The sequence below is a fragment of the Myripristis murdjan genome, chromosome 24 (genome assembly GCF_902150065.1).
Source record: "Myripristis murdjan chromosome 24, fMyrMur1.1, whole genome shotgun sequence".
NCBI lineage: Eukaryota > Metazoa > Chordata > Actinopteri > Holocentriformes > Holocentridae > Myripristis > Myripristis murdjan.
The window spans coordinates 26,063,357-26,207,535 of record NC_044003.1 but is presented as its reverse complement, the minus strand read 5'-3'; the positions used below and the strand labels follow the sequence as shown (position 1 = coordinate 26,207,535).

The 144,179-nt window shown below is 41.2% G+C and overlaps 3 protein-coding genes across 8 annotated transcripts in view; all 3 read right to left on the bottom strand.

The window, feature by feature from the left end:
- The window catches only part of tpd52l1 (tpd52 like 1), a 24,536-nt gene extending 2,973 nt beyond the window's left edge, over positions 1-21,563 (bottom strand). The window contains exons 1-11 of one of the 5 annotated variants that reach the window (XM_030047555.1): positions 21,494-21,563; positions 16,964-17,062; positions 15,791-16,021; positions 13,053-13,073; positions 10,332-10,450; positions 9,516-9,664; positions 7,377-7,478; positions 3,618-3,632; positions 2,215-2,253; positions 1,318-1,378; positions 1-297 (exon numbers count right to left, since the gene is read on the bottom strand). The exon at positions 1-297 is cut by the window's left edge and continues 2,973 nt beyond it. In XM_030047555.1, the coding sequence (XP_029903415.1) occupies positions 175-297; positions 1,318-1,378; positions 2,215-2,253; positions 3,618-3,632; positions 7,377-7,478; positions 9,516-9,664; positions 10,332-10,450; positions 13,053-13,073; positions 15,791-16,021; positions 16,964-17,062; positions 21,494-21,512 (978 nt within the window). In that variant the 5' untranslated portion in view covers positions 21,513-21,563 and the 3' untranslated portion in view covers positions 1-174. The remainder of the gene's footprint in view (positions 298-1,317; positions 1,379-2,214; positions 2,254-3,617; positions 3,633-7,376; positions 7,479-9,515; positions 9,665-10,331; positions 10,451-13,052; positions 13,074-15,790; positions 16,022-16,963; positions 17,063-21,493) is intronic. The other 4 variants (XM_030047556.1, XM_030047558.1, XM_030047557.1 and 1 more) reach the window with 4 other exon arrangements.
- Positions 21,564-22,747: 1,184 nt separating this feature from the next.
- Positions 22,748-40,367, bottom strand: rnf217 (ring finger protein 217). Its single transcript, XM_030047553.1, has 7 exons — positions 39,317-40,367; positions 33,408-33,629; positions 32,880-33,044; positions 31,130-31,227; positions 30,908-31,011; positions 29,010-29,081; positions 22,748-28,393 (listed from the first exon to the last, which is right to left on the bottom strand). The coding sequence occupies exons 1-7, from the start codon at positions 40,334-40,336 to the stop codon at positions 28,314-28,316; spliced, it is 1,761 nt and encodes a 586-aa protein (XP_029903413.1). The 5' UTR covers positions 40,337-40,367; the 3' UTR covers positions 22,748-28,313.
- Positions 40,368-50,569: 10,202 nt separating this feature from the next.
- On the bottom strand, positions 50,570-137,997 carry nkain2 (sodium/potassium transporting ATPase interacting 2). 2 transcript variants are annotated; one of them, XM_030047303.1, is made up of 6 exons: positions 137,888-137,997; positions 87,557-87,694; positions 85,854-85,934; positions 68,177-68,377; positions 55,993-56,053; positions 50,570-50,655 (listed from the first exon to the last, which is right to left on the bottom strand). In XM_030047303.1, exons 1-6 carry the CDS (start codon positions 137,939-137,941, stop codon positions 50,570-50,572), a joined length of 621 nt encoding a protein of 206 aa, XP_029903163.1. In that variant the 5' UTR covers positions 137,942-137,997. The 2 variants fall into 2 exon arrangements, with proteins under 2 accessions (XP_029903163.1, XP_029903164.1); XM_030047304.1 differs by lacking the exon at positions 68,177-68,377.
- Between the last annotated feature and the right edge of the window lie 6,182 nt (positions 137,998-144,179).

Here is a 144,179-nt window from a genome sequence, read left to right as displayed (position 1 = left end):
CATACATAGCTTTGTCTTTGAAAGCATCTTAACACTTATCATCAAATCACAACGCCATCTATTATATTCAGCCTTAGCCTTGAGCCTGCGTGGATCCAGCCAGAGATGGGACAAAGTGCCGGGATCCTTTGGTGATTTCCTGGTGTGTTCCCGCCTCATGGAGCGAGCGCAGCTCTAACAGGGCCTCTCGGAGATGTCCGTCAAGTTGTTGGTGGGCGTTTCCTGAGAGGTGGCATTTGCCGCTGAGGAGAGGACTTCCTCAAAGCTTCCTCCAGTCCCTGGCCCCCCCACTTTGGTCTGATTTAGGAAACAAAAAAGACAGAACATCTAAATAATATGTGCGGTCATCAAAGAAACAATAATTTCTCTGTCTCCTCTTAGTTAATCATTTCCTTAGCTTTCAATGGCTTAATTCACTGGACATTGCCGCGACACAAAAATGTATACGAGTGATGATTTTAACATTATGTTTTAATCTCAGTGCTTCGAACGTATTTGACAAGTATGACACCTTGACAATTTCATAATTAACACAAATCAAAATATCTTTTCCTATTAAAGTCACCATGGGCAAAATCACTTCAAGTTGGGGTCGGGGGCCTAATGAGAGTCACCTCAGGGGTGCAAACACTTGAGCTAGATGACAGTGTCTCTTAAGCGATTAAGTTATTGTTTTGCTCAAAAACCTTCAGCAGATAGACAAAGCGCTTGAACTCGGATTATCTACTTTTGCATTAACGAGATATTCTTAAACAGTCTTTTACGATGCCTAAAAATGCGAGAGGTTCTTGTCACCACGGCAAAGACTGTATCAGTGTGACAGTCAGTGTAGTATCACTCCTGGCAGAAAAGGGTCAGCGTGGAAATGAATAACCAGCCTGACTAGAGTGTGAGCTACCAAACACACAGGGTTAACGTCCTCTGCTCCACTGACCTGTTGTGATGTCTACAAGCAGTTATTTTGTATAAACCACAGTGTGATCTGACCAGTTTCTCCATCTGTGGAGAAACTGGTCATTTGCTTTTTTTTTAAAGTTGCACTCAACATAATAATGTCAGTGCTGGTCTTCACAGAGAGCTGATGGTAGCTGGCATTTTCCCAACACTTCCTGCTACAGTTGACAATGTGTGTGCATGATTTTCATATTCGTGAGAGTTATAAAACTTTGTGACTGTCTGTATATCTCTCACCAGGGTTACTGCTTTTCATAGCATACAAGTCAGGCAATAATCTATATTGTCAGTTTACAGTGTAATGTGTATGATTTGACATATACTGCACATGTGCATACACACACTGACACACACACTTATTACCTTGATATTGGACACTGTATTTTCAACCCTCTCCTCAAATGACTTGAAGCTTGGAGAGTTTCTAGAGAGAGAATGAAAAAGAGGAAGGACAGAAGAAAGGGAAAGAAATTAGAAAGGAGGCAAAAGGGAAGTTTGCAAAGGGAAAAAGAAGAGGGTGAGGAAAAAAATTACACAAGTTGCTAAATGAATTAACATGGGGAGTGTAAAGAGACATTTTAACTGTTGAAAGTTGACTTTTTGGAGGCTGCTCAAAACAATAAATGTTGACTGCTACTGTGTTGTCTGCAGACAATGTTATAAGGGATTACAACGACACTGAACCAGTCTGCAGACTTTGCTAAGGTAAATAAAGAAAATATCTATAGTACTTTTATGAAGTAATTAATCATAAGTCCTTTAATATTTAATAATAATATGATTTGGCATAAACAAAAAAATTATCCATATAGCGTTATTATTTCTGTCACTCTGCATATGTCCTACAGGGGTAGACAATGCAGGTGATGCCTCAGTATGTCCACTACCAAGAGCATGTTCCAGGTTATTTTATTGTCCACCACACAGCCGTTAACTAAATAAACATCAACGGGAGGGACACACAGAAGACATGTGCTTGTGTGTGTCTGTATTTGAAATATAAAACCCCATATTAGATTCATGACACTGGTAAGTAATTCAATATGCATTCAATTGGCAGAAACATAGACTGCTGTGTTATTTATGACAAAAGGGACATTTTAAGAAGATTGAAAAAAAAAAAAGCACGGATATGGACACAACTCTGTTACTCACACACACACACACACACACACACACACACACACACACACACACACACACACACACACACACACACACACACACACACACACATGCATGCAAACACAGAGACATTACCTCATGGTGGGCATGCTCATGGAGTGTCGGATAGAGTAGCTGCCCCCAGAGAGCATGATGAGAGAGAAGTTAATCATTAGCATAGGTTACACACACACACACACACACACTCACACACTCACACACACTCACACACACACTCACACACACTCACACACACTCACACACACTCACACACACACACACACACACACACACACACACACACACACACACACACACACTCACACTCACACTCACACTCACACTCACACAAATGCCACACAGAGCCATTGCAACAATTTGGCACACAGTGAAATAGAGAGAGTACTGTTGTCATATTGGCTTCTGTGGTACACAGGGAGGGGCTTGAGTTACTCTGTGGCCCACTGATAGAGGCTGAAATGCAGAGAATGAGCTAAATGTGAAAATACACCAGGATGGGATGTGCTGTGCCTGTTTGGCGTTGCTGTTAAGGGGTTAATGGCTTAATTCTCAACACGACAAAGGGATATTATCTCTGTGGTGCCCTTGAACAACGGACAGCAGTGGCATCAATATGGATAATAACAAGATAATAATAACAATAATAACAGGAGCTGCACTGAGTTAGAGGTTACGATTTGCGGTGATCCTGCAATTTGACCTCTCTTTTGAAATGCAAATGCACTGAGGACAGTGTGTGCATCTTAATTTGCAGGTAGAATCCATAAAATGGCTCACATCAAATTTGTGGAAAAACTGCCTGTGATGGAATAATGATTTTTTCCCCACTCACAAGCAACCACAGGTACAAAAGATCATGCATTTTTCACACAAGTCTTTGACACACATCGTCTACTTTGGTCTTGAACAGAAAAGCAGTACAAAAATGAGACCTGACTTCGAGCCAGGCACAGCTGCAGTATTTATTCAACCAGAATCAGCTGACTGTTGCATTCTCTACTGTACCATTCAGTTAGTGCTATCAGATGATCTGACAGCAGCTCTATTGAGTTACGCTTCTTCTAACATGTTAGGAATGAGCAGATTTGAAGAAACCTCAGATGGAGGCACATTACAAAGGACAGTGTTTGCAGAAGTACGACAACAATGGCTGACAGACCAGAAATAATCTGCGACTTGTGCTGCTCATGTAACTTCTTATATCATAGATTTAGATCATATTTCTGCAGCAGCCAAGGTTTTGGAGTCTATCCTTACCTGATGTACTATAAGCTTTGTGGTATCTAATCCATGTATTTGAGCCAGAATTTCAATATTCAGTGCAATGTCTCAACAAGGTTTTTCATTCTAGCACAGTGACAGTGGGCAGGTGGTCTGATTTCTTGTTGCACTACGCATTTTCATTTAAGTCTGACTCCTGCTTAAGACTGCACATGTAGGACCAAGTGATATGACACAATCAGCAAGATGGTTCTTACCCTATGGAGTTGGACCTTGGGAGGCATGGGGGGAGATAGCAAACATTTTAAGACATGATCTTAGGCCTACACAGCTTTACACGCACACCCTAATGGCAATATTTCACTTCGGTAGAACATTTTTACATTTTCAACTTAACTTGCTCTGTAACGTGAGTCAAAGCAGTATCATACCTTTAAAGAGCAAGAACACAATAGGAGTAATTGCCTATGTTTTGAAAGTCTTGGTAGTATACAACATCACTATGGATACCTGGGGAACAAACACTGGTGGTTGACTGTTAACTTGTATGGGCACAGGCCAAAAATGAAAATGTTCTACTAAAGTTAAACATTGCAAAAGACCACAAACACAATCCTATCTACACATACACACGTAGATCTTGACTGAGGTTACCAGGATTTATGTAGACAAACCATCTGCCTGTCTGTTAGGCTTCAGAACTGACAATAAAGGACTAGTTATTAGTTGAATGAGGAAAAGCAAGATTTCAAAATGGTAGCTGAGATGCCTTTATACCCTCTGGGCACCTTACAAAGGCTGAATCAGTGAGTGCGATTACATGCCTACAGTGCTGTGGGTAACTCATATCCTCATTAAGGTACCGTTGAGAATAACATGTGCATACATATTTTGAGATGGGGTGGATAAATGTATCCCAGTTATTTATTTATTTATTTTTATCTTTTATATGGTCAGGAACACTGCTTGTTTCGATTAGTGTAAACAGGATATGACATTTGTGTGCACCACTACAAAAATACAATATTGAATTACTAACAGGATGTTTGTTTACGTGTAAATACATTCAATGATTTACTAGAAAATTATTCATTCATAAATAAACGTCCTCAGCTTTCTGTATTTTTTAATATAATGAGAATTGCTATTTGGGAATTAGGCTACACTTGAAAACAAAGATGAATTTGTAAATGGTGTTAAATATTTCAGTGGCTGGAGTTACTACACATAATGTCAGGCAAGAATGCACTTCAAGGCATGCTGTATCCACAGCAGAAAACAAAAACAAAAACATGCATGTAACAATAATGCAAACTGGTTCACACACACACACACACACACACACACACATACACACTAATGGGCCATAAACCACAGGAACATACCTCCGAGGAAACAGTAACTCTAGACCAATCATGCTGGAATACATGAAAAGTAATGCATTGTTTCTTTTCTGCTAATCATATTCCAACAACACAATATGATGTACCAAGAACCCATTCTCCTTATGGTACAAAAGCCATCAAACATTACACACACATACACACACATACATGGACACCCTATGTCATCGTACACATTAGGGTCTTCTCTCTTACCACGGGATGTGAGCAAACTTTCTTTTACGTTGCGGTCACATTCTGAGTGAGGGCTCATATTTGACCTTTTACAACCAAATGAATTTGATTAAATGTCAGCTCTAACATGAAGCATGAAAATATCCCGGCAAAATGACAATGATTACTGTAACTGACCATCCAATTGACTTTTGCTCTGACCTTATAAATTCAAGCAGAAATGGACTCTACGTCAGTGTAGCTCTTAACCTACTTACAAGCCATGTCATCACTTTGCCATCTCTCTGTTGCACATATACAATTTTTTTTGTTCAGTTTTTCCAGAGGTGCTTTATTGGCATGGCAATTAAAACACCTTCATTGCCAAACCAAGGTACATAAATATACATTTGGAAACGTAAGTAAATAAATATGTAAATAAATGAATATGAATGATTATACTACATTCACAAACTCATTCTCTCTTTCTCTGTCACGCAAAAATACAAACGGTGTCTCTCTCTTTGTCTCATACAGAACAGACAGACACTCTCTGTCTTACAGCAACACAAAAAACAAACACAGACAAACACTCCCTTCATCTTTTTTAGAACTAGACACACTCAGCCTCACTTTGTTTTTTTTCCACACACACACACACACAGACACCCAAACACTCCCTTTCTGTCTCAAACAGCAACACAGAGCAAGCGAGCGTGAAAGAGGGAGAGAGACAGACTTAGCCTAGAGCCTTCTAGCTCGCAGAGAAAGCAGCTTACTATGGGCTTACATAATCTAAGTTTCTTCTGAACTTACTAGAGCAACAGTGAAAACTCTACATGTGGGACAGGGATGAAGAGGGAGACAGAGAGAAAGCCCTTGTATTTCAGTGTAGGAGAGAGGGATGTAGTGTGTGTGCAACAAATAAAGAGACAGTGTGTTTGAGAGAGAGCGACAAGGCAGAAGCAGAAAGAGGAAGACGGAACAAAACAAAAATATGTGTGTTGTGTTTGTGAGAGTGTGAGGGAGGTTGTCGGGTATGGCAGGCCGCACCGAATTTGAGTGAATGTGGAAATGCATCAGCGGCGGCCTAATGATGCGAGTTATGTGATTGCAAATGAGTTTATGATTGGCATTAGCCGCGGGGTTGCCGAAGACACATTTACATTGCATTGGGAAGACACTGAGACTCAAGCAATGGAAACAGAGGAAGACAAATGGAGCATTTATTCAATGGTATGTGAGTGAAAATACAGTTGGGTTGAAGGTTAAAAGAGTTCAAAATGCTAATTCAATTTAGTTAAGCATTTTCACTTATTAGAACACATTCCCCTCAAGAAGTTCAGGAACATTAAGTCAGCTTTCTCAGGTCGTGAAACAATATTGACTTTATTATTATGCTTCCGCATTTGCCTTTTTATACGTGTTAATAGTTTGGTTTCCTGTTTAGCTTTTCAGAGGAGGCACTCCAGGTGATCGAGGCGGGCTACGCATCTGCAGAGTAACCAAATTATTGGGTGACTGTATCCATATTATTTGCATGATATCTGCCATTAGTAACAGACATACGTGTTGTTGCTTTTCCTCTGCAAAAGGAAGTTATTATGCAGAAAACGTGCTTAATATGTGACACACAGACTGTGTAGTGTAGCTTTATAGATTACAGAATCAATGGATGCTTGTAGTTTCAGATAAGACGATGACACACACGCATGATTTTTGCTCTGCAGATAGCTTCCTGACAATAGGCTACTTTCATCCTTTGTGATCCCATGAAATGTTTTTTTAAAACGCTGGTTTTATATCCACAAACACCAGCATCATTTCAGTCACTGTGGATCGCTTACCTAGCACTGGTCTTCCAAATAGCAAAACAGCATTTTAACAAGCACGTAATTCATGATAAGCTGTGACCAGCTTATTGCTAAATTGACTCACCCGGGATTAGAACTTGGGATCTCTGCCGGGACAAAGCATACGCTTTAGCAACAGATCTAAACTCAAAGAGATGATCACTGGCAGATATTTGCAGTACATTTTTGGGACCGATCTGAGTGACTTACAGTAGCTGCCAGACACAGCTAAAAAAAAATCATGGGATTACAAAGAGTGAAATTAAGTGAAATTAAGCCAGTCGTTTTTTTAAGTTTTTGTTTTTGTTTTTGTTTTTTTGTTTTTTCAAATTATGCACTAACTACTTAGAACTTGTTGATATTATTAGTCCCAGTTGCAGTGTATATAAAGTAATTACTGTGAATGCTGTCATGGATGGCAACACGCAGGCGCTTTTGTATTTCCAGATTTTGCAAACACTAAAGACGTTAGCTGCTACAGAGGTATGTGTGCTAACAAATGAAAATGTAACGTGACAACGTGATGTATTCTTTCAGGTCTGGAGTGATGTGAGTGGCACAGCTTTTGGGGAAGAGTGGGTTTATTCTATAATATGTGGCTTTGTACCTCATGTCTCCGAACTTCCTGGTGATGGCGGTGCCCAGGGTGCTGAACGCTGCTGAGGTTTTCTGTCCTGCTGAGGTCAGTGTCTCTGACGTCTTCCTATAGCTAGCACACACACATACACACATACACATACACACACACACAAACACACACACACACACACACACACACACACACACACACACACACACACACACACACACACACACACACACACACACACATACACAGACACACATGCACAGACACACAACAGGAGAAGGCACTGTCAAGATATGTAACAGCTCAATGTGTATACACATGCACTTAAACATTACATAATATACACAACACCCTGTGCACTTAGCTTTTTAGCTTTTATTTACATAGCTACACTGCTGAGTGCACTGCATCACATGAACATATTTACAGATTTAGACACATTAACAGCTACAAGTTGCCCAGTGTAACCACAGTCTCTACTGCTGGCCACCGTGGAGCCCTCAGCCAGCACGTAACACAACAGAGCTTTTGTGCAGCAGACATTTTGACATGGAATAGCGGGTAAACGCACATCTTACAAATGGTATTAATTAATTAAAATTGCATTCCATTGGCATGTAGCAGAGTCTTTACAGTGAAGCAGCATCCACAGCACCAGGACCCTGGCTCTGTTGGAGAACAGAACCTTCATTAATGTTATTAGCAACACCTGCAATTACCTGCTATTTCATGTCAAAATGGCTGCTGTGAAAAAGATCGATTAGTATTACTCGATCTCTCTAAGAACTCTTGGCCCTGTGGCCACACTAGTGCATTATAGATGGTGACGGTGACAATGTGTGTGTGTGTGTGTGTGTGTGTGGTGGTAATCAGATCTTCAGGTTAAAGTGTAACTGGATAACAAGGACACCTCTTGAGACTATTCTCTTGCTCCTCTCTGTCTCTATCTCTGCCTTTCCCCCCTCTTTCTCTCCTTCCCTCTTTTCTTTCCTTCTTTATTTCTCTCTCTCTCTCTCTGGGTAAGAGCTCAGAGTCATCTAATCTAGAAATTGGATTTTTTTTTGTAGGGCTTCTAGGCAACAACAAATTAACTACTCCACAAATAAGCTTCACAGAAACATTACAGCAGTAACTCACTATTGTGTGCAGACCCAGAGTTACAGCAGAGGTTCTTCCATGGACAAATCTTGAATGATTATGCATTTTTACAGATTATTCTCAAAGTATGTCTGCGTCATCAGTTTGCACCACACACAGAGTGAGGGAATGACAATTACCAATATTTATGGATAGGACGTGAACCCACAACACTACCCAGCCGATAAGCTACCGAGCCTGTATTTTGTATTTTGTATTTTTTTATTTACTTGGGTTCATGACTATCTGAGTCAAATAAAATAATTCTTTTCACTTTTTATTCAAAACCTTTCATTTATTAACATGTATCCGTACAAGATTACTTTTTGACGTTCTTAGTTTTCATGGAAATCTTATTTTGCAAATGAGCTAATGGCTGAATGTAGTACAAAACATTGAGAAAGACTGCTCTCCTCGGTGCTTTGATGGACGGCTCAGTAAAAGGCGCTTAAGATGATAACACATGAGTTCCTAAAATTTTATTATTTCCGAGGAAAAGAGTGAAAGGGACATGTACACCTAATTGTGCAGTGTGGGCAACAGCAGCCCTTGGCGCTGTGGAGCTGTTTTATGTGTTTTTAATCGGGTTAATGATGTCTGTTGCCATGTGCACAACAAAGATAACAAATCACACACACACTGTGCTGCTGGGTACAGAGGATTATGTCTTTTTAATAGGATGTCTGATGTCTGTGTGTACAACAGGCACTTGGTTTTGGAGTGTTTTTATGCCGTGTCGGCTATGAAGATCAAACTCCCCACTCTGTGTATGTGTTCTTTTCTTGGAGTAGGTGTGTGTGTGTGTGTGTGTGTTCAGGATAATGTAGATGTGTGTCTTCCTAAATGTCACTTCTACTGTGGTATTTTTATACGTGTTCTGCGTATATGTGTTCTAGTAAAGGCCATCTCTATTGACAGCAAACAACACACACGTACACACACACAAACACCTTCTCTCTCCCTCTCTCTCCCTCTCTCTGTCTCTTTCTCTCTCTCTCTCTGACAAACACATTGACTTACGCGGTGGAGCTCTGCATGTCATGCCAGCCTTTGGTGAAGTTGTTTCTGAACTCGCTCAGGGGAGTGATGCCCAGCTTCTGTTTGAGCTCTGCGTGCTGCTTCTCTTTAGAGGACAGCACCTGCTTCAAAGTATTGATCTCCTCTTCCAGCTAGAGAGACATGGAGGAAAAAATACCTGCTTACTTAAAAGTTAGCCATCCCTCAATCCCTTTATAGAGTCTCTGTACTATCAACAGTTCATATTTCTTTATGCAGCCATATTTTACATTATATGTATTGTGATTAACATGTTTATACTGGTTCTTCTACTACCAGTCTGGAGTACTAAACCAGTGGGTAAAGTGGACGCATTATTTACTGAACATGGCACATAAAGTAGGGAGAATATGTAAGACCCAGATTGCACATTGATCATGTTACATAATAAAGCATATAAGCACTTAAAGCCGTATTTGACACTTGACACTTGTGACCTTGCCATATACTGCAGCCAATGTAACTTAATTTGACGGTATAATAGATGGTCTGTTTAGAAACATTGCAAACGAATGAATGGTTTTCCTTTTGCATATCCTCTCTTTTTTATATCATATTTTAAAATGAGAAGACATGAAAAGTAAGGTTGTATTTGGTAGAAAGAGTCAAAGACAAGAGTCTTCCCACAACAACAACTCTGGGATCGAAAAAGGTCATTTCTTAAATCTGTTTCTTGACATGGAACTTCACTGAATGAGAACAACTTGTGTGAAAAGGACAACTCAGGAAATAATAACCCTGGCCCTGTGTGTGTGTGTGTGTGTGTGTGTTTGTACATACTTTAGCCAGTTCTTGCTGAATTTCCTCTCTTTCCTCCTCTGTCATGATGGAGTTGTTCAGGTTGACCTCTGACACAATGTCTTCATCAGCCTCTCTGAATGGCTCTGCATCCAGAAGACCTACATGAAACAAACACACACATGTACAATTTAAAATAAGTATGTGTTTATGTGTGACTTGAAAACCTGTTGTCAGATGTATACAGAGACAGAAAAAGCAAAAAAAGAGACATCTGTCCTAGACTATGTCCTTCTGCTACCATTCTGGTGAGTGTTAGATGCCAAAAAGACAAATCATACTGTATACCTTGTTTGCCACCTACAATACTATTAAGTTCATTCAGACTGAACTTGGCGCTCAGTCGTCCCATATGAAGCCAGCTACCAGAGACACAGGAACCATCTGTGATGCTAATCTCACCTTTGACATTCAGGTGAAAGTCTTGAGCTTTTCTATTTTATCATGGTAAGAGCTATCTCTAAAATTACACTAGCAACTCTAGATTTCTGCCTGAGTAAAAACGTACCCGACACAAAAAGAGAAAAAAAATCAAGTGCTGGAATTGACTGAATTAAATCTGAAACTGAACCCAAGTAACACCTACAGAGACACTCCACTAATATTGTCCACGTTCATTGTCTCCCACTACAAGAAAATGTCCCACCTCACTTTAACCTTTTCAGCTGTGGGGCACCTACAGAAGGCTTCAGCTTTACTGCCATATAATTACAAATGGGGAAGCATGGATAGCACTGATAGACACTGAAAATCATCAGTTACAGCCTATTTGTTTACTTTGTAAACACCACTCACACTGGAATGCCTGCTATGCCTGCCTGTTACGGTTGTCTGCCCTTGGCATGTTGTGTTTTCACTGTATGTATTGTGATTTATTGTGATGTGTTTTGGCCAACTTGTGAAGCCGAAGGCAAATTTTCATATCTGTGGACAACAAAGTTTATCTTCTGGCTTTTTTCTCAGAGCAAAAAAAGATTAAAAAAAAAAAAAAAAAAAAAAAAAAAAACAGTTCATTTTATAATTAATGGTGCATTAAATGCGTGGGAAAAAATACTAGGTCAAGAAACAGAAATTCACAAACATATAAACATCCAACTACACTGGGAGATAAACTGGAATTCCGAAATCATCAGATATTGTGAACTATAACTGTATAAATGTGACGTGGCTTCAGTGAAATGCTGTAACAAGCACATACACAATATGTAGATGACACTGTCCTACAATATGGATTGAAAAAAATCATAATAAAATAACTTTGACACTTTTAATGGCTGCTGTCCTGTCCTGTTTATTCCCCCTTTGATGGACAGTGTCCCTGTCTGCCTCCATGTTTCTGTCTGTCTCTGTGTCTTGTGTTTCTGGTTGTCTATCTGACTCTGTCTCTGTCTGACAGTTATGTAATCTGTGGCTGTAGCCTGTAGAGCTCTAATCTGGATTAAATGACCTGGATTATCTAGCCTTAACTCTGCCAACTGACACTAGGGACTGACACACACACACACACACACACACACACACACACACGTTTTAGTGAGTGAATCTGAAGTTACAGTATTGGATTTTAGTGGTTTAATGTACAAATAAATTGGGGGGAGGGGTGTATGAGCTTTTTAAGTCTCGCATCTAAATTAAAGTAAGTGAGTCTCATTTTGGAACCTATTCTCAGTAAATCCATAATTACCATGTGGGGTGTAAGCTTATGATTCATAGTTTAATAATCACTGGCATAAAGAATAATCTATCCAAACAGGGATAATTTATCACTTCAAAACAGAAGAGAATCACTAGAATATTTAGTGAGCTGCTTAAAATGCTGCAGGAAGGTTTTACTTGTAGAACAGACACTTTCTCTCCCTCCAACACCTAATTACACTTCACTCAAACACAATATTAGAGTTTTAGATGCAGCACTATGCCTCATACACACTATTACATAGCCACAACTACACACATACACACTTCAGATGCAGATCCTGCTGTAGTAGTTTCGGGGGAACTATTACTGCTGTGGTTTGTATTTCTATGACTTCATTTTTCAGGAGAAGCGGGTTTGTTCCTCTTTCATAGAAGTCTACAGAGAAGAAGCTATGTCAGGACTTTTAATTTTATCCAGTGCACCCGCCACACACACACACCAGACATTCAGATTTAGTCAAATGTAGAGATCCGCAGTCACAGATAGAATATGGGTGAAAGGTAACTGAGGAAAGTTGTCTTCTTCACTGTAACATTCTGCCTTCCTTCCTAAATGAATTACACCAAACAACATTGAGAAGAAATCCTTTGAAACTGACTCATTGAACGAGATGATTTATACATAATATAAGTTTTCCTGCTGCAGACAACCCCTACATATAAACAATCATGAGGATATAAATCTTATTTCTACAGAGGTGCAAAAGTGACTGCTGACGGAAGTGGTACCATCACCTGAGAGCAAAGTATCCAACACAACAGAAATGAATAGAACAAAGCAGAATGAAAACAATATGGAGGAAGAATCTCTGTTTCTGTATCATTGTTGCAACATTTCCAACAGGTTGTTTGTGGGGAATAACCAGGGCAAGTATGGCACAGTTATCATTCAACAGCAGAAAGACTGGTAATAGGTAATTAGGTTGCTGTATTTGTCTAGTTTCATATTTTAAGTTTACTGGAAACTTTCTTGACATAGAATAGAAAGGAAAATGATCCCCATACCTGTTCTGAGGTGTCCTCTCTCTTCATATGGCAGCATTACAGAACAAAGGAGACGAGGATAGATCGAGGTTATTAAATTCAGATAATAACTAGCACAAGGCCCCTTTTCATTTCTTATAACTGTTGATGAAAACCTCACAGGTTTTGGGACAGATGTTTCTGACTACAGTAATGACTATTGTCAAACTCTGTTATTAGAAACAAAACAATTTCAAGCTTGTAAAATCTAGACTAGAGCTTCACATCTAAGGCAACAGGGCTCAGCAGCAGCACATGCAGCAAAGACACACAAACAGCTCACACAAATGCAGCCTACGACAAGTCGACTCCAACACAGCATGCACAAGAACAAGGCAGCCCATTCTACTGCAGGGAGCTATTTGTGGCGATGTTACACAGGAGGAGAAAACCTAACGAAAAAATAACCCCCTGAGCTTTTAATGGTTGTCTAAACAGAGGGAGAAATCAGATTCAGTGTGGCTTCTTAACCATTCACACGGCATCTAATGAATGAGAAGATCTAATGAATGAGCTGAAATGTCAATCAACAGCAGTACACTCACAGCACTGACTGTTGCAGTAGTTCAAAAAACACTGGAGAGAGTATAAAAGATGGGTGCAGCATGCTAAATACTCACTCATACATGACAAAATAATCATCCTCACCCAAAACAGAGTAAACCATGGTTAAGCCATGTTCATGCTCTTAGTTTGTTGCTGTTGTTGTTGCTACTACATCTGGTTTCTGTTTAGGCAAAAGCTGAACGCTTTCTGAACTTGAAATGAGCAGAGATGCATTGAAATTTTGGTGGACAAAACAGTATTTTGCCAAGTATCAGCTTTACAAAATGCAATATTGATATCAATCAGACAATTTTTTCTGCTCATATTTGTGGAATTTGTGATCCTTTTTTGGGGTTGTGTTGCTTAATTCAAGTGTCAGATTATCAACAGTATAAAACTAAAACTTAACTAAAAAATATACTTTTAAGATAGGCAAGTCTGAGAATCAACCAGTTTTGTACCTGCATTTGCACTACAATGCTTAAAAGCAGTATGGGTTGTTACGAGTGGGAAGGTGTTGGATATCAGTGTTAGCCTTAAAAAACAATATCCCTAAAAATAAACTGAACTCTATCGAGGAGTGCACATGATGCAGGCTGCTTTTCTGGTGGGGCCAATCAACCAGAAGTAAAAAGAAACCATGTGTATGCTGTGTAGGCATCAGACAGTTTACAAGAACAACAACAAAGAAAGTAGACTAACAGTAGAAAAGCTGGTTGGTGGTTGTTGGGAGCTGTATTTCTGCACAGAAGCAGTGTTGTGATAGTTGTACCAAGGAACTATTGGCTAACAGTGTCATCTATTAAGCAATCCACTTTTCATGTTATCAGCAGAAATGTGTTTGAGTTGATGCCTTTAAAGGATAATCCAGTATTTTTCAACCTGGACTCTATTTTTCCACCTTTTGGGCTCCAAGTGACTGGCAGGAGCAACATTTTTGGAATTGCTCCAGTATTGAGCAAGAATAGTTCAGCTGGCAGCCTCGAAATAGGCTGCGATGATCACACAGGGCAAGTTTGCCCGTCAAATTACGTCCACTAAAAGTGCTTGTTTGCAACCGACAGGCTCAGATTGTTATTATAAGTGTCTGACAAGATTATGGAAGTGACAAGGCCCTGCAATATAATGTAGGCTGACTATTATAATGAAGACTCGCAAGTTCAAGCCAAAATCATAGCTCACTGTATGAATTTGGTTAGATGAGACTTCAAAGGAGAATACAACGTTGGCTTGAGAAAACCTGAGAAAATCTGTTTTGTCACTCACTGTGCCGCGACTAGACTACTGCTCTCAGCTCAAGGCAGGGCGGATCTAAATTCTGAGACCATGCAACACAGGGACCATTTTGAAGCAATGTTGGGATGCTACTTTGCCAAAAGAATATTATTTTTATGATGCTTTTGTTCCTTTTATCCATGTATGCTATTCCCTACTGATTTTTTCCCATTTGCAGGAGTCAGTGCTGGCTGCAGATAACATTTGTCATCTGTGTTGCCATGAAACTTGTTCATGTATTATCACCTTTGTAGTTTTCTATCCTATTATATCTGTCTCAAAACTGTAGACTAAGCCAAGAGCTGATGCCTAATTAAAATGAGGCCTCCAGCTTTAGAGTTTAAATTCTAAACTAATGAAAGGGCAACTTATCCTGGGAGTCTAGCTCATTGTCTAGGAGGAGTCTTATCTAGGTCCAGCATGGCCAAAAGCTACATTTTAAAGCTACAGTTTTCTTTGGCTAAACACTGACACTGTCAACACAAACCTCTTGATATGAATTAATGAAAAGACAAACTCCAAATTAGCTGTCTTGGGAATCTGTAGCCACTGCTGGCATTTACGTTTTTCTTGTTCAGCTCTAAATATCATCTTCATATTATTCAAACAAATAAAGTCTCTGGACTCTGGTATGACACAGCCATACCAGAGTCCAACATACATCGAATTCAGGTGGTAAAATCTATCACCTGGGTCTACTTTGTTGTGTTTGTTTATGCATTAGAATTAGAATTCCCAGACCACAATTTCCAGATTAAAGTAAATGATGAGTGGCAGCTACAGGTTCCCAGAGAAATCAATAATGAATGGTGCTACATGGGCTAAAATGTAAAAATGCGTAACTGAGGTAGGAAAGCTTTAAGGCTACTCTACTGGCTCTAGTCTATGTCCCTCGTCACCTGTAGTGTAAAGGTGCATGTCCCAAGTGGTGGCCATGACGCATTCATCACCGAGATGTGGGGATGTCCCATCCCCCTCTGCTGGAGAGGTTTTACCCTGCTCTTCCCTATGCGTGGCTGTTCTCTCTGTCATGTGTTCCCCATTTTGGAGCATTTGGTCCGAGTCTTCTCCGTACAAACTCCTGATAACTGATTCCTCACCCGAGCAGTAAGCTGTACCCTGAGTCCATCCTGAGCAAAGTAACAGTTGGATACCTTTTCATTTACTTGACACAACATGAGCAGCGCTTCATTTATCTTATCTTGCAGGTGATGTTAACAGACAATCTAATTTAGCCCTTTGAGACTGGTCTTGCAATTCCAGTGTACAGGGTGTTTTGTTGTGAAACAGAGAATGAGCTGGAGAAGTGAGCTTTGAAAGCTAGAAATTTCAGCATCTGGTCTAATCACTGAGGCTAAGAGACTACTTCATCTCCATCAGTCCCCTATGGTCATTCTGTTCTATGAGGCAGTTAAAATCTTACATACTGCACCATTAAATTTGAGTTATTATTATTTTTACGCACCATTCCTCTCCATCTCTTCAGAGAAATACAATAATAATGTCAGCTTGGCCACATTTATACCTATTTTTCAAGACGGCAACCTTAGCAAAACCTGATATTGATGTGTTCAGATCTGTTACTTAATGCATACTTCAGGCAAATCAAGACTGTGATGTCCCTGATGAGGTAAGTAACGAGCCACTTAAGAGGGATCAAAAATGTGAAGCCGCATACTGTAGCTGTTGTGGCTAAGATCAACTCTGATCTTCCTTTGGTGCAAGGAAGTCTTACACAGCCTCCTATTAGTAGCACTGTATTAAAGCCACTCCTGACTGGGTTCAATTCACTTTCAATTCAGTTCAATCAACTGAGGAAGTGGATTTCTTTTGCCCTAAATCAAATATTAAAAAAAAAAAAAAACAACAACAACAACCTGAGCATGCTAAGGAATGAATGTTCTGTGATTAACAGATGAAATACAGTTTCTATTAACATTTGAAAGTGATTTGAGCCCAGCTTTGCTCTGCCCCATGTGGACTGAGTGATAATCCACTCAGAGGTAAAGCTTACCACAGTCACCAACGCCCCTGACTATTAACTCACTCGTCCTTGGAGAGTTGAGTCTTACCCTGCTCTCCCCCGTGTGTGGGTGTGTTAACCCATTCCTCTCCAGGACCCATGTGGCCCCAGTCCACCACTGCGTCACTCAGAACACTAGAGTACAACTCTGATCCACAATGGCAAGGCAGCAGGGTGAGAAGAGACAAGAGAACTGGTTATAGATACACACATATGCAAACACACTTCTTGAGGGATTCTGCGCTGCTCCCTTGTCCTCTCCAGCCCTATGAGCCTCACTGGACGTGTTAGTGGCATAGCTTATCTGTGGCTGCAATTATACAGGAACAGGAAATCTGGCTTTTCACCCCTTGTGGCACAGATCTAATCTCAGACCTGTTTAAACAGGATAAACCTGATTCCATACCATTTTTAACTGTTTGAATAGCCATGTGAAGGATTTTCAGTGTTTTGAAGTTCCTTAATGTTTGTACAAGAGCAGCCTGCAGGTTACCAGTGAAATCTCGGAACTTACGGGAAGAAGCACACCTGCATAAGGCCAGTTTTGTTTCTATAACAGACCCGTCCTTTCAGTGTAGTAAACAGCACTTTTAGAAATAAAATAAATGCACCCATGAACGGTGAAGGGTCACATATTCAATAGCAACATCTTGCAAGTTCCTCATTTGCACTCAGTTCAAAGTTTGAAAATAGTGCATCATCTTCCAGAATCTGCCATTGTTGTCTTTGTTCCACTAAGATTTTGACAAACTGACAGTGTATTTTAATAGAACATATTTACCTGCAAGCATTTAGCCAAACATCAGATAGCTGAATCCCAATTATGAGCAGCCAAAAAGTACAATTTGGTGACCAAATATCAATCTCCAAATTCCATCACTGTAAAAGCTCCTGGAAAATACCTACATGATATCATCAAAGCAGATTTTTGACAAGTGAAGCCTGCAAGGCAAGCTGTGAAACCTGTCCTGCACCCTAAAAAACACCAGGAGTGATACATTATACAAAAAGGAGCATTCTCTGACAATTTGATCTGATGTTTCTTTATTAACGTGGCAAATCCCCATGAAAGACTGACTTTCTGAAGGCTTTTGCCTCATACAATCATGCCTTTGATACAGCAACCCACATTATCCATGTATTTTAGAGGTTCACTAGCTTTGGTATGTGGACCCTGAGCAAATATCTGGTGAACAACTTAACAAACAACATCAGAGAGCAAGTCCCTCTCTGTCTCCTCTCTCTTTCTTTTTTTCCTCACTCTTCTCCTTTCTTTGTTTGTCTGGAGTGGAATACCTTTGGTCACAAGATTACCATTACTCCAGTTGGCCCAGTGGTCATGTGGCTATGCTAAATCAGAGGCCAGGGGTTGGTCATATGGCTGCAAAATCAACTGGAGCTAAACTACAGTCCAAGTCGTCTACAGTACAGCCAACAGCCACTATACTGAAGCCAAGGTTCCTTAAACCTTTTTTAATCCTCAACTTCAATTCATTTAGGCTGTATTTTAACAGAAACAGCAAAAAAAAAGTGGCACTGCTTTCAGGCCTTCATTTTTAAAACTTCACAAAAATCAATTTGCATGTTGACAAAACTGAACTGCCCACATTTGGCTCATAAACCCTTTTTAAGTGCAAATAATTGCACAGGTACTGAGAAGCTTTTAACTTCATCAACCCCCATAAACTCCTGTGAATGTTTGCTAAAACGGCCCATAATGGCCCATTTCACAGTTCATTTCTTACTCGAGTAATTGTTTCTTAATATAAAATTGGTAGAACAAATAGCAATAAGCCTGAGCAAAAGCAAATTTGCCACCAGCAAAATTGATTATTGTATATGAGGTTAACTCTGACAGCCAGAAAATTAAGGTTAGGCTATTATGGCAGGATTAATATCAGCAATGCGATTACTATTGAATAAAAATATGTCAAATTCTCAACATATTGATCTCTTTAATATCCTTTCCTTCCTAATGTAGGCTGTGACATTGTTTTCCAACAGCACCAACACAGCGGGAACTCTAGTCAACCTAATAACAGCAGCCTCAACACTGCCACAAATGTCAGAGCTTTATTCATGGTGGCAAAATACCTTTGGATTAACTCCGTCTGCTTTAATTAACAAAGGTAGGCTTTCAAAGAATAATTTCAGCAAGCTCCACCGACGAGAGCGATATATATGCCTCATTGCCAAATAAGTCGGGCTGAACAGTTACTCAAAATATCAAAATCACCATTTGGCCATGTGTAACATGGAGGAGACACATTTTTTTTTTTTTTTTTTTAATACAAAGGTAAACTGTATGACAAAACAGATGCCCTACATACTTTGCCCTACATACAAATTGTAATCTCCAAATGAAATAAAACATGTTTGTTTGGTATAGACCCCAGCAAAAATCACATCATCATCATTTTTTTTCAGTTAAAATAAAAATTATGATGCAAAAATTATATGTCCCACTAAAATCGGGACTCATATCACAATTGCCATATCTGTCAAAATAACTGCAGTATAATTTTTTTAACCATATATTTCAGCCCAACAAATTAGGCTTGTCCCGATCCCAAATTGTACTCACATTGTGGATAATAGCTTAAATTTATTTATATTTTTTTAGACAAAACGACAGCAACAAAGTTTTTATATGGCTGCGCATCAAAGATACCTACAGTTATGTTTTGCAAACACTTGGACTCAAAAGCTCTTTTTCAGGTTCCGCAGTGTGTGGAGTATATCCCAAAACAGAGTAAATTTTAAGAAGCAGGTTCACAGAGAAATCACATAAACCACTAATTACAATGTACAAAAATGTGAGCGTGCAAAGTACATGCATAAAATCATATCTTATGAAATAAGCTAAAAAAAAAAAAAAAAAAAACAGTCACTGTGACTGGAAAATTGTTTGAAAAATTGTTTCACACTGTTTTCACACTGGAAAAACTTATTTAACAGACAGCACAATATAATGCATACAAGATGATTTCTGTTCATCACCCTAAGACACAGTCTCTCTAAACTATACTGCTATATGGAAGACCGGAAGAGCAAATTTATAGGGACTCAAAACAAGCAGATCAATGCACCATTTTAGGCCTGATGCAGTCAATCATATGGGCCTACAGTGTGCTCAACAGCAGGAACATTGCAGACCCTGAATTCTTAAACTATGGGCTGTAGCTGCCTGACCAGTAGTGTTTGTAAAGTGTGAAGGGCTTAACTTCTAAGTTTGGTATGAGGCCGGGCTCTCCTGAGCACGCACCACTGTTTGAAACATTCCAGTGTCCCTCTGTCCATTAAATCCCTCAACACCACCTAAGCAGAAATATGTGTATTCTGCAGCTTCTTGTCGTTGATCACTGTTTTATACATTGCTATGTCAGCACTTTGTGATGTAGATGGGCATGTGATGGCTTAATGTGCTTGCTGTTTTTCTGCTGTTGTTTTGCTGTTATTTTACACTACAGACGCTGTGATGTCCAAAGCCAATTTCCAATTGGGACAATAACATCTATCTTAAATTATCATATCTTATCTTAGTTTGGTCCAGAGCTGCAGTGATGCATAGCCCAGTGGCAAGCAGCATGACACCACCAATGTCAAGGTTACAGGTTCAATTCCTGCTATTACCACACCCAGACAGAAAATGTATGCACCTGTGGTACTATAACAAAATCAGGTAATAAAGCTCTACCAAACAGCTAAGAGGCTGAGCAGACTTGGCTAGAATGCACAGCTCCTTCCCTGTATTATCAAGGAATGTGATTGAATTAGGAAAAAGAAGAAGCTTGGAAAAGCAGGGAATGAGATTACTTTTTGTATTAGCGTTCAAAGGGACAATGAGCTTCCTTGAAGTTTTGCAAATGGATAAAAGCTCAAGCTGCCGATGCTTTGAAAACAAAGGGGATCAACAGACAAGCTCTGGACTAGGCAACAGTATCCAGTCTCATGACTAAACTTGATCTGACATTTCCATGTTGTCTTAAATAAACAATAACACCACCCTAAAATACTCAACCGGCTGCTCATACAGTAGGTTATATCTGTGCATGTCCCCTGAGGCTTGGCTTTTAAAAGGCAACATCCACTGCAGTTTAGAGTCTGTCAAGAGAGCCCTGGCCATGACAGCAGCATCACAGCAGGCATTATGAATAGCAAGCTTTCCACAGGACATCTTCAGCACAAACTCCAAACCCTACACCTCAGCTTACACACACTCAGCGGGCTCCATCATTTGAGAGCTCGAGCAGCAGTAATGCAGTCCTCTAAGCTAAGACTTCAGGAAAGAGTCTGTATTAGGTTGTAACCCGGGCTATCCCACCAAAAATGCACTATAACAAAGTTTACAGGCTAACAAGAAAGAAATGAATAAGAAACGGAATCGGTTTTTGACATTCTGGCTTGTAACAGGCTAATTTTTTCGTTTTTGCTACAGCAAAATAGTGGCGTGCGCAGTGTACATTCAAGTCCAGCTGATTATGAGACGAACAGAAAAGTGTCAGTGAGGCTGTGAAGACTATTACGGACAAGCACAGAGCGGACACACGCTCCTCGACGCTATTAGACACCGACTTACCTTGCTGTCTGGTTTCCATCCGTACCTGCCAGGTGAGCTTCAGGCGATACAAACTGCTCTCCACGGTGGCACGCGCGGCACTGGGCGCCAGATCAGAGCTATTACTACTGAGCTGTCACGCGCTGGAGCGGCTCAGGGGAGGAGCTTCCACCAGCAGCCAATCGGCTTGCGTCCTTGTCCTTCGCTCTATTTGCTGGCAGGACTATGGAAGGTGTGAAATACCCTCTCACCTGTGCAGCTGAGGCAAACTGCTCTCTGAGGGAATTATGGGCTACTTTGCAAAACACTAACTCCACAGATAGACAACGTTGTTTTCGTCAGGATGTGATAATAATGGTGATTAGCACAAACGCAATATGGAGTTGTATTTATAAGCTATGATTATGTGGTTCACAGATAGGCAATCCTAAGGGCCGGGTGAAATCATAGGTGCAACGATTAACTTTGACAGTACAGGCAAACAATGATTTAATAATAATATAGTTTTAATTTTATCTTTATATGGGAAATACGTCGCTTATAGAAAAGTAAATGGGCAAAATTACCAGCTAATATTTTCTTTTCAAAACAGAATATTAGTTATCTCAAAGTTCTATGTGATGTAAGGGAAAATAAAGGAAAAAAGAGCCACGAGAAGCCTTATTTCTTGCATTTTTGCTACATAATATATTCTGTGTATTTCTGTAGTTTATTATTTTTTTTTTCTAAGAAACCACAGGTGCTGTTGACTACCAGTCCACTGAGTTGTCTATTACATTGCACTTCAGTCTGTAATTTTCATGTTCATTTTATTGTTTGGTTTAAATTATTTGTTTTTAAAATGCGTGCATAATAAAAATTTGTAGGGGATCTTGAGTACTGCAGCTGGCAATTACTATGTTATGACTGTATGTTTGCATGTATTTGCAGGTGAGCCTTTAGTGGTCCTCTAGCGACCTCTGTTGACTTAATGATGTAATCACAGCTGAAGACTGAAGGCAGGGTTGTGGTGAACTGGGACAGGGACAGACAGACTGACAATTATACAGATAGACAGGTAAGAGAGACAGACATGTTGGGTAGGACACCTGAAAATCAGAGGGACATTTTGTTGGATAGACAGACAACAAACCACACAGTCAACCAATCATACAGATAAACAGGCATCCAGTCAACAACCAAGGAACCAATCAGTCACTCACTGAGTGGCAGTCTGCCATCCGGTTGAGAGTCACTGAGGCAGTAAATCAATAAAGCAAACCGGGACATTCTGGCATTTGACCCAGTATAGTTTATTCTCCATCAAAACTTAAGATGAAAACAGTGTTTGTCTCTAAGCATTAAACCACAACAGTGTCAGCAGCAGTGTAACAGTGGCAGTAGGTGGAAGACCATGGTCTTACTTTTACTTGTGTGAAGAAAGCCCATGGATTAGCACAGTCAAGTTATCAAGTTTAAGACATTTCATTGCATGGAGGTCCCCCTTGAAATCATTAGTGTATAGTCAAAAGTTGCCTTACTGAGCACAACTTTTGACTCTCCTTCTCAGGGGCGCCAACACATAAAATACAACATTCGGGATTCTCAAAATAAATCCTGGATCACAATTATTTCTCTTCCTCTGTCTCCATCCTCCCCTCTCCCTCCCTCTTGCTATTGTTTCTCCTTTTTCTCTGTTTGTGTAGGGGTGGTTTAAACGTACTGTGTGATATATGTGTCACTGACGTTGGAATAAGCCAGGATAAAGTGACCATTTAAGTTGTGCAAAGCTACAAGAGTATTTGGAATATAGCTGAGACTCTGGATTGTGTAACCTAAAAAATTTTAGAAGTTAGGCGGAATCTTTACATACAAAAAGAACATTTAGGCAAAACACAGACTGCTAATTGTAGACCTGATTGTACTGCATATTTTTTTTATCTATGAACTGGGCCCTGCAATGGCTCCATATTTGTATTTTTTTACTTTAACGTCAATGTTAATCTTCGCTCTACAGACTACGTGTTTAAAATGGCAAGGCGAGTCACAGTGTACCTCGTTTTGAGATCTTGGTCTCTTTCCGATTCGTTTGCCACAAACTCTTTGAAAGAGCCGGCACGTCCATTTTAGTTTATGGAATTGTTGATGGCCATGAGTCCTGGAGCACAGGCTGGAAACCACTGCGCTAGAGTGGCTGTGAAGGCACCGATACATTGTCATATAATTGTGATTGTATCAACATTAAAATGGCCTAAAGCAAGCTAGCTAATATACCACATAAATGGATTAATTTATAGACCCTTTTCACAGCAGCCATTTTGACATGAAATAGCAGGGTAAACACAGGTATTACTAATGACATCAAGTGAGGCTAAATTACATCTCAGTGTACCAGAGTGTTTCCACAGAGCCAGCATGTGCAGCACCTCCATTAGACCTGAATGGAACAGAACCATAGTTAATCAGCAACATCTGTGCTTACCCTGCTATTTCATGTCAAAATGGCTGCCATGAAAGGCCCTGCTCATAGCAACTTCTTGCTGCTAGCAGGAAACAGATAATATTACTTGTCTCAACTCAGTGTCCAGCAGCTTTACCCATACAGCTGTGTAGTTTGTGTCAGCTAGGAAGTCCAACAACAAAGTAAAACAGTAGTGGCATTTCTTCATGGCATAACATTAACATTGCATTACATGGACAGCACTCATAATTCATGACTAAGGATAGCACCACATCCTGTTACAGTAGATGTGCCTGTGTAATAGACATTTTTTTACATGGCAGCCCTTTTGAAACACTTAGGGTGTGGGAAACTCCACTGAGACAAATGACATATACATGACTTATGTGACATCAACACATAAATGGGTAGATTTATCAAATAATTATCAAATTAGTTGGCAATTTCAAGAACAATTGTTGAATGAAATGAATGAATGAATGAATGAATGAATGAATGAATGAATGAATGAATGAATGAAATGAATTTAATCAGCTTACAAACTGATCTGTAAGCTCACTGCTAGCTACCACACTAGACTCTGGATCAATAAAGGGCCACATACTGTATATTAAATTGATACATATATCCCTCTGGATTCTTGAGCTTCATTCTTCACTTTTTCTTTTTCTTGGAAAGTCATCTGTGAAATGATCAAAGTTTGTGTGTTGTATGTCTTGGTATACAGCAGTAGCACATGGTTTCCCACCCCCAGATTTCAAAATGGTCTTTGAGGGAATCAGGTCATCAGGCTAGGAAATTATTAACATTGGGGCTGACCAGGACAAAGATTACCCTGAAAGGAGCCTCATTTGTTTATTTACACATTTGTCCATCATCAAACTAGGCAAGTCAGCTAAGAAAAAAGCAATATTTAATAGCCTGTCAAGAAAATGCCAACTAAGTTGGACTATAGAAGCCTAGAAATTAAGGGGGGGGGGGGTTAGTGTAAAGAATAGGCTTTAAAGTACACAGTGTACACTGTAAGGTTGTGTATTTGGCAGAAATGCATTGGAAAAAAGCCGCCAAAAAGATGTAAGTAATTTCCTACCATGTTCTGGTCACATTTGATATATTTCTCTGCACTTCAGACAGCCATAAGTGCACCTGTCCATCATATGTTTTTGAAGATGTCAGTTACAATGTCATTCAAACAAAACACTTTTACTCACTTAATTTGACATCATATGTCAGTGTAGTAACATCCAAGCAACTACAAACATGTATACACATATGCTGAAACTGAGCAGTTACAAGGTAGTTTCAAAGCTTTTGTTTGGCATGGTTTATGCAGTTTAAACTCCAAAATGCTGACTGGCTAAATGTAATATTTCTTGATTTAGTTTCCCTGTTCAGTCCCCAACCCAAACCCCGTCACCCTCACTCAGCATCAGCTTCATTCACAACATAGCTGAGTTGGGCAGGGAAACAGCCAATGTGGCCAATCAGACAGGCATTGTAGAAACTTGATGCAAGAGAGTTGCGACACTGACGTGTTCAGATTTCTTGATTCTATAGCGATTAAAAATTTCACTTCCTTGAAAGAAACATTGTTGCTAAGCAGCGTTGAGCAGACACTCCAAAAGGAAGCATTGGGAACTATAGTGCTGTCTTGAAATTACAGTGGCACATTTCTTTTCAGACAAGGGACTCTGGGCATAGTGAACGGAATATAAACTCCCTGAGAGTGAATTTAACAGCCCAGAATCCACTCTACCTCTCATGAGTGTAACAGAAACCTTACACCTACAATGTCACTTTAATTAACAATTGGCGTTTTCTCTCATATGAAGAGAATGTTTCATGTCAATCAAGCCAAGCCACTGACAGTGCACTGTAAAATGCCCAAAATGCATTAACATCAAACCAGCTTTTCCTCGATGCCTTAAAACTCTCCTTCATGAAGATACAGTGATTTTGCAAGACACAGATGAAATGTGCAGTAACATTCACGATATATTCCATTGGTAATAATCATACAGTTTAAATATTCGTGTATACCAAGTCCTCACGATTAAAGACAAAAGAGGGACGAATGTTTTTCATGCCAAACTCTTACCATCATTACCAGCATCAAGATTTGTAACCATTTTCCCCCCAAACTTTTCCTCATTCCTCGTTTTTTCCTCATTGTGACATCCCACATATGCAGAGGTGTATTGTGCTCATCCTGACTTTTTGTTGGTGTATTTCTTATGTGTCTGCCCACCAAAATGTCTTTGTAACATCTCACGGCATAAATAACAGGATGTCCTATGGAGCTGTGGGACAAAAATAAAAAACAAAAGAGTAATAAAATACAATAAAACGTGACCTTGACCTGGAGGAGCCCGGGCATTCGTGGGTGCAAGGGATGGTGCAGTAATTTGACAGCTTTGGTAAGAGGAAACGGCTTGTATTTGACCACAGCAAGAAACACAGGTAGCTCTGTGTTATTCTCCAACAGCACAGGCTCAGAAGCTTCCAGTTTGCATATTTTTTATGGCCGGGCAGCAACCATAGCGCCAGTGGATCTGCACTTAGTTTTGCAATCAAGCATAATGGTCAGCCTCTCTTCCTCCTGGTGGTGACAGAGGTCAGCGTGATGAAAGTCCAGTGTTCAAGCACAGAGGGAGGAGGCAGGAAGAAAGGAGAGGAGTGAGAGGAAAGAAAGGAGGGCCGAAAGTGAGAGGAGAGGATGGAGGGATGAGCGAAGGACAGCAAGCTGGCTGTTGCCGGGTGACAACCTTTAAAGCTCTTGAAAATCTCCTGTTTCCTGGCAGCATTCCATGTGTGTGTGTGTGTGTGTATGCGTGTGTGTGGTCACATGCGTGAAGGAGTGAGTGTATTTGTGTGTGTGCAAGCTGGAAGGCACTAAAGGTCATTATCCAAACTGTCCAGCAGGAAACACTGGCTGTCACTTCCAATTTCCTTTCACTGCAAAAACAAAGATTCAAAACTTAATGTAATATTGCATTCTGTCTTATAATCTTGTAATCTATAAAATGCAGTAATTGCTGGGTAGTCTGCCTGCTTGGTAGCACTGCAAAACGCTCTGTGTCAACTGTCTGAGTCCAACAGGGTAACATCCAAAACATTCAATCATGTGTTCAATCCAATGCACAGCAACCGCAGGGAAACCTCTCTGCTCATGCCTACCATTTGCTATTTTTCTTAAAACAGCATCCTCACATCCTTTGGAAAACCATACAAACATTTTTATGGACCAATAGAGAAACCAAAGCAAATTTTGACCCATAAGATATCAGGCAAGATATACTTCATACTTTGCAGGAGAACCATGCACAGCAGTGTGTTCACTGGTATTGATTCCTTGCATCAGGACGTCTGAATAGGCTCCTAGGAGTCTATGCTTATTCCTGCAGCTGGTGCATCCAAGCCCATTTCCCTCATGCTAAACCAACACCACACTAAGATCAAAAAACTTCAGCAAAAGATAAGAAAAAGCCAAAAACAAAAAATTTGTGGGAGGGACAGGGCTTACTGACTGCCTACCCGGCTGCATTCAGGGTTTTGTTTTAGCACAATCACCACACAGCAGCTCTGAATGTTTTTTCGTTGATGATGCAAATACTGGCATATGTGGGCACAGCACTGAGGACTTGGCAGGGACTGTATGTGTGTATGAGTGTGTGTGTGTGTGTGTGTGTGTGTGTGTGTGTGAGAGAGAGAGAGAGAGTCAGCTTCATGAGTTATCATGCTCCCCGCCCCATGTAATCGTGGCTAACTGTGCATGAGCACAACTAGCGAGGATGGTGGAGGGAAGAGGGGAGAGGGAAAAAGACAAAAGAGATGGAGAGAGAGGAATGAGAGACAGAGACAGGTGGAAAAAGGGCTGAAATAAGAAAACAGCAAAAAAAAAAAAGGAGGATTTCTCACATTCCAACGCTGTTGATGTCATTTAGGTGACAGCAGGGTGCATGCACAGGTCTCGTAGGAGCTTGTTTTCCAGCGAAATAGGTTGTGGCCTTAAAAGCATGTCTCTTTTAGGTGGTCAGCAAATCAGACATCTTCCTTGTTGAGTCATGATACCAATAGGATCTTGAAATAGTTGAAGATTGCAGGATCTCTTTAAGGGATTCAAACACTTGTGGGCCATCACGGGCCCAGGACTCTTCAACACTGTGATGAATCAAGAAGCCAAGTTCAGTTCAAGCGTATGAATTTTTGTTTCCTTGATACTTGAATACCCAGCGTCCTGAAAAAAAAAAAAAAAAAGCTGTCGGGTCCGGTCCAACGGGCTCTGAATTCACCTCGCAGACCTTTTTGACGAGTAAAGCGGGCGTGTCCATCTCTGCGGCCGTGTGGACGTGGTCTTTCAAGTTGTGCAGGCGTGGACGAGGTGAAGTGTGTGATTGGCTCTCAGATCCATCGTCCAAAGCCCTGAGTGTGCTGCTTCTTCCTCCTCTTACACACATAGTAGACTGGAAAAACTACCAAACCTGCAGACAGGCAGCGGGAGAGAGTGATATTAATACAGGGAGACAGGAAGGAGCAAATCAACTGTTCCACGGTTCAAGCAGACACTATTCTTTCTGATCATAATTGTGTAATAACTGTATTGGATTATTCAACCCTGTAATGCACTGAAAACTGCTTGAAATGAACTGAAGTGACAGAAATGGACACAGACAAGAGGCACAGCTTTGATTTAAAGATAATAATAAATCTATTGTCATGACATGCTAGCCCTGCAATAGATCACTCAATACACAGACAAGGAGGAAAGATTAGGATCGACTTCAATTACAGCTGACCACAGCAGTTTAGCTGAGGCATCAATAGTTCACCACGCTGCATGACAGACTGTTCAAATAACCAAAAGTCCATACGGCATAAGGCATCACATACAGCGACAACTAGGAAGCCAAGTTTTGTCTGATGTTATCAGAAAATAAAATTCCAGGACATGAACACTAAGTTATTGTACGCTTTAGGTTCATAATTTGGAGCAAAAAAAAACCAGCTGATCTGTCATGAAAAATAAGGAAGACATGAGTGTTCATGCGCATAATCTCTCTGAAAGGTTCATGTGTGTTTGAGTGTGTAAGTTTTTACCTATCACCAGTGAGAGGGCTCCAAGCACCACAACCAGCAAAATGACCACTGGAGCTATCACTACTTTGCTGACTGGAGAGAGAGAGAGAGAGAGAGAGAGAGAGAGAGAGAGAGAGAGAGAGAGAGAGAGAGGAGAGAGAGAGAGAGAGAGAGAGAGAGAGAGAGAGAGAGAGAGAGAGAGAGAGAGAGAGAGAGAGAGAGAGAACAAGAAAAAGACAAATAAAGAAGCACAATCATTAATAATAAATATTTACTATACACAGATGGGGTGAAAATTTTACTTTTGCTAATTAACTGTATTGTTTTGTTCCATTTTACTGAAAATTTAATGCATCTCTCCAGTAAATTTAAGTGTTTTGGCCGCCAGTGCACAATTACAGACGCAGATATTAACAGTTTTTAAGGGAAATTAACATCCGCAGCTACAGCCTTGCTTATTAATTGCAAACAAATCTCCTGCTGATAATGGCTATTGGGCGAAAAAAGAAAGGGGAGATGAGACGCATAAATGCTCCTTATGAAGAGACAAATTATCTCCGAGTTCAACAGGACCCCCCCCCCCCACTGCTTGCAAACTAGCTCTAGCTGCCATTAACCAACATTATCGGAGCTGTGATCACACAAAGCTATCAGAGGATGGCGACGTCCTGTAATTCTGAGTGGATAATTTAGGATTTAATTTGATACTTACTTAATGCTTAAATATCCTTATCTACTCTGTGTGCTCGGAGGGTTTCTGCTTATCTGTGTCCGTATATCTACTCATCCCTTGTTGTCAAAGTCAGATATCTGCAGATGAAAAGTAGCAGGGGAGTCTAGAAGGCCGATAAGAGCTGTTTAACCAAAACAGATCTCAGCAGTCTCTACACTTGTGTCCCACAGGTGGACGCCAAAAAAAAAAAAAAAAAAAAAAAAAGCCTGTTCTCTGGACGCAGTCAAAAGTCATCCAAGTTAATGCAGGATATCCCTAACTGAAGCAGAGGTGGATGAAGCAGGTTGAGAGGGTCAAACAGCGACAAAATAAATCACAGCACTTCCTGGAATGCTTTGAACGCCACCGAGTATCTGAGGTTGGAATTTGCCTTTAACCCCAAAGGGCTCGAACTCTAGTCTAAGCTAGTGCTTGTACTGGGTAGCTCCAAGATAATGTTGAAAGGATTAGTCCACTGACAGAAAATGAACTTTTTATCATTTCAGTAATCATCTGATAATCACTTTGTCATTTATTAAGTAAAAGCCCCAGCATTTACTGATTACACCTTTAAAATGTTAAGATTTGCTTACTTTGTTTTTAACATGAATACTTTTTTTGACTGGTGGTCAGACTATAAAATAGTTCATAATTAAATAGTAACAGTAACTTCAAAAGAGCATTTGTTGGGTCAAAATGATATAGTAAAAAAATAATAATTTTGTGATTACAGGTATTGCAATTGTGATAGGATTAAGAACTTTGATAGGAATGATCATTTTGCATCTTTTCTTTATTTTTACTGAAAAAACAAACCGTCAAAATGATATTTGCTCTGATCTGCACCAAATAAACATGTTTTCTTACATTTGGAAAAGTACGATTTGTAGGCCTGTGTGTCTCTGTTGCATCACAGTATTTCTTTTAAAACAATATTTTGACACACATTTTACCTTTATCAAAAAACTGTAGCTCCTGTGATTTGGATATTGCACTTGGCCATGATGAGATTTCCATTATATTTTCAGTAACTGTTCAGCTCAAGCATTTGTCATTATTTTTGATACTTAATGGACTAAAAAACATTAATTACAGAGAAAAAAGCATGATGAGACAAAAGAAATCCCTGCATATAGTTTTAAAAGAGAGCTTTTAATCTGAAGGAAGTCAGGGCTGGGGATTCTCTACTTCCGACATACAAACTCACCACAGACGGAGCCTCTGATCAGACGTCTCAGATGTGGTTTATCAGGTAAGTAGCGATACCTACAGCCAAACACGCTGAGGTTGGATGTATGGTCTCCAAAAAACCTGACAACAAGACAAAGACAGAAAATGATAGATGTAGTCAGAATTGCATAAAGAAAGTGGAGTGGCGCAGTTGCAGAGAAGAAAAAGAAAAAAAAATGAAAAAGAAACTAAGTCTAACCTCAGGTGTCGGTAGCGCTCTCCGCAGCGGTAACAGAAGTTTGTGTTACACTGCATGCAGGTCATATGGTCGCATCCCTCAGTGCGCTGGATATGGATCTGCAGAGAGAAAGAGAGAGAGAGAGAGAGAGAGAGAGAGAGAGAGAGAGAGAGAGAGAGAGAAATAAAGAAGCACAATCATTAATAATAAATATTTACTATACACAGATGGGGTGAAAATTTTACTTTTGCTAATTAGCTGCATTGTTTTGTATTGAGAGAGAGAAACACAGAGTCAGTCATCAGTCATCCAGCTACATACTGCATCTGCATTCTCACAAAAGTAAGACCTTCTTTAAGTTTGTTAGCCAGTGAAGTCAATCTGAATTTTTATTTGGTCTCTAACACGTCACTTGTGCAATCTGGGATCATCTCAACGCAGCAAGGAATGAAGCAAGGAATTTGCAATTTGCAGAAAACATAAATGCATTTCACGTTTAAAGGAGTAGTCCAACATTTGGGCAAAATATCCAACTTACCCAGATTAAGACAAGATGTTTGATACTATTTTCACCTCTGTATGTCCAGTGTTTTGGTTCCCAGTGTTAACTTAGCATAAAGACTTGAAGTCTATGGGAGTCATAAGTGAAATAATAAACCTTACAGCAACTCCAAAGCTGTCTTATTTACATGAGGTATTGTGTATTTGAAATAGCTTTGGATAGCTTTGGAGTCCAAGTAAGATTTATTTTTTTCACTTTGATGGAGTTAGGCTAATGACTCCCATAGACTTAAAGTCTTTATGCAAAGCTAACATGAAACCCATAGAACCAAGCCACTGGATGGACAGAGGTGAAAATGGTCTCATGGTTCATCGGAAAAAAGGCTATTTTGCTCAAAAGGTTGGAGTATTCCTTTAAGTTTTGTTTGTTTGGAGAGAAATGGTGGGTGTTGGAACAGTCTGGAAGATTTCAAAATGCAAGCCAGTCCATTTGGAGGCACAAGCTACTCGGTCAGCAGTCGCTGCTATGCTGAAAATCACAGAAAAAAAAAAAAAAAAAAGAAGCTGTGCTGCTGTAATCTGCTCCAAGCAAGCCAGCAATCTACAGTACCTATCTCTGACTGTCACGGTTAAATTAGATCTTGTGTAATCTAATGTGATTATACAAGACTGTAAGACCAGAGCGGACTAGTCTTATGACTGGGAGAGAGATGCCAGTTGCCAGGCGTGGCTTTGTGGAGCCGGAGCATCAAATTATCACAAACAGCAACCAGCAAAACTCACTTTTGCACCATCTCCTGTTTTTTCTGTTTTCCCTTTATTAGGTCTGACATATTTTACTGCCATTGTATTTATTTTTTATGGCTTATTTTCATACTTACATGTTGTATGTATGAACATCCCATTCTTGTGGTTCGTTGTGTTCACTGATCCTGTTTTTTTATCTGTGAATTTCTGCTGTTTCACATCAATGCATCCATTTGATTCTCTGTAGCTACCCATCCATCATCTTTCCCCTTTCTCATTCCTCATATCCAGTTATTCCTCCCTCCATTCATCCGTCCATCCATCCATTCATCCATTAATCAATCCCTACCTAAATCATCCTCCCTTCATTATCCATCCCTCAGGCATTTCTCTGACCCTGCTTTTCTACAGCAACAGCAGCCTCACAGCTTGTGTCCTCCAATCTCTATCCTTTCATTTATCTATTCCTCTCCCTCATCCCTCACTCTATTCCTCCCTAAATCCTCCAGTCCCCAGTCCTCACCTTGCATTGTGGGCATTTCTGGGCATTTCTTTGCCCGTGCTCTATGACGCTGGCCCAGTTCCGTAGCAGTTTGTCTCCTCTCCTGTATTCGCGGCACTTCAGTCCGTTGTGCCAGGGCGCGTGGCATTTAAAACACCACACAAACTGGCATTTGCTACACTGGATCTACAGTGGAAAGAGATGGGAGAAAACCATAGATTATCACACATCCACCAGCACAAAACACTATAACTGTGCCGATCCCCCCCAAAAAACTCAGGAATTAAGTTTGTGTGATGATGTGAAATGTGAATGTGGGTGAAATTTCATAGAATACTTGTCTGTGATTTCTTGTAAATAGTATAACCATGCATGTGTGTTCAAAAAGCTATCAAAAGCAATCTAACTCAGAGATCAATTAAATTTAACTGCAAGTCCACATTTACATTATGCTGCTTTGCACTGACCCATATTTCATTCACTTCTTCAGTTTGATTTGGATCTGTGTGGGCTCGCGGTGAAAGCGTGGATGTCGGTGAGCGATCTTACCTTGTACTTGTGCTCGGTGCGGTTGGCGTTGTGCGTCTTCAGAGAGGTGAAGTGGCTACACTGCGGGCAGGGCTTGGTGCTCGTGTCTAGTTGGCTCAGTTCCACAAAGTAGCGATATTTTGCCACCTCCTCGCTGGCCAGGTGGGAGATCACGACTCCCTCCTCCAGGAAGCCTCTACACTCCAGGATTGGACAGCTGATGTAAGCCTTGCCCACTCGCACCTGGGAAACAGTACAGACAGGTGGGTCGGTCAGTACCATTGAAGAGGCAGACTTATTATGGCTGGAAATGAACAATGAATAGGTAATTACAAGAATGAAATTGTGAAAATACACCAATTTAACCATTAAAAGGACGATAACTTAAAATATGTATAGTTTTTATTGTCATCATTGGGTGTAGAAAACAATTTGAAACAAAATAAGAGCTTTGGAGGTGCTGTAAGTTTTATTATTTCACTTTGACGGAGCTAGGCTAATGACTCCCATGGACTTCAAGTCCTGATGCTAACATTAATTATGGGTTCATACGGGGATCATAAAGATCAGGATGCATTTTTGAGATACTGCTAGTTGGTAGCATGAAGCACTGCAGCAAACGCACAGCCAGGTAAAAGCAGATGGGCTTGGTATTCATACTCTAATCAAGCTGACCAATAGGCAAATCTCCCAAAAGCCTCTTTAAGAAAAAAAAAAAAAACAAAGTAGATTATGTGAGGTTTTTTTTTTTTTTAAGTTCTACAATGTGCTGCTTATTCTCATTTTATTCAGGTAATCCTAATAAAAAACACTAAATCACTAAGTGAACTATTTCTGTGTAAAGAAATTACAGACAAACAGACAGACAGACATTTTGTGTGATTTTATCCTGCACTAATCTGTTGCTGTTACATCATCAGTGATGCAACAGCAGTTAAATGCATATTATGTTTTGTTTAAAGCCATTTAAATCCCTAAAGATATTCTACATGTTGTTGCGACACACATAAGCCTGCCTCATGGAACAGAAACAACTCTGGCCGCTTGTGCCGATCAGCTGGCCGGTGCTGCAGCGAGCGGCAGCGGTGGGGAGCGCCGCTGCCGCTCGCTGCTGCAAAAGCATCTGCTGGACTGCCATCTGTTTCAATGCCACCGTGCCCGGACGTTAATCTGACAGCACCTGCAAAGATGCAAACACGACTGCAATTGCACACGGCACAGGTTAATGCCTCAGAGACGAGTGTGTGTGCGTGCATGTGTGTGTGTGTGTATATGAGATGTGCTCCTCTGACATTGTGGTGGGCCGCTAATGAGTTTACACAGGAATATTAACATCACTGACAGGAAATGATGCAGGGGAAATATTTACAAATGAATAGACACCGAGGTACTGATCAATAAAAGCATGGCTGGTGGAAGGCATCCTGTGGTTGGAGTGTATATACAGTGGGGATATTAGTGATTAATCAGTGATTGGTTAACCACAGTTAAGAATTTCACTGATTAATCCACAGTTTGATTTATGATATAGATATTGGCTATTTCCTTTACTTTTTACAGAAATACATCTGTTGCTGCACAGTTTGATTAGACAAGCACATTTTTGCATGTTGATGCCTCTCAGCCTCATTACTAAACTTTTTAGGACTACAACCTTCATGTCATTTTTTTTTTTTTTTTTTTTTTACAGTATCTCTAATCTGCATAAAGCGATGTGACAAGCAGATAAGATCAAATTTAGCTACACATCTAGAATTGTCTTAATTGGCCGTACATATCTAAAATGTGCAAATAAATTACATTTTGAGATTAGGATTTACTCTACTGATGGTTGACGGTTGCATATGCACAAGATGGACTTTTTTTTCATTCACAGTTTCCTAATTTGTGCAGAATTACAAGAAAGAAAGAAAAAAAAAACAGACAAAAAAAACCCCCACACAAATAAGTGTATGTAATGCAAGTGCTGACAGCCTTTTAGTAATTTTGTGTTTCTTGGTTTGGCAGCCAATACAGTCCTAAGAGTCTTGGAGCTGAGCACACCAGTTCTTGTCTGATCTTAGACCTGTGAATCCCACGCTTGCAAACAGGAGGAAATGGATAATAAAGTAATGGATGCTGCTATTGATGTTGTTTTAAATAAATTGCAATTAAAAACACTCAATATGAAACAACGTTGTGCTCCATTTTTTTTTTTTTTTGCATTGTGCATTTTTTTTTTTTTTTGTGTACTCTGCCAATGGGGTTTGGAGTTAAACTAAATGTGCAACTGTGCCATCTACACATATGAAATCATTATGTGAGCAAGTTTTATGTGTATTTGCGTCTTCTTATGCAACTCGCATACACATTTTATATTTTCTGTGCACACAAAAGCAACGTTAATATTTTGTTACCAAGAAATAGCCTTCCTGGTGTGTGTGTGTGTGTGTGTGTGTGTGTGTGCGTGCGTGCGTGCATGTGTGCGTGTGTGTGTGTGTGATCCAATCTACACAATAATCACCAGAGCACTTTGTAACCTGTCTATGTATTGTCTCTCCATCTTTCCCTTTCTCCTTTGTATCTCTCACCTCCTGTCAGGTTTTCTCCTCTCTCATCTGGTTCTTCTGCCTCTATCTCTCCCCTTTTTCATGTTCATCTCTCTCTCTCTCTCTCTCTCTCTCTCGCTCTCTCTCTTGCTGATATATGATAAGGCACTGGGGCATAGTGTTGCTGTGTTTGTCCGTGTATCTGAGAGGAAGAGTGTGTGAAATGACAGAAAACAGACAACAATAGCAACAACCTCAGGTGGTGTTACACCCATGACACTCTTCCATGGAAATGCACACCCACACACACACACACACACACACACACTAAAAGCCTGTTACGTGGGTATGAAAATCTATACTCTGTGCAGACATAAGAGCTGATGCTGCGTTAGTGTTAATGCGACAGCACTGACTCTGATGACCACTGCCAGACTGGTTCGACAGGTTAGGACTGCCTGCTCATGCTCTCTCACTCTCTCTTCCTCCTTCTCTCTATCACACACACACACACACACACACACGCACACGTGTCACTGCCTGTATTGTGTTGAATAATGAATCATCCTGGGTGACTTTGTTGCAAATTTTCTCTGAACAAGAACAGGAAACTGAACAAAAAACCCCTTCACTGAAGTAATCTCCAGCATATAAAGACAACTATAACTTTGAAATGATTGAGCTCAGCATGGGCAAATGACTGTCCCAACCACAGAGAAGATTATAGACCCAGCCAATGTTAAAAGCAGAAACAATAATTTCACTGCTGATGAAGTAAAATTTGCTTACACTGATGATATATGTAAATCGTGAGCATAAAACAAGTGAAATTTTGACATACATATGCAACATTATGGATGTTGGACAAAGCACATTTCCTAACTTAACTGATCCAAATCCTCTAATACATCTATAGATCTACAATGACCTCATAATAAATTCTAGGTTATTGTTGGTGACAACGTCTCCCATTGATAATGACTTATCATGCTGTAAAATAAAGTTTTTTGTGAATCGGCACCACATTACAGGGATGTGATCTGATGATTCCTTCTTGTGAACAGCAGTGAAACAATCTGGCCTTGATATGCGGCGGCTCTTCAATAACCATGTGGTCACCGGTTTGACCCCAGGCATCAACAGGAGGGTGCAATCCAGCTCTCTGCTGCACGGAGGCTGCTACACATAATATGATATGATGAAAATTCAAAATCACAACTATGGTCAGCATGTTGTCACAGTTTTTGGTGTTGTTGCAGTCTGGTCAAAATGCGCAGAAAATGTTAAATGATTACTAATATACACTAATTACACTTTAGTTGGCATATTTGGTATTGAAAATCACAACTTAAATTGCCATATCTAGTGACAGCATGTGCCACAAAGGCTGACTTAAAAAAAAGTGCTCATAGGTGGTTATCATTATTATTAAAATATGAAAGAGTCACTAACAGTTGGACATTACAGTATAGTTTACAGTGATACCTGTAACTAATCCATCCAGTATTACACCTAACATGCCAATGCCTTCCCAATGCCTGCAGCAAAGCACCAAATCTTATAGTGAGGACGCTCTCTCTCACTGAATTAATACACATGTAGACCCAATATTATCTGTGAGGTGTGCACAAATGGGTTTACAAGGGGTTAAAGGAAAAAGGCACCCACAAGTACAGAGGAGATCGTTTACATAACCCCTTATCTGCTCTGTGTGCTTATCAGAGAAGATGTGTCTGCTTGTCTCTGTGTATGTCCACTCATCCACTGTTGTCAAAACAACATACCTGTGGATAAAAAGTAGCACACACTCTGGAAGACTGATGACAAAACCATTTCACAAAAACAAATTACTGCAGATTACAGCTAGGGAGGCCTCGATGGGCACCATTTTCCCCCTTTTGACGAATGTTACGGAGTGGCAGGGGCTGACAGGTGTTAGACAAAAGTGGGCTTGCTGTCAGAGGATTGCTGGTTTGAAGACCTACATCAGCTGGACGAATAGGGAACTGAAAGGTGGATGAATCAGGCTGTCAGACCGTTTCTGGGCCGATAAAATTTTGCTATGTGGGGTTGTTAATTTCACATCATCTCATGTGTTCTTTATGGTGATATTTTTTGTAAATAGTACCTTTAAGATCATATAACATGGATTGTGTTGGGTTGTGTTTGCCTAATTATTGACAGCTTCCCTATGTGCTATGTATTATTTTACCCGGACTGCTATACCCCTTTTACCTTGTCTTGGCTGCTCTTGCTCGAAAAAATGACTAAATGGCAAAAACCATGATCACTCTGCTGCAAGTGTCAGGTGTGTATGTGATATAAAGGTATATGTGTATTCATGCTGTGCAGAGGCCAATGCTTTTGCCCCAGTATGCACTCTCAGTGTATTGCTCAAGGACATCTCAACTGGACACATACAGAAGGTTGACAAATTAAAGGCAAAAAGAACATCAAGTGTCTTATTAAAGTGTTAGGACACCATAAGCCACCAGAAAAGCTTCAGTGCACCTGGGTATAGATTCTCTAAGTCTCTGGAACTCTACTGGAGGGATACAGCATGGTTCTTCCATAAGATATTCTCTCAGTTGGTGTTTTGATGATAGTGGTGGAGAGCGCTGTCTAAATTGTTACTCCCAAACCTCCTGACTAGGTTGAGATGTGGTGAGTGTGAAGGTCATAGTATAAGATTTACATTATTTTCATTTTCATCAGACCATTCAGTGAGCTCTAATGCCCTGTGGATAGGGGGGGGCACTGTCATCCTGGAAGACACCTCTCCCATCAGGATAGAAATGTTTCATCACAGGATGAAGGTGATCACTCAGAATATATACTGATGTGCAGTGAGCCTTCAAAAACTCCACCAGGTGATCTCACTCACTACCTCACCTCCAGGCAGAGAGGAGGGACTAATCAGTGACATCATCTGCTGGAGTTTTTGGTCAGAATGAAAACATGCAGCCTCTCGGCCCACCATGGCCCCAGTTTGACACTCCTGCTCTAAGGGGACAAGTGAAAATGCCCAAAATATGGTGAAGGCTCACTCATCTGACCCCATCACTTTTTCCCACATCTCTATAGACCAGCTCTCAAATGTGCATTTGTCCCTATGAGGAGGGCTTTATGTGGCGCAACTCTACTGTAATATCCCCCTCTATATGGAGGATCTTTTGGAAGAAAGGAGCTCCATCCCTCCAGTTGAGTTCCAGAGATTTGGATAATCTATGCCAAGGTGCTGAGGCTGTTCTGGCGGCCCAACACCTTACTAAGACACTTTATATCGGCTTTTGATTTAATTTGTCACCCGTGTGTATGTGGTGCCTGACGGTGGGATTTAACCTGTAACCTTACAGATGCAGAGCGGCGCTTTAAATCACCACAGTTCACCTCAGTTCCTACCTGGGAGCTGACGTAGAGTTTCAGACACTCATCACACACGGCCTTCCTGCAGCAGTGTAGGGGTGCGATTGTTTTCTCTTCCAGGCACACCTGGCAGAGCAGCACCTCTGCCCCGGCACCGGCCTGCTCCTGGGACAGTCTGCCGCTCTGGACCGCACTGGGATCCACCAGGTCATCCAGGGTGTACGGCTCCGGCTCGGGGCTGGGACTTGCATCCTGGCGCGTCTCCAGCTCCGTTTCCTCATCGTAAGATAAGGGAGCCGGCGGCGTTTCATCGTGGCGGTCCGTGATTTCAACGCCTCGTCTGTAGTTATCGTTGGCGATGCAGTACACCGTGCAGTAGACGTGTTCTTTGACACGAAAAGACTCGTCCACGGCGATTTTGTTGCTGTTACTGTCATGTCCGTGGTAGCTGTCGCCAGAAGCAGTTTCAAATTCAATTCCTGGTGAATCCGACGTGGTGACTTCGCTTTGGCGATTTAAGGTTTGCTCGTTTTTGGTCTCCTCTTCGCCCGCCTCTCGGTTTGACTTTTCACAGTCGCCGCATTCACTTGTCAGATCGCTACAACAGTCACTATTAACGTTCCCTTTGTTGCTGTCATTATCAGTGTTATATTGCACTCGACTGGTGTTACTTAGATGGAGAGATGGGGATTTTGTAACAGCTGTCCCGAAATTCCTCATCAAAATCTCGACAGCGCTCGCCCTCCTCCTCTCTCCTCCTCCCCCGTTGCTGTTGTTGTTGATGTTGCCCTGCGCATCTTCCTCCTCCTCGCCGCTCCTCTCTGCATCTGAGTCCGTCTCCTCTCCATTTAGGGTTAACGCCGAGTTGGAGCTTGAGACACAATGGTTAAAATCTCTGACCGACCTCTCAACTTTACCCTCGGCGAAATTAGTTTCTGTCGGCAGGTTGCGGGACAACTTCACCTTCCCCTCGTCAAAACTGCTGATGAAGCTCGGCATTTTATTGTCATAAACTATCGGTCGGTCATCTTCCATACCCGATCTGGCTCTCCCCATGTAGTGTGCGTTTGTGTCGCTGTCCCCTGCCTGTCTTACCCAACTCCTACTACCAAAACAAAACAAAGCAGTTCGCTGCTTCCGGGTCTGCGTCAGCATATGAGAACGCAGCGATATGGGAAGCCTAGTGGTGAATCGCAGATCTGGCACAAGGTGAATAATCCATTTTATCATCCACTGTATATTATATGTATAGCTGATTATAACGCTTTATGGTTACAGACCGATGGTTACGGTGCTTTCTGGAAACTACAGAGGCCAGAAAACTCATGCGTAATTGGTTTCCAGATGCGCAATTACGCACAACCTTTGCTTAGATCAATGATGCATATTTAGCAAGACATCCGAGAGCATGCACAAACAATAGTGCACCAATATTCTTTAGATTGAATAAACAGACATTCATCTGTCTGTCTGTGTGTGTCTGGGTCTGTGAGGCAGCAGGGTGACGTTGGAGGACGCATTCAATCCGAGGCCATGCGGTAAGGCCCGCATGTCCATAAGCACCTGCTCTACTGAAGTGTTCTTGACCATTGAGTCTCTGACGGCTCCAGCAGCGCCCATGTCTGAAAAGTATTATTTTTATGTCTTTCCGTGTCTTGTATCATACTCCATTTTATTAAAATTCACCCTTATGTAGAGCTCGTGTAATATTTATCTTAACTTTGACAGGAAACAGATCTACTTTGACAGATGTACAAGACTCTAATCTGTGAAGTCATTGAGGGAGAGTTGCAGCTGTCCCACAGAGAATGAAAGAGAGGTATGGACATTAATGGTTGTCATCCAGAACTTATAACCCTACCATGAAATGGCATGATTACAATTTCACTGGGCACTGGCAACAGCCCTGTCAACAGGTGTGCTTGTATTGGCTGTGCCCATTGTCTCAACAGAGAATGATAATAATGCTTTCATGTAGGAGCATATATTAAATACAGTTTCAGGCCATTGCACAGAGTCAGCACACGATCCCAGTGTCCCTAACTTTAAGTGTTTTATATGTTGATCGGAAAATCTAATCAAATTGGAAAATCCAGGTGGGAACAGAGCCTATAGTGAAATGTTTGGTGGGCTGGTGCCATACAAATAATTACAATGTTTGACTACTAGAGGATTTCCTTCCCCGGAAACATGATGGATCCATTTGTATTCAGGCCACAGCACTGCACTGTGAACCTAGAAAGGCCAGAAAATGGTCAGCAGTCCAACATATGGTGATAAGTGCTTTGCACAGAATTCAAAATGTCATATTATGAATTTGGGTAGGTAGAAAAAAAAACATTAACTGTTTAGTACTTCTTTTGACTATTTGTCTTTCCTTGTCCTGAAGAAATAATTTAAAAAATGTGTGTGATCTGTGTGATCTGTCACTGATGATCAGGTACTGATGTAAGAATATAATAACACTGTGCAATCCCAGTAAAGACTGCATTTCTACTGTTTACGTGTCAAGTATGTGAATGAAGAGAGAGGAGAAATTACACCCCCTGCTTTACAAAGACAGCAAGTATTTCTTTGTCAGTGGGTGTGAATTAAAATAAAAAAGGAAAGATATCATGGTTTCATGTTTTGCCCATGGCTGTCTCTTTCAGTGATCTCATTTCAGTGGAGGACAAGCCTGGCTTCAATCATTTGAGGAAGCTGATTTTCTTCAAAAATGAAATATTGGCTTGAGGACAAAGACACATTCATCCTCTTTAGAAATAACAGAGTGTGTGCTTTGTCATTCACGTACAATTTATAGTTTCCACTTTCCTCCATGAATTAATTGAGTTGGAAGCTAATATTGGAGGCTAAACCAAGTCTGAGAAAAACAATATATATATATAGAGAGAGAGAGAGTTATGGGATTTTTTTTCTCCAACTTTTTATACTGTTTTGAGAGTTGTTTTATCCCTTTATTCAAACCCATTTACCTTTGCACTTTGTCTTACTGGATATAATATGTAAATCAAAAATTAATACAGGATAGCTCTTAGATAAGTGTTTTTTTTTTAATCCCATATAGCAAAGTAACATCATTTTGAGTTTGATTTTTTTATTCACTATGTAAGCATTTTCAAAAATCTGGCCTCAGCCACATGTGAGGACCTGTAAAGAAGCACACACATTAACTGACCAACTCTTTTGTTACCAAAATTACAGGCCAAACTTGGTCATGAAATGCCAAAAATGGCTGACAGGTGTCAGAGAACAGAAGACGCAAAATAGCTTCTCCTTCCCCACTGTCAAGTTTATTACCCACTGTCTACTTTATTTTATGTACAGTCAGTCACCTGTGGGAAATACAACATAAAAAGAGAAAGAGATAAACCTATGTAGACGATTCTTGTCAGTAGTGAACATTAACAAGCCAACCCAGAACTGGAGCCCAAGTTTATTCATTGCTGCATGTTTACCATGACACATTAACATTGTGAAATGTAATTACCTGTTATATTATGAATTACTATATCCAAATCTCTCATTCTAATGCATATTTTGTTATGCTGTAACAGTCGAATTTCCTAATGATTTAAATTTTGTCTTGAGAAAACTACTGTAATTCTAATATCCTGTTTGAGACTCTTAAAGACTTTGTGGGAATTACAGATGTTTATCTCAAGTGGATTATCATATAGGTCTTAGATAAGTGGTTCTCTGTTACTTTAAGTAGCTCTATCTCTTCATGTCTTCCGTAATGTAATCAAACTGTGGAGCACCACAAGGTTCTATCCTGGGTCCCACTTTGTTCTTGCTTGATGATTTCCACATTCTCATTAACAATTACAGTATACTTTACAGATTACAAGTATACAAATTCTACATATACTTATGCACTCAAGTCTTAATTAAGATCCTCTTCTTGCCTGCAGCTAGTTTAGAAACTAGGTTTTTAACTATAAGATTTTTAATACATGGCATTATTAATATTATTATCATTATTATTGTTATTATTATTATTATTATTATTATTATTATTATTGCTCTTCAAAGGTTGTGGACTTTTTCAGTTTCCCTCAGTGTCAGGGTAGGTTGTGGCTGTGCAGGTTCTGGGTTTGGTGTTGCCAGGTTCACCATGACACAGAAAAGTACAATGTACCAACCACAGTACAAAGTCGACAGCAGTTACACACACGCGCACGCCTGCACACCTGCGCACACACACACACACACACACACACACACACACACACACACACACACACACACACACACGTCCGGGTCACATTATATATCTGAAATCCTTTCTGAATCTGTGAGTATTTGCTTCAGTCTGTCAAGCAGACCAGATGGGCAGAGTTTGCGCTGTTAAGGCTATTTGTACTGGCTCCACAGTGCAAGGCAAAATCAATGCATCACAGAAAACAGGTTTGAAATTGAATTCACTTTCAGTTCTAATGGGAACCTGTAATTCATTTGCTCATGATACAGCTTTCATTTTTCAATTGAGCCTTTAAATATTGGATAGCATTAGAGTCCCGATTAAAATTTAGTTAAAAATGACACGTCTTTACCTGCAGTTATTTCATTTATTGAAAAACATTGCGTTGTATTGGTTTGACAATTCTAGTATAAATACATATTAAGTTAATAGATTTCATGCCCTGAAGTGAAAGTGAATTCCCAGCCCTGACAGAAAGATTAATGAAAGAATTACAGACTACAGTGCGACTAACGTCAATTCATACTTCTCCCTCGTTCCATATCCTCCAATCATTTTTGATACACTGTACAATTAGAAGAAAGAAAACATAGTCCCACTTGTACACAACATCATACATTAGTAGTCAACTAGAAAAAACAGTAAACACGGCCACGTGATTAAAAAAACGTCTAGTTCAAAGTTACATTTCAGTTTTACATTGCAGTAGTTATTTTTCTCCTTTAATCTGCAGACATTTCAGAGTGTGTTATTTATAGAAAATCACAAAGTTCACATTTAGAACGCTTTGAAGAGGGTTGAGGAGCATTCATCAAACCAAACAGTTCCCTTTAAGTAACTAGTTAGTCACACGCAGCGTGATATTAAATATGCAACAGTTTTGACACCTCATGCAAACACACAAATGTCGTCTTCATCCTCCGTGACCGTCAGTGTGGCTTCACAGGGGAGCGACTGAGTGAAACCCACGGAGGATTGTTAAAAAAATCACTGAGGTACCACTGAAGAGAGATTGAGGGGAATGGAAGGTGGGCTTTGAATTTGAATGTAGCTCAGGTATCAGTTTGTAGAGGGAGATGGTCCATCCATTCCTATGCCAATGTCATGGGAATGTCTCAAACATTTGGTCCATGTTAAAACTTTCCACTGAATGCAATACAAATAAAATATGTTCAGTCCAGACATTAGTCACTTTTTCCTCTACAGAGTAGTCTACCATTTCAAGGCTCTCTATCTACTAACACACAACATGTAGCCATGGACAGCGCAGGATCTCATCTGATATATTGAGAATGTTTCAGGTCTACTTCTTTACATGTCCAAGAAACTTGATGGATGAATTAGGTCCTGAGGCATTACAGCAGTTAGTAGAAACGCAGCCATGTATCCTCGCCCTTAACATACTGTGAGTTTTCCAGCTTAGAAGGAAAAAATCAATGTTCTTAGTTGGTGACAGCACCGGTATTTTCCTCATGTGGGAAATTTTAAAAAGTCCCATTTTTGAATCCCAGTCCGTAGCTTCAGGTCTGTCAAATATCTGTGTACTGTCATTGGCACTTTCAACATTAAAATTTGTGCAGTGAGGGGAAGATGGAAGCTCTGACGCAAGCTGTCAAGATCTCACTGGAGAGTCGTCCTGGTCGCTCAGCAGACTAGGGTGAGCACATTCACTGTGGTCATGGGTGAAGCACTGTTGCAATATTGTTTCCTCTCCCTCATTCTCTCCTATCTTCTGTCTCCAGTGGTGTGAAGAGGCAGAAATCTCATCAAAAATAGTTAATACGAATCAAAATAATTGATAAATAATGAATCAAATCATAATCTATGTTTTCCTTCCTGCACCGCCTGGTGATGACAGCCATTTTTTTGAAATATTTGGTAAAACCCTAACTTACCTGCATGTAGCTCCCTACATATTTCATCAGCTGCGATCAGCTTTTTGTCACATTTCTATTAGGTACAGTAATACCAATCCTGAATGAGATTTATGACACTCTGTGATTGTCATTTCTATAAAGGGTGAGTCTTTCTATAAGGAAATTTCAAGAGTTGTCGGCTAAAGATTTTGGCTGCTTTTGAGCTATTTATGTTGTTAAGAAGAGATGGATGCAAAAGAGGAATATACAGGGGATATTAGTTGGGCACTTAAGCTGGCTTCCAGGCATTTTTCCTTTTTTTTTTTTTTCAAAAAAGGCTCAGTCTTGCGATGCATTGAGAGTGATGAGCTGTAGCAAAAAGAAAAGCTTGGCATTGGCCACTTAGCAAGACTGTCCCCAACAGGACCCAAACACAAAGTAATGGGGACTGTTGCATGGACTTAATCTTACTGTACGTTGCTAGGGGCCAAGGGCTTGTTTTCTCTTTCATATTCCCTTCCTGTCTCCCACTATCCGTCTGTCTCTGATGGAGGAGAAGATTCAGTAAGCAACACCCCCAAGAGCCACATCTGAAAAAACTGTCCCATCCGTACGGAGAACAAACCGCCCCACCACCTTCGGGATGGAACATCACACTCTATAAAGAACAAAAATTGCTTGAAAGGCCCTGTCTTTCTTCCAGTCTGTCTGTCTGCCTGCCTCTGTGTCCATTAGTCAGTCTGGTGTCTTTCCGTCTGAGAGACAGAATTACTTTTGTAAACATTGTTTATATTCACACCGAATAGTAAAAAAGTCAGTGGTTAATATGTAAGGAGTCATATCAGTGCGTGGTGTGTGTGTGTGTGTGTGTGTGTGTGTGATTCATGTACACATGCACATGTGGAATGAAAACACGTAAGTCTACATTTCAGACTGTTATTAAACATTCAGAATGATCCATTAAAGAGCCGAGTAAGGTGTGCAACATCTACTCACGGTTTGAGTAAGAGCCAGTCTTAAATCATACGCCCACCTTCTTTGCTGTCACTCTCCAGTGTATCCTGTCCAACTAAAAGACGAATGCACCAAAGATAGGGGGGGGGGGAGTTCAACATTCCTTGATCGGTAGTCTAGGAAATTGTTGGTCAGTTTGATTGGAAGTCCAGCATCTCATCTGTCAGGCACAAAGAGTATAAAATTCCAGAGATAGATATACAGGAGCTATTGTTTACACAGGAGTTTCTCTCTCTGGCGTTTTTAAACTCTTTGGTCAGGCAGATCTGCATTAGAGAGATTTTAGACACCACAATATTTCAACAGCGCTGTTTGAGACTGCAACTGGTTTTCAGCAGAAGCTTAGAGAAACATGGCTCCCTTCTTACAATTCTTCATGCAACGCAGGAATTTGGCAGCAATCCTTGAGTTGTCACTGGAAGCCTGAAGGAAAATGTCAGTAATTTGCCACTGAATCCTGGTTGACGCCTTGCTCAAAGATCAATGCAACCCTTTGCTCTCACGTCAAGCCACAACTCCCATTGGCAGCAGCCACGTTGTGCCCCTCCCCGTTTAATAGTTTGGTTGATTTCAATTGCGGATAACAAACAGCAAACGTGGAAGCAAGCTCTTGGCTCCTGATTGTTTCCCTCAGAGTCAGACACAGAAATTGTAGCTGTACTGAAGCTACCTGCATTACCGTAGCACACAAGTCCTGTAGTTACCGTGCTTAACCACACAGGGGCAGTGTTCCATTAGGAATAAGCCTGGACTCCATTAAACAGGCAGACAAAGGAAGCCATCTATCTGACCAAGTATCTGGGGGATTTGTGAGTTGAATCGCAGCATTTCTTCAACGCCCACTGTAACCATCCATTTGTCCGTCTCTTTGATTTTTAATACGTTTAGAGTAGTAAAAGCGGGAAGTTAAGCAGTGGTGATTGGTTGGTTGATAAGGCAGCGCTCCTGGATTACCTCCTGGCTTTACTTTGACCTGTAGGAAAAAAAATGATATGAGAGAAGAGAAGTGAAGACAAGACAAGACATGAGAACATTAGACAGGAGGTATTTTATACATTTTAGAATAAATATTACAGATAAACAGTTCACCTGCCCATCATCACTCTTTATAATGAAATACACAGTCTGAACAGTTTATTGTTGATGAGAACGGTAGTAGCTTGTGCCGTGTGTGATATAGCCCATATTATCACATGGCTATGCTGAATACTTGATTGTGATTGGTCAATTAAGGCATCCTGTCGTTCTGAATAACAGGAACAAGCTGCAACCTCCTCTCTGTACCTGTTAAGCCCCATGATTACCCCGCTATGGTGAACACTTGATTCTGATTGGTCAGTTAAGGCACTCTGCAGTCCGTTATTTATGAATACTGACTGCCAAGGCCATTGTCAAGCTGCGTCCTCATCACCGTACCTGATGAGGTAGTCCTGCTGCTTGGACGCTAACCAATGAACTGATGTGACGTTTGTTAGTTCAAGCACAATTGCAATTTACATATGTCCTCTATAAATACCTCTATAAAAACATGGGTCACAAAATCTACGTCCAAGCTGCCTAAAATCATTTGCAGCATTGATCAGCTTGCAAGGTTGGCTTCCCTCAACACTTTCCTATGGGCTGTTGGCCAAGCTGGAGTATTCTAGATGTGTCACAAACTGCCCAACTTGTGACATAATTTCTCTTTTAAACAGAGTATAAAGATCTAAATTTCATATGACCAAGCAAAATTTAACAGAAACATTTTTTTCTTGATAAGTACAGTGCACTATTACCAAAGATTGCTTGCCAGATAGGCCACCACTACCTTGATGGATAATATTAATGTTGGCCTCTGTGTCATGTGTAAACGTGTGGTTACAAACCTAGGCAGCTGAGTTGGAAAATGATATACCCCATAAATGCAGCAGCATGTGGATACGGGGTGAGTTCAGGCTCACAATAGTAGCTGCCAGTGTTTTTCCACAGCAGCCTATTAGACTGTAGCTTGCTGGCTACTATAGCTGTAGTTCCCTTAGAAGATGGAGCATTCCAGTTAGTTTGTTGTAGCCTGTTAACTGCTTTTGTCATTCGTATAAATAATTGGGATGAGATTTTTGTGAAATTACTCCAAGAAAGATGTGATAGATTTTGAAACATCATACTCATTACCTCCCCGTTCTTTTCCCTCAGTGCTGCCTACTCCCTCTGCTCCTCCCCAATCTTTTTGTTTTGTTTGTTTGTTTGTCACACACCACACTAGGCTGGCATTTTACATCCTAAAAACTGGAATTTTTGAAAACGTTTTCCAAGGTGTGTATATTTGAACCAGTCTGGCCGATACAGGAAAGACAGAGCTTTTTGAAAACGTTGATGTAGAAATGTCATGTGATCTACAGCCCACAGTCCAGCGCACACAGGCATGCACATGTTTGATAGGGGATTTTAAGCATTTCGGGGTGTTTCAGTGTGGATGGGGGTTTTTTTGGAAATAGTCTGAAAACACTAAAAATATGTTTTGCATTGCCTTGCTGTCTTATGTCCACTCCGTGTTATGACTACTAAACAAATTCCATATGGGAAATAAAGTAGCAACTTTATTTCTACAACCCAGTGTTTCAGCACCATATCAATGTTTAATCATTATTTAGTGTGCTCTGGTGGTTTTGGGATTATGCTAAACTATCTGATGCTGTCCACTGCACATAGAGGCAAACTTCATAAATGCTGGACATTAACAGCTGAAGCTGCTGCCATTCTTCTTCAACACAAGAGCACTTTGAACAAAGACCTTAGGACTGTGTGTGTGTGTGTGTGTGTGTGTGTGTGTGAGAGAGAGAGAGAGAGAGAGAGAGAGAGAGAGAGAGAGAGAGAGAGAGAGAGAGAGTGAGAGAGAGAGAGAGAGAGAGAGAGAGAGATTTCCTTTCCAATGCTACAGCTGATGGTATTTTATTGGTCCCCCTGGCCAGAGCCAATAAACACTGAACTAAAGGGACAACAGCTGGGGAACAATGATAGCATATTGATGATGATGTGCATGTGTGTGTGTGTGTGTGTGTGTATAAGTGCACACATACATGCCTATTTCCCTATTTTTTATGCAGATATATATTGCAAGTGTGCTTTATTGTGTGTGTGTGTGTGTGTGTGTATAAGTGCACAGATACATGCCTATTTCCCTATTTTTTATTCAGATATATATTGTAAGTGTGCTTTATTGTGTGTGTGTGTGTGTGTGTGTGTGTGTGTGTGTGTGTGTGTGTGTGTGTGTGTGTGCGTGTGCGTGTGTGTGTGACTGCATGTTTGTGTGTGCTTTGCGTGCATGCAAAGATTCTGTGTTTGTGTATGTGTGTTTGTCTCGATGGCCATTACCTTGGCATCCGTGATTTATGATCTCTGTTATGTGTTCCACGAGGGAGATATAAAACTACAGAATGGTCCTTTATTGCCTTTCTTCTTTGTTTCAGTCCTATGTTTCATCCATCACTCTCTGTCTATCCTCCTCCCCGTGTCTCTGTCTCCCTCCCTCTCTCCCATCAGCCTCCGTCTCTCTGCCTCGATCGCCATTTCTCTCTTCCTTTGTCTCTCTCTCTCTTTGTCTCTCCCTCTCTCCATCTCTCTCTCAGTCTAATAAAAACAGTTATTGATAACCTGTCTGCTGAATGTCAGTAGAACCACTATTTATTTAGTCTGGTTGTTTGTTGTAGTGGTATAGCATTTGTTCTATTGGTTGGTGTTCTCCACAGGACAAAGTGAGATGGTGAGATTGATGCAGGGCTGCCTAAGCCTCGTCTCGCACTCATTTCATGTTATTCTGCTGGCTCTTTGTCCTGAGAGCCTGACACCGCGGTGGATGTGGCGTCCATGGTTTGGTTCTTAAGTAAACACCATTTAGCCACCGCTAGAATTTAGCCGCCTGTCGTGAATACAAAATAAACAGGAGCGACTGGAGCCGCATCATCTCAGCCGTGTCATTCCTTTCAGTAAGGGTGTATCTTTTCATACTGAATTGACGCATTTACTTAAAGTACTGAATCAAACTGTAGAGTCAAATCGTGGCATACAAACTCATATTAACCTTAATCACTCCAAAAGAAAAAAAAAAACTTTGTAAAGTGAACTGCCAACTAGTGATTCGTGAATTGAATTGAGGCAAAGCCAAGGACTCATAACCCTACTTCCCTGTTTATATGAATGCAGTAGATAGATAGACAGATAGATAGATGGGGAGTATACTTACATGTACATGGGTTGTAGTTGAAGATGGGAGGTCTTCTGAGGCCCCTGGTAACCATAGGAATCAAACCCTCCTATAAAATCAACTGGACAACAACAGCTTCAATTAGACTCTACCAATGCACACGGCTACATAAATTAGGCTTGCAACCCCTATGGTGCTGTGCATTCTGTGTACCAGAGACTTTCCCTCTACACCCAAACCAATATAATCCCATTTTTAAGAGTCAAAATAAGACTTATTCATTGATATATTTATGTCCTGAGGCTACACGCAACTCCTGAATTATGTAAAAGAGCTCCAGAGATCTCCAAACTTAGTTAGGAGCTGCCAGCAGGTCGCTGCTTCACCCAAAAGGAGGCAGAGAGACTCTGGACTTTTGAAGAGAGGAAGCTATGATTTATTTTACTTTGATGTTACACAGCTCATCAAAGGTTATTTCCTCCGTTTGATCACAGGGGTCATTTTTATTTATTGAGTGAGATTTCATAACATCAAGTACAATGTGGAGTTTGGCTGTCACTGCAGAGATGAAGGTAGCTATAGCGTTAGTTTGCAACAAGCAGGGACAAAGTGCGACTATCATGGTTTCTTCTTTCTTTCTCCCTTTCCTGCTCTATTTCTTTATTTATTTTTTTGTTAATCGTAACATCTTGGCTGTGATTTTTCCACTCATCAGCTCAGTTTTCTTATCTTCTTGGCTACACTCATGCAATTATGGTGATGCTACACAAAAGAGGATCAGATGATATTTGCTTATTAGTTTCCTTAGATCTCAGTGATGTATGGTGATTTACCTGTATTGTATACGCTGTGCATTTTTATGACCACAAGGCAAAACAGTGATATTTTTTTCAGTTTCTCACATTTTCTTAAGCTGTTGTTTTCCATGCAGTAGATTAGCATCTCTGTTGTAGTCCAAAGTTCCTACAGAATAGGGGATTTTGGTTGAACAGATATGGAGGTTAACATACATCCATCTGCAGCAGGTTTGATCTTTTAGTTACTTTTCAAATGTTCTCTTTCTTCCTGCTGTCTTGCTTTCTCTCTTTACTCAACCGGTAAAGGCAGATGGTCGCCCACCCAGAGCCGGGTTCTGCTCAAGGTTTTTTCCCTATTAAAAGGGATTTTTTTCCTTGCCACTGTCACCAAGTCACTGGATTTTTGCTGACAAAATGCGAATCATTGTGGAACATGTGCCTACCCTGTTTTTTCAAGGCCTACTTTTCCTTTTATTTATTTATACACATTTTTTGATACCAGAGTTTGATTGTTTGACTGTGTTGTGCTTTCATCGTATCAGGGCTGTCACAGCATTTCCCAGACTGGTTACTGTTGTTGTTAGTGTTCATATATCTTAAGCTATAGCTGTGGCTGTCTGATAGAGTCTTCTTTCCCAAATAAGTAGCATTTCAGTAGCAACAGTTGACATAAAAAGTAAATGAAGAGCAGAAACTCACAAAGTAATGCCAGATTATGTTTATGGATCTGGGTAGCACAGACTGCACTTTTGGCATTTCTTACAAATCCCATTCATATTTTCCACAGGAATTTTGGATTGCACATAGAAAACCTGCAGCAAATTAAATAACGGCAGACTTTGGCTCGCTATATGCAAAACGACATTTACTGACATGACCATATTCTCAATAGGACTGATTGAGGCACCTGATCAACAAAGGAGCCAGAAAGATCACATCTGAATAAACGTCCTATTAATTATTTTTACACATCACCACAAATGCATTACGGGACTGTATACAATCTGTATTTGTTGCATACTGCGGCCTGGCTCCTAGCTCTTGTACCACTGGTACACAGAACATTTATCCAGCAGTAATATGACCAGCAAAATGCACACAGCTGATCAAACATGCCCATATTTTCATTTTTTCAGCTGTTTGAAGTGGAGTGTGGGCCTCTATCAAACCCTTGCATTCACACAGACTATGCAAGGCCATCGCCAATTCTCTCTCCTTGTGGATCCGCAATAAAGATTTGATTGGTGTGAATGGCAGGACTCCTGCTCATTCTTGCTACAGCTGAATGGCCCCGGCAAAGTTACTGCCATGCTCTACCATTTAAGTCTGCCTATGAGTGTATTGAAGGCTGACTGAAGAATTCATATGTTTTATTCATCTGGCCCAGGCCAGCCCAATCAGTGTTTGTGAACATGAACAAAACCCAGAAACCGCAGGCGCTGACCTGAGATGCCATTAGGGGACAATCCCAGTTTAAGCAGTGAATGAGCAAGTGCCTTCTCCTGAACTTTTACAGCCAAATTATTTTTAAATTATAGTAATTAGCCTGCTATTTGACAGTGGTGAATGTGCACATATACAGACTCAACTGTACTAATGTGGGGGTACAGAAAAACATCTTTCAAATCTTGTTTGAGTCATCTTTGGATGAATCTGCGTATATCTGTGCGTGTGTGTGCGTGTGTTTGTGTGTGTGTGCATATGCATGTGTGTGAGCTCATGTGCAATCATTTGTGTATGCATGTGTAAGGGTGCCTGTCCTTGTAATTATCCCCAGCAGTAAATGAGCAGTTGCTGAAATGTGCGGAAGCTGTGTGTGTGTATGTGTGTGTGTGTGTGTGTGTGTCTGTGTACACGTGTGTTTGTGTGTGCACGCATTCACTGGCGTGTGGTCATGTGTGTATGACTATGTGCGATTAGGATCTGTCTGACACATCTGAGCAGCACTGAGACACTGACAGATAAGACTGAATTAACTGATTAATCTCCCCCGACCATCAACAGACACACACACAAACACACACACACGCAAAGAGTAATTATCAGAGTAATTAGCTTTCTCAGCATCTCTAAATCTTCATTGGTCCACAGTGTGTTTTAACATCTTCACCCAAGGCACATTTTCCTACAAAGCTCTCTGATTATTGTTTAGTCTCTGGGACTACATTATCACACCGGATTTTCACAGCCACGTTCAAGACTCGGGGCCTGGCAGCAGGAAGAGCACAATGGCTCCCCAAACTATGCCAGAAACATGGCTGGAAAATTTGTTCAATGAAGATGGTGATGATAATACTATTCTCCTTAATTTTTACTGTAGAACATAGCAGCAAATAAAATGATGATGGCTAGTAGGTTAATTGCCTAAACTCAGATAGATAAAGCTTTGTTAGTAGCCTACAGTTTTTTTTAAATATGGGAAAATATGGCAGGAAGAGTTTGAAAATCAGTCATGTATCACCCTGTAATTATTTAAAATAAAATTCTTTATAAAATAAGAATAAATAAGGAAATACATTTTCTAAACAGAATTGTGCTATTTAACAAAGAAAATGTGAGCCTTTCTTACTATAATTTAGTTTAGTTTAGATTATTTCGACTACAGTGGTCCCTCGTTTATCGCGGGAGTTACGTTCTAAAAATAACCCGCAGTAGGCGAAATCCGCGAAGTAGTCAGCTTTTTTTTTTTTACAATTATTATAGATGTTTTAAGGTTGTAAAACCCCTCACTACACACTTTATACAATTTTCTCAGACAGGCATTAACATTTTCTCACTTTTCTCTCTTGTTTAAACACTCTCAAAGTTCAAACCTTCGTAGAAAAATAAGTCCAGTACAAAAAAAAAAAAAGCGTGCAAAATTGCACTAAAAAAAATCCGTGAAACTGCGAGACCGCGAAAGGTGAACCGCGTTATAGCAAGGGACAACTGTATTTAATAAAAATCCAATTGGTGATTCCTGAGGTCTGGTACTGGTCTTATTCCCGGAATCTGTTTGAGATGCCTGACGGGCCGGTCAACAAATCGTCTAATAACGCCATCACCTCATCGAAGTAAACGAACATGGCAGCAGCCACTTAGCGTTGTGATGTTACCGACAGCAAGATAATCTGGCGATCTCTTCTGTTCTTGAGAAATGTTACAGCATCGATACATTAAAAGACAAACAATTTGCCGGTCTGAAAGTTACTGTTACTGCGGCGACGCCTCATGACATAATAAGTTAAGCTGCTATGACTGGTTTAATGCTGACCAGTGGTTTTGGCTCAAGCACTGACTTAAGTGACTCATTTCTGATAGACACATGACCAGAATCCATTGAGTTACAACAGGATTCATGGGGTCTGGAAACCAAGCTAGACTATTATACATCTTTGAATGGTTGTTTTTTTGGCAGCCTAGAGACCAAACTGAGTAAAGTGAGTATTTTCCTGCAGGCTCATTAAAACGTTGTGGTGCTTTTGTCATGTGAAGAGCCTTTAGAAACAGAGCAATGGCACTCTTCAAACCGGTCCTGACGACTGGCTTGAAGACGCGCTGCTTTGAAACAGTTTGAAGGGCCATATTCAGTCTCACACGTCCCATTCGGATAGGCAGGAAAGCAAGAACCCCAAGAATCCAGCCATTCATTTCCAAATCTGTATTTCTGTTTCAGCCAGCAGCTTTCCCAGTTGTGCTGAATAAGACATGCTTAGCTTTTGGTCATCCCACAGGACGGCTGTTTCTAGTTTAATGGAATATCTAAACGAATGGCCTAAGGTAAATTCAAGCTAATGCTGACAACATGCATTGCATCTAAAGAAGCATTCTTATGTAATTAGTATGCTGATTTGACTCATTTCCCTTGTTTTTGAATACTTTTTTTTTTTTTAGAGAGAAGCAGTTACAAGCTACAGCCTTCACAATCAACACGGTTGGGTGAAGGAATGGATGGATAAATGTGTGAATGAGCAGATTCACCCTTGATCCACCTGTTTTTTGTTGGGTTTTTTTTGTTTGTTTTTGCTCTTCCTTCTGCACCATTTTACTCATTTTCCCTGTGTATGATTATTGCTTAGTGATGGAGGTTGAAAGTGGCAAGGATGTGTGAGAGAGAGAGAGACCTATGAATGAAAGGCAAACGACTTTGATTTAACACGTTTCTGAGTCCACCTGCCTCTCTGGGCGCTCTCCAGTCCACCGCTTTATCTTCATCTCTCCACCCTCTGTCTCTCACTCTCTCTCTCTCTCTCTCTCTCTCTCTCTCTCTCCCTCCCTCTCTCCCTCTGTTATTTTAATGAGCCTGGCTCCAAAAGTTAGAAGCTACATTTCCCATTCAGGATCTTGGCGGACAATTTTTGTCTAGGTATCAATAAAAGATCTTCATCCAAGATGGCTTCATTCAAGCCCACTAACAGAAAAGGACAACCCATTCGGAGCCAGGAGGGACGGATGCAAAGGAGAGCGGTAGAGAAAGGGAAAAGGGAAATACAATGGAAACAGGACAACAAAAAGTGTGAATTTTATATTTCTGTGTTGACTCAACCCATCCTGCATCATTCCTCAAGTCAGAAACATGCAAACTGAAACCTGCAAAAGTTGAGTTTCTAACTGACTTTTTAAACAAAATACTGAGTGATGTGGGCATGAGTGTGTGTGCGTGTGTGCAAGTGTATACTCACAACTGTCCTCTTCTTCTGAAATGAGCTTGATGACATAGCAGGCATAGATAAACCCCACCAACTAGAGGAAGAGGGAGAGAGAGAGAAAAAAAAACAACAAATTTTAATGCAAATTTTTATTGGGAGCGAATAAGAGAGACGTAAGTAGAAAAAACATATATCATATGTCATCATGTTGCATCAGGTATAACAAAGAAAGAGATAGATAGATAGACACAAAGAGACTGAACAGGTACTTCGACAAAAACAGACAGACAGAACAGGTGTTGGTGTAACTGGAGCAGAACAGCACTGTGGTATAATGCTCCAAAAGAGAGCACTGAATCAGTAGTGGACATGCGCGCGTGCACACACACACACACACACACACACACACACACACACACACACACACACACACACACACACACACACACTTCTAAACTTCTTCTATGTTCAATGACACCCACAAGGTTAGGCCAAACTTTCTTGGTTTTAAAGCTGCTCTGCCACCGGCTTAATACACCATTTCAGACCTACAACTAAATAAAAAAAAAAGGTTTGTTACAATTGCCTCTCAATCATGGCACAGTGGGCAAACATAGATCGTGATCATTGAAATTATATTTTCAGTGTCCTTATGGCTGTGGAATTACAATGTCAAGCCAGATCGTTTCATACTTTTTGCTGCCGTGAGATAAAAACCTCACACCACCGGCTCTGGCAGCGCTTCATTTTGCTGGGCCTTTAACCAGCATCTTGTACCTCATATTGTTTTACTTCAAAGTCACACACCTCCCAAAGGCCAGTCACAAATAGGGGTGGGACAAAATGTGTCTGGGCATAAATGATAGTCATAATCTATTGTCGATCTGTATATTCTTCCCAATGTCAAAATGGTGCTTTTAATGCACGTTGTAGAGTGACATTTCACAATTACAATTACAATTCACATTTGGCAGACGCTTTTATCCAAAGGGATGTACATATGAGATTTGTAAGTGAATTAATTAAGCCGAACATAAATGCTCTGACAACTATAACATGCTGTTGGAGTTGCTGTAGGACTATGGGAGGAAGAATGCATCCACGGACACATATATGTGTTTATATTTTCCATATATCATGGTCTGTTATGAGTTTATTAAATGCCCTTAATTGAAGGCCCACACCAATTATTTTGCATGTTTAGTGTAATATTTACAGAATGCATATTAAACATCTCTGGTCATCTTCTGCTAAAGCAAGCCGTCGTATTTTAGAACTCTGATATCTCTTTTCCTACATTTTATCCAGCCATTGGTTTCCATTCATTCCACTATGATATGAAAATGAATGTTCACAGACTTCAGACTTTCTTCACACCAGTATTCCATCACCATAATAAAGTCGTCCGCATTAGTTTTCCTAAAAGCAGCAGCACTGTTGGGTTTTGATGACTTGACATTGGACGGAGTGAAATGGTCTCTCTGCTGGAAAACAGTCCTGAAACATTTGCTTCACACTGCAAATTGTAAGTTCTGTGGTTTATGAATGCAAAACACCATATGATGGGTGTTTCAACCACAAATTCAAATTTGAAAATTGAGGGATTTTGATTACATGTTGTGAAATCATTAGTACTCTGCATAATTTGCAAAATGATTTAATGGAATGTAAAATGTGGCTAAACTGTAGTAAATAAGCCAAATATTCAAAAGCACTGGTGTGGTCCTTTCTATGTCGTATCTGAGAGCACATAAAGACCACTACAACAATCTAAGGGGCTAAGGGCTAAGTACAGCATCTTGTGGTCAAGCCTCATTATTATAGTTAAAGAATAAAAAGATCAACCCATGGATCAGCTCCAAGTTCACCTGAATCTGCCCACATTACCAACTCAGCCGACCACAACTGCCCGACATGGTGGTCAAAACCTCAAACCCACATCTGTGTGAACCTCCCTGGATTAACACACAATGGAAGAATAACGTGTAGGGAGAATGAGTTAATTTGGTGAAGAATATTCTTCTGCCTGGTACTCTATATTGTTATTATTTTCGTACTTTCAGCCCACAATCTGCTGATTATCGCCCACCCACTAATCACAAACCTGAAAACAGCAATGGCTATAGATACTGTGTGAGAGAGGAGCGCCAATAAAAAGGATCCTGAAGTATTGAAAGTTGGCACTGAACACCTTTAAGAGTGTGACAGTATTGATGTGTTGCGATCACTATCTAAAACGACAGCACAGAATGTGTGTGTGTGTGTGTGTGTGTGTGTGTGTGTGTGAGTATGCTCGAGGCAATGATATAATAGTCCACACCCGCAGAAACACCTCAGCTCTCTTATCTGCTCTCTCATTGGCTGTCTGTTTCCAAGGCGACTGATAGGCCCGTGTTGATTGGAGCAAAGATACAGGAAGCCGGGGTCAATGTAAGGCCGCTGTTTTAGTGGCCTCGTTAAACCTCAATGACAGAAGAGAAGGGAGAGCAAGGGAGAGAGTGAGTAAGAAAGAGAGAGAGAGAGCCAGGCAGGGGAGGCAGATAGATAAAGGAAGGGACCGAGGAGGAGAGGAGGAGAAAAACAAACAGATGAGCGATAGAGACAGAGAGAAATGGAGGAGCAAGAGAGGTGTGTATGAGGAGTTAAACCAACATATTAGCCTGAATAAAAGCCTTATTGCACAATGAGGCCTCAACCATTGGAAAAATGACATTGACCTAGTTGGTATTCTGTTGGCTACATGAGCATATGCCAACACGATCCCACACACACACATACACACACACGCAGGCAAACATGCATACACATAAACACACATGGAGAGCTGCAAATGGGAGCAACCACATTTGTGATTCAGTGTATATCTCAAGGTCTCGACCTCATTTAGTCTAAATAATGTTCAGCTCCCAAAGCTCGACTCTCTTCCTCTCTCGTATTCTCTCCTGTTCTCATTCTCTCCTTCTGGCTATCATCCCTCTCTCTCTCTCTCTCTCTCTCTCTCTCTCTCTCTCTCTCTCTCTCTCTCTCTCTCTCTCTCTCTTTTCTCTCTGTCTCCTCCCCATCTCTACTTCCTTCTCCCTCTCTTCCCTCTTCCCCCTTTCTCTCTATCCCCCCTTTTCCCTCTTCCTCTTCCTCTCTACTCTCTCCATTTAGTAGGTTAGTCATGGAGACTCTTTGTTTTCCGAGCTTTCTATGGGGGGATGAATTAACTTTAAGCTGAACATAGAAACCATATCTATACATAAGCACACAAACAATACTGTCAGTGTCTGAATGAGGAGCAACAACTATGAGAAAATCCATTTGGATGACATAGTAGGCTTTAACTAGAAATCAGACAAGCAAACCACTGCCTTTATACTGTCTGAAAGTGAGGCACACCATTATATCTTTTGTGAATGGGGATCTATAGCAGTACACCTTTTTCTGAGAGTGTACAAGTTGGCCTTAAGCATTTATTAAATAGTAAATACTATTATAGTAATAGCTGCCCTGCACTGCCATAGCTACTAAAATAATTAGTCATTAGTATTGGTTTTAATGGAGACCTTTAACGTTACACAGCCTAAATTCTGTCATTAGAATAAAGACTGTCATTAGTTTTAGCTGCAGTGGAGAGTTTTACCGTCACGTGGACTAAATGCTGATTCACAGACCTTCCAGTACTTTGTTTTGAATAAACACACTCTCAGCGAAAATGACTTTTTTTTTTAATGGCATTTTCATGCTACTCATCAGGGCTTGTACTCCTGCAATACAGAACGTTTCATCAGCTGTGACAGTGCGTTTCCGTGCACATCAATATCCGGTTAATATTCTGGATACTCAAGTATTCCGTTTTTGTGTTGCTGCATATAAACATAATATCCTGTTTACAATAAACCAAATGAGCTCTTATCCCAGCGTGCAGAAACCCAAATAAGATCTCTGGGGCATACTAATATTGGCTCTGATGCTCTGACACAGATGCTCCTTATCTGTTTATGGCTGGGTTTGATGGTTTGAAGAAGTTCGGACACAAAGCAAACTTGTTTTCTGAGAGAGGCTGGGTTACAAAAACAAGCTCCCTCTAAAGGTCAAATTCTACTTCTGCATTGCAGGTTCGCCGTAGTGAGCTACGTCGATGTGAGCAGAGAGTCCTGTGTTGGAGAGTCTGCGGCACGATGACGCCATCGCTGGAACACTGGACATCATTCCGTGCCAATCAAGCACAGATAAAAACAGGAGTAGTTTATGCTTACATTCTCTCTAACAAATGACATTTTGCAGTCTGTAATTTGGAGATGAGTTAGCAACCGTAGATTAAGAAATTCTCTCAGTTCTGGCTGATTGCAGAGACATGAGAGCCGGTGTCATGTTGGACCAATCAAACATCATGCAGTCTTGCATCAATCCAAGTGAAGCTACATTTGTGGAAAGGTGCATGTAAACTACAGCAACTGCCACTGTAGAGTACATTTTGATGCAGGATATATTAACCTAAAGTGTCAAAATCTTAAATATTGTATTTCCATCTGGATGGTAAGTGGATAGTCAAAAAACAAAACAAAATAAAAAATAAAAAAATAAAATTCAATTTCCTCAGTTTACCTGACAAGGCCTGCTACCCTGTAGTACTAGGGCTCTAGTTTTGCAGACCAGGCGAGGCGGGGGCGTAGCGCAGATGCGCTTCGCCAACTGGGTGTGGCCAGGCGGATTTTCCAAGTTTGGCACGCCATGCTCGGTGGCGCAAGTACTCCACCGTCCCTCCTACCGGCGCAAGGGAGGAGAGAAGGCGTGGAGTGGGTTTGACACAGCCGATTCACATTTAACCAATCAAATGAGCCCCTGTCCTTGCCTTTAAAATGCGCTGCGCGAAGGCGTAATGAAAGTTTACACAGCTGACATGGAGGTCTATTGCCGCAGGCGGAGTGGAGCTCAGGAGACAGGCGCGGAGCGGAGATCGGCGAGCAGTGCGGACACGTCACCAAAACCTCACAGGCAGGCTCCCAGAATGTCAGGCACATGAACGATGCAATAAATACCGAAAAAAACACTATTCAATGCTACGATCACAATCAGCACATACATATATCTCCATATCAACTGTCCCGTCACAGCTGATGTCAGATCAAAGGAGATTGGCACCGTTTGTGCTGATTGTGAGGTTTTGGTGATGTGCACCAGGCAGCCAAACTTCCACTGCGCCAGCCCCGCTCCGCCTTGCACTGAAAGTAGACGTGGTTTCAGATGGCGAGCTTTTGGCGCACCTCGGCGAAGCCTTTTAGCACGAAACTGTCACTACGCCAAGCCGAATCTGTCGGCACCTCCCCCCGCTGCGCCGCCACTCCCATCTCGGCGAACCTCCGCCTGCGAAACTTGGACACTGTCCGCCTCTGCCGTTTCGCCGGTCGAAACTAGCTCTGCGCGGGGTTCGCCTCACTGCGCCACCCCGCGCTGCGCCGGGAAACTAGATCCCCTAGTATGGAGTGAAATTAAAGAAGACTTCACAGTTACTTGTCTACTGCTCTATAATATTTCACTCAGCCCACTTTGCATTGACTCTTATATGGAAACTCCAAGTATTCAGACATTTAGCTATCCATTTATTGTCGCATTACAATGCTTATAAGTCACATGAGAGGCAGTATTTCATGTAATGCCCAATTTTTGAGGATATAATAAATATTAGAAACAATCAAAACGTATTCAGCTCAGGGCGCCCTGCATGGTGGCTCACCTGGCCCTATGCATGTCATACCCTCTGTCTGTGCCCTGTCTTTCCTGTCTCTACTGTCACTGTCTAATAAAGCAGAAATGCCTAAAAATAATCTGAAAAAAAAAAATGGAAAAATTGTGTGCGTGTGTGTGTGTATGTGTGTGTGTAGGCTATGTGTATTAGGGTTACCTAATTATCAGAGAAAATTGAAAGCTTGAGTGAGTGGAGATGAAAAGATGCTGGTGAAAACCGCTTTGCCTCAGCATGAAACAGCCTGGCACACGATCCCTGCCCCAGTCAGCTTGTCTGCGTTTCAGATGCACACAGTGACCCAACAATTTGCCATAGTCTGGTCAAGGTCTTATACGCTTTACGCTGTTTACATGCTTCTTTGCCACCCTGTGATTGAATACCTCTGTTGCTATGAATAAATAAACAGAGCACTCCTGTCCACATGTGCTGTCTTATCCTCAGACAGAAGAGTCCCCCTGCAAAAGAGTATAAAACATGCAGCTGCCAAACACTCTCTCACTATTTTACTGAGAAATATTTTGATACTTCTACAGATGGAAAAGTTATGACCCCAACAGTAACATTAATACTTCTTGCCCCCACGTTTTTTGTTGACATCAAAATGTTCCGTTAATGTGGTGAAAGTCTGATTTGGCATAAACAGCAGGGAACTAACCTGAACAAGTATTGTGAGATGTTTGTATTCCATTTAAAAGTGTAAGCCAGGTATTTTAACAGGGTTTCTCATAAACAGAGCACAAGATTAACCAGGCTGCTCAGGCTAAGCCATGACTTTTAACTTAGCTTGAGCGACCAGATTAAAAACAGATTTCTCTGTGCATGTTAATATAGTCGCTGATAAACACTCAGGTGTCTTAAGATGTACAATTTTGTGCTGAGAACATTTGGGGACACTTGGATTTATTTATTTATTTATTCATTCATTTTGGCATTCATAAATACTGAAAATCTCACTAAATAAATAAGACGAGGAGTTCCACTGCAGTGTCCAATCTGACGTGCCAGGGACTTGTTATGGAGCTCGGATGCAGACATTAGGACTGTGCTCACAAAACCAGAAATGAGATGCAATCTGAAACAAATTAGCGTATACGATGTTGACAATTTGACGCATAAGATGGAATACGATGTGATCACTGACATGCAGTTAATCCGATCTGGTTATGCCTGTCAGATATCACAAATTAATTATTGGGTCCTCATTAGATAACGTATACGTGAGGGACAAACAAAAAGAGAGAGGTCATTGCGTACAATTGATATACTTGCGTTGCTACTTTAAAATGCTGTGTCGCTCATTTTTTAATAAACAAAATGGGTTTCACTTGTTGCTCCACTACTTTATGGTGCCTTTCCTTCTTTCTTTCTCTGTTTCTTATAGGCATCTTCCTATTTACACTGTGCAGAGGGTACATATTTACTCTCAGTGTTTTCCCTCAAAGAAACAGAAACAGTTACTTAATAGTTAGCGTTAAAGAATGAGTAAATGAATGAATGAATGAATGGATGGATGGATGGATGGATGGATGGATGAGTGAGTGAGCAAAAGAAGGAACGAGCATACCAATAGATCCATTCCTGGTGAATCAGGCCACTCACAGCAAATGATCTCAGTGCTTATGCTTGTCAGTAATTAGGCCATGTCTCATTATGTTCAAAATAATCTAACCAAGCTGTCGTTGCATACTTGCCTGCTTTCTGAAAGAATTAAAGTAATCATTTGTTTTTAATTAAGAGCACTTGATTGTTTTTCTTCTAGTTTTGCGGCATGCTGTTTAATTTATTGTTAAATTGTGCTGTGTTAGTTTGAAAGGTCCCATGTGCACAAAGTTGTAAAACCTGCCTTGACTGCTACGTCTGCTGCAGTTTTTGCTTCCGTCTTTGTGTCTGTTTCCAGAATCTACTGATGGTCACAGTTTAAAGAAACAGACAGCGTCCCTGCCAGGCTCGCGCACAGTCAGAAGAGCTGAAACGCTCCTTTTTAAAATTTGCCTCGATGAGAGATGTTTTGAAGTCAGCAACACTCACAGCCAATAAGAGCATATTGCATCATAGAAAAGTGCTGAAATGTATAATCCTCATGTAGCACTCATTCACAAACCATCCAACCATCACATCCAGAATTTACTGCTCTCTAACTTTCAGCGTACTTTTCAGTATGCACTGCATTTCAGTCAAAGCAAGTTCTTAGACGATAACTTTATGGTGCAACTTGCCACCTGAAGCATCTTGAACATTGTACTATATTTGATAAAACAAATTAGTAAACTAGAATTTACACTCAGCTCATGCTCCTTTAACTTTGCCCTTAATTCCCTTCACTATAAAGTTTCCTTACAAAACTTTAAGGAAATCCCCAAATCCCTTATTTTCTCCCTAGCGAGAAGTTGAACTGCACAGAGTTGCTGTTTGATATCATCATGGCTGTGAAAAAGTGCTACATAAGGACTACTCGCTACGGTACTTGGCTATGATGCAATAGGCTCTGATTAGCTGTAAGCTGCCTGCTCGCTTGCAAACAACGTGACACATTGTTTGCAAGCTCAGATCATAAGTGCCTTGTCAAACAAGCCGAGCACATTTACTCAAGGACAGCACTTCAGGACTTCTGGAAGATCTTGTATTTTACTTTATCGTTTCCAACTCAGTGCTGTGCTATCCTACTTTATATTGCACTGCGTCTATCTGACTTGTTGCAGCTGTTAGTGAACTTATCGCTAATTCCCTCCTCTTGACTACAGACAGAACAAACATTATTAGGAAATCACATCTTTGCACAACCTCATTATTTTCCTCCATAGAAATGAAACAAAAATTCCGTCTGATTTACACCAGCAACCCTTTTTTGTGGGTTTTTATGCCCTGCGGGAGGTGGATAAGGAAAAAAAAAATGTTGGAAAACAATGTGCATAATGTGCAAGCAGTACTGAGGAAAAGTGTCAAACAGTCGGCACGAAGAAGTGGAAAGAAGGGATTGTTTTGTTCTCATTTCTTAAACATAGACACTTGTTACCGTGATAAAGGCCGCAAATTCCGTTGCAATAATGCATCGATACGTCAGCTAAACCTAGTGGGATTTTTATAAGAGGATTTGATTTTACCCTTCAGTGCTTGAGCGGTGCTGCTCACAAATGTTTTCATAATGACTGCTAATGAGTGTAAGGTGGGGATTCTTTGTCTTACATGCCTCTAATTACAGAATATCTTTCACATTTTGGTCATTGCTCTCCATGGCATACATTGCAAACCTTTAAGAGGGCTTGGCCGTGTGAAATCAGTTGATCTTTGAAGGTAATCTATAGCTTGACAATTAATTTTGGTAAGACGGCAGCATTCAACAGAGGAATAACTGACTGATGATCCTCCTTATGCCTACGCTAACTAAGTCCCACATGCTCTTTGAGTGCATGGCAATGATTCTGGTAACACATGGACGTGAAGCTCGGAGCTTCAGGTGGAACTGGCGGAAAGCCAAATGTTGAGCTAGTAACAAGGAAGGAAAAGGCTAAATTTTCTGAAATGCCTGCAAACAAAATTCTGGGAAGACAACTTTGTGAATCAGACACAGACGGATGCCAGGGGAGTATGAGAGGTCTGGGTGAGGCATCTACAGGTCAACCATTTACACAGAAGTGAGCCCTTCATCAACACACAGAGGGTGAGTAAGCTATTCTGCTTAGCGCTTTTTGCATTTTCCATGAACAACTGAGATGAAAATGCTGACAGCACGGCATCATCTTCCCCGTTGCCCTCAGGGTCTATAAATTGTGATGGTGAATCAGCTCGTGGGCTGATGTATGGCCAGCATTTCAGAAAATCAGCATATTGTCTGGGTCCACAAATTCTGCTCCCTCCCACTACTAGTTTACTCGTTTGGTCCCCCAACTTTCCCACTGTTGTTAAGGAATGTTAATTATGTGGTGGTTCTCCATCTGTCGGATGATCTCAGGCCAAAATCTTATTGCATGTGTTGAATGCCCGACTCTGTAATAGACATTTATTCATCTGAAATGAGACATTGCACCATTCCACTGTACATGCATTGCATTGTGATGAAGGTATCGTATCCATTGGTTAATTCTACTTTTGTGTTGATGCATAAACTCAACTGTTTTTCCTCAGTTTTTGCAAGCCATTTTTGAATTAACTGTGGTTTTAGAGGTGAAATAGCACTTCTCGTTGGAGATTTGAAAATCCAAAAAATGCCAACGCACACACAGATAGGTTTAAGGATTTTGAATACAATTTAGCTTTGCAACTAGAAATGTTGGTGTGATAATAATGATGTTTGTGTAATAATATACTAATGAATATTCATACACTTTCACAAATCAGCTTCCATTTTTCCAGGTACATGTGACTTCATTTATTTGGGCATTGTAGAGTCAATATGAAGTCTCTGACACATATTTTTGAGTCGTGTATTATTTGTTTTTTGCCTCCTTATGGGACTATTTGATCTCTTTAATTGGATGAGTACATCCTCTGCTCCCTAACGAACCACACAAGTTCTCATATCCAGGAGGACACCAAGTATGCATTAAACTACCGTTTGATATGATTTTGTCCCAGGGACCCATATCTGCGAAGGTTTTTGGTGTGAAATATGATGCAACAGAGAACTCCAACGCTGTCTGCGCTGTTCGCCGGCAGATGACAGCTAAGAGAACCTTGTGATCTGTGGAGAGACTAAAGAATTCCCCCATTGTGCTAAGTGAAACACTGATGAAATTAACTCTATCCTCACTTTGCTGAGGACTCTCTGGAAGTCCTTAGAAAACCCCTCTGTCCTGTTTGAAGCGTAGACATTCATACCTTCAACTTACTGCTGGAGGAGCACCTTGACATTCTGAATTTTACTCAGCCAGTCTGTCAGCGAACCCACCCAACAAAACGGTAATTTGCTAAACCAGTGACTCTTGTCTGCCACCCGCCCCGTCAGACTGTCATTTCACTGAGTCGTCAGTCAGCCAGTTAGCTAACAGTCCCATGGACAAAGCCGTAAGTCAGTACACCTGAGAATAAATCAGGCAGACAGTCAGTGAAACAGTCAGATAAGCACATGCTCTTGAAGACGTAAATGTTTGAAATGCAACGGCGGCTATTTTCGCTTCCACACACTTTTCCTGACCCAACATAAGGCACTGACACGGGCATTTTTTTTTTTTTTTTACAACCTTGATTTCTGGAAAAGCTCGGCCTCACCACACACTGTTGACTCTCTTTGCCCATTTTTCACAATCCACTCTCAGTTGTCTGGACAGTTAACAAAGCAGCTAACCAGTAAACAAGCCGGGCAAGTTTACACCCAAATAAAGTAATCCAGTCACTTAGCCGCCCAGTCAGTAAGTCAATTGGTTGAACCATGACAGCTTTCCCACCAATTACAGTAAACCAGGCAGCAAGTCGGCCAGCAAACCAGTCAGTGTGTTGAGTGTGTGCTCATGGAGCATGACAGTGTTTCCACACACCAATTACAGCGAGACAGTGGTACAGTGTGGTGGCTTGGCACTCCGCCACGCTATAAGTACCACTATCGATTGACAGAGAGACAGAGAGAGAGCATGAGAGGGCGAGCGAGTCAGAGAGACAGAGACACTGAGGGAGGAAGACAGAAATAGAAAGAGAGAGAGAGAGAGAGAGAAATACTGAGACATACTCTCCCTCTCAAGTCTGTCTCTCACTTTCCGTTAGTGTAATAATGCATGAAGCCACAGAGGTCCTCGCAGTTAATGTCTGCGCTTGTTTGTTTACTGTGTGCATGTCTGTGTGAATGTTCGTCACGTGTGTATGTGAACACACACACACACACATACACACAAACATACAGCAACAGCTGAGAAGAAGGCAAAGATGACAGGACTCCCTCTTTCTCACTCTTTCTTCTTCTCTCTGCTGTCTCTTCTGATCCTACTAATTATCTCAGTTTGACAGTAATCGAGAGGGAGGAATAACAGAAAGAGACAGGGCCAAATAGAGAGAGAGAGAGAAAAGTATTTGGTGTGAGAGAAACCAAAACAGAGAGACAGAGAAAAAGCAAGAGACTCGGAAAGACAGAAAATGAGAGAGAGAGTGAGAGAGAGAGAGAGAGAGAGAGACGGAGAGCGTGAGAGTCTCTAAAGCAGCTTATCCAGTCCATTCTGTGTTAATGGAAGTATGGCGTTATTAACTTAATGGACACTATATGCTTTATATTTCTACTAAAATACTCTAACAGATACCACAAGTCCCCCAATCCCAGCCCACAGCTGCAGACAAAGAGGTTGACGTTTTAGCAGGCTCCCCTTCAGAGTACATTAGTGTACTTTTGAGTGTCAGTAACCCTATGCAAAATGAAAAGACATATACGCCTAATGGCTGCATAAACAAAATGCATTCATTTCAAACGCCTTTTTTTTTTTTTTTTTTTTTTTTTTTTTTACTAGGGGGCACAGACAATTTATTAAGTAATGCATGTACCAGTGCTTATTCAGTTAGTGTACTTACAGCCAGCAGTATCTGCAGTGAGGAGTGAGCCACCTCTATAAACTGATAATCCATCAGACAGCCAGATATAGATATATATCGGTGGTCCTCTGGCGCCCAGGAGGGAGGAGGGGTGACAGGTGTCACCCTGCACCCTGGGCCGTTCTCCATCCACCAGGAGCGATGCATGGACAGGTTGAACGTCAGGACAAGGTCAGAGTCCTGCCGAGAGACAGACAGAGCAAGAGAGGGGGAAAGAATTAAATTACAGCCTCAGAAATAAGGCAGACCAGCAGCAACGCACGGGCAGGCAGAAAGCCAAGGCAGGATTTAACAAATCTTAATTAAAACAAGTTTATCATACCCAAGGCTGAGAGAGTGAACCCTAAAAATAGAATTCACATTTATAATTCCAACGATCTCCCATCGTTTGGATTAGATTTGAATCACACATAGACAAGACAGAGGTAAGGAAAGGTCGGAGAGACACCATGACTTACACAGAGGGAATTAAACTGTGTATTAACCTGCCACAACCTGAGGAACAGTGTGTGACCAGCACATACACACACATACACACATTCACAAACAAACAGACGCAAACAGTGACTCATAAATTTTGCTTTATTTCTGTGTTTAATTTTTTGGTATTTTTCTTATATACATTTTTTTTAAAACACATTTTGCAGAAAATCATTTGTTAATTTTCTTACCTAATCTTTTTTTGTTGTTGCTTTTTAAAAAAAATCTCTATACTAATTTTCTGGATTTTTTTTTTTTTTTTTTTTGGTTTTTCTGATTTTTTTTTTTTTTTTATTATTGTTTTTGGGCGTTACAAGAATGTAACACTTTGCTGCTCTTGGATACTGGACTAGTCTGCAGTATCCTTTAGTGTGGATACTGAAGACTGCAGACTGCTGCATTCAGTGACCAGGCTGTTTTGGCTCTTCATATTATTTTTCTGTCTCTCCAAGGAAAGTGAAAAGCTGCATATGAAACTGAAGTTTATGTTACACAACTGTGCTTGGTCATGTCAAGTGAAACAGTGCCATATGTATGACATTTCAGGCAATTCTTTCTAGGGATTAGGGGTGTGTGATATTGACCAAAAATAATATCTCGTTATTTTGAGGATATTTTGCATCCCTAAAAAATGTGAAAAAAAAACCCCTCAAAAATGTGTCTTTAAAAGTCTTGTATTGTACTTGTTTGCTATTGTTTATAGTATATTAGATGCTGTTAATGATATTGTCAAATCCGTTGTTGTGGCAAAATATGACACCCTCTGCAGTTTGTGCTCCAGAGTTTGGCAGCATGAATCATACAATTTAGGCAGAACTGTGTGACTCAAGCATTTCCGGCTAGGCAGGCTGTCCAGAGTAGTCAAAGTTGTTTGAAACCATCTCACTGCTTGAACTGGCACCACATCCTCTGCAGTGTAACTGGTGACAGCGTTTGGTATTTCTTGCCATCTGTTGCCCTTCTTGTCATGAGGCACTCTTTTGCAGAATGACTCTGCCAAACTCTGCTGAGGGTGTTTTTGTTTTGCCAGTACCTTTGCTGGTCAGTCATGGTCGACTGCTGACTCCTGATTCTTCATATTCTGTGCGGTGGTTAATTCAGAGGTGAAACAAGTTAGTTATGGATCTGTCTTTAATGGCAACCGCCTTCATACAGTCTGCAGATTGGCGTCTTTTCCAGCCAAAAGCCAAACCACCTCCATGCGAGTGAGGATGATCCATGTCTAGCAGTTAAATCTAACGAGGTCGACTCTGAGGCTGGTGGTGTTTGTGTTTGTCTCCTGGCGCTGTTGGTTCACTCATTTTTAACTTCGGCCATGCAGGCAACTACGCTAGTTTAGCTTATTGTGATGCATTAACACTGCATGTGCTCTCAATGCACATGTGCAATTGTCTGTCCTACCTGGCTTGATCATATGCAGTGAGTGTGTGCAGACTCTGAAGGCGTGTTTTGATTGTTTTGAGTGTCACACTCAAGTTTGTCATTTCAAACATCGTTAAAACAACAATAAAGATATTATTGTGGATGACAGATATCACACAGCCCCACTAGGAATGAGATTTTTATATCATGTTCTTCAGGGCTGAATGAGCTACAATTAAACTGACCCCAAAAAGAGCTGAGACATCTGCACATAGATACAGAGGAAAGAGGAAAGGGAGTTAACAGATAATTACAATACTTATAATTACAATTAAAAGATAAAAATAGTTAAGCTACAATTAAAGTTCTCTTTAAGATCAAACATCCCAAGATATGAGTGGAAATGACTGTTCTTGCAACTGCATTTATATCTTCTTTCTTTCAATACAAATGCAGCTTAACCATGCCCTGTAATATGCTACTTCAACAGACTTTGACTATGAACAAATTCATATTTTATTCATATTATATACACTACTATTGACTATCCCTGTAGCAAACTGCCCACATTTTGTCACATTGACCAGACACGGTCCAGCCATGAGCTAGGTTTTTTCGCTGGTCTTGTTATGGTAATTTTGTGGTAATTTTCTAGCAATTTTCTTCTAACTTTGAATGACAAACACTGAATTATAATGAGAGGGAGAGAAAGGGAGTAAATATGATGTAAGTAAGACTGAATAGGAAGGGAGGAAGGTTTTAAACAAAATAGCAGGGGTAAACGAGGGCAGCCTAAGAGGAGGAGAAAAAGGAAAGGAATGAGGATGGTGGAAGGAGAGAGAGGGAGAGGAATGGGAAAGATGGCAGACAGGATGAGGCGACAGGAGGCCAGAGGGAACAGAGAAGAATAGAAATCAGAGGAGGGAGTGGCGTTGTTGTGCGGTGTCATGAGGAGATCGGTTCACCCGGGGTCAGAGCTAAACAATCTCAGACAGCACAGCCTTGATTTGTAAATCTTGCCGAGTCTCCCCCTAAGGTAGAAAAATAACTCCTTCTATTTGGAGGGATGCTCTTTGGAGCCGTCGGCAATAAATGAAAGACGGTAGTATAATGTTAAAGCTACAATTCAGCCAGAACACACAGAGGAAACCCACTTAACCCCTCGTGTCTATCCATCCAGATCATTTCAAAGTGATTTGGCAATCACAATCCTCCATATGTCCCGGCACCTCAGTACACCGCGGCTGGATGGGTATTTCTTTGGGGAGCTCAAATTGTTACACATTTCTATGTGAAAAACACATGTAAACAACTGTTTCCGAAAAACAATGACACATATACCCGACACAATCCACAGCCACAGCCCATGAGGGTGAACGCTTTCCCTGGGAACTACTTCCTGCTGCAGAACACCAACAAACTAGGGCTGGGCGATAAATCGATTCAATCAATTAATTAAAATTAGTGCTTTAAAAGAATGCAAAAAAAAAAAAAATGTCTGAATTGTAAAAATGAGATGGTAAAATTGAGATTTTAACTCTGAACGTGGATATACAGCCACTGAGCACATAGCGGTGCATGTTACTACATCCTTTGGCATTCCACAATAAAAGCCCTGAGCATACATGTTGCATAATTGGTAATTAGAGAGGACTTAATTCACTCATATCATTCAAGCTTGTATTTATGTACATATTTATATGTTAAAAAAATATGTACGATTACAGCTTTGAAAATGCTCATCAACAACTGTCATTGCACACACTGACAGACAAGTTGATACAGTCAGTTATTGTTTGTTATTTCATTAAGGAAAACATAAATTTGAGTTATCTCTTTGTCTTTCTAATTTGTTTAGGGAATTAAAAGCCTGCCTCTAATTCTCACTCATTAGGGGTGGAAAGCGTACTGGTGGTCTTCAGCGGGAAACAGTTTGCAACAAAAGTCTTCATCCCCGAGGGCTGCTGATTATGTCGGGTATTTGTGCCATTGTTTTTGGAAAGATTAATTTTTTTGATATCCATCCAGACCCATTGTACTGGTGTGAAGGGAGACAGAGGGCCATAACAAAGTGGACATCTCACCAAATGGATCGACTACACTGGGCTAAGTGGGAAAATTGTGAACTGTTCCTTTAAAGTTATAAAATTATATATATTTTTTATAGTTTTATGGGGTTACTTTCTCCTGTTTCATTCATTCAGATGTTACCCGAAAAGACCCGAACCGTCACTGTTAGAAGAAAAACAGAAAATTACAGCCAGTCGATGCCAGGAATGACACATCTGACAACCACGGAACTGATAGAGCCGACTTTTGTTTTTCATCAATTCAGCTCGACTTTACTGCTGAGAGCGGCCAGGCAGCAGTGGCCGCTGCAGATTTAATGCAAGATAGACTGCAATCCTTTTAATTCCAACAGCCTGCATGCTGCACAATGCATCAATTATGACAGTCATCTTGGTTTAAATAATGCACATATTAATGACTCAATTTAGCGAGGAGAGACACATAGATCATTCCACAGCGGAGACGAACGCACTAACAAGATCAAGCACACATATGGGGGCACACACTGATAAACACAAATAAGCACACACATAGATCACATGAACGCAGGAACCCCTCCCCACACATACACACACACACACACACACACACACACCCGAAGTCCTGTTGCTTTTGCCATTACTAACAAAATTCTGTTTAACATTCAAGAGCTATTAAATGTCATTCTACAGGAAGAAAGCCCATTAATTTTCAGTGTGGAAGCACGTTAGTCGCCGATGGGATACAAAGCATTTCACGAATTGAGGAAGAAACAGGGCTGATCTTTGGAGAAAAGCTAAAAGCGAGAGTTTGTCTTCCTCTCGCCGGCTGAGCCAAAGGAAAAGAGAGAGTTTGTCTTTCTTTCTGCCTCATTCCTCTGCTTGTTCTCCATCTGTCTCTCTCTCTTTATGTTTAACTCAGTCACTTCTCTCTGCCTTTCTGGATTCTTCTCCTCCCACCACACACTCTGATGCATCCACATATAAACATACACACACAGTGCCTGCAAAGAAAGTGTGTATCTAAAGTAATATGTTTTTAATTACTGTGTTTCCTTATAGCAACCGTTTATATTTACCCGGCTTTTGTCTCTTCCTCGCTTTGATTCCTATTCTCTTTAGTATTATGATAAAAGAATCATACTTTGATCCTCTATTTGACTCTGTCTCCTCCCTCCACATCTTCCTCTCCCTTGCAATGCTTTTTTGTCTGTTTTCCTCTATTAATTTCTATCTTGATCTCTTTCCTCGCTCTTTTCTTTGTTTCGCTCTACACGGACCCCCTCCCTTTCTCTCCCATCTTTTTCTTCTTTGGCCTCTCTCTCCATTTCAGTGTAATGAGTAAATGCCTCATTAGCACAGAGCTCTGATTAATGCCATCTCCCCTTGTTGCACTCCTCTCTTTAATGAGTAAAATCTCTCTAAATTTCTCTCTTGTTCCCTCTCTCTCATCGCTCTCCCGGTGTCTCTCTCTGACTATTCCTGGCTCTTATCTCTCTATTTGTTTCTCTCCCTCTCTCTCTCTCTCTGCGTCCCTCTCTCCCCACTCTTTCTTTCTTTCTTAGCTCTCTCTCCATCTCCCACTTCCTAGCTTTCATGCGCTCTTTCTCCTTCTCTCCCTCGCTCTCCCTCACCATTCTCTGCGTCCTCACTTTTAAACAGGTTTGGGGACGATAATTAGCGCAGCACAGTCTCTATCACAGTTTTTCTAATTAGCCTGTCAAGTAAACACACACTAAGACGCACACATAAAGACGAAAGTAATCATCAATGAAAAGCTGAATTTGGCAAAATGTCCTCTAATCTAAATAAAGTAGGGCAGACTGCTACTATTTCTGTAGTAAGGCAATAAAAGACTCAAGATTCAGTATTTTCTAGCCCTGGCCATTTTAAAATGTGGACACCCGTCCTTTATAACTGTACCTAACTGTCCACAACTGGATAGCTTCTCAGCACAGTCCAACAGGGCACCTGTTACTGACCTGAGAAACCTCTGGAAATATCCCTTTTGAACACATGAATAGCAATGTCAAATATGTGTTAAAATTGTCCACTGGGTAAAAAGGCTTTCTGACAGGCTTTATCCTTAAGAAATAGCACACGAGGAATCAGTTAGAAATTTGTGGCAACAAAACTGTTTTTTATCTCTGCTGAAATAAAGCTGCAATTACAGTTTTTAATCACGCTCTGCGAAAAAATAGTTCCGAAAAAGAAAATTTGTTCAGAAACACAAACCAATCTGAGGGGTCGACAGTTGTCAGCCTGCATGCCTGCATTGCTTCTAGCAAAATTTTAGAAAAGTTGAGGGCCCGTGCTATATTTTTCTTTCTTCTCATTTACATTTACGTTTACATTTTCTTCTTCAGACTCACAATCCAAATAAAAACGTATGTTGCTGTCAGCTGCTAGCTAGCTTTACAGAAGCCGAGTCAGCTGTTAGTGATAATCAGCTGTTAGTTTGACGGCTGTTGTAGCAGAATAATATAGATAAAGTGATGAGGCTCCCATGATGTTACAGTAAATAACACACATCTCTCAACCAATCTGCTTGGACAGAAACCTTGAAGAGAAACAGAAAGCCTTTTTTTTTTTTTCTTCAAGGCTGTACAGACTTTGACACGGCCAGATCTGGCTCACAAGGGGTTAAAAGATATCCAATATGGCTCGGAGCCATACTGTAATGAGAAATCGTATTTATTTCCTTTGTATTCATTCAATGACAGTGGGCTGCCGTGGCAATCTTCTACCGCCACTGATGGAGAAAAACCTCTATGAAGGAACACATAAGAAAATTCTAGCTCTTTTCCTGGGATAAATATAGCACCAGTGATTGTGCCTCTATCAGCATAAATGATCCAAACATGACGAGTTTCACTAACAACTTGGAAGCAAAACTGAAATTACCCCCTGACTCACCACTGAGATTCAAAGCAATTAAATTGCAACTGTGTATACTGGCATTGATGTATCGATTTTATATGGTAGAATTTATTTTGCATTACAACATTTAACCCAGCAGTAGAAGCCATAGATCCAGTATAATCTGGTGATATTAATCTGTCTGTCTGATGAATGGGGTTTGTTTGGGTTGCAACCTCACAGGAAAAATATTGGCTATTATTACAATGTCTGGCCGTTTGTGTGTTTGTGTGTGTAGGACAAAGGGGAGGAGGGGAGAAAAGCCTTCCAGTGTGTTTTTTTGGGCTTTTTTTTTTTTTTTTTTTTTTTTTGTCAATTCACAAGATTGCATGTGTGTGTGCGTGCCCCCTGATTGCTACACACAATTTCTCCATCGCTCTCCACCTCTCTCCCTCTCCTCTTTCTGTGTGCCTCACCTCACTCTCCTCTCTCACTCACTCTCTCTCTCTCTCTCTCTCTCCCTGTGATTTCAGCGCACTAGTTGAGGATCATGAACCCATGCTCTCCAGTCGTTGTCTCTGACTGTGGGCTAGCACCGCTCCACTGAACCACATCTCTCTTTCTCTGTTTTTTAACTGCCCTCCCCCCAACCAACCTTCTCTTTCTCTTTCTCTCTCTCTCTCTCTCTCTCTCTCTCTCAATTTCTCTTCAATTTCCCCTCTCTCTCTGCCTGTTTCCCTTAGGCTTCCACTCCCATGAGATGGAGGGATGGCGGGAGGAAAGAGCGTTCGGCGGCTGGTGAGGTGGTTGAGGTCTGGTAGTCAGGGAGGGAGGAGGGATGCAGGAGGTCGGGGCTCGTTGTGTAGACGGAGGAGAGATCAGGGGGTGTGCAGCTTTTCGGAAAGACACATTCAAGCCTTTTTTCCAGACCTTTAAGTGCTATGGGGGAATCGGTTTTAAGACCAGGTTAACAATCAAGATAAAAACTCCAAAAGCTTGTAAAAGCAGCCTTGGGGACACTTGGGAATGCATACTTAAGCGACACAGTGATCAATAGCTGTAATAAAAACAAAAAGGTTAGGCATTTAGGACACACACACGGCTTGCTGGGATCAGCTTTATAAGGGCAAGTAATGGAATACAATGGAATAAAATGAACCTGATATCTTTTTTAACTGATCATGCTGACTGTTTTTTTCTTAACTTTTGCAATTTGTTTTATCCGACACCAGTGTTATGCCTCTGTTGTCTGTGCTTCAGTCATTATGGTTTGTTTTGTATTGTCTCTTACTCATGCTGACATTTGCCTTTGTAATCTCAGTGACAATGAAAGTGAGGGCCGAAACCCTCAAACCCCACAAAAGGCACTGGATGAACGAATGAATGAATCTTTAGGGGAAGCATTTCACGGCATTTGCCCACTTTTGTTTACCTTCCTTCCCGGCTGTGTGTGAACCGCATATTAATGAGTGTCAAGAATCTGCCACTACCCTTATGTAATTTCGATAAAATAAAGGAGACCTTGTAATAACAGTATTTCAGACAATTTAATATTTTGAGGACTTTCACGGAGATCTTTTATTTGTTTTCACGCATGGGTGGACGGAGGGAGTGCCAGTCGTTCCCCACGAATGCCTCTGCACCTGCTCCCTGGACACACACACACACACACACACACACACACACACACAGTCTAAACACACAATATACGCAAACAGCCATGCAAAAAGGCAGAATTCAGCCAAATACTGTACTGGGCAATATTTATTAGTTGGTAGAAGCAGATTAACAAAAAGCCAACGTAAAAACAGGCCGGCCATCAAAGCTAAGGACAGGGTACAATATGAGCTCCACTGTATCGCATGTCAGTGTTTCACAGTCTGTTTTGCTGCCTTTCTCTTTATTTCCATCATCTTTTTTCTGTCTCTCGCTGTTGTTTCACACAATATCATCAGTCACGGTGCGTCTCCCCACGTTGTTCCTCTGTGATTTCCCATGGGCATCAGACGAGGCCTTATCCCATAATGCCTAAAGCACTTCTCTACGTTCTGATTGGGTGGGGGTGTTAGGGAATTGCGCCTATGTGTGTGCGCACACGTGTGTGCATGTATTAGGTGGGGCTAATTCAAGCATTCAATAGGTTATGTATTCGCGACGAAAATTATTTCAAGGTCAGGAGGTTGCCTGCCTGCCAGCGATACGTTATGCAGAACGAACCCTTCCTGAATCAAGGCTGTTTGCTACAGCCAGAATGAATCCATGGAGGGGTAATGTGTTAACCTTCTGTAACGCATTAATCCTTTGATTCAAGTAATCAAGTACATGGTTAGTTTTTCAAATAAGCATGCTTTAACACCACAGTGACTGTTTTGAGTTTAGCTCTGCCAGCAAATGCAAATGAAGGAGACAAAGACAGCCTGAACATCGTGCAAGTGTTCCCACTATTTTGAATTTGTGGGTGGAAAGGACGAGTCTGTCTGTCATTCCTGTTATTACCCTGCAGTGTTAATTAGAGGCCGGAGATGGCTGTGTACACACAGAAATAATGGTTCTAAAATGTTTTTTTAAAAGACTGTGTAGTTCTATGAAGAACTGAGGAACCACTTTATTTAGTGGGTGGTTCTTCATTTGAATACATTAATAAATAAATAAATGAAAACAAATTGCATTTGAAAAGAACGACTGAGTCAATGGTCTCTACCAAGAGATTTTTTTTGGTTTTTTGCTTTTTTTTTTTTTTTTGGTTCAAGTTCTTTGAAGAACAGCTTCACCACCACCTCAAAGAACGTTTTTTGACAGGCCTTTGAAACACCTTTGGGGATTCTTTGAAGAATGATCTGAAGATGTGGTTCTTTCAATAACTGGGGTCTGAAAAGTTCTTTGTGGAATCCAAACTGGTTCTCTTGCGGTAAAGCACCAATATAAAGAACAATTTTTGGTTCCAGTTGGTAGCTTTTTTTCATTTTAAGAAATGAGAAAAAAAGTCGACTCTTCTTTGAAAACCCATTGCTGGTTCATCAAAGAACTGTTTTAATGCTCTTTGAGACACCTTTGAACTATTCAGAAAAAGGGTTCTTTATAGAGGTTCGTTGAAAGTTCTTTGTGGGGCCAGAAAAGGTTTTTCAATGGCATCAGTCTGAAGAACCATTTTTTGGTTCCAGTTGGCACCTTTACTTTTCTGTGTGCAATACATTGACTAAAAAGTTAAAACTTAATCAACATGCACAAGGCATTGCTATTTTTAGTTACGCTAAAGTACCTCAACACATTACTTTTCTCAGTACATAACGCTATAATGTAACAATATAATTACTTTCAGTGGCAGCAACTTTAATGTAACAAGTGACATTCCCTAACACGTTCCATGAATCAATCAATTCCAGGAGCTATTGTGGCATAAAGCCAATCAGTGTCCAGTTTGCGCGGAAAATGTCTTGGAACGTGAGCATAGAACGATGGAAAATAGAGTCATATCATCAGTCAAAGCTCACTCCTACATTTTAAGAGAAATCCAGTGGGCTGGCAGCCACAGAAAATGTCATTTCATGCCACGACTTCAGCAAACTCATTCTTCGACCCGTCACGTTCGGGGCTGAACCACCGGCTGGCTGAATCCTGGCTGATGCATGAACTAAATCGGCTGTGATTAAGTGTGTTGTGCGCAGGATTCTCTCGCTCATCCTCTCAATCAGCATTGCTAAAGGCAGCAAAATTAAGAGGCTATTGGCATTCCAACAGGGCTGCCTGCAATCTGTTTTATGCTTTCACTGGAGATGAACTGGGCAGTTTGATTTACTGTGATCTTTGGTTTCACAGCCCAGCCCGTGGTAGAAACGCACACCCAGCACTTTGGTTTGTTTTCTGACAGCGGCGAAAGTTGATGTATGGACGCGTTTGATTGGTTTGCATCATTGTGTTTGATAATCTCCTCAGAGCTCTATTGCTCTACCTGTCTCCCTTTGTTTCATTTTTCCCTCTCCTTCTTTCTCTCTTTCCCGTGGTGAAAGCATCGCTGACTCACACATGGATCCATCCCATAAGCCGTCATTCTGTACAGCTCATATCATACCTCTGTCTTTATTGCTCTGCTCTCTCCACTTCTCTTCTATCTTTACCCCCAATCATTCAATTCAGCCTTACTTCCTTTCTTCTGCCTCTCTCTCCTCTTCCCTTTCTACCACTTTGTTTCCCCTCCAGTTCTCTCTCTCCCTCCCTCTCTCTTTCTCTCACTCTCTTTCTCTGTATTTTCGTCATATGCTATCTATCCACAGCAATCTGTATTTGCATCAGACTGAGAGGAGTTGATTGGATGGCTCTGGGCTTCAAAAGACTTTCTTTGTACCTGCTGTTGTGATTTAGTAGTGGATGTGTGTGTGTGTGTGTGTGTGAGAGAGAGAGAGAGAGAGAGAGAGAGAGAGTACATACATCCCTCATGTTTTCCTCTGACTGATACAATGGATGACAGGTTCTCCCACTACTGGCAGAACGAAGACATAAAAACTAAGAAATACACACACACACACACACACACACACACACACACACACACACACACACACACATATACATACATGCAAAAGCGCACACAAATCCACACACCCTGTCAGATGTACAGCATGCAAAAATCATGCAGAATAACACACACACACACCCCTAGTAAATGACTGACAGGTGCTGTGTGTGTGTGTGTGTGTGTGTGCCCATGTGTCTGTGTGTGTGCGTCATCTGGCACCCAGAGGGTGGCTGAATCTTTTATATGACACAGTGGACTACTGACAGTTAGCTGTCTAAGTGTGTGTGAAAGAGAAAGTGCGAGAGTTTGTGTGAATGTGTGTGTTTGTGTCTGTAACACGGTGACAGTTCTCTCTCCACAGGCTTCTCTCTAAATCTGTCAGAGATGTCACAGCCAAAATCTTTTTAAAGATTAATTTTACGGCATTGCTGCAATATTAGATAGAGCAGGAGAAGGTGACAGAAAGGATGGGAGAGAGACAGTGACATATAATATGAATCTCGAGACAGTCTTAAACTCAAATTATCATCAGTGCAGGACATGCACCTCTGCAGCGGTACTGCGGAAGGCACAGCTACAGATTAGACAGAATATTTGGGAAGGCCACTTGGTAACATGTTTTAACACAGGCTTGCTTTTATGAGGTACAATTTGAATGTCAGCCACACATCATTAACATACAAAATCTGCCTCACAATGTCAGTATTCACTCTTACACCCCTTTTGCACCGAGCTCAAACCCCACTTCCTTCCAGGACTTTAGGTCCTGGGACTGGTCTGGCCCACGTTGCCCTAAACTGAAGATGGTCCATCGCCACAGCTCAGCACTCAGAGCGCTTCAACTGGTAAAGGAGATGCAAATCAGCTCTTCTCGGTTCAACTCGGCTCAACCAAAAATACCACATTCAAAACCCTGCAACAGTCCCAGGTGATTATCGGTTTCAGCTCTGATCAGCGGAGGTGTAAACAGGTCACCTGCTAATTTGCAGCCTGCATAAATCCAATTAAACAGGACGTGCTCTACATTTTAGGCAGGTAATCCTAACTTTAGTACAACTTTATGATTATGTGATTATATAATTACCAATAACTCACCATCTTTTGGATTTGATTCTGACTCATTGTTCATGGTGTAATTATAATCAGGGGTGAAAGTAATTGCATTTACTCTTGTTGCGGTAATTGAGTTGCTTTTGCGTGTTTTGTTGGTGCATTTTTTCATTAACAATTAAAGAATTTAGTCTGACCTTTGCTACTGTTTACTTTTATTTAAGCATTTTTTTTTTCAGGCACCACTAGTTAAGCAAAATAACAGCAAAGTAACAATACTTGAGTGGCTATTTCTAGCATTCTTTCTACCACTGATTACAATGGGGGAACGTCAGAGAGAACGCAGCATGCCTGTCAGGTTGGGAGACTGTGCCACCGCTCAACCTTGAGGTGAAATATGATGTCGAGGACTTCTGCTAATGTGAACAGTGTCACCTGCCATTTTTTATGTAAAAAAGGTGTAAAACCAGCTTGCTTGGTGTAAAAGTGCCATTAGTGTCATCACTTGCCACATCAAACTTGCTTTCACATTATCGCAAGCGTGGTGATAATTTGTCTGCTCCTCCAACGTCCGTCCATCTGGCTGTCTGACAGCAGGAGTTCAGATTGGGTTCGTGAACTCTGGTGATAATCCTGCCCTTTTTGTCTCGAGCACCTTTCCTCTCACTGACGCAGGTTTCCCTTCTCATAAGGAGAAATGTCATGGGCCCTTGGCAAATTTCATACCATTTCAGCCCTAATCTTTCTGACTTTCCGGCCGCAGTGCCACAAAACAGCAGATACACACTTTGCACTTCACCTGCTGGGCTAAAATGAAAGTCTGATAAGAGCACTCTGCACACTTAAATTGATGCATTGCGGAAGAAACACTTCTGTCATCGCATCGGGCATAGGGAATTGCTGGGGAATGTTTTGTTTGTTTTGCATATTTTCTGTTTCTTTAGCGCAACACCCAGCCACATGAAAATTTCATTTATTTACAGGCGCTGGGAACACGAAGTCAGGCCTCAAATTATTCAGTCACCTCCCTGACAGAGCCTCAGAATCAGCATTTAAATAAACTTAGACTATACAGCTGGCACCGGGGATGTAACAATACCAGCACTGCGTAATTCCTCCAATGGTAAAGTAAAATAACAAGAGTCAATAATAACATGGCAGATATCACAGCAAGACTGACTCCCGGCCTTTTTCATAAACATAAAGATATCAGGTTTATAATGAAGAAAAATGGAATCTGTCTCAAACACTTTTGCCCAGACACCCGAAAGTGAATACATTTCAGAGAAATAATAGATTCAATTTGAACTCGGTGCCGGCCAATACATAAAGCTTTAAACTCAGAATTAGTATTGACCACAGTGTCAGTGCATCCCTAAATAGTGCTGCCTTTCAACAGAGAGAGATTTTCTGAAGTCTTGACATTTGAAAAAATACAGGAAGAAAGCGAGGGAGGTGGAGACAAGACAGCCAGCGAGAGTGCAAAGGAGCATTAAGGGGGAAGCGGGCAGATTCGCATGTCACTTTCCACAAAACAACATGAAAAAGACTTGATTATGGGGGGGCGTGCAGAAGGAGAGCGGGATGACGAGATGGAGATGAAGGGAGCAAAGCAGAGGGGGAAGGGAGGGAGAGAGAGAGAGAGAGAGGGTGGGTGGGTAAGGGAGGAATAAGGAAGAATAAGGGAGAAAAATCAAAAAGAGGGAGGCTTAAGAAGACAAAAAGAAACCGCTTTTCATTTATAGCACGGTATTACCTAAATCGCACCGCGCAACATCATTACCCTTATCAAACACCATCCAGCTATCCCCATCCAGCCGGCTCACTGAGCCAGATACACACGAGGGGGCGGGGCTAAGCAGGAAAAACATGTCACAGGGGTACGCGCTCGGCTCCCGCTCCTGGATTCCAATCCAAACTGTGTGTTTTTTTGATCGTCAGTGACCCAGATCTGCACCTCTATGTTGTATTTTTGTTGGGCTGTCATGATGCTGGCGATATCGGCTTTTAACATACTTGGCTGCCTCTGCTGTCAGCAAAGAGAACAATGATGAGACTTTAGAAAGAAATACTAAAATAGATTAAAAAAAAAAAAAAAAAAAAAAAAAAACTAAAAAAAACACACACACACACACAACCTGATGAAAGTACTTGAGTGGTGTGTCTGCATGGAGCATAAAGCGTGTCAGCCTCTTGGGTTTGACACTGCAAAGTCCCATTTCACAAATCAGCGCACGGTGGTCATCTTTCCGAGAGTTTTGCCTTGACTGAGCGACAACAGGCTCGGCGACAGACATGCTTGTTTTACACGTGGTCTGGTGTAATAATAGCCCTCAGGTCAGTAAACAAGCTTGGGAGCGGAAGGTGACCGATTCGTATCTCATAAAACAGCTGGCGAATCTGGCCGAACTGGGGGGGAAGCGTGCGCGTGTGGCGCTCCCCCTCGCTCAGTAACTGGGTCAAGGTTGATGTGTCCTTGAGCGCGGCGGCGCAAACTGTTCTGGTCATGAAAACAGGCTGCTCGGCGTCTGGGCTCTGCGCGCTCCTCTCTGATTGGCCACGAGTTAATTAAATAAAGGTGTCGCTGATTAACTGACTGGCCCACCCTCATTATGTGCCAGATGTGTTCAGTTTGGTCAGGGGAGTCAAGGCCTTTATTTATTTATTTGTTTATTTATTTATTTATTTATTTAACAAACAAATTATTAGACTCACATTATTTTAATAACATGGTATGAATGATTAATTTGGTGAATAAATCATTCATTTTAATTAAGTAAATATGTTTTTATTTCATTTATTCATTTATTTATTGGTGTTGTTTCAAATACTGTTCTTTTTATAAATTTATTTATTTATTCAGATTCTCTAGCTAGCCCACCAAAACAACAGATTACTCTTGTATCTTCATTTTTCCACACTGCTCTGTCCTCTCAGCCACTTTGATCGTTCTAACCATGAGGCGTCATTAAGTTCAAGGACAGTGAGAGACGCAAAAATCTCTAAATCGCAGGTCAACAGACTCTCGCACAGCAGCTGTTTTGACATGAAACTGCAGGTAAACACGCGTGTGACGAATGACATGAATGAAGGTTCTGTTTCATTTAATTGTACGAGAGTTTTTCCAGTGAGCCAGCGTGAACAGCACCAGGATCCTGGCTCTGTTAGGCCACAATGTAACAGAACCTTAATTAATGTCATTAGTAATACCTGTGTTTACCTGCTGTCCATGTCAAGATGAGCTGCGGTGAAAAGGTCCATTATGCTCAAGGTTTTTTTTTTCCCCACAGAAGATACTGAGGTCTTACACAAACGTGTCTTGAGGACAGCTCTTTAATAAATCACTGTACATTTCTGGCCACAGTTTCGACCTGGAGCTCTGCAACAGAACTTAATGAGCTTCGTAATCTGTGTGTGTTTGGGAAGAGCAGACAGCCGGAGAGTGTATCGACCGGCGAGTGAGTACCAAAGGAAAGCGGAAAACTTGCTGAGGAATGCACACTAATTAAAGTTTGACTGTGAATCCAAACTAATACTAATGATGGCTGAAGAAATAACAGGAGATGATGATTGGTTCCTTATATTCCAGGTATATTTTAGGTATATGATTAACTTTAATAACTGAATTTCTTCTTGCATAGAGGAATTAACACAAAGTGTGATTGGACTATTACATACACCACTACGCTAGAGTGTAATTGGCCATAATTAGCTTTCACATCAATCGATTATCATACCACTTCTACTAAGGAAACGCTCCACTTTTGCAGATCTTTCTATGTGTGGGTTTGCAACATGTTTTTCTTCCACAAAATTCACCCAGCCAGCCTTGTTGCATTACTGTTATACTGTAGCAGCAAGGAGGAACAGATGTTCATCTCATGTCGCAGATCCACTGATAATCTCAATGTAATACACTAGAAACGGTAAATTAGAACATTAAAGTGGTGATTTTTTTCCAAGCAGCTTGGCATCATCAGGTTTTTTTTTTTTTTTTGAAAGACTAAATATGCTCAAGCTTTACAGGGAAATCATATGCTTTCATGATAGACAATAAGGTACACCAGAAAAATGAAATCCTGCATCTTTTGAAGTGATTGTGACTGTGGACAGACGTGACATGTAGAGTACGCTTAAGGCTCATTTATGCTCCATTTATGTATGAAAATAAATAGCCTCCATTTCCAATGATGGAACAGTCATCGCCCACGTTTGCATGAATGTTAAGCAATATGTCCACTAGAGGGCAGCTCTGAGTCGAAAGCAGAGGTCTTTACAGGCCCACCTGTCGACCTGATCTGACCCAGGACCTGTGCGGGCTCAGATCCAGTTCTCTTGCTGCAGGTCCTGGGTCTGTTTAACATTGTGTAACATTGACACTGTAACATTAGCAGCCGTGGCGACAAACAAGCAATCATTACTATATTTCAAAAGGCCAAACAGTCAAAGTTATCTGGATTATGCTTGATGCCACAAAATTACACAACTGATTCTAAATGAGTCATGTTTATCAGCAATAACCGTGAGAGCAAGTGGACTGAGCTGGAATAACGAGTGGATCAGTCACACTGTTTCAATCAGGAAGAAAGGAGGAACAGAAAACCTGCTGGATGGATTTTACCAACTTTCTTGGCAAGGAGGATGGATTATATGCATCACAGCCATGCAAAGGGGGGAAGTTACTAATGTTACATTAGTAACAGTTTTCTTTTGACAACTTGTAAATTAATTTTAACTTATTAATAGCAATCAGCTGAGAAATCGGTGCCGATCATTTCTTGGTTCGGAATGGGTCCGGGTCCCAGCTTTCAAATCATAGATGGGGCTGGTTCGGTTACAGGTAGTACTTTTCCAGGTCTTTTTTTATTTTGGTGCGGGGATGAATTTCTGGACCTGCGAAGACCTCTAGACAAAAGTTTCTGACAACAGCAAACATGGTGGCAGTGGAGGAGGTCATAATAATGTACCTGCTAAGAAAGAGGCAAAAGCAGAGGCAGCATTGTCGGCAATCATACACTGCAACTGGAGGACGTAGAATTATTTTCTCTAATGTTATTAATGATAGACTGGTCTCACTTGAACTACTGGCCACACTGTGGCCACTGGAAATCACCACCATGATTTCCAGTGGTACTGCACCATTTCGTCTGTATGTTAGCTTCCTGAAATCGTGCACAAATATGGACGAAATGGGTGCAGAGTACCTGCAGAGGGCTCTGTCTGTATCCATACATGGGTTTACCGTTGAGCATAAATGAGCCTTTAATGGTAGTCAAGTAATATTAGCTGCCGCTCTCAAAATGCACCCAGAATGCAGAAAAAATTCAGGGAAATGTTATCTTACTTTGGACAGATCTCCAACCTCCAGGTAAAAACAGATGATGAAAACATTCCAGGTCATCCACACCACCAGCCATGCCGCATACTAAAGAGAGGGAGAGAGGAGAGAGAGAGAGAGAGAGAGAGAGAGAGAGAGAGAGAGAGAGAGGGAGAGGGAGAGGGAGGGAAGTTAGAGGCAGGGAGTATTTGACAGGTCTTTGTTGTAGAATTAAAAAAAAGCTTGTTCGCGTCTCGCATTTGAGGAGGGCGAGATGAGATAAAAAAGACAGGAAGAGGCTTCACTTTTGATGTTGTTCAGGGAAACAAAAACAGCAGCAAAACCTGCAGCCAATCAACCGAATAAAACCAGAGATGCAGGGAAAAGGGAGGGAAGGAGAGATACAAGTGAGGGAGGAAGGCAGAAATAGATGCTTAGATCAAACTGCTCATTCCCTTTTATTATCTGAATATCCTCACTAAATATTTTGTGTGCGTGTGTGTGTGTGTGTGTGTGTGTGTGTGTGTGTGTGTGTGTGTGTGTGTGTGTCTGGGAGAGGGGGGTGGGGATTTGGTGTGTGGGAGGGCTGTGCGCAGGCCTACATCAGCCTGGAGACTGTGTGGGAGCTCATCAAAGCTTTATGAAATGTGATTTATTATGTTATCAGCTGTCTGAGATATAAATCAGAAACAGATAATTCAACTTGCCAAGCTGCCAATGTAGCAGGTCCTTCCTCCCACGCAATATCACTAGTAAAAGCTTTTAATTAGTTAAAGAAAATATTTATTTACTTACTCATTTACTTATTCATTCATTTATTTACTTGCTTAGAGACCATTTTTGAAAAAAATGAATGAAGACTGGGTCGTTTTTGCAGTTACGTGCATGCATTTTTGATAGTTTGCACATCATTATCTATGATATGAATGAGTCACATGCACAGTTATGATACATTTTACATGTGGGAGAGAGCAGCGGTTGTTAAGCTGTTATAAAGAATATCATATTATGGGCTGTGAGGGGAGGGTTTTTCTAACTGCAGTGAAAAAGCAACATATCACAGTTTGGTATGATACAAAATGATATAGAATTTTAATACTTAGATATCATTTTGGTCATCATGTTGACAATTAAATGTGACTGCAATGCAGAATATAGTATATAACTCTCAGATGAATATCTTCTGCCTCTATCCAGTACTGTAGGCTTCAAATTAATTAATCAAAACTGCCTTATATTCAGAATGACAACTGCTATTTTTGTACAAGCTTTCAATATGTATTTAGATTATAAAAAAATAAAATAATAGATGAGACTTTAATAAAAAACAACATTGCAGTCAAGATTAAAAAGTAGTTTCTAAAGAATGTTTTTAAAGGTGCAATGAAAAATGGAATGAGGGCAAATTACATGCATTTATTTTTTCCTTTCTTTTTGAGCCAAAAATGACTGAGAATGTTTTTTCATGGTTGATAGGGTCATGAAACTCTCAGTCTGACTGTTCTCAGTTCAAGTAAAACACAAAAAAGGAAACCTTAATTGACACTACAAAGTAATAGCAGTAATGTACTCCAATATTATTCATAACTCAGTTTTCTAATGCAGGGAGCTGAGTGTGAGCTAATGAGACTGTCTCTAGATCTAGGGCAGAGGATGTGTAACACTGCTGTTTCCTGTGCATGTGCATGTGTGTGTGTGTGTGTGTGTGTGTGTATGTGTGCTGAACTCACCCCGGTGACGTATCGAGGTCTGAACTGAATCGTACCAAACAGTCCCAGGATGACGATGATGATGTGGAGGAAGTTGATCAGGATGGGAGCCCACTGGTAGCCCAGGAAGTCGATCACCTGCCGCTCCAGCACGCTGACCTGCAGGAGGAGAGAGGCATTCACACGGTAAATTAAAGGGAAGCAGCACTTATCGAAGAAGACATTTCCTTTAAATTCATTTGACAGCAGTGGGCTCTCATGGCTGGAGCACCATCGCTGATGGAGATCCATGAAATTCATGCCTGCACCACTATTTTATTAATTGTGATGACGGGCTGTTGTGAAAAGGACATTTTCTGTTGTTCAGCCATGTGCTTGTTGTAAATGTGGGGTCATGGTACAGATCTGTTCACACTGATGTCAGACAGGAGTCACATACCAAGATGAGTGTGAGCAGTGAAATCAAAAAGATCAGATAAGAGGAAAAAAAAATCAGAATTAGGTCACGTCCAGCCGCTGCATGAACGTAGCCTTAATAGCATAAATTTATGTGAAAACGGCGCTATGCGATTTGAAAACCACTTAACAATCCTGACACGGATGAGTGCATAGTGGAGACTTTTGGAGGCAGAGTGAAATAAACCAACTCGTGCCGACCAGCCATGATGCTGGTTTTAGGCCTCTTCCCCATCTCTGCAATGCCTGTTGCCAAAGTCCACGTCATACTCGAGCTCCTCCTGCCGCTTCCCCGCTGTTTACAGAGATGGCTGAGAAGCAAGATGGTCCAACTCCAAGTCACCACACACACTCACACACACACCACCTTCCCTCAGGTCCTGAGTTTGTTCACGCCAATGGAAAAAGACACACCTGAGTAAAAGCTGATCATTGCCTTTTATGTTCCATGGTCACTGAAGTAAATACTGGATGCTTTTTTGACAAGCCACACGTCATCCCAACATGTGACACTGACTTGATATTTTTCAGATGAGAAGACAACAAGATGACCACACCCACTTAGGAGACAGGTAATATATTCCATTTTCTTAAAACCTTCACCAGCGGTAAGAAAATGGAGTATCTTTGGTTTATATATAAATTTGTCCCATCTAGTGGTCAGATGAAACTGAATAGTGCACATGTAAGTACTATCAATCTGAATAGAATAGAATAGCCTTTATTGTCATTGTACTACAAGTAGTTCCAACAAAATTGCATTAGCTATATGCACCATGCAATCTGAATGAAGTTATATGAGGATACACAATTTTAAGGAGAGTTCTTTTTTTCCTGAAAATATCAAATATATATATTTGATATAGCAACAGGAGTTGCTCAGCTGATGATGATTACCTGGACTGATTTATCTTTTTGTCATTTGTATTTACCACTGCATCACTGAAAAAGGCTGCATGTTGCCTGATTTTCCACCAAACTGCCAATGTTTACAACTGAAGCTTTTATCATAATGAAGGAAAGTGTTGTCTGTTATCTATGCATCACTGACATGCCCCCCAGGCTGTGTGTGTGTGTGTGTGTGTGTGTGTGTGTGTGTGTGTGTGTGTGTGTGTGTGTTTGAGTGAATGTATTATGATTCAGTCACTGTCGCTTCATGCTGAGATAGTTAATGAAGTCAACACAGCACATGATATGGCACTGCTAAGTATATTAACAGAGAGAGAGAGGGAGAGAGAGAGAGAGAGAGTTGGAAACAAAGAAGGTACAGACAAAGAAAGGATGAAAGACGGAATGACAGAAAGACAGAAAGAAAGAAAGACAAAACAAAAGACAGGGATACTTTCACTGACTTTGTGTAAAAGCAGATACATTTACTGTTTTCAGCTATCAAATAGAACCTTCTACACACACACACACACACACACACACACACAATGAACACTAACACTAGGGCTTTTTCCGTTATTGTCACTTTTTCTCTTATTTCTCAAACACATGCATCTCCTCACTCTCTTTCAGCTGTATACACACAGACATACATACACACACACACACACACACACACACACACACACACACACACACACACACACTTGGATGGCTGCATTTAGAGTGTCCTAATGTGAGACCATATGGCAACACTACAGCCTTCCATGGCCAAATAGCAGGTATACACACACACAAATACACACACACGCACACACACGCACACACACACACACACACACACACACAAATGGGTGGATACACAAATGTATACACATTTGTCACTCTCATCTCCATAATACACAGGCTGCAGTGTTTATTGTGTGTGTGTGTGTGTGTGTGTGTGTGTGTGTGTGTGTGCGTGTGTGTGTGTGTGTGTGTTTCCATGTCAGGGCAGGTCTGCTGTGCTTGCACTTGACAGCACCTGCTGTGATTGGACACAAGGGCTCAGCTGGCCCCACAGCATGCATATGTGTGTGTGTGCGTGTGTGTGTGTCATTGTGTGTCCATGTGTTTCTTTATGTGTGTGTTCATTTATGTGCGGGACAGTGTCTCTCTGTATGTGTATGTGTGTTTCTTTGTGCATAGGCTTCATTTAATTATGTACAAGCGTGTCCTCCCATTCAGGATTATAATGCTGCAATTGTGTGTATAAGTGGGTGTGTGTGTGTGTGAGTGTGTGTGTGTGTGTGTGTCTCACTCACAGACACAGGCCATTATTAGAAGTCAGAGGCCTCCCAGCCCATTACTGAGACCCCTAGGGACCCCTCTTTCATCATCAATAATATAAACAGTCTTCACTCCAGCTGGGACACAAAAACACACGCCTGAACACACACACACACACACACACATTAAAAAAACTCACACACACAGACATAAATGGATGAGAGGAGGACAGAGAGAGTTTGTATGTACACTATAGGCAACATCCAATCATATATATTGATTTGTCAGAGTTATGACAAGGGATGTCTATTCAGTCAATAGTAGGGCCAGTCAGCTAAAACTGCTCTTTTTCTGCTACAGCTCATTGCTCCAACATGGATTTAACACAGACACCAATAAAAAAAAACAAAAAAAAAAAAACAAAAAACAACTCAAATTCAAAAACCTGACCATCTGTTCTTTTGCCCTGCACTCACCTTCTCAAGTGAAATTCTCATTACATGGCTCAGCAAAAACCACTGACTTCAGCTGACTGCCTCAACGCGTCGTCATTTTAAAAATAAAGGGACTGGTGGGAGAGTGGGAGTGGGAGACAAAAGACGGCGTGCACCCCCCCCCCCCCCCCCCCCCCCCCCCCCCCCCCCCCCCCCCCCCCCACACACACACACACACACACACACACACACACACACACACACACACACACACCGCCAGCACCACCACCACCCCCGCCGTAAACTCCCAGCATTCTTTGCATATGCCGAGCGACAAAACGGAGTGTGAAATCAGCCAGCCATTCAGCGACTGTGCTTTTAACATCTTCTTTCTGGGTGGATGAAAGTTAGAGAGAGAAGTGCATGGAGCCTGTTGGTGGAAGCAGCCGTGTTTGCAGATATGGCAGGGCTTTTTTTTTTTTTTTGTGATGTGAGGAGCTGATGAAAGCCTTGGCGGTGTGCAGGTGGAGCTGGCTAGCCGAGGTCTTCTGGGATCCGCTACGACGAGCTTTGATGCTGCCGACAGAGATGTTCATTCCAACGCCGCTGCTTCACAGCACCAGAGCAGAAGGGGGGGATGTTAACGTTTGACTCGTCTCTGTGGTCTCTGTGTTTGTACCTGTGCATGTACCGTGCGTGTAAAAACACAGAGCATTTTCCACTGTTTAGAAGAAAGGATTTGTCAAGTATGAACATGCAACGCTGGTAACTGCTGATTGGAGAGCTGTTAGTTTGCTGATATGGATAGGACGGCTGTTTAAGAATACTGGAGCTGCTGCAATTTTTATTATTATCACTAACATACGGCTAAGTATACGGCTGTGAAAACATGTAATTAGAAAGACTACACACCCAAAAGTCAAGTGACATCATTAACTCTCTCTCTCCATAAGCTTCCCCAAGCCACTGAGGCTAACGTCAATGCGATGCCTGTGTTTCATAGTGACTTTCACTAAAACTAAAATGGTACTTTATTATTTTTACACTTAATTTTTCAAAACAGGAAGCTTGTGGTGATATAAAATGATAAATACCATAAGAGTAATTCACAGCATCATTCAAACGGCATTAAAGAATCATTTGTCTCTCATCAGTGACTACAGTACATATTTTTTCTGAACTACGGTCGCACCGTAATGGAAGGGACTTCACCTCTCTATTTGTTTGACGTTTTTGAAATATGTAGTTATCATCCCTCATTACTCACATAAATATGACATGTCATTTTCCATACTGTTTTACCATACTGCACCAAAAAAAAAAAAAACATGAATATGTTATATCATAAATATCATAATGACATGTTAATTAAAAACATTATAGAGTCTCCTGTTTATTCCACCTCCATACACTGATGCTCATGTTCCTGTAAGTGTGAGCTTTCGTGACGCTCAGCTAAGAGGCTGACTGCAGAGAAACAACACATCCATCATTGTCCTGTTCTCTTTCCTCACTGGGAATCTCTCCCTGTCGTGTCATTATTCCAGCCAGGTACTTTCATTTTGTTGTGGCATTAAAAAATGGCTGGCTCTTTAAGGATTCAGTTTTTGCTCCTTTGGCATCATCTTGCCTGTGTTAGTCAGCCTGTCCAACTCTTTCCTCAAATGACACATATTGAAAACTACCAGGCAGATTGTTATGAAACTTAATGAGCACATTCATACTCCCCAGAGGATGAACCCTGTCAGTTTTGGTGACCTCATGAACTTTTTTCTAGCACCACCATGCAGAAAACAACTGGCTGGTACACAATACGTCAACAACAGATTACCATGAACTTTGGTTAGAACATTGATGCTCCTCAGAGGATGAACCCTGTCAATTACAGTGACACTATTACATTTCCTCTGACGCCACCCTTTAGCTAGAATATCAAATGTGATATTTCAAAAGCTTTTGGGTATATTGCCATGAAATTCGCTGAGCAAATTCATGCACTCACTCATGCATGCCAGTGGCGGTTCTGCCTATGTTGCTGCCCTAGGCGAAATTACTGGCTTGCGCCCTTCCATGTTACTACTCCTACCGCGGTGCCTGTCAGCCGTGGCACCGGCCGCTCACCTATCATCCGGCAGACCTGACCGGGTGAGCGCGGTACCAACCGGTGCCGCGGCCGACCCGCCTGATGCAGGCCGGTGGCTTTTTTATTCAAACAAGATTTTGTCCATATAAAAAAGGTCTTGAAAAAGAGGGGTCGTCTTAAAATCAGGGTCATCTTTTATGCGGGTCAATATGGTAGTCTAGAAAACTTTTTTTGAGGACGCACTTTTCTTCTTCTTCTTTTTTTTTTTTTGGAGGGTGCTCGTGCGCCCCCAAGTAGATTGTGCCCTGGGCGGTTGCCCACATTGCCCATGGCAAAAACCGTCCCTGACTCATGCATTCAAAGTAACACACCCTTTTTATTTGTTGACCCCATGACCCTTCCTCTAGCACCTCCCTTAGGCCAAAATGTCAACTTGTATACAAGATGTTACAAAACCTGTTTAGCTGACTGGCTCTGGTGAGTGCATGCACACCTACCCAAACAAAGACTCCTCTTGATTTTAGTTAGTTATTTACCCCAGTCCACCACTACATGTGATAAAACACTGATATGAAATTTCTGAATAACTTTCACACTTTCCACCAAGCAGAAACCTAACAAACTCCCCAATTTATTCACCTTGTCAGCTGTGGTAACCTAATAACATTTCCTCAAGCACCATCCTCAACCAAATGTACGCACTCTCTCCTCCTACAGTTTGTCTTCACCCGTCATACGCCGTACCCCTGGGACACCAGCAGTGAAACACGTGCTTGATTGTGATTCAATTCGATGGAAAAGTGTGAATACTGTCAAATCACAGAATCAAATTTTTAGTTTCAGTTTAGTGCATTTAAATTGCATAGATTGTACAGATGGTGCAAAAAGCCATCACCACCACATATCAAACACGCTTAACACTGAACCACGAGAATCAAGACGCAGAGCAACAACCAAACAAAGAGAACAAAACATGAGGTCCAAGGGATTCTGAAAAATGCGCGTGTGTGTGTGTGAGTGTGTGTGTGTATTCCAGCCCAACTCCAAAAGACATCAGAGAGAGAAAGAGAACAGAATGAACACAATGCACACACACAAACAATCACACACACTGCACACACTGAGCAGTAATGATTGGGAGTGACTCACACTCATACTCAAGCACTTAGGGAATGGACTGGAAGAGAGATGGAGGGATTGGAGGGGGGAGGAAGGGGGATGGGGGGGGGTCTTCAGTGAGTTTGGGAAGGACTTGAGCCCTTTGATAATGAGCGATACAGAGATATCAAGGAATTATGATTACTCCAGACAGTGAGGCAGCTGCTCTGTCTGGCCATTACGAGACACCACAGAGAGATAAAACCGGCTGGGAAAATGTGTTTTATCTCCGAGAGAAGAAGAAGAAGAGAGAGAATGAGAAACAGAGAGAGAAAGATGGGGAGAGAGGGAGAGAGGGAGAGGGAGACAGGCCGAGAGAGATCTGAAGAGAGCGCCTGGAGAGATGGAGAGCTGATTACGATGACAGTTACTGAGGAACGAGAGAGAGATGAGAGAGAGGCAAAGGGCGAGAGATAAAAATGCTTCTCCTCTCTGTCCCACCCTCGCTCTATCCCTCCTTCCCCTACCTTCCTCTATCCTCCACTGCCCACTCTTTCTTTACCTCTCCGATCTTCTAATTTCCTCCCTTCCTCTTTGTTCTTTCTTCCCTCCTCTCCTCCTTCTTTTCCTCTCTTGCATATTTAATGCACGTTCATTTGTTACCGAATCTGTTTTATGTCATAAAACAGCAAATTACCTCATCTGCACCCCCCCTCACACCCACCCCCTTTCTCTCTTCCTTCTATCGCTCCATCTCTCTCCTCCGTCACTGCACTTTCTTTTGTTTTTGGTCACACTGCAAAAATCTCCATCTTATCCATCTTAAATCTCTTGTTTTTTTCCTGCGGACAACTGAAAAAAAATCTGCGAGTGGGAGGAGATAATTTTGTTTGTTTGTTTCCAATCCAATTTTACATGTTTCAGAAAATCCTAAATATGTTGACACAAGGCAGAATTAGGCATATCAGCCCACTAGTGTCAAACGACGCTCGATTCACGAAATGTCTGGAAAAAAAAGGCAATGGAAACAAATAGGATTATCTCATCCCACTGACAGATCTATTTTTTTTTTACCTTGTTTTGAAAAAAAAAGACTCATTATGAGTCAACATGACTTCTTAAAATTGATTTACTCTTTTTTATCTTTTCTTTTTCCCTCCTCTCTTTTATTCACTTACTCCTCACCTTCCATCTTTTTTTTCATTTCCCTCCTCCCTGACTCTAATGCTGTTGGACTTTATCGCTCTCGTTTGCCTCCTCCCTTCCTCAGACTCATCCTTTCCTCTCCCTCATTCCCACAGCGCTTGGCGGAGAGTTTGGCTTGCTTCTGTGACCTTTAAAAAACTGCTGATCAAATTCTGCTGCTCATCCCATTATAGTCGACACACAGGGAGAGAAGGAGGGAGAGGGATGGAGGAAAGGAAAGGGCCAAACGAGGTACACAGAGAGAGAGCTAAAAAAAAAAAAAAAGGGAGCAAGATAGCGAGCAGGAGCTGGAGAGAGATGGTAGAGGAGGCAGGAGGAAGTATGGAAAAGCAGCAGGGAGGGAGGGCAGAGGAAGACGGTCAGAGAAAGTGAGAGAATGTCCAACAAAGGCTGCATGAGTCAGACAGGGGAGCATCGCGGCTGAGTAACAGCATCCAGCAAATCAGAAACACATCAAGGTAAATGTACGCCCCTTTTTTTTTTCTTTTTTAGTTTAATTCTGAAACCATCATTTGTCTCTGCAATCATCATAAACTTTATTCTCCTAATAAAACCAAAGTGATCGCGGTTTATTGTTAACTTAATTACAGCCGCTTGCCTGCGCAGAATCCCACTGTGTACAGCAGAGGCAATCTCCTATCGATTCAATTCTCACAACGATCAATTCATCTCCATTGGAGGCTATTAGGGACCATTTGTGGCTACTTAGGGCTCGGAGAGAGAGAGAGGGAAGATGGGTGGAGGGAGGGCAAAGTGAGAGGGTGAAAGGGAAAAGAATGGAAGGAAAATAAAAGAGAGTGAAGAGGGAGGAAAGGAGCAAATAGCTGAGGAGGAGGAGGAGGAGAGAGAGAGAGCGAAGGGCGGAGATACAGCGAGACAATGATGATCTTATGTGGAAATCTCTCAGTTAAATATCCAATTTCCCCATTCAAGCCCACTCATTGTCATCACAGCTTTTCAATCATATCTGTAATAGCCATAATGTCCAACTGGAAATAGTCTTTGGAGCCACTCAGCTATAGATGGACTACACACAACTCAAAACCGAGAGTCCCACTCAAATTAACATTGTGGAACAGCCATTTGGCTGGTATACTTAAGGCGGTAGTCATAAACCATATGATAGCGCTTTCATGGGAATAAGCCTTGGTGTGCTGCCTGTGACTCAGCGAGCTGATGTGTTCGCTCTGCATGCTAAACTCTCCAAATAGTTGTTTTGAATCCTCCCTGAGCCCTGTGTTGAACCTGCCAACTTCTCAACACATCTACACTGAAGCAGCAGACATTTCCACGACAACACCCTCACAGGCATTTTGAGGTGATGAAGGAGATTATCAGCCTGTCTATGTGCTCTGGTTCTGTGCACCAGGTGGGCTATGCACCTGTTGGGTTTCAAATGAAGTAAGATTTTTTGGAGGCTGATGCCGTCGCCCATATGTCGGACCGAAGACAATATTCTGTGACAATATTCAATATTTTTAAATTTCATTATTTCCATGCCAAAAACTATCAGTATTCATTGTTTTCCCCAGACGGTTAGTCTTGGCAGGGTGGGTAAGCCTCTGAAACAGCATTTTTTTTTTTTTTTTATCATGAGACATTAAAACTCTGCATTGAAATCCATACTAATGAAATTATTTTAGGCAGGTTGGCAGCTCCTTAAGGCAAGAGCCCACACATAACCAGCCCCACATGTTCAACGCTATGGGATACACTGCCATCAAAAAACATGCACACTGCATTAAAAAATTGCTCAAATTGCTGAAGGTTCTTATGGTATTGAAACACTGATCTGATTTGACTGATTTTCGTTCAAGCGTTTTGCCGCATTGTGGAAGTGAGTGGAGAGACACAAATGCAGTATTCTGGATTAGCAGCCCAGGGAACACGAAGCGGCTAATGAGGATATCTGACCACCATATGGACTCATATAACATCCAGGTAAACAAATTTCCATTGTGCTTTAAGCAAAAAAATAACAATTATACAATTATACAATTAAGCAGATGAACAAAATATTGGATTAAATTAACTATACAACTGATTTCAGCCTGATATTTTGGTTTATACTATGCTTGTAGATCCCTATGCAAATCACATATTTTGTTTATGTGTTTTGCATGTTTTCATAATGCCATATCGACCACCGCGGTCAACAGACAGCAGATTGTTAAGCGCTGACAATTTTATGATGCAAACAGGCTTAATGAGAGGCTGGTAGCCATTCTAGCCAGTTACCTATACCCCATAAGTACAATGATGTGTCATGCTATTGAGATGGATTGAGATGATGATGCGCTAATGAAAGCTGAGCTGAAGAGGAACACTCCTTGGCTGTCGTTAGGATCACTCGTCTCAACACTACAGCTCTAGAAGGGCTACTTAGACCTGTGATGAGCACCCGGCGGCCCACGGCCTAAAGCCAACTCTAAGTTTCTTTCCAACTCTGCGGTAACAAGCCCCGCTGCCTCAACAGGATTTAATAGCAATTTGTGCTTTCCATTCATTTGACATGCAGGAATGTGACCAATTTGATGTCTGTGTCGGTAAACTATCCAAACTATGGCATAAGCAAATAAATGACAAATAACTTCTGGGGCAGATATAAGACCACCATGTGGCCACCAGGAGTCGAAACAGAGATCTGTGTCGCCCAAGGGGTAGATCAACACTTTTGGGCAATTTTTCATTTGATATTTTCCTAACGAGATGCATGTGCCGTATTTGGGAAGAGGGCGGGATTGAGATGAGTATTATCAGTGGATGTGGCAGTGGCTGGCATTGAATTACCCCCTGAATTGTCCTCTTTTCCTTCCCTTTAAAAGAGTGCATCATTTTTGGGATGAGTGAGTGAGTGAGCGATTGATTTTGAGCAGGCCAATCCCAATTCCCAATTCCCAATATGGGTTAAGGGTTGAAATCTTTGCCTGGGAAATGGGACACCACTTTGTACATCATCATTAGACAAATGTATTATTATAGTGGAGGGGAACTGCGTCTGGGTGAGTCAGACAAAAACAGCACCGCAATGCTTCATTAAGGTATCCCTACTGACTTTATCATTTTTGCATGGTAATGTGCGAATATATACTATTTTTTATGGACTTCTTTCCTGGCACTTGTTCCGCATTTCTGCTACCCCTCCATCTAGAGTTTATATTTCACTCTTCCCCTCCATCTCAACAAGAACTGGGACACCCTACCCCTATACTTGAATGCACCAAATGGAGGGTTAGGGACTATGTTAGCCATTGTATACTGCACCGATTACAGAATGTCGGAAATCCAACTAGAAATCTACTGGACTCCTCGTCATATTTCCGTCCCCACCACTTTTCAAACAAAAACAAAACATGCATTGGCGAGCGTAAATCACATTCATCCATGCCACCAAAACAGAAGTGCACCATTGGATTAATGATGTCACACCCACTACTGCACCTTTCCCCCCACCTCAGTGCGCAGCATGTCACCAAAATACCAAATGGGTGCAGGTGAGAGGAATCCATCACCGGAGGTCACAGAAATGTCACTCTGCCAGCGAGTAGCAGCGCCTCGCGTTATACGCCTGTATGGAAATACGACCCTCAAGAATCAGGGGCTCCATTCCCACTGGTGCCACCTGTGCTGAGAGTGTTTGCCCCCCCTGGCGCTGTAAACGCCTTTGGATAAACGCATCTATTAAATAAATGTCATTTGTTATGCCACGCGTTAGTGGTCTCATAACGGTTTGCTAAGCAGCGTTCATCACCTTTTGAAGGTCATAAAGACACCTGTAGTATTGTTCTGTTAATTAACAAAGGGTCCAACTGGAAGGGAGACAGACTTTTGGCTCAATATTACAACAACATTTCAACATATCTGCTATTATGTTTCCTCTCTACCAATTATACACGTGCCAGCGCTGCTTCTGCATCTCTCAAGCCAACCTTCCTCCGGCTCGGCTCCCATCTCTCCCTCTCTCCCTCGGCAGCACTCTGGCTCCACTTCACATCTCCCGGTAAATTAATGAGAGTGATTAATATTCCAAGGAAACATTCCTTTATGTAAACGTGGCATTTAAATGTCAGAAACACAGGCTAATCAGTTTTCAAAGATTTGGTATTTCAACTCATCTCCCCTCTCTATCTGTCTGCGTCTCTCCGCCCCTCTGTCTCTATCTATTTCTCCCTTGGCTTTTGTTTCCTGTGAGCTGGAGCTAACCCGCTTTCGCTAAAAAACAACAAGAAACAAGTCCGCCTTGATGTCTACAAGAATTTTTCTATAAAAAAAAATGGAAAGGATTGTCATCAGGCAGTGTTTATCTGCGTGTGAAATCTTATTTTACTTGTTAAATAAATATATTTTCCATCCTATAATCTTATAAATAACTGCATAAACACACAGTTTGAATGCTTATCTTGATGGAACCAAACTCTGACTGCAGGGCAGAGCGTTAGATTGAGGATTTGATAGTTTTTTCAGGTATTTTTGGAAAAGTGACAGGTGACAAGGGCAGTGATCCGGACTTGAAACCAGGATGTCACAAGTGAGCATTATGCGCTGCAGCCCATTAAAAATATATAAACCAATCAAATTCAGTGTCTGGCCCAATCAAAGAAGTTGTGGAGTGTTGTGAAACAAAAACAGGTAAGAATAACCTCCAACTGTGAGGCAGAAATGATGGCTTGTCCCCATCCAAGAATACAGACAGAGGGAAGGTTATTTATAGCGGTGGAATTTGAATGGTGCACCCACAACAATAGACCGCACACACACACACACACACACATCCAAATACACACACTGAGACACACAAACACAGATATCCAGATACTTATGCACAAATACACACCGTACAAAAGCACAGACAATGGGCGCACACGCACACACATGCGCACAAGTACACACACACACACACACACACACACACATGGCTGGAGGACACAGCTAATTCACTCTCTGCAGGTGTGAAGTGACAGACTATCAATCAGCCATCATTACACAGCCTCAAACTGGAACATGTGTGTGTGTGTGTGTGTGTGTGTGTGTGTGTGTTTGGACGTGTGTGTGTGTGTTGCCTGCAGTCCAGTGGCCTACGGCTGATACTGAGCCGAATGTGTCATTAGTAATAATTGTAGGTTTGATGGTGGCATTGCAGCGTAAGCTCCTCAGTTATTGACCGTAATTGACCAAACTGATTATAATTAATATAAACACACAGCATCCAACGAGCTGCTCATCTCTCCATTTCTTTCATCCCTCCTTTATGTTTTTTTTCCCGCCGCCTGCTTCGGCTTCTCCTCCTTTTTCTTTGACTCGCTCACGATGTTTACATGCACACTAATTTGTCGTGATTGTTCCGGAAATGACAATATTGCACATTTGGTACAGAACAGGTAAACAGCATATTCCGTTTGAATATTACTGAAAAGGTTTTTTTGGGTTTTTTTAACCTATACTGTAGCACTTTCTGATTAAGACATGGGATATGCTGATAGCTGTGTATTGTTAAAAAAAAAAAAAAAAAAAATAGCCAACAACTTTGCAAGGCTGGGGTAGAGATGAATTCACAAAGAAAAGCCCACATTTCTAGCTGGAAGGACAACCACACCTACTTTTAAACATTATAAAGCCTTGGATATCAGCATGTTTTTGACAAAATGTCAAAATGTCTGCTGTGAAAAAGGCTGATTCTACAAGTGTCCTGGCTCTCTACACCTTAAAACGTGCATTTTTCAGTAATGGATAAAAGAAAAAAAAAAAAACATTAATTATAAAAAAAGAGCAAGCAAATGAATTCATTAAATCAATTAAAAAATATATTGGCCACCCCATCTCATATCCTCCACTCATATTAGCTTCCCCCCTCGGGCAAATAATACGGTCTCCAAGTGTAAAGTAATCGTTTATAAAGCTCATTTGTACATACTTCTATTAATATGTTAAATTTTTAAATTAGGCACTGAGGTGAAAGCGACTGTGGCTCTGTGATGTCGGGTTGTAACACAGTGGGATAAAAGAGCAAAAACATAGGGCTGTTGGAGGCTTTTATTGATCTCACTGTTGACAAATGTCACACACATATGTCATGTAGACTACTGTATGTTTTGTTGATTGAATTTCCCTATTGGGACAATAAAATGTAGACGTACTCTATTTATCCTATCCTCGTTAACTTCAATTACTGTATGATTTATCAACACTTCAAACTGATAAATGACTTGACTGACATGCTCACATGTGAGTTTGTCCATATAAGGTCTGTTGGATGTCATTTTTGTGAATGAACCTGCTGTCTATGTGAACGGTGCTAATTCATTAGTCTCATGAACACACACTCATTTACAAGCAGGTGGGATTCATCATATTTATGGGGTTGATTAAGGGAAGTTTTCTGACATTACAAGTGTTTGCTGAATCCAACGTGGCAGATTCGCACAAACCCACTTCACAACAATGAAAGACAAAGTGAAGATAAAAAAAAAAAAAAAATCTGAAAACATATCTGATCAATAGTAATATGGATATGATGACCAAGTACATTGAGGACAATAACAGACCAGCTAGAAAAGTCAAATGAGTTCAGAAAACTGCATTCCTTAACTGTAATTCAGCCTTTAAAGAAAGACAAGCAAAGAAAACACATATGCCATATCACAGTATTATGATATCCAAAAATTCCAGATGATATGTGGTTATATATCACAATGTAATATCTGTCGATCTGTTTGTCTCTCTGCTGGTTGTGCTCTGCTCTCTCGCTCTCTCTCTTCCTCTCTCTCTCTCTCTCTCTCTCTCTCTCTCTCCCTCTCTGTGTCAGCTTGCCTTTTTCTCTAATCCAACCAGACCAAAGAAACTTTGACGGTATCAGAGTAAAGCAGAGTGAAATGCCTGGATTTGTTTCACTTTGTTTCATCTGTTTTGCTTTTTTCTGCTGTTTTGATCAAAGTTGTATTGCTTTAAAAAAAAAAAAAAAAAAAAGGACAGAGCTTTAAAAAAAAAAAAAAAAAAAAAAAAAACATGGAGTATATATTTCAAATTAGGTCCTCAGTAATTATTCAAAGGTGGAGAAAAGGAAGATTTTCCCCCCCCATTTCAAATCATATTTTCAATACATTATTCAATACAAGATGACAGTTTTTTCCCGTTTTGAGCAGTAAGATGATGAGCCTTTTAATGCCCTGTGGTTAATTGTACATTCAAGAGCTGCATTTTCCAGTGAACTATACAGCAGCAATGATTTCAAACAGATGCCAGGGGTTATCCAGTACATGCAGAATGTTTTTTTTTCCCCCTTGCTTTTGCTCTTGTGGCCTCTAAATGGCTTGGTCTTCCTCTGCTTATTGCCTTTTCCCTCCTTCTTTATCTCATTCAATCCTCTCAAAGTCCCACCCACCCACCCACCTCTCACTCTCTCTCTCTCTCTCTCTCTCTCTCTCCTCACTCTTTATCTGTCTCCTTTTCTTACTTCTCTTCCGTCTTTATTACCTTCTGTCCCGCTATCTCCACTTCCTTCTGCATCTCTTCCTCACCATTTTCTTTTCTGGCACAATCACCTTCACTCTGTTTCTTTATCTTCTCTTCTCTTCCTCTTACTCATCCCTCCTTCCTTCCCTACCCTGTCTTGATCGGTGCCTGAGTTATTATGCGCCACACACACACACACACACACACACACACACACACACACACACACAACCTCAGTTTGCCTGTAAATGAATTAACAGCCCACCAATGGTTTTCCATTCGTACACTCTTTAATCTAAATGGCTGATCTATGCATGGCAGTGCTTTTATAAGGATAAAATGTGTGTGTGTGTGTGTGTGTGTGTGTGTGTGTGTGTGTGTGTGTGTGAGAGAGAGAGAGAGAGAGAGAGAGAGAGAGAGAGAGAGAGAGAGAACGAAAGAGAGAGCTTCAACTGAATTGCTGCATGATAAATAGAAAGCATTAGGAGGCACCTCTACCATGCCCAGGAGCTCTCATTTAGTCTGTGTGTGTGCGGGTGTGTGCACACAGTTGTGTGTGAGTTTGTGTGTGGTAAGTGTGTATGTGAATGGTACACTGCATGTGTTATGTGTGTATGTGCATGTCAGGGTGTTTTTTATGTATGTGCTTCATTTGGGAGCATTGTGTTTGTGATATAGTATTAGGGATACTGCATGTGGTGTGTATCTGTGTGTTGTCTGTGTAGAGTGTGTGTTTGTGTGTGTATAGTATTAATATATGAAGAGTGTGTGTGTGTGAATGAGTGTGAGTGTGTGTGTGTGTGTGTGTGTGTGTGTGTGTGTGTGTGTGTGTGTGTGTGAGGGGGTGCAGGATACTTAGAGTGGAAATGACACCAGAGAAATGCACAGATGGACGCCCAGCGGGCTAAAAAACATTACGACTGCTCTCCTAACCAGCAAAACACACACACACACACACACACACACACAGAGACAGAGAGAGAGAGAGAATGGTAAGTAGATATCGGCCTCTCCCTCTCTCTAAATAACCTCATGGGAGCCAAATGAAATCAACCACATCATTGGTGGTTGTGGTGTGTGTGTGTGTGCATGCGCGCGTGCGAGTGCGCGCGTGTGTGTGTACTGCAGCTGAACGCTGTGTGTGCAAGTGAATACGTGCGTGTGTGTTATGTCTGTGTGTATATTCAGGACAGAAAAATATGATCTCTTCAGGGATGAGTAAACGTTGTAAATACTAAGATCCTTGAAAGGATTTGATCCGCATGTGGACTCATTGTATTTGCGCATTGATTGCAAATCTCACAGGACGAAAACAGCAGCGAACTGCCAATTACAATTTCTAACCTCACAATGGTTCATCTCCTACTTCGAGAGACAATAGCACCGGTGTGTTGTCGTGTGGCCCCGGTCCCAGGCCAAGACTAAATTAACTTTGTGTCCCCGGCTGAACGGGAGTCCTGAAAAGATCCTGTGGCATCCCGGCTGACAATGAACTGGAGGCCGACTTTGTCACCTCATTTGAATGAGCTTTATTGTGCTCGCAGCGCTCATGGCATCAGCGTGTTTCACAGGGAGCTTTATTTCCCACTGCTTGCTGTTATAAACCAGAAAATGCAGCCATATTTCCATAACATTACGCTGGACTCCACAAAGCTGGTCACCCCCTTCACTGTCAGTGGAGCATTTCTGCAGATCTGCTGCTGCTGTATGCGGACCTATAGCCGTGCAATGTGACGAAATCCATCATGGGACAAGAGATGTATCTATCTTAAAAGTGTCAATAAAGGTTTTTTGTTGCAAAAGGCACTTTAGGGCAGTATTTTACATCACTGAGCTGGAGCTCCTAGTTGTCTTGTCTGAGCACCATTACTACGCATGGGCTCAAAAAACAAACATGGAGGAGCATGAAACTCCCCGTCACACTTCCGTGCAGAACAGGACTCAGCCCAACCAAGACAGACATGAGGACCTTGTACCTAAAAAGATGGATAAGAGATCTGGCATTGACCAAAAAAATAGTGCTTCACAGTTGGATCCACATGTCAGATTCCAACATGACAAACCTCCTCTACCTCTCACAGAAGAACCAAGAAAGGCACGACGGCGAGAAGTAAAAGATGTGAGCCAATGCAACCACAAACTCCAGTTCTGTTCGGTGTCAATGTATAGAGTTTGATTTTTCAGAAAACACACTGGATCATGATATATATCATTAGCAAGATATGAAGATCCCAAGATACGAAATTCCACTCCATATCGTGATAGGAGGATTTGTCCATATAGCACAGCCCTATGTGGACATGAAGGTTTGCATGTGTTTTTATTGCAGCCAAACGTCCCAAGCAGATTGCACCATAACACTTTATGATGCTGTAAATCTAAAAGCTGCCACAACATCACATCAACGGAGTACCTGTTACTATTTCCCACTGAAAGGCTGGATAGGCAGAGTCAACACAGGGGTAAATAAAGCCAGCCTGGTCTCTATTGTCGGACACTCTTGACCTGGTTTCCACCACAGCACCACACGGGGTCACGCAGCTCTCACATGTTAGCCCTTTTTGATTGAGAGAATTTAATATGAGTGTTTTAGCAAGCTAGTGAGCTAAACCTCTTGCTTAAGGTTAGGAAAACGTCATAATTTGGCTTAAAATGCTTCATCATAATGGTTAAGGTTAGGAAAATGTTATGGTCTGGCTCAAAATCCTGCATAGGAGACAAAAACCACTTCACAGGGGAGTTCACTTCAGGTCTCTTGTCTGAAAGTGCTGTCTTTGATTGAGCCACCCCCTCTTCCTCCTAACAAAGAGTTTTTGGCACTTTAAACCCCACTGAGGTTACACCAGCAAAACAAAAGTATTGGTCGTTTTAACCACCTTGGACAAACAACCACTGCTGTCATTTTTCTGGCAAGGCCAGGCTGTTCCTTTGCTTACCACTTGGTTCTGGAAAGGTCCCAGAGCCTAATTTCAGCCCTAGCGCATGAACACCTCTTTGAGCTCATAATTACCAGTCCGAGACCGGGAAACATCGATGATGCCCAAGTGTCCGAGTGGTAATTTTCCATGACGAAAGAAATGGCAGATGTACAGGGAATGCTGAGTAAGTAGCATAACCTAATTCATAGCCGAGCTGCATTACCAATCCCGGAGCAAATAGTGCACTTGTGATGACTCCAGGGATGGAAATAAAGAGGCACCTGCGCAGTCTATGCTCTTCATTCTGCTGCTGATATAAAAAACAACTTTAATACTTGCTTTTTATAATAATGTAACCCTCAGGTTTGTACCAGCATCCATTTTTCAGGTTGCTATGGCTACCCAATATTTCCAACCTAAGCACTTGCATGCCAGTCAAGCCATTACTAGGATTTCTGAAATCAAAAATAAAAGCTTCTGACATTGCACTTGAAGGCAGGATAAAACCTGACTACCAGGAACAATAAGCAGGAGCAAGCAGGGCTGTCAATCATGATCGGTCAAGCACCGATATGACAACACTTCCATAAACATGCACTATGCATCATCGGAGGAGCGCAAGACGAAGCTGCCAGAGATAACCAACAAATTGTGAAAATGCAAAACAAACCGGACAAATTAAGAGGTGCACACACTTGTCCGTATGTGGGAAGAAAGAACTCAATAAAAACATGACTTGGATATTCATATTCCTATATTTACTTGGTTTGTCATACAGTAAACACAGACACAAAGAAGGCAATCCTTTCCAGGTTAATTTTCTTCTTCATTCTTAATTTACCTGTGATTTATTTGTACATTACTGGTTGCCAGGCTTCACAGAAACTGTCTGATTTCACCTGTGACATGTAAGGGTTGGTCCGAGCACTTTAGCCCACGTGGTTTGGAGGTTAAATAAATAACAAGCGAGTACTTATACACAGCAAGATGAATACAGATTACTAATCAACACAGGCCTTACAGGAACCTCGATCAATAAACTGATATTGTATATTACGGCTGCTTACCCTGTGAGTAAAGTATTGTGTGTGCTTGGCAGAGCTGCCTCTTACAGTCTTGTTTGTGTGGTGCTCTAAATGCTCTCTCTCTAATGTGATTTATCAACCACTTCAATCCATCAAGAGTGTATGTGTGTGTGTGTGTGTGTGTGTGAGCATCTGTGCCTGCGTCCATCTAACCCAAAGCCAACTAGCCACTCCAACTGTCACACTACTTAAAGATATTGCTCTTTACCCTCCAAAAACAAAAACCCCTAGCTTCAGCATTGTCTGCCTGAGCCAAACTACTGCACTCATAATTTCTGTATTGGATGTTTTTCTCAACAGAGAGTGTTTGTGTGTGTGTGTGTGTGTGTGTGTGTATCTGTGTCTGCACATGTCTTTGTGTTTCATTAACCTAATGGCTGCTCAACGGAGTCGGCATTGCAGTTTGGTGGCCATTTGGGACAGAAATGACCGGGACCCTCTGAACTCTTTAATTCAAAATCAGTGCTACTATTATCATAATTATTTCTAATGGCATTTATGATTGACAGCAATCCTCAAATTCCTTGTTTGGGGGATTTTGGCGACATCTTTGGAGCTGAGCGGCCACTGCTGTCATGTTCTTTTTGCACTGCAATTCCCAGAGATCACCTGTCAATCAAACATTATTGCGAGTGTTGTATTTTTTTTTTTTTTTTTCTTGGATTTTCTGCTGATGAGGTTTCTGTGGCTGTGCAGTTGTCTGAGTTTCTTTTCTTTATCTGACCAGCCGTGGTAACGGTCTGACTTCTGCTAATATTACATTAAGAATTCCAATCACTGTTGGAGTCATATCAGTTGGCATTCAAGTAGCAAAATGGACATTTATTTATATGAAAATGTCATTACGATTCTAATAACAAGAGTGAGAAACGTGAAAAAGAAAAATAATAATTTTCTGACACAATGAGAAAATAGACTGAAGTTCTGCATCAGCCTGTTAGGTTTGGGTAGCTGTTACATCTCTGCATCAAATACAACATAAAACACACACACACACAAACAGATCACAGTTACACATGCATATATATATATATATATATATATATATATATGCACACAAACATCCACAAACATGTACACAAAAAATTACAGCCTTTCTCTTTGTCTCAGGTTTTGTCTCCTCTTTCACTGTTGCCTGACTTTTACAGCATCTTGTTTACCTTGCAGCCTCAGTCTGGAGAATATCAGTGACTCGGTGTGTGTGTGTGTGTGTGTGTGTGTGTGTGTGTGTGTGTGTGTGTGTGTGTGTGTGTGTGTATCAGATGACTGATACCTTGTCCCTACCGCAGCTCAGAGTGTTTTCTGTCCCTGGCTGTTTACATTCAGAGGTGTACACATTGCTGAGCTGGTATGAGCTGCATAGGGGCAATTTATAGTTGTTTCTTGGCCTTTATTGGAGCTCTAAAGAAACGGGAACAATTTATGCAGCGCGTTTTCCGAGAAGGTTGAAATGAATACGCAAAATAACATGGGTCAGTTGTTCCTTCAAAGTGTTTTAGGGTGATTTTTTTCTTTAAACTTATGTAACGCAGATGTGCACAAGTGCTGACATCAGGGTGGCAGCAACCGGCACTAAGACCCGGGGCTGCAGCTGACACAGTGACCGCACACACACATTTACACACAGACAGTCACACTAGTCTGATCTCACCTAGCCCGCTGTGTCCTCTTGACCCTGATGAAAACCACCCACCCACCCACACATGCACACTCTCTCTGACATACACACATACACACACACACACACACACACAACAAACACCGGTCTCCATTAGCCTGCTGTTTGCACTGACCCTGTATCTGAAACCACAGTCAATGACAGTGAAAGATACACAAACATGCATGCACGCTTCTCTAACACACACACACACACACATACACACACACACACAAATAATTTCACTGCAGATACATGTTCAGACCGTAGGAATGAAATGACCAAAATTGCCATCTAATATGCTCCTCAGTTTGGGTCACTGATGATACAGAGGGTAAAAAAAAATGCAATTGCAGATCTAAATTAGCTTTTTGTGACTTTGATGAAACCATGATTTCATGTTGACTGTCCACTTCATTTCTCATTTTTCAAAGAGGTGGAAAATACAAGATCAGACAACACCAGTATGATTAAAAATGTTACCAACTTGACCTACATTACTGAGTCAGCACAACTTAAATTATTAACTCACAGGCCATTCATTATCTGATTTATAATAGAACAGGCTATATACTATATTTAATTGTAAACTTCATCTTAATTAGAGTCAATAAATAAAGATTGTAAATAGGAAAAGCACTGGTGCATTTAAAACAATGCACTCTGTTTTGGTAGATTAGTTTTCAGCAGAGGAGTCATTCTTTTCCCCCCACTGGGTTTGGAAAGCTGCCCAAGTGGGCAACATGACAGCCGTTCTTTCCTCATTCTTGTGGAAGAGAAAGTCACGGCAAGGATTTAGTGCGGCGGTTATGCAGATTTGCTGCTTACCTATTGTAGAATCAATCTTTTTGCCACAGCTCGCCATTAGATTAAGAGCTTTATCATCTCCACATATTCGCAGACTTCTCTGGGATTTGAGAGGCGGCTGCAACTCAGCTGTCTGCTGGAGAGTTGGAGCATTTGTGTTGTAGCCAAGAAGCCTGAAGTTAAAACTTGAAGAGTGGCTATTTTTAAGCGGTGCATATGCCAGACAAAATGTAGCAGTCTGTGCCTGCTTTAAACTTGTGTGGAGAGTTTGAGCATCACTGGCCATGATCACAACACAGCTCCGCCATCAGGTAAAAACCTCCTATCGACAAAATGTCACTTTTTCAGGAATTATGAAATACCGCTAGAATAGTTGAAATATTTATTGATGTTTTCCAGTGAGGTTTTCAAGTGGTTTCGAATGGTCTTCTTAAAGCCAAGATGTTGCAGAATTTTCTCCCCCCAAAAGTCGCCCTGTCAAAGGTAGCCTCATTTCCACGTTTTTCTGTTTTTGCAAGATAGACGGAATTTTGGGGGGTTCTGTTTCTGCTTCCGGCCGTGCTGCAGAATGTAATTACAAGGAAATGTGTTAAAGCAAAAAAAACAAATTGGTTGGTGAAAACATGAGCTCTCTGTGGCAATATTCAATCATGCTACTGAAGAAACTTTGAAAAACAGGAGCACATGGGCAAACTAGAAAATTCACTTTGTTTCTTTTTTCTTTTATTATTTACCATTTTCTTTTATTTCTTTTATTACTTCTATTTCTTTTTGTATCCTAATTTTTTTTGTGGCAATTTTCTTTTTTTTTTCAAATTGTTTGGGGCACTTTTGTGGTAATTTTCTGTTGTTGTTTTTTTCCAGTAATTTTTGTGTTATTTCCCTTTTTTTCATATTTTTCCTTTTTTATTTTTTTGTTATTTTAAACAATTTTGCTGCGGAATTTGATGGTATTTTTTTTGTAATTTATATTCAAATAAATAATGTTTTTTGACAGAAATTAAGTGCATTTGCTCAGGGTTCAAAAGGTTAACAAGCTGGACTTTGGATGGACACATCAACAGACCAATCAGGAGACAGTAGATGGGTCTTATCAGCTCCCTGCAGTTTTCCAAAATAAACCTTCTTCCAGGCTTTCTCCTCTGCAGAGCGGGAAGTCTGGAAGGAGGTTAACTCAAGAGGACCCATATAAAATGATGGTGCCAAAACTGGAGTTGTGAGGTTTTTCACACGGCAGAGGCGATATGTTCATCTGCATGCATCTCAAACTGGCAAAACAGTCTGCACACACACACACAAACACACACACACATCACACATCACACACACACACCACATATAGTAAACACTTTACTCCAGCTTCCGTTACAGGTCTGTAATCCTCCGTCAGCACATACCCTACCTCCTCCCCTCCCTCGCTCTATCTCACAACTCCATTCCCTTCTGCTACATCTCAACTTGTCCTTCACTCCTTTCTACAGCACACCTCCCTCTTTCACTCTCTCTCCTTCCATCCATCTCTCGTTATCTTTTTCTTCTCTCTAGCCTCCCTCCCTGCATCCCTCTCTTTCAACCCTCACTGCTTCATCTTTATCCTTCAATCCCTCTCGGCCTCTCCATCCTTCCCTTGGCTCCTCTGTGCATCCCTCTCTCCCTTCATCCATCCATCCCTCACTCTCCTTCCCATGCCTCCTTGTCTTGCTGTCCCCATCTGCTGCAGCTTTATTTAACCCTCCACCACCCTGCCCTCCTTTTAATCTCTCCCTCTCTCCCTTTCTGCCACTCATTTATCCGGCCTCTCCCTCCATCCCTCACTCCCTCCTTCTGCTATATCTTCACTCGTCCTTCACTCTCTCCCTCCCTTTACTCCTACATTATCACCAGCAGGACTCAGGTTTCCACAGCAACACACACTCACAGTCACACATGGACAGGCTGACCCACTCCCAACACATGCAGACACACAAGCATAATCAGCCCTGCATATGCAACACACACACACACACACACATGCATGCACACAGAAACGCAGTTACTCTCTTCCTTTCATTCTATCACTCTTACACACACACACACACACACACACACACACACACACACACACAAACTCAGATGTAATCACCCTGAGTGCTGAGAGTGCAGTGCGGAGGTGTGAGAGTTCTAAATGCTACTCCCCGCCATCAATCATAAAATCCTTTACGGGGATTGGACGGCTGACAGTGTCGGCATTACGCATCGTCTCCTTTTATTTCTATCAATCATGCACTCTGTACTGCAGAAAGCCCAGAGATTGCCAAATGTTTTTGGCTCTCATTCACCACACTTGTCTCGCTTATGGGGAAATGTTTTAAGGGAATGATTTTTCACGGTTTCAACAAAAGACACTTATTTGGAGTCAAAGGACCATTCCAGCATGTTTAGTGTAATATCTATAAAATATTAACTTCACATTCCTGCTAATCTTTTCCCAAAGCAAACCGTCGTATTTTACAACTATTTTACTATTCCGGTACCATTTTTCCTCCCTTTTATCCAGCCATCGGTTTCCATTCATTACATTATGTTACAAAAATGAACTTTCGGAGACTTCAAAGTTTCCTCCCACCAGTTTTCCATCACCGTAATGAAGTTGTCCACATTAGTTTTCCCAAAAGCAGCAACACTGTTGGCTTTACACAGCCGATTATCAGCTCTGTGGTTTATGAACAGAGCCGACTTACTTAGCCACAGAAGCAGAGCAAAGTAATGTGGGTGTTTCAAACCAAAACTTCATATTTGAACATCGAGGTGCTTTGATTATATGCTGTGAAATCATTCGTGCCCCCTCATGACAGGTAAAATGGTTTGTTGCAATGTAAAATGTGGGTAAATTGTAGTAAACATTCAAAATCACTGGTGTGGTCCTTTAAGCCTGAAATCTGTGATGTGTTTTAATTAATACGCCATTATGGTATAGAGTATGGCACTGACATTCGGCGTGGCTGGAGACCGTCTCAATCCTCCGCTGTTGAGAAATGTTGAGAATACAAGTTGGCTTGTCGGGTCGCCCCTGTTCTGATTGACGGCGCTGATAAAAGCTGTTACTCTGTAAATCATATTAGTCAACCACAGACGCTGCAGTTGCAATCTCTGATGAACACAGATACAGCGAGCGCGGAAAATAATCTTTGAACAACCTGACTGGAATAGACACGTCCTGTGAATCCGCTATCAACGTTAATGTATTTCCATCATCTCAAGGTATTTTTCTTTTAAATTTCAACACTTGAGTTAAATGCTATATTTGTTTCATGTGTTAGCTGATCAGTTGACGACGATTTCACTCCAGCCAGACCTGATGAGCTACTCCCTACTCTTTGCTATTGTTTTCCATGTGCCTTTGCATGATGCAGCAGCAATAGACCAACAGCTAAACTAAATCCACCCTCCATCACTGTTTGTCCAAGGGCAATTTCTGAAAGGGGAAAAACAACTTCACCTGCCCATCGTGCTCAAACTCAACCACTTCTTGGATTTATTTCCAGTACACAATGCCTTTGCAACACTACACAATGTCAATTAGTGGGTGTGTTTCTTTGCATTTTGCAGCCCCTGAGTAATTTCTCCGCAGGGTCACAGTTCAGGGGCAGCCAGGAATGGAAGGATGCTATTTTTAAAAGCTTGAGCTCATGTGAAAATAGTCAATAGCTGGTAACGAATTGTTTGCATTTTTTTGTTTGCAGTGGCAATAAGACATTTTGGCAGCCCTGCCGTAGAAGAGATAAGCCCTTGCAGATTTGTGTTAACTTTGCTTTTGCTTTTCCTATTCAAGCACTGGAACAGAGTCTATATGCATGGAGAAATGGAAGTCTGAGCACAAAACTGTTTGGTTCCACATGATCCTGTTGCCTGAATAAGCAGATTGTCGTCAATGGACCTGAATCCTGTATAACCAGAACAACTGTTTACTGAAGACCAGCGCTGTCCTCAGTCCTGCGTATATTCATGGAAACCCCAGCCAGTTTATTATACAGTATAGCTATTAATAACATTCATCTTTGTAGATAAATTATTTTTTACATTGGAAAATTTATACTGACATCTGAACCATTTTGGATCTGAAATGTACAGAACATGGTAGAGATTTTAATCTGCGGTTTAACATAGTTTCAGTTTTATTCACTAGTGAGTGATTTGATTTAAGAATGATTTTTCTTCTTTTGATTCACTGGATGCAACTTCGTAAACCGTGATTTCAGTGAACGATCCAGTTCTGTACTTTTGGTCAAAAGTTCTATATCCATCAAATAAATACATACAATAATATAAGACTATTCTTTCTCTTCTGAGATGTGAGAAAAATCGGACAAAAGGATTACTTCCACACTGTTCTAAAACGAAAATAAAAATACAAATACAAATACCGCAGGCAAAAAAAAAAAAAAAAAAAAAAGATGCAATTCATAGTATTCTGTTAAATCACAGAAACGTTATCATGAATAATTTTATTTAAAGCATTTTGGATCCAATCCGCCCCCATGTCAGAACAAACTGTTGTGTTTATTTTATTTTATTTCTTTATTTTTTTAGCAGCTTAATGACGCTGAATCAGCAGAAACTATGATCAATGCATCATTGCACACCTTGTATGTACCTTTAAAAATGTTTGTCATGCATGTTTTATGGTTCATGGTTCACGTTATGGGTGAATAAAGTGATCCTTAAGGTTTCACTATAGGTTAACATGTAAAAATGTATTACGCCGTTTTGTGGGTGCACAGAGCCTCAGAAAATCCTGAGAAAATCCAATTTTATTAAGGGCGGCTGTGGCGGGAATCAAAGCCTAAACCTGGCAGTGTTGGTGCCATGCTACACGAGAGTGCCACCTACCAACCACCCCCACCCCCACCACTCCTCCACCCCCCACCCACTGCCACTTCTTCTGTATTCAAAAACACACTGCGCTGCTATTTTGGTCAGATGTGACTACAGCTTGGCTGATATGCTGATACGGAGCCAGGCTGAAAGCTGAGACTGTATCTCTATCTCGCTTTAGCTCGCGTATTCAAAAATACACTAGATTGCCGGGCGTGATTACTGTGTCTGCGTGTGTTTGTGTGTGAGTATGAAAGAGAGCGAGAGAGCCAAAGAAGAAGAAAGTGGAGAGAGAGAGGGAGAGAGACAAAGAAAGAAAGAGATAACAGTGGAGCCAAAGCAGAGGGCAGGTGTGTGAGGTAATAATACTAAATCAATTCATACTGAGAGGGGGGGGGGGGGGGGGGGGGGGGGAGTCAGAGAGGGAGGGAGGGAGAGACGAAGAGGGCAAGAGGGATGAGAGGTGGAGGAAAAATGATTGCAGGTAAAGGAGAGCATGTAACGCTGAGGTCTGCCTGCTTTCAAACACACACACACACACACACACACACACACACACACACACACACACACATACACACATCGCCCAATATCATCTCCAGTAGCCCTTAAAGGGATTCAGAAGTGAAACAAAATCTCTTCCTTCACCGGTGCCTTGAGGGACCAGCGGAGAAACAGATTCTGGGGATTCACACCGCCAGGAATCAGAACAAAGACTGAGCAAAACTGCATCATGGTGCCAGTGCAGTGGATGTATATGAATCTGTGCATATGCACCCTTTTGAAGCACGCACATATGAGTGTGTGTGTGTGTGTCTGTGTGTGTTTGTGTGTCAGAGCACAGACCATATTTATAGATCAAAAAGACAGCAGCTTTTTGAGGAAAGACGGAAGACCTTGGCAGGCGGCAGTGAAAAATATGACCCATTACAGAAAAGAAGGCCGCCTGCAAATACGCCTTTGTACTCTATTTTTCCGTGTTATTAAAATACAGGGCATAATGAGTATCAGGGCTATAAAGTGATAATGATCTACTATCCAGGCATACGAGCATTTTGCAAATCTGAAATATGAAAAGAACTGGGGTGAAAACTTTTTGTGCGAATTAGTATTTCACTGTGTCTGATTTAATTCCATGTTTGATTTGCAAAGCTAAAAACTCTTATTTTGCCGGGATTACTTACTGTCTTAACTGCTCAGCCAGCGCCAAATTAGCTGTTGTTGTGTGATGCATGATTTGCAGTGTTGTTTTGCAAAGAGGAACACCTTAAGACTGGAGAGAACAGTGAGCAGAATGAGAAGGAGGGAGTTAAAGATGATGAGATAGATGTCCAGGCACACCAGGGAAGATGGGATTCTTCATTTTCCTTATTACAGGAAGAAAAAAAACTTCTTTTTGACAATAGCGTCAACTTCAAAAAAGACAAAATAACAACAGTGTTGCTCTTTTCGTCAATAGGGGAATATACAAAGAACTCAAAGGCTCACAGTGCGATAAAAGTGGTAAAATATCTTTGCTTGCGCAGAAATGTTGTCCATTTATCATGACAACAGACCAGGCATACTTGAAACAAATTGGCTCAGCAGCCTGTTTTTTTTTTTTTTTTTCTTTATTTTTTGGCCTCATTAAGTTTTACAAGTTTACAGCTTCAGTCAGCACGCAAACAACTACATTCCATCTCTGATTATTATCTCGCCAAATATTATATAAGTCATTATTAGCCTTTTTTAGTAGAGAAAAAAATAAGGAGTAGTTGTGGCAAATACATTTGCAAATGACATGGCACTCAGTAGAGTGGCGGCATGTTTCTGCCAACACTATGAAACTGTCAAAATATGCCAGCTGGATGTTGGATTTTGACCAGCACTTAATAATTTCTTCCTTGCCACATTACCAACTTGTTTCACATCAGAAGATGCAAACAGTTTCATGACTGTGTCTGAAACGGGACAAGAGATACTTTTAAGCATTTAAGTTTATCGCAAAGCCACAAGAACAGTCAGCACTTTATTTGTTCAGTCATCATTAGAGCGGGCCTTAAACCACTGGGACAAGTTTTCTAATGATGGGCAGGGCAGTTATAACTAAACCAGCGTATAAGAGCTCTCCAATAATCCCATGCTGGGCCAGGAGAGTTGTGGGTTATGCAGCCAGGGAAACAGAGGTAAAAATCATCAAAATGCAGTGTTAAGTTGCAGTCTGTTTGAGCATTTCCAACTCTTGCATGGGCATGAAACTCTCCTGCTTCCGTAGAAACACATGAGAACTGCACTGAAATGTTTCAGGCTCATTAAAAAAAAAAAAAAAAAAAAAAAAAAAAATCATACAAACATACTTCATTTAAGCAGTACGGTACAGTGTTCGTTCATGATTGAAACTGCTGATCAATAATACAGTAATAGGAAAAATACAATGTAACATCATACTGAATGTATTTGAACACATTGTGCACTATTAAGTTAGGTAAAGTTACATTTTGAGTTTATAGTTATTGTTATTATCGTCTTAAGCATATGGTCGGAGAAGTTGAAGCGGGTCTTGGGTACTGTTTTTGGTGCCGTCTGACATACCGGACTGACAAAAGACCAGAAATGAAGCTGAGGGGCGTCGTGGTGGCTCACCTGGTGGAGCGCATACCACATATCAAGGCTTGAATCCGGCCCAGGCCCTTTGCTGGTGGGTCTGCCACTTTTCTAGTCGGCTAATAGCCACACAAAGCTTGTTATGTTAATCAGTTCAAAAGCTACATGGCCAGTTGGTGTGGAAGGTTGATCACTTCCTCCTCGCCCTGCGGCCTTCCTGTACCCAAAGTTTTGGGCAAATTCCTTCAGAATTCATTCATAGGCTTTTGAGATATCCTGCTAACACACAAACAGATGGAGTTATGGTGAAAACATCCCTGCCATCCAACTCCGCTGGCAGAGGCACAAATGCAGAAAGAGGCAGAAAAAGAGAATTTGGTCCACTGTCATGTTAGGCATGCCACCATGCCACTTCCTGCCTGCAAACACAATCGTTCCACCTGTTTTGTTCCATCTGATAATGTATTTTGAGTTCAATCCAAAACCAATAGAGCGCTAAAGATGAGGAATTTCATTCATCTGCATTACAGGTATCAATAAACTGGGCACGGAATTGGAGAACGCAGCTTGGATTTTCATGTCCTCTTTGCAGAAAATCAGAAAATCTTTCATTTTTATCATTTTATAACACAGTCAGGTTTTTAGTTTTCCTGAGAACTGCCTTTTACAAACAAGCATATCAGTAAGAAAGAGTCAGACAGATGAGCTGTTCAATAATTCCCTGTTTTGGTTTGGCTTGAGAATGAAATCACCTGCACTGCAGAGCAAATAGTACTCAGGGCAATAAAATAATAATAACAATAATAATAATAATAATAATAATAATAAAAAAGATGTTTTTTTGAGTGAAAATAACGCACAGCTCTAACTGTATCTTTTTATTGAGAGGAAGAAGTCTGTCTCACAGCATTTCAATCTCAGTAGCAATTTCAGTACCTGTTGCTGGTCACGTCATTAAATACAGACAAAGTAAGTCTACACTTGATTGGTCTACACAAGATAAAATTGTATAATTCTTTTAAAATGTTGATACACAAAGTCCTTTTATTATTCCATTTTGTCATACTACCTGTTAGATATTCATCCTCATTTATTGACACTCAATTTGAAGTGATATCCCATTTCTTTGTGTGATACAAGGTTTTGCTGTTGCCTATGGCAACTACCTTCTAGTCATCTTATAATTGTGGGACACAGCACTAGACTGAGTCAGTGGCCAAAGTACTGTGGAAGTCATATGAAATTTGTAAATGATACAGTAAGCTTATGTAGCTTTCTGAGACAATTAAAAACACATTTGCACAAGAACCAAAAATCTGGTTCTCAACTCTCTGTGGAACCGATTCTGCCTCCTCTTGGCTACTGAAACTGGAGAAATCAGTCATGTATTTAAATACAGTAAATATGTGATTTCTGGTGCCTGTGTGAATCCAGTCAGTGAAACAAAAGTACAGTGTATAAGGTATTGAGCAGGTCAGAAAATAACACCTGACAGGAATCAGGTGCTGGCGAAATTGGTCTTTGACAGATCAGTCAATAACCTGCCACACTGCCTGGTAATTCTGAGGGCCAGTTTGAGTGCCTCAGTCACACAGCAGACAGTCTTTGGCTTTGACCCACCATGCACTCTCTGACTAAGAGCCAATCAAAACAAAGCAAAACAATGGTGCTCTATTGAGAAGGCCTCTAACTGGCTGCCTGTCTGGATGGTTAAAGACCCCCTCCACTAAATACATATGTTTTTCTTATGTTTATGTCCCCTAAAATGACTGACCCTGACTATCCTTACTTGTATCTCTGCAAAGGGGGTGTATCTCTGCAAAATTCAGACATACCCCAGGCTAGCTAGATTTGGTTTGTCACAAATCCGGCAGCCAATCCTGTCAACTGGGGTGCTGGTTTGCATATCATTAGCACCAACTGCTGCTGGACTGTTTGTTTTCCAAAAAAAAAAAAAAAAGAGGACCAACTTGAAATTGCACTTAAATCACATAAATCAAAAAATGGTTAGATTATGAATTTTCATTAGTGTCACGGGACGGGACCTCCTCATCCAGTGAACTCTGATTAAGAGCCAGCAGGCAGGGAGGTGGGCGGAGGCCAAGATATGGATGTTTTTTTTTTGTTTTTTTTTTTAATGGAAAACACCTCTAAATATGTAATACTGATGAACAGAGATTATTTTTAGGGTCTTAATAAATGACTGGAGGGGGATTTTAACGAGCCCAATTAGTCTGATTGAAAGTTAATGTTGTTGAGCTGTGTCAAAACACAGTAGGTGTAAGGCCATCAGAAGAAAAGGAAAACAAAAGTAGCACATTTTTCAATTTAGCTTGTAGCTAACCAGCCCTTGGAAGATAAGCCTAAAATTGAATTCGGACCACTGCTGCTGGACTTACTGTGGCCCGGCATGAGGTGGACCAGAAAGCAACCAATTCATTCCTGACTTTAGATTTCCCATCCAGATGTTCCATGTTGTTGCACTATGAACCAAACTGAAACATCTGCGCTGAACTTATTTAACTGTAAGGATGTCGACACCTATGTATTTGTCTCTCTCTGACTGTCTATGGACATTACTGATAATTCTGTGATGTTAAACGACCCATTCATCCATTAATCATCTCTCCATCCATGCATCCAAGTTTCTGTCATCCATCCATCTCCTGTTATCATCCCTCCCTCCTGCTTCCCCTAATCATCTCCCCCAGCCTTTCTTCCATTCATCCATCCGTCGAAGTATTGATCCACGCACACTCACACACACACACACACACACACACACACACGCACACACAAACAGACATCCATTCAACTATGAATCCATCTATCCATCCATCCATCTATCCCTCCTCCCCTGGCTACTTATCCCTGTCTAAAGGCTTCTCGAGTGAGCCTTAACACGCTCCACTACCTCTTCAGTCCTTGCACACACACACACACACACAGACACACACACATACACACAGACACACGCACATACACACGTACACACACTCCCTACAGGACACAAACTCAAAAACACACAGACATCGTTTTCACAGCTCCCTGAGCAACTCAAATGGCCCGGGAGAGACATAGCAGAGGAGAGAGAGAGAGAGAGAGAGAGGGAGGGAGAGAGAGAGAGAGGGAGAGAGAGAGAGAGAGAGAGAGAGAGAATAAAAGCGAGAACGGCTGAGACTGAGAGACTGGGAGAGAGAAATTACAAGGCAACAAGAGAAAACGATCATACACAGAGAAATGTGATGGCACAGAAAAAGCAACAGAGGGGAGAAACTGAAAAGGAGTGAGAGGACGAGAGAAAATAACTAGATAAGATCGCGGTGCGGAGAGTGATTTTACAAGTTTATAACCTTGTTTATAGAAATATAGTAAAAAACTTTATAGACTGGGGCGTAGAGGAAGACGTTCTATCAGGAATAAGTTTACTATTGACAGGCACATGGTTTAGTTGTCAGTTCAGCGCAGATCAGATTAGAGCAGGATGCAGTGAAACGGAGCTAGTACACAGATAAAGGTCTTTTATGACAATAGAATTTACTTATGTAGCTGCAACAAAGTAGCAATCTTAGTCTGGATCACTGTAATTACTGGAAAACCTTTGCTTTCCTTTATTTCTTTTCTCTTTCACTCAAAAGTGTTCATGTTCCTTTTTGAGAAAATGAATTGGTCCCTGAAAAATCTCACATATTGATTCAACAAAATGCGGTTGTCATTCAGAAAATTCAGATGTGTTTTTAAAAAAAAAAAAAAAAAAAAAAAAAACCCTGAACAACAGATGACTTTGTCCAGATGGGAGGCCTTTGTGTGACACCAATCATATCCAAGTCTTATAATTATGGGGATTATGCGAATAATGAAGCTTGAGGCATTGCTTTGCAGTCGCTCACCATCATAATTCAAACACCCCCTTTGATGTAATGAGATCAAAACGACTGCGCAGGCGGAATACCAGAAATTCACGGCAACAACAACAATAGCAACGACTACATCAACAGGATATGAGTTCTCACAAAACAATAGGGGAGTGTTTCACCTTGAGGGGTAAATAACAACGTAGGAGCAGCGGGGAACAGGAAGTCAGTGCAAGAACAGCCTGAACTATATTGGAACATCACAAGTATGAGGAAAGTGACTTTCTGTCTGTCTGCCTCCTTGCCAGTCTGTGTGTCTGTCCGCTTGTCAGTAAATACTGAGGCAGCAGGATCTGGCCAAACACCCGCCTGGCTCATCCATCAGTGGTGGTCACACACAAGGTCAGCCTCCGGGGCCGTCGATACGGGGACATCTTAGTGGCTCAGCAGCCACAAGCTTGTGATATCAGTGGTTCAATCCAGCACTTGACCTTTGCTGTTGTCCTCTCTTTCCCCTCACTCCACACTGCAGACTGTTGATATTAAACTAGATGCGCTTTTCAGGGATCACGACTCTACGCTACGATGTAGGAAGATTGAAAGTGGCCACCAGATTGCTCAGAAGAATTTGGCATCTAACATTATTGGCTCCAGTTGCTTTGCCAAATCACTCCCAAGTCCCTGTAATGCAAGATACACTGAATAGACCACTGTGTGTGCTTGCAGGCTAGCAGCCAATAAGTAGTTTTGTGTGAAAATAATTTTCGGCAGGGATGGTACGCCCAATGAAAAAGAGGGATTTTCTTATTTAGCGCTATTCTTTAGTGCGGTCTTCATCATCCATCAACATTTGAGTGTTGCTGAAAGTCAATAACTGTGATAAAATGGAATTTTAGGGGATGCATTTTCTGTAGTAATCCTGCAGGGCTGAGTGGGCATTGCCTTAGAGTAATGTCATTGTCGCTACCCTGGTGAAGCTGACCATCTTGGGTGAATATATCTTGCTTGTTGGAACTAGCCCTTCAACAACATGATTGCAAAAGTTTTCATAGCTAACAATGCTATAGAGCTCACTTGCTAAAAAATTGTAGTTGCAGAGCTGATGTGAGAAAGTCCGTGACTAATGCCATCACTTGTTAAAGCTCCATGTGGAAGCCTTTACTATCCCTCTCTTCCACTGATATAATGACTTACTCTGCCAACAATAGTGTGACCATATTGTAAAACCCCCAGACCAGGACGCTTTAGTGCACCGCACTCACCTGCATGTGTACATGTATGAGCTTAAGCACACACCATAGGCGCTTCAGCCGGATGGGGGACAATTATTTCAGCACTTTGCATACCCACCCACCTTTTAACACTATATACATAGTCTCAGCAGATGAAAAAATGCCTCCAAAATCCACCAAAATATAGTTGAAAACTGTTTACACTTACACAACCTTGGACTGAACACGGCATTATGCAACTGGATCCTTGACTTTCTGACAAACCGCTCACAGTGTGTTAGGGCTGGTAGGCACACCTCGTCCACCCTCCTAATCAATACGCTCAGTCCATTGCTCTTCACACTTTTCACACACAACCTCATTGTAAAATTTGCTGATGACACCACGGTGCTTGGGCTCATTAACAGCAACTATAGAAGAGAAGTACAACATCTGGCATCATGGTGTAAAAACCACAACTTGGTCCTTAACACTAAAAAGACCAAGGAAATTATTGTGAACTTTCGCAAAACAGGACGATCCAACCATACATGCCAGCTTCCACGGGTCGTAGCGTTGAAAGTAGAAGTCAGACTGCTTCACCATTAGATTTAGCCGAAAACGCTGAACATTTTTGTTAAAATGTTGTTCGGTTTAAATTACAGGGATGAGCAGTGAAAAATTTGGTAATGAATGTTGAAATTGGGACATTTTAGTGTTTTACAGATATTTGTCTGGATTTGGGACTCCCAATCCTGAACAAATTAGAAGGTCTGGTCACCGTAGCTAACAACTACTGTTACTATTGTTTGTTGAAGCTAGCCATGCCAGCAGAGCAGAGCAGGTGGTGTTGAAGAGTCAATCAAACGGGGGCAGGAGGAATAAAAACTGAGGTTGTGCTGTGAAAATAACTTTTTAATCCCTCCTGAGCAGAACTGCTCACTTGAGTCAGGAGGAAATAGCCGACAGGCCTCTCTCTGCATAGAGAGGACTGATTTCTCCACCCGATGATGATAATAAAACAAATTTAATGAAAAATATGCACACTTTAGTTTGACACCGCTTTAAGAACCACTGTTTGCTGTTACATAACATAGCCTGCATTAGAGGAGCGCAGCCTACACAGGCAGAGCAGTCTTTAGGTCACACAGATGTACAGTTGTCTGCACTCCAGGTCAGTCATTATCATTGAAACTATGCCAAACAATCCATTATAACTGTGCGAGTTCAATTTATAGCCCCCAGTCAACTGCAGAAGCATAAAGATTGAGTCAGCCCTTCTAACTCTGGCAGAAACACTTTTTTACTGATTCCACTTTTCCCAAGATTTAGAGTTTTTTTACGATGACGGTGTGAGTTGATATAGTATCATAGCTTTACACGCTCCCTGTGTGCCTCTATAATGCTTTTACAAGACATGCCACAGTCTCAACAGGGAGAGGATCTTGTGCTGTTTTCAGATAAAAGCATCTGAGGTGGAAAATTGCAGATTGCAAAAAAAGAGAAAAAAAAAAAACTAAATAAAGGCAGAGCACTGGAGCTGCAGAGAGGCTGGTGCTGCTGGATCAGTCTTTGGGGAATGGACTACATCAGTGGATTCTTCACCTGTTTCAGCTCGGGACCCACAGGACACGTTTACTGTCTCACTCAGGGATACAGGCACCCTGACACATTTGGGTCCTTTTTTCCATGTGAAACTCCACCACAAAAAGGTCTACATCTTCTTCTGGGTTCTGACAGCACTTTTTACCCTTTCTGCACCAGCGAATGCTACAGGGACCCCAGTCTATAAACAATCTGCCAATATGAATTGCTCTACAATTTGACTGTGCAGCATTGCATTACTGCACATGAACAGACAGTGTGGAAGTTATAAATCCTTACTACTTTTTATTGTGCAAACTTCTACATTAATTAAATTCATTAATAGGGACCAAACTCTTGTGTCTCACTGGCAGACCCTTGCAGTCTGATGACCTTACTTGACCAGCCAAATTCTATGAATTTTCATGAAATAAACAAGTTAAAATGAAAATAAAATAAATGAAAATAACTCAACCCTTTCATTTGAATACACATTCCTTGATTTCTGGTTTATATTACTGCCAAATTACCTTATAAATCCCAAAATGAAAACAGTTTCTCTTTCATATAAAATACTCTTTCACTGCTACATGTGTGTGAAAGAAGTCTGCTGGCCAGTCACGACCAGGAGGCACCATAAAATTGGTTAACACAGATTATAAGGTCCTCTAATATGTTTATTATTAATGTTAGTTTGTCAAAGCACTTGTACGTAACGTTGCTATCACGGTTACCAGCTTAATGACTAGAAAATGTTTTGCAGCCAACAAAATATCATTCGATATGGGTGACTTCAGCGTACGTTAGGCAGAAAGCCAATGATCATGTTAGGTAACTTAACATGGTCATATTAGTTGCTCGCTCACTTGAAATGATTGAAGGAGTAGCATCAGGTGCCAATACAGCAAACTTGGCAAATCACATCTCAGTAAAATTTAGAGTCCCACTGAAAATGGGCACTGCTCAGAAATGCTGAGTCAGTGTGGAGCAGTCCTTTGCTTGCCAGTAAAAGAAAGCCACACTCATTGTAAATTTATGTTCTGAGGAAATCTGTGCAGACTAACCTTTGGGACAGAGCACCCTGGTGAACAGATCATGGACAAGCCACTATTGGCATTTACTAGATTATTTGGGTAATAAGCAATCTACTGTTAGGTGTCTTGTCACCTACGTAAAACATAAAGGTAGTCAGCTGTAATCCTTAAGGTCCTCTGTGTGTCAAGGTGGGACAAGAGTATGTCAAGTCAAGCCAGATCTATTTTCTATAGCATTTAAAGAAGAACATAAGTTGACCAAAGTCGATCAAAGTTTGCTCAAGAAAAACATGACACAAGAAGGCACCAAAATATACACACCGACAGGACACACAGGAAATTGACAAGCCGTAAAGAATTCACAACAGTTAAGGAATCACAAAAGGCAAGGGAATGCAATCAATAAAAAATATGTCAAGAATTACACCAAATTACAAATTTGATGTGACAAAAAAAGATAAAACAAGTTTCTGGTCATACTAGGGTTTGTGGAATATGTAGCTTTAGCTCTCGCTCTCAATTACCTTCCTTCATCTCTCAAAACTCCATTTAACACTCAAAAATCCAGTTTACCAAAAGAATGGGCTTTCAAAGACAGACTGTGCAAAACTGCTAAGGTTAGACTTCAAGGACCATACCGGTGATTTTGAATGTTTGGCCTATTTACTAAAATTTACTCACATTTGACATTGCAACAAACCATGTGGGGGCACAAAAGATTTCAACATATTATCAAAATCCCTCGATTGGCAAATAGGAATATTTGGTTGGAAGAGCCACCTAAAAAAGTCGGCAACATTCATAAACCATGGAACTAATAATTGGCTGTGTAAAGCAAAGGTTTCCACAGGGACTATTTTCTGTGGAGAGACCGTTTTCATTTCACCCCATTTCAAGTCAATTTCAAGTCAAAACACAACAGTGCCGCTGCTTTTAGGAAAATTAATGTGGACAACTTTATTACAGTGATGGATACAGGTGTGAAGAAAGTTTGAAGTCTCTGAAAGTTCATTTTTATATCATAGTGGAATGAATGGAAACCAATGGCTGGATAAAAGAGAGGAAAAATGATACCAGAGTTCTAAAATGTGACTGCTTGTTTCAGAAAGAGATTTGAACAAATGTCAAGTATACACAGATTTTATGATACCCACGCAAAATGACTGGACCACTGAGCCATAGCCTAGACCTCAAATTTCATGCTTATTAAACATTTTAGGCAGGTGAGTCTTAGCAATTTTCACCTCTGTCTATAATTTTGTTTAATGCACCTTTAACCTCAACCAAAACCACTGCCTGATCTTAACCAATTTCTTTAAGTTGCCAAACATTTAACCAAAGTTTTAGCTGTTTAAATCTAAACCAAACCCTAACCTTACCCAAGAGTTTAAGGTGTCCACGCTCAACCATTTCACATGATGCATGTGTAGCATTTTCATTAAAAAAAAAAAAAAAAAAGACAGTGATCAAATTATTTGTGCAAGTCCATGCTCAGTTCACACATTTTTGAAATCATGTTGGATGTAACCGTGTCCTGTGCTGTGAGGCAAGCACCTATGAAGAAACGTGGCTTGGATGTGAGAGGAGAGTAAGTGGGTGAGAGCAGACACATCATTAGAGTCATCAAGTGGGAGTACCTTTTATAACAGCCATTTCTTTGAATTAGTGCACACTACAGCTTAACAGTAAAACCCAGCATTCCCCTCTACAAATGCTTATGACACCTGTGCTCACCCACACTACATCTACCCTAACATGACACTACACATACACTTGAGCTAATACACTGATATCCAACCTCAGCGCTGAGCTCAACAACAACAGGCGTAGTGGGACGAGTGACGTTTCAGGCTGCTGCCACAAGCCCACTCGACACCTCAGGAACTCATCTGCACCTGCAATCAGAGACCACTGTGACGATTAACCCTGCCCGCTCCAAACAGCCCACTCAGTGGATCACACAACAAACTGTGGCAGCGACTAACTGACTTAACTATATGAACTATTCCCCCGGGAGCAGAGAGAGAGCTGATGCAGCTATGCGACTATCCACTCCTGCTCCCATGGCTGTGCCGTCACAGATCAAAGAGTGAATGATCATAGGGGGAGAAGTTCTGTCATACTGTACCTCCTGTTGCTATCATAACACAGCATGTCATCAGACGGCATCAGTCATGCCAAACATGCAGCATGGGAGGCACTTGCAGCTTTTCTGCTTGGCCCTTGGAAACCCTCTAATGGAAAATACGCAGTTCTCACACATATTCCATTTCCATTTCATAAGTTGCTCTTTTTTTCCCCATTTGTTAACTGGATTTGAAGATTTTTGTGGGTCTGCGACGTAATGTATGCTGACAGCGGCGGGCAAATAGGACTACCAACTAGGCCACCGAAATAAGTGGAAGATGTTTCTTCAGCACAGCAGTGGATTTAGAGCTACATGACATAGGAAGATTTACACATATGAGGGTCAGAAAATATTTTCCCATAACTGTATATGCATTCCAACAAGAAAAAGTGGAAATTTGAGGGATAGACTGTTTCTATACATCAAGTTTACTTTTCATTTGATTTGTGCTTTGTTTGCGTGTTGGTCTTGCGTTATCCTGCACTGATTGTATACTACAACAATCCTATTTAACAGCTCAGATTTCATATGACCCTAACTTATATAAGCACTGACCGATCTTAAGTCCCGCCCCCTTTACTCTTGGTTGGACAAGGTTTATGTCCTCTGCCACATGTAAAATTCAGTGATAGGCCACTTATAATGTTTGTTCCAGCAGTTTTAAACTAACATACACATGTTGTACATCAATATGTTCTGCCTTTTCTGCTATGTCTAATCATGTCAGGGTCATAGCAAATTGACCTCTACTTTGAAAGTTGGCAAAGGCATTGCCGCCATATCAAAGACACAGTTTTTCAGCAGAATCTCACTTTAAATGGTTCTTTCTTTGAGTTTACAGTCGCATCTCAACATGTTCAACATCTTCTGCACCTTCAGCTCTTCTTTGTACATATCTCAGAGGTCACTGGCATTACCCAGACAATGCTGGGCTAAATTAGCTCTCCTGCAAACCCTTTGGCTTATAAAGCAGGGTTCCAGCCTCCATTTGTATTAACTCTTGTTTTGGTCAAAAAAAGCAACATTTTATGGATGCAACACAATAATCTAACTTCAACCAAACACAGGTGTGCTTGTTAATCTTAATTAGTATTGCTGTGTCTCTGTGCTGGGACACACAGGTGTATCCAGGGGATTTTTCTCTACTGCTTAAAGTTGGTGGTTTTCCTCCTACACACTTACTTCGAGACACTTTTTGATACATGTGTGCAGAAGTATTTTCCGACTTCTAAAAATGTGGAAATGAAAATGAAATCATTTTCCATACTACCTCAGGCAGCCCAGGCCTGTTCTGATCCATGGTTGCAGGGTCTCGAATTAATGAATTTTTGAAACAGACTAATGCAAAAAAAAAAAAAAAAAAAAAAAAGATCCATATATTTACATGTACACCTTGGGAGCAAAAGGTGATCATATGCTGATTATTTCAGCCATTGATTGGTGAACTTGTGGTAGGATGCCTGCATCGATGGTCTTTTTCATTTCCATCACCTCCACACATTCAACCCACATACCTCCGGCTAGAATATTCAGCTGTATCCAATTGAGCGGTTCTGCTGACCAAGATGAGTGATAACAGTAAACATCAAACGGCCAAATGGGTCAAAATCTCCAAAAGTGAACTATCTATTTGACTCCTGATATCTGTAACTTTAATGTGCAGCACACACATCATACACAGCAACACACCATGGCATCAAATCGAAAGGTGAGAGAACACTTTGAGCATCCTGAAGGTATCTTCACCCTGCTGCTCACACTTCACGGTTCAGCCATTTATTTGGCATGCAATAAATGTAACAGTAAAATAATTCAGCGTTTGCGGGTGCAATAATTTCACGTCCTAAGGTAGGAAGACAAAGTTGTTTATAAAAAGAATATTTCTGCTTTTGACAGAGTGGTTAAATAAATCTGTTAGCCTAAACAGAGCTGATCCATTAGTCTAACCTTCGATAAAATGCTTCACAGAACCACAAACATACTGCTCTTATATTATCTCAAAGTCCGAGCAAGGCAGACAGTCAATAGCACTGTAATTGTTTTGGGGGGGAATTCAAACAGACATAGTTCACACAGCAGAAATAATATTACATCTGCACTGTGGCAAAAAAAACTGGCAATTTAATCATTGTTTCTTGTTATTGGTTGATTAGCCTTCTTGTTTTCCAGTCTTTGCCTTACAAGCATCTGCAGATAAAGTGAACTTGCAAAGGTTGTCAAGGCTATTATGATATTATTGTTTTGCTGGTGTTAACTGCATGACCTCACTGAATGAAGACGCAAACAGCTACACGTACACACAGTGCAGTCTACACACACACACACACAAACACACACACACACACTGAGTAGTGAATAGTGTCTTAAAGGAAGCAAAGAACATGTTAAAAAAAAAAAAAAAAAACATGCATTCAAATAACATAGGCTACGTTGTAACCAAATTGACAACTACTTCATAGATGTCATTGTCATTTTTGATACGTGTGTGTGTGTTTGTGTGTGTGTGTGTGTGTGTGGAAGCTGGAGGGGATGGGTTCAACTCATTTCATTTTCACGCTGTACATATTCTTCTGGGAAAAGAGCTGAAATTCAATTCTATTCAATACAAGGAGCCTAAAGTAAACATGGTGTCCCCCTGCAAATGTTGCAGTTCTCCCTCAGGGCCGGCCAGTGCCAAGAATTACAAATTCTCTTACGTGGGAGTCACAAGGCTTAATTGCTGGGACATGAACAAAATTCAATAACGGTAAGTCAAACAAGGAAGGCCTGTTCAAAGTTTTCAGTGCAGATGCAGCAGTTTCAGGTTTCTTTTCTTCAAAATGGGCCAGTCTCTTCCCCCAGACTTTGTGCTTGACTGACAGCTGAACGCAAGGATGGAGCTGAATCCACAATACCCTCAGCTAGATAAGTACAACAATGCCCCTTATTCAAAATGACCTCCGAACAATTTGATGTCAGATTGGAAAAACGAAAAGGTCCCAAGTCTAATCTAAGATTGATTTGGCACTATGGAACCAGCTCAATAGGACTAGTAGGTGAAGGCTTGTGTCAACCTTGTTTTGTACACAGTCTCTCTCAAACACATTGAAATAATCGCCAGTCAAGTCAATAGCCAAGGTGCATCAGCTGCATTCCTTCAAGCATGGAGAGGGAGATGGAAAAAGTGGTGACGAAAAGAGACAAAGAGAAACAGAGACAGATGGAGAGAAATTAAACACGTCGGAAAGACAGAGAGAGAGAGAGCAGGTGGGCATATATAAAAGACACTGAGCTGGAGAACGGGAGACTGACAAATTGGAGACTACAAAAAAGAAAGAGAGACAGAAAATCTATATAGTCAGAGCTGAAACTGAGTGTGGCCCTTGTAGAAAATGGTGTTGTACATAAAGGAAGCGAAACCCCTTTTATCTCACTAAGTTGTGACAAAGAGGAAGTCTGAAGATTGCATTTGTTGGTGCTGGCGAGCAGGAACTCCATTCGCTTTCAACCCAAAAAATTCAGAAAGTGAAATTTCTTAAAATGCCAAGATGGAAAAACCTGCAGCACGAGAGAAATGTCACATCCTGCCAATTAAATGAATAACAAATAGTTTGCAGGTTAAAGTGAATTCAGGTGATTTGTGTCTCAACTGGTTTACCATCCTGTGATAGCATTACTGTATCAACATTAACAAGAAATATGAATCCACTTCACCTCATGTTATCTAAAATGAGGTTTTGTGTATGATATAAGTCAACCCAAAGAAGCTTTAAACCATGTTTCTGATAAATCCAACATGTAAACTGCATTGTCAACCATTTTTTTTTTCTATCAGATTACTCTAATCCTCTTTCATGTAATATTTCCCTCCATCAATCCATGGCACAGATACCCTATCTGTATTCGTGTCATAGCCTTCAGCTGGTAAATTATTCATTATGTCCCTTACTAGGGGAAATGTCACAGAAACGCACTGTCGTACTGACAGACATAAACACTGTGTCACAGATAGCCTATGGTTGCTGTACAAGTCCCACTTTTTTTTTTTTTTTTTTTTTTTTTTTTTTACATGATTTATGATCCTCGTGTGCCGTGTACACAAGATTCTGACTGAAGTATTCAGCAATGCAGATTAAGAGTGAAGATGTTTCTGGAGAAATTTGCATTTTACTGACTAAAATGATCAAAATGGCTTTGCAGTGCCAGCTTAAAGTTTGAAGTGTCTGCCTGCTGCAAACAAATTTCTGCCAGTATCTGCAAATCAACACCCAAATCTACTGTAAAATAGTCTACAGCATTCGATTTCGCTTTTTATACTATTCTGTGATATATTACAGCTACGATATATTTATTATTTGATTCATTTAAACTGTAATTCTATAGCAACCCTTGTAGCAGGCAGGACAAGGTCTTAATTATCTACTCTATTCTATTCTACTCTACAGCATATAAACCTACCATTTTGTTCTGCTCTCCTCTCTTTTTGTCTATTCAATGAAGTTACAAGCAATAACATAATTAATTTTCCAACGACATAAACACCCACCACCACCATCTGCACCCAGCCCAATCAACCAGCCAATGGAGCGAGGCCATTCGTTACCGTCCTGCTACCTATCACGCCATTGGTTGATTAGTCATCATCACTGAGGCAGCAGCTGGTGGGTGTGTGGACTGTTATAGCAACAACCACCACAACCATTACCACATAAAGTGAGTCACTGGAGGTATCTGGATGTGTGTGTGCATGTGTGTGTGTGTGTGTGTGTGTGTGCATATAGAGGTGTTTGTAAATACACACCGTCTGCTCTGCTTTGGTCTGCGCGTCTGTTCTATTTTGTTTCGTTCAGCTCCGCTCTCCTCTGCTGTTCTGTTCACAGCGCCCTGACCCAGTTTACTACAGTTTGAACGTCTAATATGTTTCTTACATCGCTGTGAGACACTAAGGTGAGAACCTCGTAACCCTGCAATTTTGGTGGTTTTCATAATTTAACATCAGTTAGAGGAATATTGTGTCTCTCTCTACGGGTTGGATGGTGGAAAAAGCGGGTAGCGGCTCAAAGAGTTCTGTGACAGAAACACAAGAGAAGGCAGCGTTCTCATATAATGCCAAAGAAAGTCCTTTGAACCAAAAAATCAGTGCGCACACCACCACAAAGGCGTTAAAGAGTGGCACATCTTCAGAATGAGCAAAATACCAAAGGCACAAAAGCTGATATTAAAAACTGAAGGCACAGAAGTCACGTTTCAATCATGAAAGGTCTTTCTCCAACTTTGCACACAATTTTAGCAAAAATATTCAATATCAACTTTTGTGCCTTTTTGTATTTCTCCTGTTTCACGTGGGCTGATGCTTCAGTAAAAGAAAAAAAAAACAGACTCTCCTGTGGATTATGAGGACGCTCTCTTCTATTTTTTTTGCATTTGTCATACACCTAAGGGTGAGAGTGTGTTGAGAAAATGCTAAGACCCTTTAAAAACTCATTGCTAAAACTCCAAAAAGCATGGTGCTCCAGCTAAGCCTGGGCATTTGGGGAGTTTCAAGGTTTTCACCTGACAGCAGCAATATGCCTTAATTACCTTGTGATTTCACAATAAATGCAATATGACAACAAGGTCAGTAATTAAAAGCTAAGTACAGATTCATTAAGGAAATTAAAGTGAGGCAGTGTTTCACCCTGAGCTCAGTTGTCTTTTGTCTAACTTTCCTTAACCTGTTTTTCAAGAGTGAAACACAGTGTAATCTAATAGACATTCTATTGAATTACTGGAATCTGAAAACCAAGATAAAATTACTGAATTAGTAATAAAAAATTACTTTATTACTGAAGTAATTTGATGCAGTCTGTATTCTAGATGAGCCTCAGCTTCTTAACCATATAGTGGTATTTGCTACTCCATACAAGTGAAATAGATCCTCTAAGTTTGACCTGTCTACTCCTTCCCTGTCACGAGAGCCAGCGTTTCACCAGGAGATTCACTATCAAAGCTCTTTTCCAGCCCCTTTGCTTGCTACCTGGTGGAACTACTTTCTTTCGGTATCACTACTCAATGGCCTGACGTACCAGGTGTCTATACAAACACCATGCTTAGGGGAGCCGTTGCGTAGTGATACAGAAACAACGTAGTTCCATGAGTTGCAGGCAAGAGGGCTGGAAAAGATCATTGATAATTTATTCCAAACCAGCGTGTGTTGTTGTGCAGCTTTGGGTCGATGCTCGAAATTGTCTTGGTTGCTTGGCCAGAGCCACTTCATTCATTTTGGAGAAGAACAGTCCCAGTGAAGTGCTTGTTTTTGTGAAAGTGAAGGAGTTGGCTGGTCAAACTTGGAGGATCTCTTTCACTCATGTGGAGTGGCAGATAACACTATGTGGGTAAGAACCCCAACTGTCACTTTCCAACAACTCAAAATGAAAAAAAAAAACCCTGTAATTTCTCCAAACTGAAAGCCGCCCCAAATTCTCTCAATCCTATGTTCCCTCGGCAAAAAAAAAAGAAAGAAATCCATACCTCTGTTATATCATCAAAAATGTACAATCTGTCCAGTCAGTAATATCTGATATTTTGTGTTTCTGTTCATGGTCATGCTGCTTTGCATTGTCACCAATATTAGCTATACACATATCATTAAATGTCAGCATGTAAAGAATAGTGATCATATTGCCCATGTGTTCAGGTATGTTCATAAAAATGGGTAATCTGATCGTGCATATTCAGTAAATTATATCTAAAATTATGTTTGGAAATAGTGTATTAAGTAAATTACAATGAGGGAACATTGGGAGCATACATGTAGATATGCTCCTGTTTTAATGATCCTGTTCCCCAGTGTCTCATTAAATGTACTCAAACCTGGATCACAAATTGACAAATTCTGCTTCATATAAATAAACCGTGTTGCTATAATATGACATCATACTGCATAATACTGCAGGCTGGATAATCTGTCTCTCTGCACTGCCAGTTGCTAACTTAGCTATTAGCCAAGCTAATGGAGCAGGAGAAATTACGATGTTAAGAGGAACATCAGACATCAGTTCCACTACATAAGACGGCCTGACCATCACTGCTTTCTCGTCTGTGAGGTCAACTACAAAATGGGAGCTAACACAGCAGGAATGTTACCTCCATCAGGGCTTCTCAAATACAGCGACTCAACGACTGGCACATTCTTGCCGAGCAGTGCCCAGTCTGTAACGATTTGATGAGGGTTTGTAGGCTTCCTCGGTAAATATTAAGCAGCAGTGGGAAACTACACTACCACAGCTGAAAAAATATCAGTGGTCCTATCTCACTTCAGTGTTTAGAGTTGGTATTTTTTCAGTGTTTACAGTTGGTATTTTTTGAGGACAAAGTTTCAGGACTGTATCTGTGCTCCCACGGCCTTACATCCCCTCAATGTATTTTTTTTTTTCCACACATCATTTTCAAACACCTTTTCAGATATTGTTTACTGAACATGCACTATCACTAACACTGTCAATATACCACAAGACAATGACATTATCATCCTTGATCTTTATGTTAAGCAGTAGGCAATTTGGGTGCGGATGACGGGGGCACCCCCCTTGTTGACCTGCCATCCCCCCTCTCTCTCCATCCCCTAATAGAAGAGAGAGTGCAGGGACAGAGGGGTTGATTAGTTGAATGTGCTAGTCTAGTCCACCTGACTCACTGATTCTTTATCTGACTGAGGCCTGTATAAGTTAGAATCCACAGCCCCGACCACGGCTCTGAAATACCAGCAGCCTCACTGTGCTGTGTGTTGATAAATCCATGGCGCTGTCTGTGGTGCTGAAGTAGCAGATGGATTTGCAAGTGTGCCTTTTCCTCTCAGTCCTGCCCTTCTGTCAGTTTCATTTTGGATCTATAATATTCTCTAAAATATACACTATATACTCAATTCTATACTAAATTGTAGCCTATATTCTCTATAGAGTAATGTCACCTTCATGATCGAGGTGACAAGTAGCAACGTAGTCGCAGAAGAGCAAGAGGATCATAGAGACACTGCCGCCTGTAGTATTCCTATAAAATTCCTTTAGTATTTTTATGTTCATTAAGTAGTACGTCCTGTCCCACGTATGTTGTTGATGTTATTCATGCCAATAAGGGCTGCAACTGACAATTATTGTTACTGTCAGTTTTGGTGACCTATGTTTGAATAGCCAGTTGCTTATTGGTTTTTGGATGGGTGTATACGGGAGGTTAACTCCTCCTAATCATGCACACCTGCCGACTGTGCTATTTATATACCTCCACTTTTATTGTGTCTGTATGTTCGTCTTTGTACATAGGGTTGGGGGAACACATGGCGCTATTTTGAGTTTGAAATGACACTGCAATAATATAAAGCCCTGGGAACATAGGGGACCCCCATGGTCTCCACCATCAGGAGCCCTCTGCCTAAATGGCTGCAGCTGTACCAAAGCTAACTGTGCATAACTTAACTATAAGATACAGTGGTGTGTCAGACTCTGAGCTCAGTGGCGGTATCAGCTGGCTTCGCTATTACAACAGTTAACAGAGCACAACATGTTGTTGACTATGGCATAGCATTAGTTCCACTGCATTAGACACAATGACTATCACTGTGACAGCATCTCATTCAAACACACACAGCCACACACACATACACACACATTCTCTCTCTGCCTCTCTCTCTCTCTTGTGTGCTCTCTCTGACATACACACGCAAATACGTTGTGGCATACCCATTTACAGCACAATAATGCATTTCACATGCATGCAACTCAAGTGCCAAGCTCATTAGCATTCTACTGTAGACATGTTGAGTTGCATTGCAGTAATTCTCCTTTTCAACATTCATAGCAGTGTCATATTTCACAGCACAATAGATGGTTTTACACACAAACACACTCGTGCGCACACACACACACACACACACACACAGAGAGAGAGAGAGAGAGAGAGAGAGAGAGAGAGAGAGAGAGTATGGTAACTAGAACACAACAATAGGTCTTCATACTTGCTGTGAATGACTCCACAGGTTGACAATGCTGCAACACAAATGCTTGTTTTCATGCTACACACAGACACACACGCTCACACACATTCACACACTCTCTCACACACACACACGCAGTATGTACAGTACAGTGCCTACAATGTCACAGTGAGTCAATTTACTTCACACTTAGTGTAAAAATGACTCAAGATTAAGACAGTTTAGGCACAAATACTTGTGTGCAACCACACACAATACACCCACAGTGCAAAGTACAGTGATGCTGTACTAATGTCCCCTAGCCTACTCACAGGTCTGTAGGTACATAACTCACTTGCAGGGTTCCCACTCTGTTAAGGGAATCATGTTGCAGGATTTTGCAAGGACTTGTTCAATGACTCATGTGCATGTTAGCTGTTGCTCACAGAAGGTTCTCTTAGAATGATTCAAAATGGATAAAGTAGCCAATTTCTCAATTTACACATTATTAACAAAAAAACTCAAAACATTAGCAACATGCTAACAATGTACAAATGCGTTCACATCTCACATAAAACACATTGTTTACTGGCAAATGTGGTGTGGGTCAATGGGTCAGTTTTGAGTGTTTTTGGCATGTTTTTTTCCATACACACATGACAGGTGCTGAAACGGAGAGTCAGCGGCAAAACATGTACAATGCAAGCTCTGTAGTTTTCTAGCGATCTCACTAATACTTCCAGGAAATGTAACCACTTCAAAAAATTTTCCAGGTGTTTTCCATGACTGGAAAACTGGTCTATAACTTTCCAGCTGCTCCAGGACCATGACCTGGCTGAGATCTGCACCATTTGAGCTCACATTGATAAGCACATGCTTATGTTGATGCACATGTATACACACACACACACACACCCACACGCACGCATGCACACACACACACACACACACACACACACACACACACACACACACACACACACACACACAGAGTACACTGTCCTCTATAGTCCAATGAATGTACTATAATTTCAGTTTAAAGGAAAGTTCTATGAACAAATATCTGTAATGGAAAATGCATTTTGAGAGTTATTTTCCAATGATATCTTGCTTCTGGTAAGTGATTTTCTAAATTTCCCCGTATGAGTTTCAACATCTCCCTGAAAACTTACCTGTACCCAGCCAATGGTTGCACCAGTAGGTGGGTAAAGAGAAATAATGATAGTAAGAGTTACAATGATTGAATGGCAAAAGAGCAACTTCCTCCAGCTGAGAACACATGTTGTGCCCCCTTTTCAAAACACAACATGTCTTGAAGTTGCATTGAATTGAAGACTACTACTACCACTACTATTACTACTACTACTACTATGACTACAGAATACTGAGGCTATTATCCACAGAGTAATTGGCAGATTTCTCCCAGTACAATTGTTGAACAACAGCACAAACTGGTGAGAAACCCCTCTGCTTTGTTTGTGAGGAACTGACACCAAACCCTCAGTGTTGATGTTTCATATACTGACACATGTTCTACCTATTTTAAACTTCATCGTAGCTGGGCTGCAACATTTAACCGTGACTACATATCATCTGCTTTTGGCCATTTATCCACAAATAATAACAATACTTCAGATAACTATGAAAAGGCACCCAGGACAGCTGTTCTTGTTTTTCAATATTCAAGAGTTTTAGGGTTCATTTTTCCTTTCATGTAAATGACTCACTAGGATGAAAACATTTGTGTTCTTGCTCATACACGCCCTCACACATACAGTGTACATGAACACACACACAGAGACACACACACACCCATGCCTCCCTGTTGTGTTGCTTGGCACCCGCTTCCACTGACACAGCTGGTGAGGAGAGAGAGAGAGAAATGGGCAGACAGGGAATGGCAGCAGTTGTGGGCGTGTCTCTGTGAAGTCAGTGATTCCATGAGTGGATCCGATCCATCTCTTCTTCCTTCCCTCCATCCATCCATTTTTCTATTACCACGGGATCAGAGTTTTACTTGCTCCATCCATCCCTCCCTCACTTTCTGCCACTCCCTCCATTCATCTGTCCCTACATCCATCTATCCACCCAAACTCAGTGTGGAATCACAAGTGCACAGTCCTCTCGGCACTCCCACCTACATGCATCCATTCATTCCTCCGTCCAGCCGTCCATCCATCAATCCGTCCCCCCAAACCAGATCCTTTGCTGTGCCATGACCTTTCACGTGCCTATTAATTCCTGAAAGTCAGTCATCCATCCATCTTTTTTCTTCCATCCATTCATCCAACCTCCGCTCCACATTAAGCAAGCAGTGTAGAATTACAACCTCTCAGTAGGGTGGGCCATATGGACAAAATCAAATATCACAGTATCTTTGAAGAAATACCTCAATATCAGCATTGTGTCATTATTATAGAGATGACTATTGGTGTTTTCATAAGATATTAACATACAAGAGATTTTTGATAAACAGTCATCAATAATGTGGATAAGATGATCAAATAGGTGAGGCGATGACAGACTGTAGGCTAATGCAGCCTTTAAGACCGGGAAATTTAAACAATATCATGGTACAATAACCACAATTCCTGACATCTACTCTTATATCAAAATATCAGTGTCAGATGAAGATATCCAGCCCTCTCTTTTAGTCTTTCAAGCAAAGAAGGTATGTCTACTTTGATTCCTATTACAACTTTTTTGAATTCTTCATCAGATTTAGGATTTATGTAACACCCGTCCTCTCCTTCCAATCATCAGTGCACACAAACCTCCATCCATGCATTCATTTATTTATAGGCTGAAGCGTATAATTGAAGTCTTACCAGCTGCATGCCACAGATGAAGGCCAGGGTACACCTGCCGCTACAGCACCCCATGGTCCCCTTCTCTTCTGCAGCAGTCCACGTGGAGAACTCTTGGAAACTCCCAAATCTCCAAACGGATCTCCAAATCCAACCCCCCCTGAGGGCCTGCTGGCTGGCTGGAAGCCCAGGTAGAGACGCTCAGTGCTCAGCCTCAGAGAACAGAGCACAGCCCCTGTCCTCTCCCGCGCTCAGGGGAATAATAGGCTACTACCTCATTCAAATGGAGGCTTGATGACAAATAAACAGCCTCAAATGATGCCACCTGGATCTCCAAAGCCCTGTGGTCGGGGCCCCAAAGATGGGAGTGGGGCCGTGGGGACGTTTCAGTCAGATTCACAAATGATTCTTTTTTTGTGTGTGTGCTCTGTATCCAAAGCGTGTCTATGTTGGCAAAAGCCTCTCCAAGCCCCTGCAATTCAAGGCAAATTAAATAGCCTACCTGAGGCTGACAATTTGGTAGCTTGACAAATTAGACTATGGTGCATTTTGCTTGATAGAGCCCGCGCTCAAAATTCATTTGGACGTTGTGGGAATTAAACATATTGTTCATAATGTGGATCTCCGGGAAAAAAAGTTTGAAAACAATCCTCTTCTCGCATTAATTAAACAAATATAATCCTGCATTTACTGTATCCCGACACCAAATAGAAAGCAGTGGCACCCCGGCTTGCACCCAGGCTACAGTTCATAGGGCTTGTCCTGCCGCACCAATCCGACTATAAAGTCCGGTCGAGCATCACGTCGATTAGTGGTTATCAAGGCAAATATGATAATAAGCCCCTGTAGCCACTGACACAGATGCAGACGAGGCTGAAAGAGCAGGGAGAGCGGGTGAGATTAGAGGGACGTATTCCCCAGATTAAGCCCTCCTGTTTGATAATCTCATTAATTTAGATTTGGCCGATTGAAGCGGGCTAATTTGTCTCTGGGTGGAGAAAGCAAATAAAAGTGGTGGGGCCCCTCGCCTCCTTCTTTAACACACGATCTCCTCTCCTCTCTTCTCAGGGGAAGTAACGGGCGTGTAGCAACATCCTTGTGGGTTCATTCACACTGTTAAGAAGAAAAAAAAAAGCTTTTATTATCCAAAACACAGCGCTTAGAATCCGGTGGATTTAATTTGAGAGCATCACCGTTGAATTCTGCTATTTTTCCCCACTCACAAAAGGGTGAGAGTGCAATTATTGGCCATGATATTGTGATATGTCAGAAGCCACTGGAAGCTGATTTCGGTGTCTCGGTAGTAAGTCCTCCTCCTGCCGTACATCCTCCCATCACAGCCCCAATTTCATAACACAGCCGCCGTTTGGTCCGCCCGGTCGCCTTGTTAAACCTCTGTAACGGGGAGAAAAGACAGAGAAAGGCATGTCCACATTTCGGATGGAGAGGCAAAAAAAGAGTGAAATTTCATGCAGGGAGGAAAAAAGCCAAAGGTTTGGTGAAATGCGACAGAGCCAACACGGGCTGCAAGTTAGTTTGCAGCCGTCGGGGTTGTCTTCAAGACGCGGAGTGAAAGAGCGGAGACAAAAGGAACCGGGATGGACCGACGGACCGAGAGACAGCCAAGAGGAGCGTCTCTCGCCTGCCATCTGTCAAGACCACCGCACCGCCACGGCACCCCACTTCCTGTTTTAATTTCTAAAATAAACGCGTGTATAATTCACATCTTTATTGACCTAAAGCGAGTACCTCTTGCTGTCAGGAGGGATGCAGCAGCTCTTATTTTCAGCTGTTTGATGTGAATTAGAGTTCACCGCCCTTTATGCCTAAAGGCTGCCATACATTTTTTGCCACTAATTTATGGTATAGCCTACACAAATTAAAGTTCTGTATGGCTGAGGTTATATAGACCAAGGCCTGCATTTACCTTTACAAATGCTGTTCTAGTGGCTGAAATGTCCTGATGCTTTATGAATGAAGACTGCAACAACAGACTACTGATGAGAAGAAGAAGAAGAAGAAGAAGAAGAAGAAGAAGAAGAAGAAGAAGAAGAAGAAGACGAGCAGATGAAACAAAATACAGACAATTGATGTACTGGCAAATTTAATAACGGAAAACCGAATGCTTTTGCCCTTTTATGTATTTTAGTAGGAGATCTCTTTTACACATAGACTAGTCATAGTTTAACTGAACTATTTATTCCTGTACTGTAGGCAAGCTTTTTTTTTTTTTTTTTTTTTTTTTTTTTTTTTTGTCAAAAATGAGTTGGGGTTTATTTTGAAGGCAAAATCACCATACTTCCGGCGTTGTTCTAGCTACCGCTGGTGAATTTGATGTCGCTGATGTTCCGCTCGGCAGGGGAGCGGCGGGGCTCCTTTCACTTGCTGGGAGACACACACACACACACACACACACACACACACACACACACACACACACACACACACACACACACACACACAGAGAGAGAGAGAGAGAGAGAGAGAGAGAGAGAGAGAGAGAGAGAGATGTATCTTAGTTTGGTCGGTGTGCAGCTGCTCAAGACCTTGGCCCTCAACCATTATTATGAATGAGATTAGCTCTCTCTCTCTCTCTCTCTCTCTCTCTCTCTCTCTCTCTCTCTCTCTCTCTCTCTCTCTCGGCGGGGAGTCGCGGCTGAAATGTGGAAGATCATTTTTCTTCTCTCACTTTTAATCCACTTAATTGAAGGGGTGAAGGGTTTCTAAGTAACCATTAACACCAAATATTAAAAAATAAAAAAACTAATGAGTATCCCACTGTTTTGCTTGAAACATCTCACAGCTATTGATTCATCTAGTCATACAGGGCCTATAGGGTTAACACTTCAAATGGTGATTAGCTCATTTTTGGAAGGACACTTGGTTTAGTTCAATAGCTCAGTCTGTGTGCCCACAGAAGCCATAGCCTGCTGAAGCTCAGTGGAGCCGCTCTCTACAAAACTGTGAAGGTTAAATCATTTAATAAGATTTTTTAAGCAGTTAAATTAAAGGTGGGGATTTTGGAGGAGTGTACGGGGGGCAAACATCGCCCCTGCCACGCCTATAAAATGGCTAGCAGTGGAAACAGACAGAGGTGTAGAGGCTATCGTTGGTCAGCTGCAACATAATGGCCTGCTTTCCCCTTACCATCAATCTCTGTCACCGTCTACCCCTCCAACAAACACACACACACACACACACACACACACACACACACACACACACACACACACACACACATACATGCACAGACAGGCACACACAGGCAGATTCACATCCACCGGCACAAACAAACACACAGGCGTAAATATGCATGGGTGCACACACGCACGAACACACACAGTCACACACACAGTGACAGGAGTTTAATTATGTTGCTAATCTTGAGTGACAGTGGCACGTATAATGCCTGATTCCCTTGGGGCCATGTGTCATAGCGTCCTCCATCCATTCATCCATCCATCCATCTCTCCATTTATCCATCGCACCTACTTATCGCTCCATCCGCCCGTGTTTCTCCTCTTTTCCTCACCATCCCTTCATTTCACTCATCCTCCCCGTTGCACTTCTTTCACCCCCTCTTTCTGGTAGTCACCTCTCCTGTATCGTCTTCCTTCTCCACCTCTAATCCATCCATCCATCCGTCCACTGATACATTTATTTTCATCTCACAGAGAAATAGGTACTACTCAATAAATGGCAATAAGGCTCATTATGAATTCAATTGAAAATATGATGAGACACACAGTGAGGAAGAGGTGGATTGAGAGAAAGAGAAAGAGACAGAGGGAAAGGAGAGGAGCGAGGAGAGAGAGAGCGAGAGAGAGTGACAGCAAAGGAGGGAGAGATACAGTTCATTCCAGATTGGGAGATGGATAGTGAGTGTTTATTACTTTATCTGTCTGGACCAGATGTCACCAGATGTCTCCTGCTGCCCGCCTACCTCAACCATTCACACACACACACACACACACACACACACACGCTCACACAAAGAAAACATGCACACTTTTCTGCCACCTTGACATGCTACAACATCTACTCCTTGTCCTATCTGTGAATAATCTCACGGCAGAGCCAGGCGGTGGAAAATAGCCAATATGATCGTGGAATCTCAGTTACAGCGGCTGAACCGCTGACAACTCATATCCACTGTTTACACCTGGTAAATTTCACGATAGTCAGAATTTAGAGATACAGATGCAATTTGAGATGGACAGAGAGATATGGGAGTTGGGAGAGAGAAAGGGGCAGAAAGAGGGACAGCCAATAATTGAATGTGAGTCTATTTTATTGTGAACTGATGTGTTGTCACTGCAGTGGATTTTTGGCAATGTAAGAAATCTCTGATTGTGCCATGAAGCTTATTTGAATTCGACAAAGAGGCATAGAGAGGGAGGACCAAGAGGCTGGGGTTGTAGAGATGGAGGGTGACAAGGGGAAAGAGAGGCAGGAGAGAGTGAAAAAGAAATTAAAGAAAAAGAGTAGATGTTTGTTACTGATTTAGTATTTCTTGAACTGTCTGCTGTACAGCCCATGTAATGAGACAATTGTGGTTAGAGTAACAGCTATGATTAGACCACTCATTCTTATTCATACTTCATTTCTAGGTAATTTAATTATAGTTGAATTAAATGACTCTTCATTTTGCCACACTTGGGACATCCTGGAGCCCCTTCAAGGGTCCACAGGGGGCCCCCGCATACCCCGCCTTGTGAACCACTTGTCTTTGTCCTTTGAAAAACTAGTCCATGTCATTTTTCAAGTAGAAAACAATGCAAAATTTATCCCAAGAGGAAAATACACCACTCATTGTTGTGCAATCTGGACTCTACACAGACACTGATGAAATAATAATAGAAACCACAGTGAAAATTGAGATTTATAACATCAACAAATGACATAAATATACATACTTGAGAGTGATAAGTCTGCATACAGCTGCAGTAACATCAATAAAAGTATCTTAAGGTAACAAGTGAAAAGACAAAAATTAAAAAAAATAAAAAATAAAAAATCTCCATTTAATCAAGTCATGTAGTCTCATTTTAAGTCTTAAAATCTTGTTTTTTCATAAAACGAGTGGCAAAAATGTGCCGTTAGGTGATAATCCCACTTGTTTCCACAGCAGTTTCAACTGTTGCAGGAATTTTCGAAATATGTTGGATCAAGGCAGAATAAAGTAGACACTCAATTCAAGAACATTCTGGAAACAGCAAGAAACAAAAGGTGATTATTTCATCCCACTGGCAGATTTTTCCCACTTCTTTTAAGATAACAAGACTTTTACACTGAGGTTGAGACTTGTTAAGGTGGAGAGGGTGAACTATAATGGGAACATAAGAAAATGTGTAATTGTCCACTTGTCTATGAGTGTTTTGACCAGAGACTGTCTAGAGGAGAGATGGCTGACTCTAGATTTTTTCCAGTATCTGTATTATGTCGGTGCGCCGCTCTAGGAGATGAGTGTCTGTGCTGCCGGCATCACTTTCCAAATGGGTACACAGAAATTTAAAAGGGATTTAAACAAAAAACTACAAATACTTAATATTGAAATAGATCTTGCATTTCTTTGATTAATGCTATTATTATTTTTATTTAACTGTTTTCGAAGGGAAAAGAGCACATTACTGATATGAAGTTGTATAGGGTTAATATTGGATACTAAGCTTGCAGATAAAATCAAGCATCAAAATAAGGCACAAACATTAAATTTGTGCTGTATGTAGAGTTTTATTGTTTTGACACCTTGTTTTGACCAAACAAGGAGGGGGGATGAGAGGGAGAGGTGACCGCGCCCACTTACAAGACAGAAGTGTATATCGTTTCATACTCACTGGAGCAGCTTTTACTGAGGTATCTATTGTATAGAGTATCTTTGCTTTTGCACAACAGACCGTTTTCACAGCAGCCATTTTAACCTGAAATAGCAGGGTAAACACAGGGGTTACTAATGACATTAATTAAAGTCTAACAGAGTCCAGGTCCTGATATTGTGCATCCTGGCTCATTAGAAAGGCTCTGTGAAGCTTCAGTAGAATGGATTCTGAATTAATTTCATTAGTAACACCCATGTTTACCCTGCAATTCATGTCAAAATGGCTGCCGCTGAAAAAGGTCTAAACACAGTATTTTACAGTTTATATCATATTTGACTCACACTCCCACCCGTGATATTGTGATGACAGGTTATTCAGAATCTGATTTTTTTTTTCTCACCAAGTACAATGGTTGCACAAGGAATTTCACCTTGTACAGTAAACTGCTGCTGATGTGTTGAAAGGCAGTTACACAACAGAGAATACAGCTGTGG

Coding starts and splice junctions, on each gene's coding strand:
- rnf217 (XM_030047553.1), bottom strand. CDS start 40,336: ATGGGGAGAGCCAGATCGGGTATGGAAGATGACCGACCGATAGTTTAT. Junction 31,228..32,879: donor AGAAATGCCCACAATGCAAG/GTGAGGACTGGG, acceptor TTCTCTCTGCAG/ATCCATATCCAGCGCACTGA. Junction 28,394..29,009: donor AGCCCTCTCACTGGTGATAG/GTAAAAACTTAC, acceptor GCCTGTCTGCAG/GTTTGGTAGTTTTTCCAGTC.
- nkain2 (XM_030047303.1), bottom strand. CDS start 137,941: ATGGGGTGCTGTAGCGGCAGGTGTACCCTGGCCTTCATCTGTGGCATG. Junction 85,935..87,556: donor GACCTCGATACGTCACCGGG/GTGAGTTCAGCA, acceptor CCCTCTCTTTAG/TATGCGGCATGGCTGGTGGT. Junction 50,656..55,992: donor TTCAGAAGAAGAGGACAGTT/GTGAGTATACAC, acceptor GTTGTTGTCCAG/TTGATTTTATAGGAGGGTTT.